Consider the following 144,179-nt stretch of genomic DNA (forward strand, 5'->3'; position numbering starts at 1 on the left):
TTATCGCCCCTACATGACTCTACCGTCCATTTTGCCAGATTGGTTGAAGATTTTGGGATCTTTTGGTTTAACAAAAAAAATGTGTCCAATCTAGGTGATTTTAATCTAGCCAATTTAAAGAGGCTATAGAAGTTCTTAATCAATACCCAAAATTCTTGAAGGAAACTAACATGAAAGGTCATCTGGTAGTTGGGGACCCAAATCCTCTAATATGGTAAGATCATCCCACTGTATCATTTTATTTTGTCTCTTCCGCCTTGTTTTAAGTACCTAAGGAGATAAATGTGAAACCCCTGTTGTGATCATTTTCAAACAAGATATCAAGCCAACCCTGCTAATAATCCTAACATTATGTTGTCCGTTTTGAATCAATCTTTACAATAAATCCTTAACATGAGGTACCATTACAGACTACAGTAGCAAAGATGTTTGATAGTAGAAACCTGTGGTTTACACCAATGCTAGATATATTAAGGTTGACACTCATTGCCTAGAGCGTAAATGGCAAAAGTGCTTACAGTGTCGACCTGGGAAACATCTACTTTGAAACAGATAAGGTATATAGGTCTCAAATTAAAGAGGCAAAGAAAGCCTATTATAATGAGTGACTTTCCGAAGCCTCAAATACTGAGAAAGAATACCGCTGTATTGTAGATGAACATCAGTCTTCAAGTATGTAACATAACTCTCTCTGAGGCTCTATGTGAGGATCTGGCAGCCTTCTTCAAAAATTAGATTGCAACCATGAGGTTCATTATTGTTGGTGGACAGGGGAGATGTGGGAGCCTTGGCCCTGTTGGACCTTTCTGTGGGTTTTGATACATCTCAACCGCACCATCCTGTACACCAGACTTATGGATGTAGGTATTTCTGGAACAGCACTTAAATGGATGGCTTCATGTTAACTGGCAACTATCAAATAGTCATGCTATCCTCATTCATCTCAAAGCCTTATGTCAAAGTCATGAAATTTGGTATCTCAAAAGCTTAATTTCTTTCCTCCTTTCCCTCCAATGTTTAATATTTAGATAAGACCACTGGCTCAATATCTTAGCCGTATGGGGTTAAGATACTATACGTATCAAAAATGACCAAAATGGTCTTTGGGTTGTCCTGGAAATCCTTTAATGACTCATTCATGGCACACAATCTATCTTTGGTACGTTGGGGGATATGAGAAAACTTTGCTAAGTTCAACAAAAACTGAACTACTAATAACCAGATGGAATGATTTTGCCAGATTCTCGCTTGCTTCCCTGATACCATGGGACCCTGCCCTGTTCTTTGTTGGTTATAGATAAACTTCAATCACATGTCTCAATGTTATGTAGCATAACTCCCTCTGAGGCTCTATGAGAGGATACGGCAGCATACTTTCAAAATAAGATGGCAAACATAAGGAACATTATTGCTTCCATAGTATTCTCAATCTGTTTAGGAACTGGAGTCTAACCAAATTAAGGCTGCTTGTAGGCTAGACATTTTTAACCTGTTTCTGAAGAAATTTTGTTGGGAACTATTAATAGCAGCTGTCCTTCTGACTCTACTATACTGCCTTATAGCTTTGTTGCTTCAGCACTATCATAATTACTGAGCTTCAGGTGATCGTTAACAATTCTTTACCATTTGGTAATGTTCCCTAATTTGGAAGATAGTAGCATTTTAGATATTGCAGACTTGACTAACTTTAGACCTATTTCTCTTTTGTAGTTTTTGGACCTCACTGTTACAAAGATTGGTCTTTTGGCAACTTCACTTTTATATGGAAAGACATTACTTTTGTGACCCTTTTCAAGTTGGATTTGGGCACGTAGAAGTACCAAATTGGTGGCTGTTTTGACATTGATAATCTACGTAGACTGGTGGACAGGTAAAATATGGAGACCTTTGTCCTATTGCACCTTTTAACAGCGTTTGATTACATTGTACACATCATCCTGTTCACCAGAGTTATGGATGTGGATATTTTTGGCATGATGTTTAATGGTATGGCTTCACATCTACCTAGCCACAATAAACCAGTCGTGCTACCCCATTCAGTTCTAAGCCTGAAGTCATTAATTGTGGTGTCCCAAAAGGTTAAATTCGCCTACAAACCATTACCAACGCTTCTTTGGTGTATACATTGTGCCATCATGAGGTCTTGGACCTATTGCCCTTTCTCTAAATGCATTGAATTTCAGCCCCACAGATGTAAGATTTGTTTTAATTTTGAATACTATCTTGAGAGTTCTCATAAAATATGTGAAGAACTTCTATATGATTAATAAATATTTGACATGTTATGTCCATTCTCTCACGGGGCTTCCTTGTCCCTATGGTGCAGGCGTCTATGGCCTCAATTTTGAATATAATTTTCAGAGCTTTCAGAAAGCACATATGCTTTGTATGACTACATCATATTTGACATTGTCACATACAGAATGAGATTGTCACCATGGTTAAAGACACAGGCCCTCATTTTGATGTCCGGTGGACCGCCACCCGACATCCAGGCCATCAATGCATGGATGGCACAAAATGCTTTTTTCTAATGTGGCTTGTGCTACAGCCTTTTTCCTGGGCTACAGCACAAGCTGCACTAGAAAAAAACATTTTACGACCACCTGCATGGCAGTCTTATCGTTATAGGGTAGACGGAACCGCAGACACATTGTCTGACATTCACCTGCCCACGGCGATGGCGGTGGAACGCTCATCCGACAGCCATCGTGATCAGGCCCAATGTTATCAAGTATTTGTTACCATGGTGAAACCTCATATTATTACATGTCTGCTATGTAGTTTAATATCAATGGGTACCATCATGCTTGTCGAAAGACATAGGAATTGAATACTTAACAAAATGAGATGAGATTTGGTTTTACTACAGTATCAATATTATTACTATATATATATATATATATATTATTATTATTATTTTTTTTGTCACTGAAAAAATCAAAGGTTACAGGGATGTTATAGTTAGGATCAGATTTAACTCGTAGAAAACAAGGGAAATTCAGCAATTCAGCAATTTAACCTGAGCTAACGATAACTTACTCCTCCGCAATGCACTGCTTATTACCTCACATATTACATCACACATTTATTCACGAAATGGTCAGTGACATCACTGATGACATCACTGATGACACCATCCATTTTTAACGCTTTTGCTTCCACGAACTTCAGCATTGTTTGCAGTGGCTTGGCCATAGCAAACTGCAATGTCCTGGGGGTGGGCACCAGGGTCCATTGATAGAGCCGGCCCTGAAGGGGCAGTCCCCAGGGCCATGTAGGGCTCCTAGAGGGGGGCCGTGCAGCCCCCTTCCTTTGTTCACTAAGCCCTGGGGAGGTGGTGCTCCCTGAGGCCAGGGGTCTGCAATAGACCCCCTATATTATTGTATTTCTGCCCCAGGGAGGTGGCGGTCCCCGGCGCTGCATGGGGGGGCCAGATCCCCCCACGCATTATGATTTATTTTAGCTCCGGGGAGGTGGCAGTCCCCGGCGCTGTGGTGGAAGTCATAGGGCCTCCCCAACATTGTTTTTTTTTATTATTAAATAATGAAAGTATGTGCCCTGGGGAGGTGGCAGTCCCCGGAGCAGTGGGGGGGGCCAAGCGGGCCCCCAGCACTTGCATGGAACAGTGCCCCGGGGAGATGGCATGAGGCTCCCCCGCATATAATTACGTTACTGACCTGGGGAGGTGGCGACCCCCGGGGATGCAGGGGAGGTTCCCCTGCATATGATTATAACACAGCCCTGGGGAGGTGGTGGTCCTGAGGCTTTGAATAGCCCAAGGAGGAGGCCGCGTGCACCCCCTCCTTTATTTTTACTATGTCCCTGGGATTTGGCTCACCCAGGAGTTAGTCTAAAGCAAGCGTGGGAGCCAACGCTTGTTTTTTTTTTTTTTTATTGCCTCTAGTTCCTGTTTTTCGCAATTTCATTTTTTTTTAATGCTTTTAGTCTGTGGCGAGGTCCCAGAGAGACCCCAACACCATGGCTTGGGGTCAGGGTATTCCTACCCTGCCCCATTTGCTTAATTTTCATTTTTATTCTTGAGACTCAGTGAAGCCGAGTCCCAAGACGGCTGCCAACTCTTCCTGGTTGAAGTGATGGCAGCCAATCAGAGCAGTGCATTTCCCTGCACAAGTTTGTCTTTTATCGCGAAGGCTCCGCGACCAGAGATATCACTATAATTTTCAACTTAATTTCTGAAAAAGTAGTAAACAGATTTGCACCAAATAACAAAAAAGCACAATCTGCGTAACAGCATCTACCTATCTGCCAAATTTGGTGCAATTCCGTCCAGCGGTTCGGGCTGTAGGTTTGACAATGCGTTCCTATTGGAGTTAACATTACATATGCACCCTTATTTTGTGCCCCGATTTCTTTTTCCCCACTGCACGGATCACTCCCAAACTTTCCATGACACAAAGAACCTATTTTGACACTCTTTTTTGAAAATGTCATGAAAATTGGTCAAATGACGCAAACGTTATTGGAAAGTCAAAAAATGCTTTTACTATGGAAACTAGGTCCTAGCTATAACTACCTGCTGGCGACCGCCAGTAGGTAGTTATAGCTAGGACCAACTGTTTCCATAGGTGAAGCGTTTTTTGCTTTGCTAATAACTTTTGCGCCTTTAAACACATCTTCGCGAAATTTTCAGAAAACAGTGCCCTACTTTGCCAAGTTCTGCATGGAAAGTTTCAGGGTGATTCCTAAAGTGGAATCCGAGAAAAAGGGGGGGGGGGTCCCAAAACAATTTTTCCCCATGCAATGTTTATGGGGATTTTTCAATTTTTAGACATGGCCACAGGCCGAACTGCTGAACAGATTTACACAACATTTGGCAGAAAGACAGCTCTTGGTCCAGGAAGAGCCCTGTTTGTAATTTGGTCTAAATCTGTTCAGTAGTTTTGGAGTTATTAAGGAAATAAAACTTTGTATATCTAGGAATGCAGATCCTCCGCGGGCCCTTGTACCCGCAGCTCCAATTATATATTATTTTACATTAAAAAAAAAATACAAATTCACTGAAAAAACAAGGGTCACAGGGACATTATAGTTAAGTTGACATTTTTCACACACAAAAGCATAGAAATTCAGCAGCTATAGTTAGAGTTATCTGAAGAAACTTTAACAGGAAGCACTGCCTTTTTCACAAGACACACCCAGTTAAAGATGCACCATAGCGCAACAAGGAACAGTGCACCCCGTATGTAATGCAGGCCCTGGATTTAGAGTCAATGGAGTAATGTTTGGCAAAAGTGGGAACAGACCTTCAGGTTTTTGCTCTGCGGGTCTCTGAAATAGGTACATTTCTCAGCAGGGCAGTGGTGGTGCTTTCCCGAGTAGAATGTGCTTTAGGCTTACCAAGAAGGGGTCAGTTGGATTTCAGAATATATGCATGCATGCAGGACACAATCCATCTAATCATATCATTTAGCTAGCTTAAGCCATCCCTATCCAGAGTTGTTTTCTTTTTTCGAATGGCTTTGGTTTTGGCAAGCAACATTTTGGAGCCCTACTCACATCCAGGATATGCAAAGATCTTTCTACCAAAGAGAAACGTTCCAGAAAGAAAGTTGGGAGAGAGATTATATGGTTAACATGAAAGTTCAATATCACTTTGTGCAGGCAAGAAGGGTGAGGTGTTCAGGATACCTTGTGATGGTGTGGAGCCAGATATGGTTCCTCTGAACATAGAGCTTGAAGCTCCCTCACCCTTCTAGCAGATGTTGAAGCCACAAGAAAAGGTAGTTTCCAGGAAATGTGGTGTTAAACTGCCTTGTCCATGGTTTTAAATGGACGACCTATTAATTTGGAGAGAACATTGGTAAGCTCCCATGGAGGGGAGGGTTTACGGTGGAGGGTAGCCTTTCTTTAGCCATTAAAGGAAATTCCTAATCACTCGGATAAAGAATAAGTTGCTTGAGACAGACTTTTCATGTGATCAATGATGACAACCAAATGGACGTTGAGAGAAAATAATTGAAAAATACATTTTGCCCAGTATAGAAGATACGATAAGGCAGTCTCCTCTTGACATGTTCTGGATCCATCTTTCTTTGAAGCCACCATGCTCAAGATGTCTTTCACTTGAAAACACAAGATGAGACAGTGGATGTTCTCTTTGCTTCTTTCATGATTTTCATGCAGTCATGAAAAGATTCAGCTGTCCGTATTACAGGCAACCAGGCAGCAAGGTTCTGAGAGTGCAGGCTGAAATTAAATACTCTTCCGGACATCCTGGGGTGCAAAGTTTGCTTATGTGGTAGTCTCTTGTGAAATCGAAGCAGCAGGTAAGCAGGTCTGAATACCATCATTGTCTTGGCCAGTCCAGAGCAAAGAGAATCATTGTCATTTCACACTGCATCATCTTGACTATAGCTTTGGGAAGTAGGGGAGTCAGGGGTAAAGCATAGGCAAATGTCCTTGAGCAAACTATCAAATGGCCATTGCCCTCATCTTGGGCTCTGGAAACCTTGGTGTGAAAGTTTAGCATTATGATTTTTCATATGTGGTGAACAGGTCAGTTAGCGGAGTGCCCCATTCTTGAACAATGTCTTCTAAGGTGCTATCGTCCAATACTCACTAATGTTGTTCTAAAATATATGGGTTGAACTTGCCTGCTGTCCTGTTCTGAAGAAATAGAAGGTGTATTGCTGCCAGATAAATATTTTTTGCAGGTACACAGCACCATATCGACTGAGCTTGCCTTGACCTCATTCCTCCCTGCTTGTTGCTACAGTGCATGGTGGTTGTGCTGTGAGTTTTGATCAGATTTGTTGATGTTGAAATGAATGGAAGCAAGGAATTCAAAGCCATGCCAACAGCTCTCATTTCTGATTTAGTTTCATACAGCTTCTCATCCTGTGTCTATTTGCCCCAGGGTTGTTTCACCGCTCTTACCATATATTGAGGAGACCTAATCCCATTTCCAGCATGTGTCTGCAGCTTGCTTGGACTGATCTTCGGAGCCTGCCAGGACTTGGAACCTCTTTTTGATTTGTAAGACAAATGCCTTCTCAGCCTCGAAGTCCTGTAATGTCACTAGATTGTGATCGCTGCCAATATCCACTCCCCTCCTCACTCTGACATCCTGCAGTAAGTGTCTCCGAGTGCTGCTTATCATCAGGTGGACAATCTGGTTTCTGTCTCTACCACCAGGTGAGCACCAAATTAGTTTGTGAATATCATGGTGGGGGAAGAGAGTTCCTGCTATGACCAGATCATTTGAGGTACCAAGTTCCAACAGTCTTTCACCAATGTCATTCATTGTTCCAAAAGCTTCCTTTCCCATGGCTCTGTCATGGTTACTGTCTGATATCCCACTTTAGTATTCAACTCCCCATCACAATCTTGAGGTTGTGGTTCAGCTCTGCTTCAAGATCAGCTTGCACCTGCTGGTAGAATTTTTCCTTGATTGTTTCCTCTGTGCCATTTGTTGAAGCATAGGACTGAATAATAGTGATGTTGGTGCGTGTCTTTTAAACTGGCTGTCGTGTCTGCTGTTGATAGGCTTGCATTCAATTAGGCACTTCTCTGCCCCCTTGCACAGGATGATGGCTACTCATTTGTGATGTTGGTCATTGTTCCTTACTGGGTACAGTACCATCTCTCCTGTGGTGGTGTTCATTCTGCCAGATCCAATCCACTTACTTTCGCTGACCCCCAGGATATGTAGGTTGTAGTGTTGCAGCGTGGAACATCAAATTCCCCCTTCGCCACAGACCAAATATCTCAACAGCAAAGTCACTCAAAGACATTCATTGGTGGGGCCCATGACACCAATACTCACACTCAGTTGATCTGTTTTCCTAGAGGAATAAGCTTCCAAGCGCTGACATGAAAGGAATATCTATACCTTACTCTAAATACATTGACTTCCCCTAAGATATTCCTCTCATAAGGAGATGAATCATTTAGTTGTTCTCTATGGTTTAGTGATAATCATTTATCTACTTTATACATACTAAACTAAATACTCTTCTTTAAATAATCGACACAACACATTTGTCAATTAATCAAATATTCTTTATCTAAGAAATATTGCAAAAATCGTTAGAAATCATCATCAGCATTTCAGAGCATCATATTTACCTAATCTGGCTAAAAGTCGTCCTCTAAGTCAGTCAGGTCGAAAGAATTTTATTCAGCAAAGTTAGGCCGCAATTCAGTCTCTCAAAGATTCAGGATAACAGCTGTCCAGCAGTGTCACCGTCCTCTCTCCGTCAGCATAACGTCAGGAAATCAAGTTCGTCAAAGAAGAGCGAGTTTTTTTAGTTCAATTCCCTACCCACTTTTATAATGAAAATAATGTCAAAAAGTATCAAGATCGGGTTTTAGAGAGTCCTGATTGGTCGACTTGGGGTCGTGAGGTAAAGTTCTCAAGATGTCAGTGAGATGAACTCATCGCAGTTGCTGGTTCCGGTTTTTAAATCGGTCATTGTCTTTGGTACTGGCGACGTTCCCGGAGAGACCTTGAAGGGTACATGTTCTCCCGGGGTCGGGTCCAGGCCACTGCTGCTGGCGGTGATGCATGCGCACTTCACCAAGAACCTCATGTTTGTCAGGGCAGTCACGTTCAACGTCTCGTTCAGCCATCTTGTCTAGGCCGAAATGGTCAACTTAAGCAAAAGAAACACAAAAACCTAATTAAAACATAGAAATTGCTAATAAAATGGTATCCCTTCGCTAATACCCATATGTGTGTGTATTTATCTAGCAAAAAGCAACACTTAAAGCACTTTATACTCACTTAATAAAGCACAAATCACAAATACATCACCAAAGCAACATATGTCATGCAATATTCTAAATTTCTACTATTAGAATGCGTACATAAGTTAGTTTACAATTAATATAGCCATGCAAATTGCAATTCCCACGTGTAATTCTTTTGTTAATATGATTGATAAGTCTTTCACTGCAAAACAATTAATAAAATTACTATTAGTAAATTATTCAGATTAATATAAACATGCAGAATGGAGTGGTATACAACATTTTGAACTACCCGCTCCATCAGTAGTGCCTCATCTCAGATATTACTTGAGCCAGTTTTCCTGTGTCATACATAGTCCTATGTTCCAGAATACAATTTCGGTCTTGCACTTGACACTCACAACTTCCGTCATACTGTCAGTAGCCTTCTTGTGGCTTTAACTACTGTAAATAACTCATGTCCAATTCAGGGACTCTGGAAGTCCCTTGTGCACAGAAGATTTAGTGGTTATTGTGGCCATGTTCATAACAAGTGCTTATTTTATGGGACAAGGTTGTTAGCCTTTTGCCCAAACCCTCCACCCGAAGAGCCAAGAGATTGCTCTTTGTCTGGTCTCTACCCTTTGACTTCTTTGGGTTAGGCGACCCTACCAGGTAATGAAGTTTCCGCCGGCATAGCTTTCCAGATAACTGAGATATGCAAGCCCCTTGACCACTTGAAGGTGCTGATTCTGCAAGGGGTCGGGCCAATCTTGTCATTGTATAATTCCGCCAATATAGAATTTTTAAAAGGGCCTCTATGCCTCCTGTGTAACCGACGAAGTTGTTAGCTCTATTGAGAACACTGTTCCATTTCTACGGTTATCTCCAGTTCCAATTTCTCACATGATTTTACGACATTCAGCAAATGATAAATGCTGTAAACAGAACGACCCTCATCACTGCTGTCAAGGAAGAGCTTCTCAAAAGTTTGTTGAACAACTTGTTTCATTCGAAAATATTTGGATCTCTCAGTTTCTGGCAGGTCGACATCTCCTTTACCTTTTTTGAAGGATTTAACTTCCCACAACAAACATGCCCTGCAATGCTTTACAGCACCACGTGTGTGGAAAGCAAGGCTTAACTGCCATCACCAGGTGTGAATTCCCTATTTCCCCATAAGGGCTAGACAAGTGAGGGATTTGCAGAAGGTCTCCTTATTGACCTATGCTATCCCAGATTCGCAGTCTGGTCTCTGAAATGCAGAATATGAATATGCATAATTTGGAGGCTTTGTAAGCTTTCGGGGTCCATGGGATCCTCAAAGAATGACCCCTGCATAATATGTGATCAATCATACGGCACCCTTCTCCATTTCCTTTCTAGTCCACTCGAAGACTTCACACATGTGTGAGGCCTAGCAATGTTTGAGTAAATTTGACACAGCTAGTCCAACTTGTCAGGTTCCCAATGTGCAATGGGTCTTACTGATTCTCACCCGCTTGGCCTGCCACATAAACTCTGCCCACATACTTTGCTGAGGCTATGTATTTCCTGTTTATGCATACTGCAAAGGAGCTGTATGTCATGTTCCCCTACGTCATTTCTGGTATCAACTGTATCAAGGTATGGTAGGGTGGTCTAAAATCTCCCCTCAAAGTACTATCCCCTCCCAATAACCCGCACAGCAGTGCAACGGTGGAGTTAATGGGATTTGGCGGAGCTCTTACGTACACAAATCCTCACCTTGTTTACTAGTAGTTTTCCAGGCTTCCACAGCCACTGAAACAAGCATTTGCAATGCAATAGGTCTCGCATTTGCGAGAGTTGGAGCTATTGGCATTGTAAATGACAATGCCTTTTATTCATTTGTTTTGTAAACCTGCAAGCGGTGCATAAACACGCACTTTACGAGAAGCAAGGCTGGCAGTAAAAGAGACTGCCAGCCTTGCTTCTCATAAGCATGGACTATAAGTACAAAGTGCTTGTTTACACACAGCTTGCAGGTTTTTCAAACGCATAAATAAAAGGCATGTCATTTACAATGTCAATAGCTCAAACTTTCGCAAATGCAAGACCTATTGCATTGCAAATGCTTGTTTTAAATACCATGCAACCTACCTTGCAGGCTACCAGGCTTACACAAGATGGACTACATTTAAAAGGGCATTTTTACCTGTCAAAGGGTTATGCAAACAGGTTGCACTGCAGGTTTTCCACTGCAGCAGCCCGGCTACAAAAGGTAGGACTGAAGCCATATTTCTCCAGCTACTATAGTGGATGGCACAACAGGTGCTGTCCTCCACAAGCAGCATTTAACTTCCAGGTCCTAAACACTTTCGACACCATATACTGGGGGCTTACAGGAAAGTTAAATGAGCCAATTAGGAATAAGCCAATTTAAGTATGTTTAAAGGGGGAGCAATGGGACTCCATTTCTGGTTAACAGAGTTCTAAAGCCAGCACAAATATAGGGTCCAGCAAAAGACGAAAAATCTGGGGTGACTATATAGAAAAGGCAGATTTCCTACCGGCTTATAACATTGTTCAAGAGTCAACTGAGGCCTAGTTAAGCAACACGACAGAACAATAACTGGGAAATATTTATAGAATATTGTTAAGCAATACACTTCATGCTTATTATTGTGCAAGGCCATACAAAACACATCAAGCAATGACGGAAATGTAAACATGATATTGCTTAAGTGTAATTTATGCATGCTATGGAATCAAGCCAATGAAATTTCCCAAAGCAATGACTGTACTTTTTATCCAGTAAAACAGAGGTTTGCTATAGCAGCATATGCTTCTTGTCCGATAAGATGACACTTATATGCCTAGTAACACCACAAATAAGTCCAGCATATACCAGGACCAAAAACCAGGAAAAGGTACAGCTCATTTAATTTGAAAAGGAAACTTTTGAAAATCTGCAACTTGTGTAGATGAGTGGCCTGCTCCCATGCGGATATTACCAAATAATGTAAATAGTATTCTTGTATTTACATTTATACCCTACTACAGTACATCCTACTGTTTATACAAACATCTCTGAGTTCAGCAGAAGCAAAATACATTTGTGCTGAAAACAGGTGGATGTATTTCTCCAAGGTACTTGTTATACACTAACAATGCCTGAAGAAGAAAACTATTAAAGACTTGAGGGACGTTCACTAATTTGAAGGTTCTACCACTAGACACGTTGTGCTCCTCTTGTGGGGGAAATATTATGTGCCAATGAATTTTGCCAACTATTGAGTCATTCATTTTATTTCAATGGTTGATAATACAAAACATAAATGGATGCAGAATCCGACACTCGCTTCCACGTGGTAAATCATAACCTAAGCTATAGCCCCACCTCTGGCTTTCTAAAACTAAGAATTAAGCCACATCAGGGGTATGTTTTTGTTAGGGGTCAAACAGTTAAATAAGGTCAATATAAAGCTATAAACACACAGCAAATGTCTATTTGCACAAGTACATTAAAATCAGTGTTCGGTGTTAACCGTTTCGTCCACATTTCCTTGCCAAATCGAGACATCATCAGATTCAAAACACTGGCGTTCTAGACCTGTCTGTGAATGTTGTTTCAAAAAGGAGGTGCTGGTGTAAAGTGACTATTGGCGTCACATTACATCTCACACCAAGACAGACAGCATCAGCAACGTTTTAGAATGCATGTTGCTGGCAAATGTTAGAGGTGCAAGACTGGGTAAAGGACACCGTTTTTCCCATAGCTGGGAGACCCCTTCATTTATATCCTGCACACACAATGCTAGTCCACTCTCTTCCCACTTACACCATACCCTCTAAGCTCCATACCTTGCTGTTGGCGCAGGTCACGCTCCGCAGGACTCCGTAGAAGATGGGCAGAAGCGCCATGATCATCAGGCTCCCGTAGTCCAGCGCCGTCCCCTCGGGGGAGGCCGGCAGCAGGGCAGATGCGTTGCAAGCTGTAGGTCCGAGACGTTGATCAGCCATGCCTCCGCCATGGCTGGAGGTTCGTGGGGCTGCGGGGTCCAGAGAAGGAGGTGAGATGGGAAGGTGCAGCGTCGAGGCTGCGTGGAGCTCTGTATTAGGGCCCCGGACAGGGAAGAGACTGCTCTTTCAAGCTCCGCTGCTTTTTGGTACCGGTAAGGGCACGTTACCTAAACAACTAGGAAGTGACGTCCCTTCCGGATGAAGTTCACAACTTTATCTAATACTGAACATAATTAGTAGTGCCCTTTCTCATTTCTGAGCGCCTGTGTCCCTGGCCCTTCCAGTCCTCTCGGAGTCATGGCGCCTCCTATCACCTCATGTGATAAATATAGGAAGACGATATTTCACCGGTGATTTTAATAAAGTCCCCTCCAAGGCCGCCTTCGTCTCCCCGTTTGTGTATAATTAACGAACCGAGAGAAAACATTAATCTCGGTGCCAAAAGGCAAAACTTGTGTCGGTTTTAAAAGGTTAGCGCCTCGTCAATGGCTCCTGGACTGTGAAAGACTTCCTCCAGCGAAGAGAAACAGCAGAAAAGTAACCCCCTCCTGGTACCTAATTGTAGTAGCGGGTTAGCGATGAAGGAAAGGAGTCGGAAAACGACGGTGACAATAACAGCTGTCTTTTATTGTTTCTTTTAAGTTTAAGAGAATAATAGGACCCACGGCACAGCAAGCACTGCATACGAGGAAGGTCAGGCTAACAATGACTGCCTTCCCGTCACATAGTTCTAAAATGGAATAGGACGCGTATTAACAGCTTAAAGGGAAACAAACTAAATAAGTAATAATGTAGAAGAGTTCATGTAATGATACTACAACAACGTGTCCGATTGAAAACGACTTCAAGAAACTAGAGGAGGTTTGTGCGTTGGTGATGTGCAAAGATAAATTTTAACTTTCAAAATAACTCCTCAAAGCTTATCCATCTTTATAATAACGGCGCATGAGAGTCACTTTTATTTGTGACAGTTGCCTCCAGTGTGTATTGTTCAAAGACGTGTTTGTCCTCTCGTGCCGGCATTCTCTGATCTGTGACGCACTGAAGTTGACGAGGAGGGAGTGGGAGGGGGGAGTGGGGGCGGGCACAGTGCAAATGGTGTGCACTTTGATGTCCTCAGTGGCCGCGCGGCTCACTGACGGACATCAAAGGGGCCGCGAAGTGATCAGGCAGTGCTTTTCAGGCTGCCAAATGGTGCGCGCGGCCGGCGCACATGCACTGTATTTGGAGGCCTGAAAAGCACTGTTTGCACTTCCAAAACTCGCTTACGATAAGTCTCGCCAGAACAGCGCTAAAGCGTTGTCTCAGGCGAGACCTAAAAAGCACTATCTGAAAGAAAAAATGTTTGCTGCGGGCAACTCGTTCCGCAGTGGCTGATGCTGCACTGTCATCCACTAGAATAGAAACACCGTAACATTAGAAAGGAAACAGGGAGGAAGGGATATGGAGAGGTAAAGAGGGCCTGCAGAATATAAAGTCAGCATCTTTACTAGAAAGTCTCTCACACCCCACAGTTCAAGCCTCAAGGAGGATGAGAGACAAGGGGAAATTCTTTCTCGCCTTTTTTAGCTCAGACCACAGGTGTCAACCTCACGTTTAAATAAGCCTGCTCTCGTGGGCACGCATGCATGATCTGGTTTATTGTAATTTATCATTAACCAACATTTTTGATTATCTCAACTGGGACGTTTAAACATCAGACCATGCCTACTTATGCACGTATCTGAAAGTATATATGTTTTTCAATTAATTTCTTACACATGCGTTGCGATGTTTTACATCAAACACTTCTAAGGGTGTCCCTGTAGTCTAAGCCATTTTCTTTTTCCCGCCTAGAGTTAAGCTTTTCATTGGTTCGCTGTCACGTGACCCTGGCACTCATGGGGTTGGCGTGCGCTGGCTTAAGCGCTTTCAATATTAAAGGTGGCTTTGCCACGCCTACCGCGCATGGACATACAAGATCGGAAGAAAGTCTTTGCGGCTTCACGTTGTTTGCGGCTTATGTTTACTGTGTGGTACCGTAATAAAATCGCCATTTTGAAACTGTCAATAGTCTCACTTCAGAAAAGCATAAATACAGGAAAAGTGGATACATTTAATTATTTTGTAATAGCATTTTGGCACCCATATTAAAAATATCTTATGTGTATTAATCCGCGTTTTATAATGTATAACAGATATAGTTTGCAAACAACATGCCCGTCGCTAAAACAGAACAAGAGAATTAAAAAAAATATTCATAAAAAGATACAGAAGCATTTCTTCAAATTATACGTTGGTAGCAGGCATCAACAATAGCCATATAGTGGAGGAACAAGGCATGCTTCTTATTGGCTAGATGTCAAACGTCAGAATTACATTGGTGGGAGTACACTTAGCAGGCGGAGCTCCTAACTAAGTTGACGGACTCAGAGGGAGATTTTGATTCAGCGGTTTCCTTGAGATTTCTTGGTGCTGCGATGCTGCAAGAACTTGCTCTGGGGGCAGCAATTGATCTAGCTCTGCAATGGAGTATGTGGGGCCTCTCGGCGCTGCTCAAAACAGAGAAATTCTACGACCTGACAGGTGAGCGTCAGGGCTTGTGTAAGGAGAGGGCGTGATTTGTAAAAGTAGGGGCGGGGTTTTAGGGTTTGTATAACTGGTGTGGCAGAAGTGGAATATAGGTAACTTGCTTATAATACTTCGTGCCGCACTTTTCGCCATTTCAGTTGCTGCGAATAATTAGTGTTGCATTTACTCAACGTATCTTTTTTTAGATGGGCTTCCCAAAGGTGGATCCTATTGGCCTTGCTATCAGTCTGACCCTTGATCTTCAAGAAGTTGTATTGGAGTTAAGCTCCAAACTGTTGAGGCCCTCGCCCCACCTCCTGCGCCCCAGTGCTGAGGCTAAAAATCCTTCGCTGTCTGGTGGCAAAACACCTATTGTCGGTTTATTAAGAAGTTAACAGTGGCTTTAAACCCCTTCGTTGCTTTCAATTGGTCGGCTTCATAGTTACATATTTTAGTTGCTTCTTATTCGATGGCTTGTGTTTGTTTCTTCTCCGGACTAAGGGGCATATTAACAAGCCAGGCGATAATGGGCTTGATAATATCCTCTATGGAATTCCAATTGAAGCCCATGTTAGACGTCCTTCACATTTAACATGGGTTTCAATTGGAATTCCATAGAGCATATTATCAAACCCATTATCGCCGTTTTAGCGGAAGTTTTCTGCCGCTAAAGCGGCGATAACTTTATCGCCTGGCTTGTTAATATGCCCCCAAATATCTCTTTACTTGTATCCTTTCACTGCTCTCTTTTAGAAAACTACGGGGCATATTAACAAGCCAGGCGATAGAATTATCGCCGCTTTAACGGCAGAAAACTGCCGCTAAAACGGCGATAATGGGCTTGATAATATGCTCTGTGGAATTCCAATTGAAACCCATGTTAAATGTGAAGGACATCTAACATGGGCTTCAATGGAATGCCATAGAGCATATTATCAAGCCCATTATCGCCGCTTTAGCGGCAGTTTTCTGCCGCTAAAGCGGCGATAATTTTATCGCCTGGCTTGTTAATATGCCCCCAACTTTCTCTATTAGCTTGAGTAATCAATGACAGTGCTTGTTTTTACAGGAGTCTTCATTGAACACTTCTCTTCCCCTCGAGCTTTGTGTTAATCGCTATCGCTCATATGCTTCCGCGCCCCTGCTCTGTTTTGCTGTCTTTAGCTGGTGTGCCCTGGCGCATTTGTTGCTCTCGCCTAGAGGTTGAAGTGTGTGGGATCTTATGGGGCACAATGCACATGTATGTTTTGTTTTTTTTTTAAATCTTTTTATTAGGTTATTCAACAAAACAGAAAGTAAAAACCACTCTCTCAGTGTAGGGCTTAGGACAAAGCAGATTAGAATGTATCTTAGCAGTTCAGCACAAGTATTACAAAGATAAATAGGCCAGCAAAGGGTACAACACAATAGTCTCCATCCCCAACCGTTGTGCGGGACAGGGCAACTAGTCATGGTCGCTGAGGTCAGATTCTGCTGTATCGGGTGGGGGCTCACAGATGTTCCCTCTATATACATTCCAGCCACCCCACACCTGGGACCATTTCTTTGGGCATCCTCTATGTACATATACCGCTTTTTCCGTCACCATTACAAGGTCCATGTCTCGGATCCACTGTGCCAGGGTAGGTGCCTGTCCCGATCCCCATCGCTGGGCTATGTTACGTTTTGCGAGCATGAGCCCCAATGTCACCCAAAGCTGGGCCACTCTTACGTGGTCCGTCTGCTCCCAGACATTGAGGAGGCAGAGCCGAGGTTCGGGCAGCGTGGGGATTTTGGTTACTTGGGAAAGAGTACGGAACACCCCCTTCCAATAAAGCGCTATGATAGGGCAGTCCCATAGGGTGTGGAGGAAGGTTCCTTCGTGGCCACAGTTCCTGAGGCACAGTGGGGACTCCGTCCGTTGTAATTTGAATAGAAGTGTACGGGTATAGTACGTGCGGTGCAGAATTTTAAGCTGGACAAGCCTTAATTTGGACGATATGCCCACTTCCCTGGGGGACGATAGCGCGGCCTGCCACTCCGTATCATCGAAGTCCCCAAGTTCTGCCTCCCATTTCCCCTTAAGGACCAAAAAGGGGTCAGGGCGATTATTTATTATTTTCCGGTATGTTAGGGACGTCGCTTTTTGAATCAGATGTTCAGCGAGGAGCCGGTCCTCCAAGGGCGATGACTCAGGGAGCCGAGTCCCGGGTTAAATCGCCGTTCGAAGTGCATGCTGGATTTGCAAATAGCGGAAATGTTCGGTGTTGGCCAAATCGTACTCTGCCTGCAGTTGGGAAAAATTGATCACCTCTCCCCGCCGCCAGAGGTCCCCTACTCTAGAAATGCCAATAAGATCCCACTGATGGAATCCCTTGGTGGTACGCAGTATCCCAAGCTGTTTAGCGTCCCATAGTGGCGTTGCCTGGGTAATCCTACCCGCCCATCCCATCGCACGCTGTGCCGCAAACCATATCTGGAGGGTGTGGGCAGCGGGCCCTGCCTGGACACGACCTCCCTTAGGGTTATAAAGGGCTCCCATCACCCCCCCAGGGGCAAGCAGTTGTCTATCCATACGGTAAGCAGGGTCGTCTCTCGATACATGGAGCCACTGATTTATGATCATGAGGTGCGAGGCCCAGTAGTAGGTTTTGATATCTGGGAGGGCTATACCCCCGTCGTACCACCCACTGGTAAGCTTGTGGAGAGCAATCCGAGGTGCCCTGTCTTCCCAAAGGAGACGGGTGATCTCAGCATTAACAGCCGTGAAGTAAGAGGGCGCCACCGGGAAGGGGGTATTCTGTAGCGCATAGAGGAATCTAGGGAGGGCGAGCATCTTAAAGAGCGAGGCCCTTCCAAGCAAAGTCAGGGGCAAGGCGCGCCAGTGTTTGACATCGGTACGAAGCCGTTGGAGGGGCCTCATTAGGTTTTCGGCCACAAATTTATCCCGATCTGCAGTGACATATACCCCTAGATATTTGAATCCTTCCCGGGCCACGAGAATATTGCATCCCCTCGGCACATGTATGTTTTTAATTTAACAAAAACAGTCCCCCCTACATTTTGTTAAAAAGCAACTGTCTAGAATGGTTAATTCCAACAGTTGGGATGTCTTAGCTGACGTGGAAAGGAGGGAGAGTTCTGTTGTGTGCAGAAGAGGAACAGACCGCTAATAAACAAGAAGCAAACCTTCTTCCCAGGATGTCTGCTGCCTGAAATAAATGTAAGTGTGTGAAAGTGGTTAATCAGCAAATGTAAAGGCTTCTTAGAAGACAGTATTAGCTTTAATTACCGGAGCCCCTTGAAGCTCTGTGATGACTAAGATGTATTCTTTTTTTAGAGGTATTTTATGGGTGTTTTACCAGTTGAACTGTGGAGGGTGTGCTTTTAATAGAGGTGTAAAAAATGTTGTGCTAGGGACAGTCTGCGTATTGCTAAAATGTATATTTTGGAAGCACTTATTTAATCTGAAACCTAAATCTTTTATCGATTTCTTTGGCAGCCTACCTTATAATGCAAGTTTAAAATAATGACATATATTCACTGTGCTGTTTTCTCTGACCCTGCACCCATGCTCATGGGGCCTTCCCCATTAGACTCCGGATCACAGTTCCCATACTTTCTTAAATGCACTCCAACCGCTCATCTCATCCATATATTTTCCACCCCCCCTTGCTTCTTTTCCTATACTTCCCTCAACCCACTCCTCCTTTTCCCTTCAAACCCATACCCTGCCCCTATTTATATATATATATATATATATATATATATATATATATATATATATATATATATATATAATTTTTTTTTTGTTTTTTGTTTGGAGAGCGTGTAAGCAAGTTGCTGCTGGCCATTCCAGATTTGAAATAAAAACACTTTTGATGTACTTAATCGTCATATTCCAAATAGGGTCAGTATGGGTGCACAAACAAAACAATGAGGCCTCCACTTCATCACACCTTATATGTTTATGTTGTTTTAAAAAAAAAATAAGTTGGTGAGTACCCACCTCAAATATTAACCACAATCCATGTCAGGATCAACCACTAAAATCGCAAAATAAACCTGAGTTCAACCCCACGGTAGGTATGGCACAGAGGTACAGGATTAACTTTGCAGCAATATGTAAAGTATTGATGCAGAACTCAAACAATAACCATGTCAAAACACAACCCAAACCAATAAAAAAAAATGTGAGTAGATTTTAATAAATTGACGCCACAACACCATAAATCCGATGAACAGAACCAAAGTTATACATTTTTAAAGTTCAAAATAGCGCCAACCGCATCACCTGTTTGCGCTGACTGGTACATGGGTAATATTTAAGGCTGACTGCGATGGAGCGTGTATACAAGGACCAGGTTCGGCCCAGTGAAGAGTTTTACCTTCGCACTTAGTCTCTATAAAAGTGGGGCATGGCAGTAGGCTGTGGCTGAAGAGGGCTACCAGTCATAGCCGATTAACGATTTCTTTGTGAAACTGTTGACTTTTGGTGAGAGAGCTGATTGGTAGACATTTAAATTTTGCGCCCAGAGAAGTTTACTTGCTGGCCAGATACTTCTTGCTCTTTCACCTGGTGAAGATTTCTACCTTCGAACTTTGTCACTTTTAGGGAGCTCAGATTCTTCCAGCAGAGCAAGGCTGCAAGCTGTTGCTGAAGAGGGCTCCACGAGGTGAGATACCTTCTCTGCGAGTTCCGGCTGAATCAGATTTGCTGATCTGGAGAAGAATGCAGCGGGAGCCACCTCAGTCTTTGGGGCAGCGGTAATGCATGATCGTCAAGTCACCTTGGCAGGTTGATCCTGCTCTCCCATCGGTTCTCGGATCAAAAATTTGGTGAAACATTTCTTAGTCCTAAGTTTCAGAATCGGGAGTATGCATTGACCTCATTCAAAGTTCAGGACTTTAGGCACAGCATTTCGGTGTCAAGACTAACACCAACAGAGGGCAGGTCCTGTTGGAAGGGATCAGCTGGGAATGCTGGTAAAGGCTTCTTGAAGCTTGTTCTGTCCCTGTAACCTGCAAAGGAGGTCAGCCTTGTGACTCTTAGAGTCAACTTCTTTGTCCTGGGTACAAGTGGGAGAGCAGGTTTAGTCTTCAAAGCGCTCCTCAGATCACAGATGGCAGGTCCAGTCCTCCTCCTTTTTTTCTACAGGTCCAGAATTGATCTGTGGAGGGTACCCTGGGTTCCACATTTATTCCCAGTGCCAGCCTATTGGTTGGGTAAGCTCCTGGCCACTCGCTAACCAAGGGGGATGAAAGTTCCCAGCAGTGAACCTGCCCAATTTTCAGAGCATCCTGTATGTTTTATTGTAATCAATCAGCCAGCATTTCAATTTTCTTCATGTTTGTCTCACATTTTGGTGGGTCACCCGCTGTGCTGTGACGCAAGATGACAAATGTGCTATATTTTGCTGCTTCCCGGACGAACAGGGCAGGATCTAGAGGACTTGAAGTACCCAGTGGGATGCTACAAGCTGCTTAGCAGGGAGTACCTATATCTTGTTTCTGCGGTGTATGAGCTTTTAAGAGATGGCTGTCTGTGGCAAACCTTTGTTTACTGCATGACTGGGGAGTTGGAGGGGACACTGCAGCACTGGGGAAGACCTGCATAACCGAGCTCAAGGAACTCACTTACCTTCAGAGATACTAATACTGAAAATGGACATCTTTATTTAAACAGCCCTTGATATGTGAATGAAAACTATGCTGGGGACCTGTTCTGGAAATATCCCCTGGGTGTGTGCTCCTTATATGCAGCATAAATCGCAGTGCTCGCATGTTGTCTCAGGGCAAAGCGAGTAAGATTTCCCCAGGATCAAACACATGGGTAAAATAGGAGTCCAAAAACTGCAGTACAGTACAACTTGCTGGAATAGATCTACATTTACCACCATAATACATTTTGGTTAATAGACCATGAAACACATAGCCATCTACTGACCTAGTACCCCCACCCTTTTAAATTAATATTAAAGACTCCCAAGCCTAGCAAAATATGAGTGCAGGGATATAACCTAAAAAGTGATTGTCCAAGTGCAAACAGTTTGGCCAAAAGAGGTGGCCTATATTAAAAAACACATCTTCTTGATCCCTAGTTCCCAACTAGTTCACACTACCACTACTGATGTGGCAGTAGTTGTGATGGTAAGACCAATGGACTAACCTTCCCAAAGAAATGCCACTGTCCTGGGTTGTTGGAAAGGCGTTCGCCGGAGGGGGGTTCGATGCACGTCTTGCCCACCCCTTTGACCCACCTCTCCCAAGTAGGCCGAACCAGGCGCGCACACCCTGAACTTACACTACGAACAGAGTGACACCACACGTATTCTTTGTAGGACGATAGGTTCTTTTATCGAAGGTTTCAAGGGATCTTTATGATCCAAAACGTAAGGAGTACATCAGCGGCACAAGAGTCTACAAATCGGTGGTAGGGGAATGGGGGTAGCGGGACAGTCTGTGAAGGTAGTGTCTCTGCAAAGTACCCTGCGGATAGCTCACAATCCTCGAGCTGGAGGGTGTTGGTTCTCTGGGCGATCTCTTGCCAATTTGTCCTCGAGGGGAGAGCCGCGAGTCACTCAGCAGGCACAGCTAGTCGGAGTTCGGGAGCCGCGATCTTGTCAGCAGGGCTCAGATGGTTCAATGGCTGGGGGCCGCGAGTCACTCAGCAGGCCCAGGTGGTTCGGAGTTCGGGAGCCGCGATCTCGTCAGCAGGGCTCAGATGGTTCAATGGCTGGGGGCCGCGAGTCACTCAGCAGGCCCAGGTGGTTCGGTATTCTGTAGCCGCGACAGCGTCAGCAGGCTTCGATGGTTCCAGGTCTTCTCTGCCATTCGTTCCTCCGGCACCCCTTATTATACTCCCCCTGCCCTTTGAAGTCCGGAGTCCTTGCAGAGGGGGCCTTGGGTGACTGAGGGGGTTCGGCGGGATTTCCTGCCGCTCGTTTCTTTGGTCTTTTCAGGTGGGTCTGGGAGGGACCCCAGACGCTCGGCAGGCGAGGCGCCTGCTCCCCAGGGGCCTGGTGGCCGATCGAGTCCTCCCGGGGGAAGGCGACCCGAGGTGTGACTGGGCTGGCGCCTCTTGGTCTGGCTCGGGGGTTCCCGCTCCCTCGGTCGGACATGCGTGGTAGGGTGTCGAGTCTGTCGGGGCTCTGGCCGGCCCTCGGGTCTGTGTGGCTGGGGCGGCCGGAGTCGGAGATGTCGTGTCTTGGGGGTGGTTGCAGGTTGGCGGGATGATCGGGAGGGCATACGCCGTGAGGCCGGTCTCACACGCGTCCCCCCCCCCCCCCCCCCCCCAGCTGAAAGGCGTGGAGAACTACCCATCCACTGGGGGGTTCTCCTCGCCGAAGCGGAAGAACCGGGACAGGCCGTCGGCGTTGGCATGATCCGTCCCGGGGCGATGCTCGACGGTGAAGTCCATCCCCTGGAGGGAGATTGACCATCGTAATAGCTTGGGGTTCTCTCCCCTCATCTGCATCAGCCACCGCAAGGGCCGGTGGTCCGTCTGCACTCGGAAGTGGGTTCCGAACAAGTAGGGCCGTAGTTTCTTGAGGGCCCAGACTACGGCGAAGGTCTCTCGTTCTATGGTACTCCAGCGCTGTTCTCGAGGCAGCAGCCTTCGGCTGATGAAGGCTATGGGCTGATCGATGCCCTTGTCGTTGAACTGCGAGAGGACGGCTCCGATGCCGTGTTCGGATGCGTCGGTCTGGACCACAAACTCTTGGGAGTAGTCGGGGGCCTTGAGTACTGGGGCGGTGCACATGGCGGTTTTCAAGGCGTCGAACGCCTGTTGGCACGGGGGAGTCCACTGCACCTTCTTCGGGAGTTTTTTGGAGGTCAACTCCGTGAGAGGCCCTGCGAGGCTACCATAGTTTTTAATGAACCTCCGGTAGTATCCTGTGAGGCCCAGGAAGGCCCGGACTTCTGTCTGAGTGGTGGGGGGCTCCCAGGACTTGATGGCGTCGATCTTTGGTTGGAGGGGGGCGACCTGCCCGCTGCCCACCTGATGCCCCAGGTAGACCACGGAACCTTGCCCGAGCTGGCATTTGCTGGCCTTCACTGTTAGGCCGGCTTGGCGCAGGGCCAGCAGTACTTGCCGGAGGTGCTGGAGATGCTCGTGCCATTGAGAGCTGAATACGGCTATGTCGTCAAGGTACGCTGCGCTGAACTCCTCGAGTCCGGCCAGGACCTTGTTTACCAACCGCTGGAAGGTGGCCGGTGCATTTTTCATCCCGAACGGCATGACCCTGAAGCGGTAGTGTCCATCGGGTGTTGAGAAGGCGGAGCGTTCTTTTGCTCCCTCCGTGAGCGCAATCTGCCAGTAACCGCCGGTCAGGTCGAAGGTGCTGAGGAAACGAGCGGCCCCAAGGCGGTCGATGAGTTCGTCGGCGCGGGGGATAGGATGAGCGTCCGCTCGGGTGACCGCATTGAGCCCCCGGTAGTCCACACAGAATCTTAGTTCGGGGGCGACCCCAGGGGCGGCCGCTTTCGGCACCAGGACTACCGGGCTGGCCCAGGGGCTATCGGAGGGTTCGATCACTCCAAGGGTTAACATCTTCTGTACTTCGGTCTTGATGCAGGTGCGGACCCGGTCAGGCACCCGGTAGGCTCGGTGTCTCACAGGGGGGCTGTCGCCGGTGTCCACGTCGTGGACACACCAGTCGGTGACTCTTGGGATGAGGGAGAAGAGGTCTGCGAATTGTCTGAGCAGCTGGCGACAGTCGTCGGACTGTTGGGGAGTGAGGGTGGTCGACAGTTTCACTCCCTCCACGGAACCATCCAGTTCTTTAGCGCACAGGGGGTCGGGCAAGGGTTCAGTGTCTTCTTCCGCCCCATCATCGGTGGCCAGTAGCAAACTTAACTCCGTTCTCACAAAGTGGGGCTTGAGACGGTTCACGTGGAGAAACCGGAGGGGGTTCCGTGGGGACTGTACATCGATCAGGTACGTGACCTGACTCTTCCGCTCGATCACCTTGAAGGGGCCAGTCCATTTGTCCTGTAGGGCGCAGGGTTTCACCGGGGCCATGACCCAAACCTGCTGGCCCGGCTGGAACTCGACCAGAGTTGCGTTCTGGTCATACCAGCGCTTCATTTCTTCTTGGCTGGCCTCGAGGTTCGCCTCTGCGAGTTCTCTGAACTTCCGGGTCTGGTTGCGGAGCGCCAGGATGTAGCGGAACACATCAGGAGGGGTCCCCCGGGGGCTTGTCTCCCAGCCCTCTTTGACCAGGCTCAGGGGCCCCCGGACGGGGTGTCCGTATAGTAGTTCGAATGGGCTGAACCCCAGGGATTTTTGGGGAACTTCCCGGTACGCGAACAGGAGGCAAGGGAGGAGGACGTCCCATCTTCGGCGCAGGGGCTCCTCGAGGCCCAGGATCATCCCCTTCAGGGTTCGGTTGAAGCGTTCCACCAGGCCGTTGCCCTGGGGGTGGTAGGGGGTCGTGAACTTATATGTCACTCCGCACTGCTGCCACAGGGACTTCATGTAGCGGGATATGAAGTTAGTGCCGCGATCTCTCTCAACCTCGCGAGGAAATCCGACACGGGAGAAGATCCCCATGAGAGCCCGGCCCACCACGGGAGCCGTCACGGTGCGGAGGGGAATGGCCTCGGGGTAGCGGGTGGCATGGTCCACCAGGACGAGGATGAATCTGTGGCCCTGGGCGGTCTTCGGATCCAGGGGTCCCACGATGTCGATGCCGACCCGCTCAAACGGGGTACTCACAACGGGAAAGGGTTGTAATGGAGCCTTGCGCTTTCCGCCACTTTTCCTACTGCCCTGGCACGTGAGGCAGGATTTACAGTGGACTTCTACGTTTGCTCGCATCTTGGGCCAATAGAAGTGGGTAACTAATCGCTGATATGTTTTGTCTTGGCCTAAGTGTCCTGCCAAGGGTACATCATGGGCCAGGCCCAGGAGGAGGCTTCGGAAGCGCAGGGGTACTACCAGTACTCGGGCTGCGCCTAGCTCGGCTGACTTTTGTTCACTGTATAGGAGGCCATTGTCCCAATAGACCCAGTGGGTTCCGGTCTGGTCACCGGCGGTCTGTGCTTCTGCTTGTTGTCGGAGTCCCACGAGGGAAGGGCAGGTGGCCTGTTCCTGGCAGAACTCTTCCCGGGAGGGACCTCCCTCACAGCGCCACTGGGCCATCTCGGGCAGTTCTCTGAGCTCAGTCAGTGCCTCAGGGGCGGAAGGTTCCGGCTCTTCTCCCGGGTTAGTGTCTTCTTCTCCTTCCGAAGGAGGGTTGTCCGTTTCTGGTAGGGTGTCCCGGTTCTCGGGGACAGTGTTCGGTGGGAGGGCCCCACCGCCCTCGGAGAGTGGCAATCGCGCGGTCATGGAGCGTGTGGTGGCGCAGACCCATTCTGGTAGGCCCATCATCTCGAGATGGGCTCTTCGTTCCACTTGCCTCCACGGGGAACTCTCAAGGTCGTTGCCCAGGAGGCAGTCTACGGGCTGTGAGGTTCGGACGGCTACCTTCAATTCTCCGGAAACTCCTCCCCACTCGAAAGGCACCAGAGCCATCTGGCAGAGGCTCTCGGAATTGTCGGAGGATATGACCGGACAGAGGGCACCGGGTAGGATCTGGTCTTCAGAGATTAGGTTGCGGTGGACCGCGGTGACACTTGCCCCGGTATCGCGGAGGCCCTCGACTCGGTGGCCGTTGATGGTCACCTGCTGTCGGTACTTCTTCGTGTTGGCGGGCAAGGGTGTCCCGGGGACCATTTCTCGATCACCAAGGGAGACCAGGGCCATGGCAGCTGGTTCCCACTCTTCGGAGTCCTCTATCTCTTCCCCTAGGGCCATGGAGGCCATCTGCCGGGCCGGGGGGTTGGTCGTTGCGGTTCGTTGATACTGGGGACACTGGGGGTCATTGGCGTAGTGTCCGGGCTGTTGGCAGCGGAAGCAGGTGATCCTGGTTCGTGGCCCTTGCCGCACCGGGGCTCCGGGGCTGGCTGGGGACGGGGCTGGACCTGCCGCTGGTGGGCTGCTGGAAGGGCTGTGCGGGGGCCCCCCTGGGAAGTGTCTCGGTCGGCCGTGGTTTCCTCCGCCCCTCTGGCGGGGTGGTCCTTGACTGTGGCGACCGTAGTCTCCCACAGGGCCTCGGGCGGCCCGGGTGTTCACCCAACGGTCAGCCTCGGCGGCCAGTTTTCGAGGGTCGGTGAGTTTACTGTCCAGGAGATGTTGGCGCAGTTCTACAAAGCAGTTGGCCGCTAAATGTTCCCAGGCGATCAGATCAAACAGCTCTTCGAAGGTGGAGACCTTGCTGCCCTTGATCCACCCGTCCAAGGCCCGGCTGTAAAAGTTCACGTATTCTACCCATGTGGTGCACGGTATCTTTTTGCAATCTCGGAACCGTTGCCGGTACATCTCGGGGGTGAGTCCATACCGGCCCACGAGGGCTTCTTTCATGTGGCTGTAGGAGTTCATGACCGTGGAGGGCAGATCCAGCAAGGTATCTCTCCCTTCGCTTAAGAACCGGCCCCATAGCCCAGCCCCCCAATCCTTCTGCGGGACTCGGTGAGAGGTCATGGCGACTTCGTAGGCCTTAAACCACTGCTGGATATCGTCGTTTTTGTAATACTCCTTTACCACATCCTTGGGGATGTGGACTTTGGCTTCCACGGTGGGAGCGGATGGTAGATTCCCGGAAGGTCGTGACTCTTCGCTTTTAGCCCTCAACTCGATCTCTTTTAGGCTGCGTTCATGTTCCAGCTGGAGTTTCTTTTCGTCGTGCTCTCTTTGGCGTCTCTTTTCCTCGAGTTCCCCTTGTAGCCGTAACTGCTCGACGGCTAACTTTTTCTCGGCCAGTTTTAGTTCTCCCTCGATTTTCAGCTTGGCCAGTTCAAGTTCGTGGTTGCGGCCTCTCTCTTGGTCCGCTAGCTCCTCGGGGGACAGGTTCCCCTCTGGCCCGCTGTTTCTCACCGGGATGCTTTGTGGTTCATGGGCGGAGTCTCCTTCCGTTTGGGTCAGGGGCGCCCCCGTCTCGACCCAGGTCTTCAATACTTTTTGGAAGTCTTCCTTTGTGCTTAATCCGGTGGTAGCGATTCCAAGGTCTTTGCAAAATTGTTTTAATTCTCTATGCGTATAATAGTCCAATTGATCCTCTCGGAACATCGAGCTCATTTCGGTACCTGCGGCACCCAGGGAGGTTTCTCCTTCCATCTCTGTTTGGTAGTGCGTCAGTCGTTCACTGCACGCTCTCTATCGGTGTCGGCTCGGTTCCCGTCGTCTGCCACCAAATGTTGGAAAGGCGTTCGCCGGAGGGGGGTTCGATGCACGTCTTGCCCACCCCTTTGACCCACCTCTCCCAAGTAGGCCGAACCAGGCACGCACACCCTGAACTTACACTACGAACAGAGTGACACCACGCGTATTCTTTGTAGGACGATAGGTTCTTTTATCGAAGGTTTCAAGGGATCTTTATGATCCAAAACGTAAGGAGTACATCAGCGGCACAAGAGTCTACAAATCGGTGGTAGGGGAATGGGGGTAGCGGGACAGTCTGTGAAGGTAGTGTCTCTGCAAAGTACCCTGCGGATAGCTCACAATCCTCGAGCTGGAGGGTGTTGGTTCTTTGGGCGATCTCTTGCCAATTTGTCCTCGATGGGAGAGCCGCGAGTCACTCAGCAGGCACAGGTAGTCGGAGTTCGGGAGCCGCGATCTTGTCAGCAGGGCTCAGATGGTTCAATGGCTGGGGGCCGCGAGTCACTCAGCAGGCCCAGGTGGTTCGGAGTTCGGGAGCCGCGATCTCGTCAGCAGGGCTCAGATGGTTCAATGGCTGGGGGCCGCGAGTCACTCAGCAGGCCCAGGTGGTTCGGAGTTCGGGAGCCGCGATCTCGTCAGCAGGGCTCAGATGGTTCAATGGCTGGGGGCCGCGAGTCACCCAGCAGGCCCAGGTGGTTCGGTATTCGGTAGCCGCGACAGCGTCAGCAGGCTTCGATGGTTCCAGGTCTTCTCTGCCATTCGTTCCTCCGGCACCCCTTATTATACCCCCCCCTGCCCTTTGAAGTCCGGAGTCCTCGCAGAGGGGGCCTTGGGTGACTGAGGGGGTTCGGCGGGATTTCCTGCCGCTCGTTTCTTTGGTCTTTTCAGGTGGGTCTGGGAGGGACCCCAGACGCTCGGCAGGCGAGGCGCCTGCTCCCCAGGGTCCTGGTGGCCGATCGAGTCCTCCCGGGGGAAGGCGACCCGAGGTGTGACTGGGCTGGCGCCTCTTGGTCTGGCTCGGGGGTTCCCGATCCCTCGGTCGGACATGCGTGGTAGGGTGTCGAGTCTGTCGGGGCTCTGGCCGGCCATCGGGTCTGTGTGGCTGGGGCGGCCGGAGTCGGAGATGTCGTGTCTTGGGGGTGGTTGCAGGTTGGCTGGATGATCTGGAGGGCATACGCCGTGAGGCCGGTCTCACATGGGTTCTGACCAGATCTAGAATACAGTGCTTCTTTCCAGCATATTTAGGTCAAGTGGTAAACCTGAGAATACTCCTAGTTACATTGCTAAAATGTATTCACTGGACCACATGTAGGGATGCTGTCTGCTCCTCCCAGTTAACTGCTCTCCTTGTAAGAAGTTTTGACCAGGTTTCTTTTTTCAGGTGGTCAAAGTGAGGGGGAAAAAGTAGGGGAACTGTGGGTGGAGAATCAGAGGGCGGGAATAAACCATGGATTGGGTCAGTGTGCGGAGTCAGAGGTGTGGCAGAAAGAGCAAAATATCCCAATTTTTTTGTATTTGTTTCCCATTTCACTAACCTTTTACAGCTTATTACGTTATTTAATTTTACCAATGGATACACGTTTATTTAAGGTTTAATATGAGTTATTGACATTAAAATACATTCACAAAGTGGGATACGTTTCCAATCACAGAATGTCCCAAATATCCTTAAAAGTGGAATTGCAAGCCATTTGTCTCCCATCCATGGAGTTTCTGTCATCAGCACTTCTCCTCCCTTTTTCCACAAGAGCAGTTCAAACATGTATGGCAAAATATCCTAATTTGCAAATGTTTTCCACATAATTATGGCTCTGCCATATTTGCCACATAATACACCATCTGCTGCATTATCTGACGAATTTAACTAATAAATTGTTTATAGCTCAAACGGATCAAAAGTTACAAAAAAATGTGACTTGTGCTGCTGTGAAGTGGAGGACCCTTTACAAAGTTTGACTGGTCACCTTTCTCACTGCTGCAGTTGTATGTTCCACTGGTACTAATAAGGAACAATCTTTGCAGAGACTGTTGGCATGTGTAAAAATGTCAAAATAATAAAGAATCAGAAAATCTACAGCACCACTGATACCCGTGTAGGGTGTCAGAGCACTTTACATCACACATATTACACAGAGGCAATCAACCATACGTGTGAAAATCACTGTATAGGAAATGTTACATAAGACAAAGGACTACAAGGTGTAGGAGTCACATGACAACCATACTAGTAGGCAGCATAGTTTAATAGTGATTGGTCTGGAGAAACGCAAGCTCAGAATTTAAAACATAATACCATGGTTGGGGGTTCTCTTTAATTGTCAGAACTGATTTCTACCCAAATGAACCCTTTTTTCAACATTAGGATAATCAGACTGGTGAAAAAACCATAACGCTCTAATTTATACCTTGCAGTTTGCAGGCAGCTCTTACATGACAGTTAATAGCTCGCTGTTCTATGTTAGGATTTTAACTTAACTGCAAGTAACAATAGGCTCTCTCTGACAAAAGCAGTAACCCACTGACCTATTTACATTATGTGCACTTTGTGATCTGCATGGTACATGTTCTTAGTAGCAGGCACATTAACCCTCTGCGCTTCCTTTCCATGAGTCAAAACGTCCACTAGACAAACGCCATCTCTCTCTACTAAGAACATTAATCACTGGCGATATGACATTTTTATTGTTGCCGAAAATTGTTGGAGGCAGCAAGTGCTTTTAAAACCATATTATACTTGCAAGCACAACTCCCCCACCTGAAGTCCGCGCCAGCCGCAGTCCGTGCAGGTAACAGCGGTGGGGCCGGGTAAGAGGGGGTTTAGAGGGACGATGCTGGGGGGAAATTAATTATTTATTTAATTTTCCTCCCACATCGTCCCTCGAAATCCTCCCTTTCCCGGCCCCACCGCTGTTACCTGCATGGACCGCAGCTGGTCAGCGCCTGGTGGGGTCGCACTGCCCTAGAGCCACCCTGCTCAAGGGTCCTGTGACCGCAGTGACAGAGTTACTGCCACTCTATGGTGTGCTGCTTCATAGGCCTGCCTGCAAGACTGGAGGTGAACTTCAGAATGAATTGTGGCAGACAGGCCTTCAAGGTTAACCCACACTTGCCACTAGTAGGGTCCAGCTGCTGGTGCTAAGACACCAGGGCTTTTAAGATCTTGTGGGGCCTTCTAAGGTCTAGCATGGGAATGTGCTCCTTCAGGGTTAGTGGTCTGGTGGACTGGTCATGAAGGCGTAACCTGGTTCCCCAGTTCCCCTAGCGCCAAGACGCCTCAGGACAATCGCACGCTGTATAAATATATAAATCAATCAATCAATTAAATCAACCAGTTCCAAATTCAGCAGCTCTGACCATAGTGCCACATCCTCTCCCCCACTGAACACCATACTGCCCCACTGAGTGAAACTTGCACTGCTCTGACCTGCTATAAACACCTGGATGTGACTCACTTCAAATTACGCACTAGACAAGAGCAATATGCTGCCTAAAAAAAAATGAACACCCTAGAAAAAGCAAACGCTTGTAGGGAATACAAGATTAATTAAAGCATGTGAAATGTAAGCAGGAACAACATGGTTACCTTTTTTCTTTTTACACTCATTATTCAGGAATTAGTGAGTGCTTTTGCCTGAAAAGTTAAGGACATGACTACAGGGCCCAGAAGTGACCCGTTTCAATGTCCATTGCTTATATCCTTACAAAACGTAAGCAGTATGGTTAAAAAAGACCACATCACTGAAAACAGAGCCACGGTACACATTTTGTTGTCCAATTCACCCATCACGCAGGTATTTCAGTACCTCCAGGAATAGTGCACTTTCCTACTAAGGGAAAACAATGTTGTTCAAAGAGAGACGAGAAAACAAAAGTACCACTTCACTGGCAAACATTGTAAAGTGGCGCTAATGTGTTTAGGTGTGAATAAATCAATCTGGCCACCTTGCAACCACTCTCTTGCTTTAGTTAGTTATTTTTTAATATTTTGAATGTTTTATGTCTCTCCACCCTTTAACTGCACTAAGAAATTGAAAAGTTTCAGAAAAGACGACGTTTCCAGCCACAGTGTTTTTTAGGTCTCGCCTGGCTATCGTGTAAGTCTCGCTCAGCGAGACTTATGTAGGGGCTTCAGAAAATGCTCCCAAAGGCTTCCCAGGCGGATCGGGTGGCGGTTACGCGCACAACCACGCGCATTCTATTTGCCACCAGCTACTTCCTGCGCGTGCACCGCCTCACGCATTCAGAGAGATTTGGTAAGGGGCACAAGACCTTAGGAATGCGGTTTATGGCCAGTGTATGTAAGGCATTCAAGCGCGAAGCTGTCATCTGGCATCGGACTTGAAAGCAGCAGACTGCTTTCGCCAGCGCGTGCTCGGCCTCACTTCCTGCATCCCCTCTTACTACAATTAACTTTAGTTATAACTCACACCCCATATGCTCGTTCCCTCCCACCCTTCCTTTGATGTCCGCTTTTCTTTTACAAACCACACCACACACTGCTGCACTCCACACACTGCTGCACGCCGCACACTACCGCACGCCACACACTGCTGCATTACACACTGCTGCATTACACACTGCTGCATTACACACTGCTGCATTACACACTGCTGCATTACACACTGCTGCATTACACACTGCTGCTAGCCGCACACTGCTGCACGCCTCTCACTGCTGCAGGCCTCTCACTGCTGCAGGCCTCTCACTGCTGCACGCCTCTCACTGCTGCACGCCTCTCACTGCTGCACGCCTCTCACTGCTGCACGCCTCTCACTGCTGCACGCCTCTCACTGCTGCACGCCTCTCACTGCTGCATGCCTCACACTGCTGCACGTCGCACACTGCTGCACGTCGCACACTGCTGCACGCCGCACACTGCTGCACGCCACACACTGCTGCACGACGCACACTGCTGCACGACGCACACTGCTGCACGACGCTGCACGCCACACACTGCTGCACGCCGCACACTGCTGCACGCCGCACACTGCTGCACGCCGCACACTGCTACACAAAACACTGCTGCACGCCACACACTGCTGCACGCCGCACAATGCTACACGAAACACTGCTGCACGGCACACACTGCTGCACGGCACACACTGCTGCATTACTCACTGCTGCACGACTGCTGCACGCAGCACACTGCTGCACGCCGCTGTACGCCGCACACTGCTGCACGCCGCACACTGCTGCACGCCGCACACTGTTGCACACTGCTGCACACTGAGGCATTCAAGCGCGAAGCTGGCATCTGGCATCGGACGCAGCAGACTGCTTTCGCCAGCGCGCGCTCTGCCTCACTTCCTGCATCCCCTCTTACAACAATTAACTTTTTTGTTATAACTCACACCCCATATGCTCGTTCCCTCCCACCCTTCCTTTGATGTCTGCTTTTCTTGTTGTTTACAAACCACGCCGCACACTACCGCACGCCACACACTACTGCATTACACACTGCTGCACGCCGCACACTGCTGCACGCCTCACACTGCTACACGAAACACTGCTGCATGCCTCACACTGCTGCACGCCACACACTGCTGCAGACTGCTGCACGCCGCACACTGCTGCACGCCTCACACTGTTGCACGCCGCACACTGCTGCACACTGAGGCATTCAAGCGCGAAGCTGGCATCTGGCATCGGACGCAGCAGACTGCTTTCGCCAGCGCGCGCTCGGCCTCACTTCCTGTATCCCGTCTTACAACAATTAACTTTCGTTATAACTCACACCCCATATGCTCGTTCCCTCCCACCCTTCCTTTGATGTCCGCTTTTCTTGTTTACAAACCACGCCACACACTGCTGCACGCTGCACACTGCTGCACGCCGCACACTACCGCACGCCACACACTGCTGCGCACACTGCTGCATTACACACTGCTGCACGCCACACACTGCTGCACGCCTCTCACTGCTGCACGCCTCTCACTGCTGCACGCCGCACACTGCTACACGCCACACACTGTTGCATGCCGCTGCACGCCGCACACTGCTGCACGCCGCTCAATGCTGCACGCCACACGCTGCTGCACGCCACACACTGCTGCACGCAACACACTGCTGCATTACTCACTGCTGCATGCTGCACGCAGCACGCCGCTGCACGCCACACACTGCTGCACGCCACACACTGCTGCACGCCGCACACTGCTGCACGCCGCACACTGCTGCACGCCGCACACTGCTGCACGCCTCACACTGCTGCACGCCTCACACTGCTGCATGCCTCACACTGCTGCACGCCACACACTGCTGCACGCCACACACTGCTGCACGCATGTAGCATTTGGGGCCTAATTGCAGTTCGAATGTTCACGGTATGTTGACCAGTCATGGAGAGCATGTTGATGAAACAAGGGGTTGGTAAAATTACAATGCCTTTTATTTATGTTTTGGTTTTAAAACAAATAAAAGGCATAGTCATTTACAATGTCAGTAGCATAAACTCGCATAAAAGCAGTGTGTGGCGTGCAGCAGTGTACCTTATAAGTGTTTAGCCATGCAACAGTTGATGTTGTTGCACCAAGGATATTGTGCTGCAAACTAAATACTTATAAGGTCCCAAAAGCGAGACCTATTGGCTATGCCAATGCTTGTTAATACTTCTAATTCACTTTTAAAGTAAGTCCTAAAAGTTCAAAGAGTAGGGTGCACGGTATTTAAAATGTAGGGCATGTATACTGACCGTTTTACATATCCTGGCAGTAAAAAAATAAATAAAGCCCTTTTTCACTGTGGCAAGGTTGGCACCCCATGGACTATATTATTTTGGAAATGACACTTTAAGGAAGTTTGCCTTTTCCTGCTTAAAGTTTCTGGGGCCTTTCTGTTAGTGGCCAGCTGCCTTGGACAGCTGATGGCTTCCCTGTGGGACATGTGTATTGGAATTAGAGAGTGGCAAAGGGCCTGGGTGTAGAGGGGAGTAGGTGTTCTGAAACAATAGCTGAGGAGGACCTGTGCCCTTGCCTGATTACACATCAAGGGGGTCTGCCCCAAACACATAAAGATACTGGACAAGAAGTCTGCCCCTTTATTTTGGTTCACTAACTAAGCTGGAACCAAACTCAGGGAAGAGGGGTGAACTGATTAGAACTAGTTTTGAGGGTAGACAAAATATTATCTTTCACCAACAGGCTGGCACTTGGCATAAAAGTGGCAAACACAGAACGTGATATCAGAACACTCCTGGACCTGTCAAGGGTCCGAAAGACTGCCCTGGTATGTGAAGCCTGATTGAAGACTTGGGCTGCTTACCTTGAGCCCTGGACCCCAGAAGTGACTTCAAGGGTCAGTTGGCTGTCCACCTCTGTGAGCTAAATGGACACTACGTTCTTCCAGAGGCCATCTCCTGCCACTTTAGTGCTTTTCCTGCTGACAAGTTCTAACTTGAACTGCTGTGGATCCTGCTACTGACCTGCTGGAGTGAGTCCTAACTCCAAAGTGGTGCCATCACTCCCCCGCCCTCCCCCCAAGGTATTTTTTTTCTAAACTTTTCTGCTAAAGGCACCAGAGGCTACCAACGCTGCCAAGCCACAGCTGCCGATGTCAAACCACCGGTAGGATTCAACTTTCTGGTTTGCCTCGCTGAAGGGTTCTCGACTTCCAGAAAAGTTTCTAAGTCTGAATATGGAGGATTTCACCAGGGAAAAGCCAGAGCAGCAACCCACCAACAATGACACATTCCTAAGCCCGGATGAAGGCACAAAGTATTCATCCGCTCAGAGCTTTACCGATGCAGAGAGCCTCAAAATTCCCTCCAGAGGTAGGCTTCCACCTAGTTCCTGCTCTTCAGCCGACTGACATTGACAGACCCCTCTTCCGATCCAGGCTGCAGCCCGACACACGTCTATCAGTACAAAGGATAACTTTCCACCAGGGCGAACCTGCTCCTTGTATCTGATACACGCTCCATCACGGGAGTCCTTAACCTTTGACTTCACCTGGTCTAGCGTATTCAGATAACTGCAGTTGGTGCTTTGTGCTTTTTTGTACTGTTTTTCGTTCAAACATTAAAATTGAATTACTCCAGTTCTCTTTATTGAATTTTTGGTTTTTGTGTAGTTTTATTTGTTAAAATATTCTGGCTTTTTTAAAATTGGTTTGTGGGTTTTCTTGTGTTTCTCCTTTACTACTGTTTGATTGTGTCAAAAAATGCTTTACACATTGCCTCTAAATTAAGCCTGCTTGCTTTGTGCCAAGGTAGCAGAGGGTTAAGGACTGGTTTCTTAATTGACGTTTGTGGTTCACCCTGACAAGGATTGTGATGATTTTTTTCTTGAAGTGGGTTCTCACCTCTTTAAACAAATAACCCAATTTCTTACACATTCTTAATACCCACCAATGATCCTGCTATTTGATTGCAGAGCAAGTCTACCTCAAACAAGTCACCAAAGATATCCCTGCGACTAAGTCATATTCAAACCTGCATTGGCATAGGTATGAGTTTAATATGCTAAAAAATGCAGCCAAAAACACAAGAGGGGGGCAGCAAAAACAGACCGAAAGAGCTACAGAGGTAAAGCGTTTCAGTACAATGACTCAAGTGGAGGCAGAAGGATATACTCAAGCAGCAGTAACAGTAAGTAAGAGACGAATACTCCACTCGGCTGAGCCATGGCATGATGGACAAAGTTTCGACCAAGCCAATGGCAGATAGAGGATGGTTGAAAATAGCCAGTGCTTGAAACCGGTGAACCCAAAACCCATTTTAGGTGTATTGTTAGCAGTAGGTCTGTTTGACAGCTGCACTCTCAAAACTCGGTCCTAAAATTTCATTCATTTTGAAAACAGATGAAAACTTTGACACACCAATTTAGCAACTTTAACCTGTTTGGTGCTGAGGACAGAACCGTTCTGTCCTCTGAACACGACCACCAAATCCCTCTGACGTTTACAGCAGAAGAATTTCCTTTTTTGTTTTTGGGCCTTGGGAGCTGGGAAAGAGCTTCCCCAACCTTCCAAGGCATTTTTTTCCAGTTTAATGACTATCAGCGCGCATGGCCTGGGGGGCAGAAAGCCTACTAGGCACCAGGGATTTTTTTTCTTTTCTTTATGCAAGGGTGGGGGCTGCCCTGAAGGGGCATGCTGCGGCCCATTATTTTCTTTGGGGGGGGCACAGTCTTTCTGCCCCCTGGGGGGCAGATATGTGCCACATATCCAGAACTGAAAGCCCAGTAGACACCAGGGACATATTTTACTTTTTGTGGGGGCTGCCCAGAATGGGCAGGTTTATGCCCCCACCCCACCCAAAAAAATGGGCACAGTCTTTCTGCCCTGGGGGGCACATGGTGTTTATTACACCTGATCTGCCGCCACCTCCGAGTGGTGGCAGAAAGCCCACTAAGCACCAGGGATATGTTTATGGGCCTTTTAGGGTGCGGCCCCATAGTCAAGGGGGAGAGAGAGTGAGTTCGGCTGACGGGATGACTGTACTGGTGTTTGGCTGGCTGTGTGGGTACTGGCGCTTGGCTGGTGTTGTGTGTGGACTGGCGCTTGGCTGGTCGTGTGACATGCATGGATCCCCCAGCATATTCTTACCCACAATCCTCTGCAAACCTAAAATTTAGCTAAAAAGTCAAGTTTTCCTCACAAGTCTGTGTGGGAAAGTTGAAGGATCACTGCACCGGCACAAATTTCCTACCAACTAGCGTTCTCCTCAATCTCCTGAAAAATGATACCTCACCTGTGTACTTCTGTGGGTGGCCATAGCAGAGTCAACTTAAAAATGTGTAAAATAAAAAAATTGCCCTTATGAAGAAGTTTTAGTTCCCCTTCAATCTCTACACGTTTTTGGCCCTTCGCTGTTGCAGTCACTTGGCTCACCCACACAAGTGAGGTATCAATTTTATCAGGAGACTGAAGGGAATGCTGAGTTGTAAGAAATTTGTGTCAGCACGCTGATTCCACACAGAAATGTGAGGGAAAATCTGTTGTTTTTTTAAATACATTTGAGGCTTGCAGGGGATTCTGGGTAAAAAAGCCTTGGGGGAGCCATGCAAGCCACACCTCCCTGGACTCCTACGGGTGTTTAGTTTTAAGGAATGTCTGGGTTTAGTAGGTTTCCCATGATGGCCGCCAAGCCCGGGAACAAAAACCTAGGTGCGCCCCCCTGGTTTGGTAGGGAAACCTACCAAACCAGACATTTCTAAAAACTAGACACCCAGATGATTCCAGGAAAATGCGGCTTGCGTGGATTCCACAACGTTTTCTTAACCAAAACCCCCTGAAAACCTCAAATTTACCTAGAAAACAAATTCACATTTTTCTCACATTTGTGTGGGATCATGAACACCGATCCCACCCCCCACCCTCCATGTCTCTGTTTATTTAAATGATTCCATACTATCCACCTGAGGGATTGATTGAGGCAAAGATATTTTTGACTTTAATGGTTCTGATAATGTATTCAGAAATCTGCTTGAGAATATTAGAAATCTTAACGTTTTCAAAGACTTTTCTTTGCCAGGACACCACTGTCTTTTACAGACTGCGGATAGGTCTGTACCTCCACTGACAGCATTACAGAGGAGGACCTTGTATCCACAGTTTTGTTATCTACATTAAGAACCACAGGTCTGAGCACTTCAATATTTGTCCGGGAATTCTGACGACCTTCAGCCAAATAACAACCTGATAGATAGAAAGTCAAGTCCAAATATGAATGTCCTGGTGACTTCAGGTGATGCAGCGAGGTTAATCTACCGACAAATGAGAGATTGGTGTTTGAATCTCGTTCACAAGTATCAATCAACCTGGTATTTGCAATACATAGAAACTTGGATGAGTGAATGCTGGAATTTAAGTTTTAAGTCAATTATTTGAAGTGCTAAAGGTTGAAAAACAACCTTTTTGGAGGGATCTACGTACTCCTTTTAAAGGTGGGCCATGAGGATCATTTTAGAGATAACCGCTAAGTCGTCAGACCGGTTTAAATGTATTGGTGCTTCTGATTTGAATGCGTTTAGTGGCATTTGTGAGATCTAGGGTTTCATGTGAATCAGACTGGTAAAAAACATGCTTAAGATCATGCAAGTTACAGACTTTGTGAAAGCTTTTTTCATGAGTTAATTTTCTATATTTTCAAAGAAGAGTAATATAAAGGTTTTTTTTTTTTTTATAAATCTTTTTATTATATTGTGCTCGGCAAATAACTTGGTAGATACATTATACATTTCAAATGTCTGAGTCATTCGTTGGTCACAGGAGGATGAGCAGGCATGGATTATATCTGAATAGTCGCATAAAACACAGGTAATAAAATGTCCCCCCCCCCCCCCTTCCCAGGCCTACAAACCTCAGAAAGCCCGCCAAAGGCCCCGTACCTTCTCCCAGTACCATGGACAACCCCTAGCCTTTAATATAGTCTGTTCTGCTTGTTGGCACCAGTCCAAGTCGGTTGTCCACTCTGACAGCCTATGGGGTTATATTGCTCCCCTGTGTTTCGCTATATTGCGCTCAGCGACCACGGCAGCCAGAGTCAACTATATTCTCCCATGTCTAGGCCAGTCCTCAGCTCCTGAAATCATTAACAGGAACCGTTTGGGTTCCAGTGGGACCCCTACTCCCACCACCCCGGCCATGGTATCTCTTATTTTTGTCCAATAGCTTTGTATCTTCGGACATTCCCACAGTGTATGGAGGAAGGTCCCCTCCTGTCTGCAGCCCCTCTGGCAGAGGCTATACTCTGCTCAGCCTAGTTTGTGAAGTAGTAGCCTGGGGTAGTAAACTGGATGTAGGACTTTTGACTGGTTCAGGCAGAATCTGGTTCAGACCGCTTCTTCCCGGGGGCCCTGAAGGGCCTCTGTCCATTCTTCATTGTCTATTTTTCCTATGTCACCCTCCCAGGAGTTCTTTGTCACGAGTGGGTAGGGGGAGATATTGAGGATTTTTTGTATATTAGTGAGAGTGCCTTTTCACTCAAGGGGTCAAGTAGCCCATCTTCTAACAGGGATGCATCCACTTGGACCTCCCCATCACATATATATTGCTTTAGGGCATGCCTCGGTTGAATGTATCGAAGGCATTCCCCAGCCCCATTTCAAATTCCTTTTGTAGCGTTGTGTATGTAATATACTCCTGTCCTCCAAACATCCCCCCCAATCTGCTCAGACCCAACAGTTTCCACTTGTCAAAATCCTTGAGTTGGCCCACTCCAGCCAGTTGGTCACTAGACCAAAGTGGGGTCATCCCAGTTAACTTCTCTTCCCACTCTAGGAACTTAGAAGCCTGCCACCCTCTTAACACCGTCAGTGTGTGGTGCAGCAGATCTCTGTTTGCTGTATAGAAAGGAGAGATAGCCCCCGGGTCCCATCGCCACTCTGTCCACCCCCGGAATGCTGGTTCTGATCTATCAGTGAAGACCCAATTGTTAATGCACGCCATCTGGAGGCCCAGTAGTTGTCCCTGACATCCGGTATAGCCAGTCCTCCCTCATGGACTCCTTTGTGTAATTTAGTTAGGGCTATGCACGACGCGCACTCATTCCATATGAGCGCCCTCGATTCAGAGTCAATTTTCTGAAAAAATAACTTGGGGATCTCATAGGGTGTGTTCTGGATTGTATATAGTAACCGTGGGAGCATCATCATTTTAAGTAGCACCGCACAGACCATTAGTGTGAGAGGAAGAGAGTGCCAGCTTTGCCGTCTATGGAGAATCTTGCGAACTGAGTCTGCATTTTTCTGATAGAACGCCCGTGGGCCCCTAGTTATGTGTATCCCTAGGTATTTAAAGCAGAACATCTGCACAGGTACTTTACATCTGGTGGTGAGAGCTGGGGTGCCCCCACCAATGGAAACGGCAATAACAACTTGTCCCAGTTGATGCGGTTGCCCGAGTAGTATCTGTAAATCCGGAATACCTGCAGTATTCTGTCTACTGACTGCTTAGGTCTTTCAACATATAATAGTATGTCATCTGCATAAAGGGAGATGCGTTCCTCCCAGTCATCCCCGATAGAGACGCCAAAGCGAAGGCAAACAGAAGAGGGGACAGTGGGAAGCCTGGCTGTGTCCCCTTCTACAGCTCAAATTCTCGAGATGTCACAGAATTGTCTCACACCCTCACTAGTGGTAGAGGAGCCTAACCCAGTTCACATAGTTAGGTCCAAGGCCAAAGCAGCCCAGGACTGTGAATAATACTCTAATTTCACACTGTCAAAAGCCATTATGGCATCTAACGATAGCAGGGCCGCTGGATTAGTGATTCGTTCTGATGTTATATGGAGGACCCCAAACAGCCATCGCAGGTTAAGCCTTGTGCTTCTATTGGGCATAAACCTTGCCTGTTCTTGATGAATGAGGGAAGTTATAACTTTACAGAGTCAAATTGAGAGGGCTTTGGCCAGTACTTTGGCCTTGTAGTTTAATAGAGATATCAGTCGATATGGCCCACAATTGGTTGGGGGCTTGCCTTCTTTGGGTATTACTAAGATCACTGCGGTTCTTTGATCATGGGGGAGTGCCCCCATCCTTTGCCGAATTGAATAGGTTATAGAGGTGCTCTGCTGCATGATCAAGTGTGCATTTAAATAGTTCTACCGGTAGGCCATTAAGCCCCACTGCTTTTCCTGTCTGAAGCAAGCGGGTTGCCTTTTTATTTCCTCCACCGAGAGGTCCTCCTCCAGCATCGCACAGTCGTCTCTGGATAGCCTTGGCAGTTGAATGTCTCTTAGGAACGCTGTGCATTCCTCTTCTGACTTCCAGTCGGAGGAGGAGTAGAGGGCTCATAGTACGAGGCTAATGTCTCAGCTATCTCACTTCCTGTAACATGGCTCTGGCCTTTCTCGTCTTTTATGCTTGGTACCCAATTGTGTTCAGTTCTCCTTTCATCCAGCCAGGCTAAAAGTTTGGATGCCTTATTGCCCACCTCAGTCTGTGTTATGTTGCCTTTGCCTGCACCCTGGCCTAATCTTCATCTGAGTCTCTCAGTTCCCACTGTTGAAGCCCTAGTTGGTGTCCCAGTTCTGTGTCGCCTGCCCCTTGCGCCACCACCTGAGCTTCCAACTTGGAAATGGCATCCTCCAGGCCGAGGCATTGCAGCTTTTTTTCCCCATTTTCGCCGCTCCTATTAATGTCTGAGTGTGGCCTCTAATTACCACCATAAAGGCTTCCCAGAGTATCGCCGCCGATGCCACTGAGCCCTCGTTTTCCTCGAAAGATTATCCGGTCCCTTTCCTAACAGCTAGTTAATTTTTGGATCTTTAAGATGCCAGGGGTCAATTTTCGGGGCAGTGTCTGGTCCCTACAAGGGCCCTCCAGGTCTACCTCCACCGGGGAATGGTCCGAGACCCCTCTTGCTAAGTGTGTTGATTTGTGAAACTCCCCAAGGCTGTGTGTCTGAGTTAGTATGTGTAGGAGAGTAGGGTCTGCTATCCTATGGTTACCCCAAATTTTTGCTTCACTGGTTTTTGACATAATGAGGCTGTGGGCCTGCCAATCAGACCCCCAGCCTGCTGTTCTCTCTACTAAATTTATACTATGCACCCTAGGTGCATAACCAATTGGAAGTGGATCACCCTGTGAGCCCCTGTACCAGTGTACACTAGGTACCCGGGGCATTGGTGTATCTAAGACCTACCAGGGGCTGAAGCATGTATTGTTCACCCCTGGCCTGGCCTAACAAATTTGACACAACTGGCTGATCACTCAGCTGGGGTAAGTTGGTATAACCACCTCTTACTTAGGTGTAGTATACCTATACCTAACCTTAAATGGAACACATGGTAACCTATCAGCCACTCCTATGGCAGGCCTTGACAATCCTGAAGGCAGAGTGCTTGGTTCCATGTGAGGCTCAGCTCATGCCAGAGCACCATCTATCTGCAGTGGTCGGAACCACTTCCTTCTACTGTTTCCAGATATCGTCATACCATATACTCTTAAGTGCATTATGAACCTTGCGGTTAAATGCTATCTTTGGTTTGGCTTTATCAAAAAATGTCGAGTAAGGTGTCATACAAATTGGAATACTAACCCCTCGCCAATTCTGGCGACGGGGTTAGCATTCCACCCTTCTAGAGGGACACGACATGTACAGTACCTGAAACCCGGGTAAAATCAGACATAGCCTCAGCTCCACAAAATGGATGCTGCCACCACAGACACAAGTCTGCCCTCCTGCTGCTGGGAGTCCTTCCAGCTTGGGAGGTGTGGACAAAGGGTTTCCTGCCAGGGGAGGTGCGTGCACCACCCCAGACAGGATTTTGTGTATTGGTCAGGTAGGGCTTCAATAGAATCAGACATGCCTGAGGCTCACAAGGAGCCTCAGTGCATATGCCAGTTCAAACCGGTCCTGGGGCACACCAGCCCTGGACCTGGGGCGAGCTGGACAAAGGATTGGGGGTGTAACCACCCCCCTTCCTGGTCCCACCCTTAGGGAGGGACCTAGCAGGTAGTCCGGCCCCTAGAATCCGAATAAAGGTAGGAGCTGTGTCCTAAGACTTTAGACATCCTGGAATCAACTTAACTACAAGAAGAAGACTGGAACTTCAACGCTCTGCCGCACAGAGGACTGAAGCCAATCTCCCCTGTGGTCAGGGAGTGACCACCTTGCTAACGCAAGCACCATCCAGCGAATCAACGTCTGCTTTGCCGCCGCCTCCCGCCGGAGCCCGAGCCCAGAGACTGACAAGACCTGGACCTCCGACCTCTCACCGCCCGATCCACAGTCCCTGAAAAGAAGGAACCCGTGGAGGCACCGAGACACGTGGAGCCAGCCATCTTGAAAAGACCACGACAAGCTGCAAGCGCGACAACCGAGGCTCCCTCCAAGTTGTGCTTTGGGTCCTGAGAAGCCCAACACCCGAGCAGCATCTGCACCAAAGGTGAGCCCTCCAGCATCTCCACGATCTGCGTGGGGCCCCTCTGCATTTTGCCACTCGACGCGCCTAACCGGTTGCTGGCCCGTTGGCTAGTGGCCATCTTGGCGACGAACTTCAAGAACTACACCGCTGGTCTGGTTGCTCCAGACTGGCCCTTGCTCCCCTCCAAAGGAGCAGTCCCTCTGACCTTGCTGGTCAGAACCATCAGCTTATTTCGTTTTCCACAACAATTGTTTTTGCCAAGGCTTGTTTGCTTCGATCAAGTCGCCGACACCGCCGACAGCGAGAGACTGCGTGGGACAGCTCGTGAACCGACTCCTGGACGTCGTCGACCTTCAGGGACCACGTGGCTGCAGAGACAAGCTGCACCTTTCCTCCTGTTTGCACCCGACATCGCCTGGTACCCACCTGGTGCCACGCTGGTCACTGGCTAGTGACTGTGAACACTGTCCCCTCTGCTTACAGGTCTTCTACAACTCCGATCCACTCTTGGATCCACCGCATCTCTTCTGGACCGACCGCCTGCAGCATCTTTGTCTTCAGGCTCCATTGAACAGATAGAAGAAACCCGACGCACTTCGAGACCTATGCACCCGCTTCCTGTGGGTGAGGTAAAGCTGGCACTCCGGTGCCCAAGTGTAGAGTAACATCTCTAGTGTCTGTGTTTCCAATCTTGAGTTCATAGTCCATCCGGAAGATCCTTTTTGCAGTAACTTTGTAACTTTTACGCACCCATTGAAAACCTATGGGAGCACGCGTGTGACTATTTGCTCTGCACACGCAACCCGTGGACCTCCTGGTCACTAACTAAAGTTAGCTCCTTGTCGGCCCAGCGATTCTAGAGGCCCTAGGCCTTTTCCCTTTTCTGTTCGTGGTACTTATACCACTATTTTAGTATATGGTTCGAGTGGCCACCAGGGCCTATCCATATAAAGTGCAACTTCTGTGTATTCTAACGTATTCTTGTTTAACGATTTGTGCTCCTGTGCTCATAAAGAGTCTAGGGGATACTTTGAGAAATAAATACATATATATTTTCAATATATATCTGTGTGGTGTCCTTTCATTGGTATAAAGGGGGGTTACATTTGGTAAAACAGCCTGCTTAACACGTTTCACGAGTTTAGCCTCAAAGACTGCTTAGCCTACGCTACCACTAGGGCAGCTGGTCCGAAAAGGTTGACTTACAACCACACCATAAGGGTTGCTTGGCATGGTACAAGGTGGTCACTTTAACTAGTGAACATCATATACCAGGCCAACTTCTCACATTGGTGAGCAGTGGTTGGATTTGAGCTTGCTGTGTTTTACCTCTGTAATCTCTTTGTTACCAATTGAAAGATCATACAGGTACCTTTAGGTACATATAAAACAAGAATAGATATACTTAAGTTCTACTGAACTTAGTTGTTGTACGGCAAAGGGAGTAGCACACCCTGACTACAACTACTAGATAGGTTTAGTAGGAAAACCCAAGTGTAGGTAGATTGCAACACATCCACCCACACTTAAGAGCAATGGCTGGGGCAGAGGGGTCAAATGTACCCATCTCTGTTGAGAGTGACCCCCAGAGGGCACCATCCATCTTTGCTACCCTAAATCAAAATGAGCTCAGGCAGTTGGCAAATATCAGGGGCCTTAAACAGCCCAAGAATCCTACTTCTGCTGAACTCAGAGAGCTTTTACAGGCTGATGAAGATCAGAAAGCTCTCAGGAAAGCCTCCCAGTTAGGCCCCTTAGGGACTGGAACAGGAGGCCCCCCTTCTGAAGATGCTACTGAGGTACCCCTTTCCAATAGTCACCCCTTAGATGAGATTCATACTACAGAGGATGAAAGTGAGAAGGGTACTGATACGGAAGGTAGTGAGGATGAAGGGAGAAATAGCTCAGTGCCAAGTGTTATACGTGGCCCAGCTAACCTAAGGCTATTGGGGACTGACAATGGGATCATCCCATTGGATCTCCCCAGTGGACTTAACCAGGGGCTTGGGAGGCAAAGGAATCACTCAGGTGAATCTAATGCTTCTCATGCCTCTAGAGGCTCTCAAGGTCACTCCAGGAGAAGGATGACCACCCCTCAGAGGAGGGAACATGAGGCCAGAATGCAGGAAGCTCAGCTGAGAATCAGGAAACAGGAGCTAGAAGTAGCTCTGATGGAAGAGAAACTGAGTAAGGCTAGGCGACCTAAAGAGAGTGGGTCTATACCCACTGGTGGCAGCATTGTCCCTAAGGACAAGGATAGGGTCTTTGATAATAGGAACCTGTCCAAGGTTGTGCCCCCCTACAAAAGTGGGGATGACATCCACAAATGGATGACTGCTCTTGAGAGAGCCTGCAAAGTACAGCAGGTTCCTGAAGACCAGTGGGCAGCAATCCTCTGGCTCTCCTTTGAAGGAAGAGGCAGAGACAGACTCCTCACTGTTAGGGAGGAGGATGTCAGAAACTACAGAGTCCTGAAGAGTGTCCTAGTTGATGGGTTAGGCTTAACCACTGAACAGTACAGGTTAATGTTCAGAGACACCCAGAAGACACAGACTCAGGACTGGTCTGAATACATTGAATGTGCCACTAAGGCTTTGGAGGGTTGGTTGCTGGGAAGTAAGGTATCTGATTATACAGGATTGTACAATTTGATGATGAGAGAACAGATTTTAAATAACTGTCAAAACCAGCAACTGCATCAACACTTGGTTGACTCTGATCTGACCTCTCCCCAAGAATTGGGAAAGAAGGCAGACAAATGGGTCAGAACCAGGGTTAAGCAAAAGAACCAGAACCAGGGCCAAGGGGGTGATCAGAAGAAAACAGACCAAAAGGGTGGAGATCAGAAATCTAAAGACCAGAAGTCTTCAACAGGGCCCCAAACTAGTACTAAAGAGGGTGGGTCCCAGCCTAAAGGGAAGAAGAAAGAAGGTCAAAAGAAACCCTGGTGCAATTCTTGCAAGAATACAACTCACTGGACTAGTGATTGTAAAAAGGGTGGATCCCCCAACACTGTTGCCCCTAAGGCACCTGCTCCCAGTACTACTGTTAGCAGTGTTGGTCCCCAGACAAAGGGTGTAGTGGGAATCACTATGGGAACTGAAGGAGATTCTGACTTAGACAGAACCCTGACACAGGCAGTCCTGATCTGTGATGGGGACATAGATTTGTCCCTGACTGTGAGCCCCAGAAACCTGGGCAAGTACAGACAGACTCCTTTAATTAATGAAAAAGTGGCTCAAGCCTACAGGGACACATGTGCCAGTGTCACTATGGTGACACCAGGCTTTGTGGACCCTGGACAGTACATACCAGGTGAGAATTACCTGGTGACCAATGCCACTACTTCACATAGTGTGGCAGTTGTTAACTTCTCATGGGGAGGGGTAACTGGCCTCAAAAGGGTTGTGGTTAGTGCAGACCTCCCAGTAGAATGTTTGTTGGGCAATGACCTAGAGAGTTCTCTATGGTCTGAAGTGGAGTACAGGACACATGCAGAGATGTTAGGTATATCACCACATGTCCTTGCTGTGACCAGGTCACAGGCCAAAAAGTGCCTTACTGAACCTCAGGTCTTGGATCCTGGAACAATGGACCAAGCACCTACCAAGAAGAAGAACAGGAGGGTCAAGGCTGTGCCTTCCCCCCTGCCTCAGAGTGATGATCAACCTTCCCAGGAAGCTGATCTAGAGAACCCTGAAGGAACTGTCCCTGAAGAGCTTGAACCTGATCAGGTTGAGTTTCTGGGGACAGGGGGACCTTCAAGGGCTGACTTGAGGCAGGCTCAGTTATCCTGTCCCTCTCTTGAACCCCTCAGACAGCTGGCTGCTGCTGAGGCTGCTGGGAATGCTCAAGGTACCCATAAAGTGTATTGGGATGAAGGGCTCCTTTATTCAGAGGCTAGAGACCCCAAGCCTGGTGCAACCAGGAGGTTGGTTATACCTCTGCAATTTAGGGGCTTCCTTCTTACCTTGGCCCATGATATTCCTTTAGCAGGACACTTAGGCCAGAACAAGACTTGGGACAGGCTTCTCCCTCACTTTCACTGGCCTCACATGAATGAAGATACCAAGGAGTTTTGTCGCTCCTGTGTGACCTGCCAAGCCAGTGGCAAATCAGGTGGCACAACAAAGGCCCCCTAATACCACTGCCTGTGGTGGGGGTCCCCTTTGAAAGAGTGGGAATAGATATAGTGGGTCCCATGGATCCTCCCACTGCATCTGGGCACAGATTTATACTGGTGGTAGTGGATCATGCCACCAGGTATCCAGAGGTAATTCCCCTTAGGACCACTACAGCACCTGTTGTGGCCAGGGCCCTGCTAGGAGTATTCTCCAGAGTGGGGTTTCCTAAGGAGGTGGTTTCTGACAGAGGTACCAACTTCATGTCAGGATACTTGACAGCTATGTGGAAGGAATGTGGTGTCAACTAAAAGTTCACCACCCCTTATCACCCACAATGCAATGGGCTTGTTGAGAGATTCAACAAGACCCTAAAGTGTATGATCAAAGGATTACCTGAAAAGCTCAGGCGAAGATGGGACATCCTTCTACCCTGCCTTCTGTTTGCTTACAGAGAGGTCCCACAAAAGGGGGTTGGCTACAGCCCCTTTGAATTGTTGTTTGGGCACCCTTTAAGAGGCCCACTGTGTTTGGTGAAGGAAGGATGGGAGTTACCTCTCAAAAAGCCTAAGCAAGACATAGTGGACTATGTACTTGGTCTCCGCTCCAGGATGGCTGAGTATATGGAGAAGGCATCCAAAAACCTTGAGGCAAGCCAGGCCTTACAGAAAGCTTGGCATGACCAAAAGGCTGTCTTGGTTGAGTTTCAGCCAGGACAGAAGGTATGGGTGTTGGAGCCAGTGGCCCCAGCAGCACTCCAAGACAAATGGTCTGGACCCCATACAATCCTGGAAAAGAAGGTTACCTACTTGGTGGACCTAGGAACTCCCAGGAGTCCCCACAGGGTACTCCATGTTAACAGGTTAAAAGCATATGTTGACAGGGCAGACATGGGCTTGCTCATGGCTACAGATGAGGGACAGGAGGAAGAGAGTGACCCTCTCCCAGACCTGTTGTCTCAGAACCCTGAGGATGGTTCAGTTGAAGGAGTGACCCTTGGAGGCAACCTCACTGATCATCAGCAGACTGAATGTAGACAAGTTCTACAATCATTTCAACACATGTTTTCCTTGATACCTAGCCAAACTGACTGGTGTACCCATGTGGTGGACACTGGTGACAGTCTGCCTGTAAAGAACAAGCTTTACAGACAACCTGACCACGTCAGGGACTGTATAAAGGCTGAGGTACACAAAATGCTGGAATTAGGTGTCATTGAACCCTCAGAGAGCCCCTGGGCTAGCCCAGTGGTTCTGGTCCCCAAACCTCACACCAAAGATGGCAAGAGAGAGATGAGGTTCTGTGTGGATTACAGAGGACTCCATGCTGTCACTAGGACAGATGCACATCCTATTCCAAGGGCAGATGAGCTCATAGACAAACTAGCTTCTGCTAAGTTTTTGAGCACATTTGACTTGACAGCTGGCTATTGGCAAATCAGATTAGCTGAGGAGTCTAAGGCCAAAACAGCATTCTCAACCCCAGGTGGGCACTACCAATTTGTGGTGATGCCCTTTGGTCTGAAGAATGCACCTGCCACCTTCCAAAGGTTGGTGAATCAAGTCCTTACTGGGTTGGATGACTTTTGTGCAGCATATCTTGATGACATTGCTGTCTTTTAGCTCCATCTGGGAGGATCACCTGATCCACCTGAAGAAGGCTCTTGAGGCTCTGCAAAGGGCAGGCCTCACTATCAAGGCTACTAAGTGCCAGATAGGGCAGAGTAAGGTTGTGTATTTGGGCCACCTTGTAGGTGGAGGCCAAGTTCAACCACTGGAGAGTAAGATACAATCCATCAAGGACTGGTCTCCTCCAACCACCCAGACTCAAGTTCGAGCTTTCTTGGGCTTGACTGGGTACTACAGGAAGTTTGTTAAGAACTATGGGTCCATTGTGACTCCTCTTAATGATCTGACATCCAAGAAGATGCCCAAAAAGGTTCAGTGGACAGTAAGCTGTCAAAAGGCATTTGATGACCTGAAGGAGGCCATGTGCTCTGCACCTATCCTGAAAAGTCCTGACTACTCCAAAGAGTTTATTGTCCAAACAGATGCTTCTGAGTTGGGTGTGGGAGCTGTGCTGTCACAACTTAATGTAGATGGTCAAGACCAACCCATTGCTTTTATTAGCAGAAGGTTGACCCCCAGAGAGAAGAATTGGTCAGCTATTGAAAGGGAGGCCTTTGCTGTGGTGTGGGCCCTGAAGAAGCTGAGGCCATACTTGTTTGGCACTCACTTCAAGATTCAGACAGACCATAAGCCCCTCTTGTGGCTAAATCAGATGAAGGGTGAAAACCCCAAACTGCTTAGGTGGTCCATTTCCCTACAGGGTATGGACTTTACAGTGGAGCACCGGCCAGGTACAGACCATGGGAATGCAGATGGTCTCTCCAGGTACTTCCACTTAGGATATGAAGACGAGACTGGTCAAGGCTAGTTTAATGTCCCTGCGTTTGGGGGGGGGGTTGTGTAGGAGAGTAGGGTCTGCTATCCTATGGTCACCCCAAATTTTTGCTTTTTGCTTCACTGGTTTTTGACATATTGAGGCTGTGGGCCTGCCAATCAGACCCCCAGCCTGCTGTTCTCTCTACTAAATTTATACTATGCACCCTAGGTGCATAACCAATTGGACGTGGATCACCCTGTGAGCCCCTGTACCAGTGTACACTAGGTACCCAGGGCATTGGTGTATCTAAGGCCTACCAGGGGCTGAAGCATGTATTGTGCCACCCCTGGCCTGGCCTAACAAATTTGAGACAACTGGCTGATCACTCAGCTGGGGTAAGTTGGTGTAACCACCTCTTACTTAGGTGTAGTATACCTATACCTAACCTTAAATGGAACACATGGTAACCTATCAGCCACTCCTATGGCAGGCCTTGACAATCCTGAAGGCAGAGTGCTTGGTTCCATGTGAGATGGTGCTCTGGCATGAGCTGAGCCTGTCTGCAGTGGTCGGAACCACTTCCTTCTACTGTTTCCAGATATCGTCATACCATATACTCTTAAGTGCATTATGAACCTCGCGGTTAAATGCTATCTTTGGTTTGGCTTTATCAAAACATGTCGAGTAAGGTGTCATACGAATTGGAATACTAACCCCTCGCCAATTCTGGCGACGGGGTTAGCATTCCACCCTTCTAGAGGGACACGACATGTACAGTACCTGAAACCCGGGTAAAATCAGACATAGCCTCAGCTCCACAAAATGGATGCTGCCACCACAGACACAAGTCTGCCCTCCTGCTGCTGGGAGTCCTTCCAGCTTGGGAGGTGTGGACAAAGGGTTTCCTGCCAGGGGAGGTGCGTGCACCACCCCAGACAGGATTTTGTGTATTGGTCAGGTAGGGCTTCAATAGAATCAGACATGCCTGAGGCTCACAAGGAGCCTCGGTGCATATGCCAGTTCAAACCGGTCCTGGGGCACACCAGCCCTGGACCTGGGGCGAGCTGGACAAAGGATTGGGGGTGTAACCACCCCCCTTCCTGGTCCCACCCTTAGGGAGGGACCTAGCAGGTAGTCCGGCCCCTAGAATCCGAATAAAGGTAGGAGCTGTGTCCTAAGACTTTAGACATCCTGGAATCAACTTAACTACAAGAAGAAGACGGGAACTTCGACGCTCTGCCGCACAGAGGACTGAAGCCAATCTCCCCTGTGGTCAGGGAGTGACCACCTTGCTAACGCAAGCACCATCCAGCGAATCAACGTCTGCTTTGCCGCCGCCTCCCGCCGGAGCCCGAGCCCAGAGACTGACAAGACCTGGACCTCCAGACCTCTCACCGCCCGATCCACAGTCCCTGAAAAGAAGGAACCCGTGGAGGCACCGAGACCCGTGAAGCCAGCCATCTTGAAAAGACCACGACAAGCTGCAAGCGCGACAACCGAGGCTCCCTCCAAGTTGTGCTTTGGGTCCTGAGAAGCCCAACACCCGAGCAGCATCTGCACCAAAGGTGAGCCCTCCAGCATCTCCACGATCTGCGTGGGGCTCCTCTGCATTTTGCCACTCGACGCGCCTAACCGGTTGCTGGCCCGTTGGCTAGTGGCCATCTTGGCAACGAACTTCAAGAACTACACCGCTGGTCTGGTTGCTCCAGACTGGCCCTTGCTCCCCTCCAAAGGAGCAGTCCCTCTGACCTTGCTAGTCAGAACCATCAGCTTATTTCGTTTTCCACAACAATTGCTTTTGCCAAGGCTTGTTTGCTTCGATCAAGTCGCCGACAGCGAGAGCCTGCGTGGGACAGCTCGTGAACCGACTCCTGGACGTCATCGACCTTCAGGGACCACGTGGCTGCAGAGACAAGCTGCACCTTTCCTCCTGTTTGCACCCGACATCGCCTGGTACCCACCTGGTGCCACGCTGGTCACTGGCTAGTGACTGTGAACACTGTCCCCTCTGCTTACAGGTCTTCTACAACTCCAATCCACTCTTGGATCCACCGCATCTCTTCTGGACCGACCGCCTGCAGCATCTTTGTCTTCAGGCTCCATTGAACAGATAGAAGAAACCCGACGCACTTCGAGACCTATGCACCCGCTTCCTGTGGGTGAGGTAAAGCTGGCACTCCGGTGCCCAAGTGTAGAGTAACATCTCTAGTGTCTGTGTTTCCAATCTTGAGTTCATAGTCCATCCGGAAGATCCTTTTTGCAGTAACTTTGTAACTTTTACGCACCCATTGAAAACCTATGGGAGCACGCGTGTGACTATTTGCTCTGCACACGCAACCCGTGGACCTCCTGGTCACTAACTAAAGTTAGCTCCTTGTAGGCCCAGCGATTCTAGAGGCCCTAGGCCTTTTCCCTTTTCTGTTCGTGGTACTTGTACCACTATTTTAGTATATGGTTCGAGTGGCCACCAGGGCCTATCCATATAAAGTGCAACTTCTGTGTATTCTAACGTATTCTTGTGTAACGATTTGTGCTCCTAAAGAGTCTAGGGGATACTTTGAGAAATAAATACATATATATTTTCAATATATATCTGTGTGGTGTCCTTTCATTGGTATAAAGGGGGGGTTACATTTGGTAAAACAGCCTGCTTAACACGTTTCACGAGTTTAGCCTCAAAGACTGCTTAGCCTACGCTACCACTAGGGCAGCTGGTCCGAAAAGGTTGACTTACAACCACACCATAAGGGTTGCTTGGCATGGTACAAGGTGGTCACTTTAACTAGTGAACATCATATACCAGGCCAACTTCTCACAGTATGTAATATAGTCTAGAGAGGCTTTTACGTGAGGTGGCACTGTGCGTGAACTGTCTGGTATATGGGTGTTGGTGTCTCCATATGTCACCAAGGCCCATTGTGCGGAGGAATTCTTTCAACGGTCTTGTTCGTCTTCCCACTGCAGAGCCCCCAGGACATCTAAGTCCAGCGACACAACATTGTTCATGTCACCCCCAATTACCCACCGCCCTTCCAGTAGTTCCAACAGTAGTGGGCCAAACTCATCCAGTGCGATTTCAGACGGGGGGCATAGAGGGAGCATAGATTCAGTCTCCTACACTCCCAAGACCCACTTATCGCCATAAACCTCGCTAACTGGTCGGTCCAGGAGCTGTCCTGGATGAACAGAAGGGAGTTTTTGCCTAATATGTCGGTACCCCTGGACCAGAACGTGTATCTTGAGTGTGATAATAAGGTGTATCCACATCAATTCAAGGCTTTAAATTGGTTCCCCACCAAGTGGGTCTCTTGTAATAGGACGATATCAGGGGAGTGCTGTTTAAGGAATTTTCTTTTTTGGGGGAGGCGTCCTCAGGGTTCCTCATTATGTCTTTGGTCACCACCCACCCCCTTTTCCTCCCCAGACCCCCCCATACTCCTTCCCGTGTTTGACTCTTTAGTACTTGGATGACATTTGTGTTCCATAATCCACCCCTGAGCATGAAACTGGTGAACGAAAACTCTGTAATACCGAAACAGTAACCCCCAGCGTAGATCCTTCACCCCCTTCCCTGCTACCCAGCTAAATGGGCAAAACATACTCCAACTGGTCTACTTGCAGAGTGCCTGTCTCCCCTTGATAAACTCTTTCAAACACTGATGGGGGAGGGGGTGCTCGGCTACGCCAAGGAGACGATTCGCTCCGCACCCTTATTCAACCCCTTTTTAGTCATCATTTCGGTGGAGAAGCTTCTGAGACGTGTTTCACTGACAATTGTCCCCCCCCAGCTCATTCTGTTGCATGCAATTTCCCAATATTGTTACCATCGATGACTACAGTCCTGTTCAGCTAGAACATCTGGCTCTTTAGACTATTTTCTGGCTATCTGTTGCCAGTTCTGTTGTTGCCAGTTCACTGGGTTGCTCCCTGTCCAACTGTTCTCTGCTACCTTTGTTACACTCTGGATGCCCTTGTCCGGAGCTTGTGCCCTTCCCGCCGTTCCAACTCTTGGTGTGCCATCCCTTCAGCCATTCCCACACCTCATCCGGAGAGGTGATGTGCCATGATTTACCCTCTGCCATTATCCTAGGTTTTGCGGGGAACAACATCATGTACTTAATGTTGCTTTAGCGGAGTTCCCTTTTCACTGATTCAAAGCTTCTTCTTTGCTTTTGTACAAGCAGGGTGAAGTCAGGAAAGAAACGAATCTGTGCATTCTGGTATTTTATGTCGCCTTTCACTCTGGCTATTTGTAATATGTAATATGACATCTCTGTAATTAAGAATTCTTGCAATAATCTTCCTCGGCGGAGCCCCCGGCATGGGCGGAGGGATCGACGCCCTGTGGGCCCTCTTGACGGAGAAGGAATTGGAGAGTCTCTTGGGTGTCAGTGTGTTTAGTATCCGGTCCTCCAGGAATAGGTCCACACTACGGCCCTCTGCCCACTCCAGAACCCCCACTACTCTGATATTGTCTCTCCTTTCTCTCCCTTCTTGGTCCTCCAATTTGGCCACCATGGTCGTGGTTCGTTGGGTTAGGGTTTGTCCCGGAGATTCTAGCCATTTTGTAGTGGCCTGGAGTTAAGCGATGTGGGTTTCCATCACTGTGACTTTCTCTCTTAACTTAGACAAGTCTGTTCTGATTAGGTTCACTTCTAGGGTCATCATGTCTATTTTTGGTTCCAATGTGCCCTCTAGATCTCTGATGGCTTCCTTTATGGCTCCCAGGGATGGGTTCTCCCCCCTTCCGTCCATGGGGGTTTTGGTATGGAGTAGCTGTCTATTTTGTTAGACTGGTGGGTCACTGGACTAATATAAAGTTTGATGTGGGAAAGCATAATGTTATATCCTGAGAATTCCATTTAATTGTAATCAGCCTAGGTCTGCCTAGCTGCTCAGCCAGAGTGAGAGATGGTAACGGAATGTTGGTGTGACTGTGATGTGTGGAATGCCTGGGTGCCTGTATGGATGAGTGGTGACAGTTGGAGATGGGCTGAGCAGCTAGGCAGGCTGCTCCTGGTGGGGTTTGCTGTGGCATAGGACCAAGACCCCATGGAGACTTACTCACTGCCCTACACGCCCTTAAAGTTGGTCAAGGAACCAAAAGAAGAAATCTCAAACAGCGCATCTAAAGAAGTAACTCAAGATGTCACAAGCAACAGAAGAATTTGATACAGCACTCTCTGTAGCCCCACCAGTGTCCTGTCATCGGACGGCCCCAACCTGTGTCCTGCCTGATCTTGCTCCATGGACTTGACCACAGGTATGGTCTGTATGTTAGGGTATGAATTGGCTGTCTTTCACCCTACCACTACCTTTTGGATCTGCCGTATGGGTGTATCCACTGCGCAAAGGAATTGTGGCTGTTCAAGATATGAGTTGTGGTCCAACTCAGTGAAGTAAATTTACATGTACCACACTGGAGCGGTGTGGTTCTGCCAAGATTGGTGTCAAGGTGTCACATGGGAAGCTGCAGTAAGGAGGTGTACAAGTACTGTGTTTGCCCTGGACTGTGAGGTTCTCACTACGTTGAGGTGTAGAATGCCACAACCAAATGGATCAACACGTCTGAGGTTTGTTGCTACAACCTCGAGTGAAATTTACAAGGAGTATCTTCCACATACCTGGGCATACTTCTACAGTTTGTCTTTACACACAAGACGACATAAAACAGAATTTGCTCATTGTTTGCTGTTACGCTGCATCGAGGTGATGTCTGAGGCAAAATGGTTTTCGTTAATCTCTGGTAACGTGAAATGGACACACCTGTCTTTATTTTGTGGAAACTGCAGGTTTCTGTGGATCGTGTACTTGTTGTGCACACGCTTGGAGTCTACGCAATTCTGTGCACTATATTTGGGTTTTTATTTTCAGAAGTTTTATTTAATTTTGGCTTCAAATTGTATTTAATTGTGGGCTTCAAAATGTTTTTGGCAGTTTAACCGCCATTGCGGTTTGAAAAGCGGCGCATGCTATCGCGCTCAACCTTACCGGCATCTCTGGTCGCGTGCTCTCCTTGACACTACTGCTACGCGGCGATCTGGTGCAGCTTTGGGACGTTTTGGGAGCACCAGCGTGCCGTGAGCCATCTGGCATGATGGCAAAAGCGTGCCGCCATGTTGGGGTTTGACGCGCTCCACCTTGAGAGTGCATTTTCTTCGTGGCTGTCAAACACACTCAATAAAGTTCCCTCATGACACCTTGCAGTCTGGGGACAATGCGAGATATACGTGATGGATGCATCGGTGTTTGAAGGAGGACTGTCAAACTCAAGTCGACTCTTCAAGGAGGTCTGACAGTCTCACGGAACTTTGTCTTTGCCGGTAAGCTTCCAAAGCAGAAGACACATTTCAATGCCATATAACCTTGACGGAGTGGAAACGTGATTATATTTTGTTTATTGATGCGCATCATAAGGAGCCCAGCAGCTATTGTATTACACTGGCCGGTTTGACAAAGGATTAATGATGTTTTGTGCATCTTTAGTATTAGTGCGGTCAGTCTAGGTATTTATGAGAGTCAAAATAGCAATGTTACAATCTCTATTTGTAAGCAGCATATTTTGGCCTCATTTGGATCTTCAACATGTTATTTAAAAAGATTAATTTGCAGCTGTTTTGCATATGTGAAGATCTCATAGCTGTGGAATAAAAACGTTATTAATGTGTGTCTTGATTAGTACTCGGGTGAGAGGTCGCTCATCAGCGTAGGGCACAGTCTTCTGGTGTTCTACAGTGTTTCATATGTCGTGATGCCACAGTTTTATGCTGTTTAACTGGTTGGGACGTCCTAGTTCCTGGTGGGTGGACATCACAGTTTCTCCCTTACATGAGGGTGGTTCTGGTCTTGGTGGGTGGTTCCCATCTTCTTGTGTTGCGTTGGTAAGTCGCCTTGCGCTGCACGTCTTGTCTGTTTGTATGTGTGTAAGTCGCCCTGCGCTTCACATGTTGTCCTGTGTAAGTCGCCCTGCGCTTCAGATGTTGTTGTGTGTAAGTCGCCCTGCGCTTCAGATGTTGTTGTGTGTAAGTCGCCCTGCGCTTCAGATGTTGTTGTGTGTAAGTCGCCCTGCGCTTCAGATGTTGTTGTGTGTAAGTCGCCCTGCGCGTCACATGTTGTCCTGTGTAAGTCGCCCTGCGCTTCAGATGTTGTTGTGTGTAAGTCGCCCTGCGCCTCACTGTGTGTACCCTCTATGTGGTCCATATTGTGGTACACGTGTATCTGTAGTGTTGGTTCACCCTTGTTGTCTGTTTCTGGCCTCGGGTGTTGGTCGTGGGGTGTGTGTACCCTTCACTACTTTATTTTCAAAGGTTCATTGGGAAGGATGGGGTTATTGCTAGTTTCATATTTAAATTGCTTGACAATTTTTATTCCTTCCTAATAGTACGCTATGTTAGTTTTCTTTTCTGCGTTTTAACATGGTTTGTGATTTAATAACTATATGACTTAATAATCTTCATGAGGGAGGATGGGGGATTTTGATGCATGTTTTTATATGTCGTATTTTGCCCATCTTTTCTTTATTTGCATTGTTCTCTCTTTTGCGATGCTTTACTTTTAGTTGCATCCTTGAGTTACGAACATTACTTCTTCTTTTGTGTATAGTTCTCTGCTTTAGTATTGTAATCTTTGGTTTCATTTTAAAAGGAAAGGGATAATGTTATATCCTGAGTATTACATTTAATTGTAATCAGCCTAGGTCTTCCTAGCTGCTCAGCCAGAGTGAGAGATGGTAACGGAATGTTGGTGTGACTGTGATGCGTGGAATGCCTGGGTGCCTGTGTGGATGAGTGGTGACAGTTGGAGATGGGCTGAGCAGCTAGGCAGGCTGCTCCTGGTGGGGCTGGTGTAGGAGCTGGTACATGGCTGATCCTTGATTGATAGCACTTGACTTGGAACTAATAAAGAAGACTTAGAAACTTACAACATGGCTACCAGTGTCTTCTTGTACAGAGTACAACACATAACATTTTGGAAGGAGATCTCTAGGGAGATTGGCATTAGCTTTGTAGATATGGAAGCAAATGGGGCAGCTCCTAAGTGGGAAGAGACCGAAGTCTCTCGAGATGAGATCCTGGCCATCAACTGCATAGTCCTACCAGTTTCGTCTATTTAAAAGCACTCATTTAGAATTGGAAGTTGAAGTAGTGAGAGGTGTGTTGGGATATGGGGTTTGTGCGTAAAAAAAAAAAAAGAGGTAATTTGTATTAACACTGTAGTGGGTCACGTATAGCAAGGGGCAACCTCTAAACTTCTAAAGAGATCATGTTTCCCGAAGGTCGCATGCACACTCCAATTTCTGCAAAGAAAGAACAACTTCTATGGTTGCAAAACTCTCTGATGGCACATATACCAAGTTACCCACAAGAAGAAAGTAAAGCCATAGCTCACAGCATACTGGCTGTGGCACCTCTTTTATTAATAGTTGTTATTTAAATGCTGCCACGGTCTTTAGGTCCGTGATTGCAGGCCATAGCACTGGTACTCCCGAGGTCTATCTTTTATTTACATTTTTCATTAAATGCAGTCACATCCTCCAAATGGGCTGTACAGAGCGCTAAAAATCATTTGCGGTGTTCAAGAGATATCTCGGGAGCTGCTTCCTGGGAGATGCTGTTTACACTAATCCGATGTGGCTACAGAGTTTGTCTCCTTCCGAAAAGGAATGTTTAAGTCTATTGCCATTTGCTGTCTGTGTTCAGACAAGGCAATGATATGGGAGAGATGGGCAGGCCTGGTGTTTGGTGTGCCAATGGAGTGTGGCAAGGTGATAAACAGACGTGCGTGGAGTTCTGAAAAACTCTGCTAGTGTTCGTCAACATCAAGTTGGCGAGCGTGAGCAAGGAAAATCCACCTCCTGGCGAGATTTTCCTCGTTCATGATCGCCAACATCAAGTTGGCGAGCACGAGCTTGGAAAATCAACCTCCCGGCGAGATCTCTCAACGCGGGCGGTCAGGTTTCTCATTGAGAGTGCGTGCGTATGCTCGCGATCGCTCGTGTTGAGAAACCGTCCGTTTACGTTGAGAAGCTGCCGCTCGAGTAAAAATCTACTCGAGCGGCAGAAAGGAAGCAGCGGCAAGTACCTGGCACTGAAAATCACAGCAAACAGCATTTATCTAATGCACTCCGCTGCTTGCGGAGCTCCACGTAGCACAGCAGAGGTTTTTTTTGCACTTTGCACAGGCTTAGTTTACACCCTAGCTCGTCATCAATATCTGCATTTGTCACACAAGCCGCTGCTGTGTCTGTAACAGAGTGGTTGCTATGGTCAGATTTGCTTAAGAGTTTATACTGGTCAGCACAGGAGTTTGTTTAGTACCTTGTGCACTTAAAGCAGGTGCGATCCCTGAGTGCATATAAATATACGTGGAGGGAGTGGCTGTGATGCATACACTTACACGTTTTGCCTGCTGTTTTCAAATTGTATTTAACAGTAGGTTTTTGCCTTTTTAGGAAGTGGGACCTTTGTGCTACTGGCGAACCTGAGCCTTAGGTGGGGCGATACCAAGTACCTGCGCCAGAAGATCCAGACCGGGCTGGTCACAGTGTGGGGCCTGAGGTATGTCTGCTTTGTGCTGTCATGCGTCCAGTAAGTCACAAAGGGAAATTATTATTATTAGTTACATTTCTTAGGCGCACAAATCATCACTACAGGGATCTCTTGGCGCCGTTGCAATGTGGGAGTAGAAAGAGGTTCGACTAGTGAGAGAAAAGCCAGGTTTTCAAGAGTTTTTGAAATGTAATGAAGTCCGTACATGCTCGGATGGATAAAGGTAGCCTATTCCAGTGGTAGGGTGCCTGAAATGAGAAGGCGCTGCCTCCGTGCCTTGCAGAAATCAGTGCGTTAGAAGAGGTAGTCGAGTCAGATTAGGGGCCTGGCTCATAAATATCAGAGTACGATGGCAAACAAGTTTGTGGTTTAAATAATGACATTTTGGACGAAAGCAAGAGACAAATGGCTATTTTCACTGAACAACTTTTAGATGAAATAAGCAAGGATGCTTTCTTGTACTTGTACATGTAAAACTTAATAAAAAGGGGTCCACATACCCTATTGTTTTTGATGTTACTGTTTGTTTAGTATTGATGGGACTGCACAGGGCTGATCCACTTTCAGTGGGATGTATGCTTGAAAATATACGTATTTTCCGGATATAAATTGGCTGTTCGTTTCTGTTTACTCAGACTGGGCGGCTTTCTGTTCTTGAGGATCCTGAAGGAGGGACAGGACAAGAGGTTCAACCATGTTCGTGAAAATCCCGGGACTTTCTTTGTGTACTGGACAGTGCAAGGTGAGAGGTTTCAAGCTCACCTTCCGTGCTCCATAGGAACAATTGCCTTTTCTCGTCCATACCCCTCATTCTATTACAGATTTATTCTGTTTTGCTTCATTGCAGTAATCTGGTTTGTCTTTCAACAGGAATCTGGATATTTGTGACTCTTGCTCCCACCTTGATCCTGAATTTGGAGAAGCACGACAGGCCCTTGGGTGTTAGGGATTACCTGGGATGGACTATTTGGGCTGTGGGCTTCCTCACTCAGGCCATCGCGGACCAACAGAAGTGGAATTTCAAAGCTGACCCCGACAACGCAGTGAGTTAATTCATACTCCTTGATTCTATAATCATGTATCAACCACACCACAGCATTCATTAAAAAAAAATCCAAACTAGAGTTTAGTAGTGTCCGAAGTTGTCTTTTAAATTTAGTTATTTGCACAGCACTGCTAGTCTGGGATCTGGGACACGCCCTTCGTAGCACTTTCGCACACCGACATGTAGGCTTCTTAGAAGCTAAACACTTATTTGGATACAAAGTGCCTAGTTTAAAAAGGGGTGGAATGCAGACATCAAATGCCTTGTTCAACAGGCAGCCCCTGAGGAGTTCTTCTCATTTCTTGCTCCATTCCTAAATCGCTCCAGTGCGTGTATTTTGTAGATTGGTGTTCAGTGACACCACAAATAAAAATCTAGAGCTTTTGTGACCAGCATTACACCATACAATATTCCTGGGAGATCCAATCACACTGGATGGGGTACAGCAAGAATGCACTGTGCCAATGGCCACAATCCGAGGGTCCTAAAAGGAGCTGGTTAACCAGCATTAGAGAATGCAGAGACAATGTACACCGTGGAAACATCTGTAAAAATTATACCTTTACTTTAGGTTAAAGACAATCCGAACTGCAGTGCAAGTGTGAGGCTTGACAGTACCTTGGGTGATTGCAGTACTTTTAATTAGCGATTTTCCCACTCCTTCATCAAAGTTTAATCATTGATAATTAACTTTTTAATTAGAGCGGCAGGTACAATTTGCGGAGGAGCACACCACACATGGCCTATGTACATTCCTTTCTACGTACTGCTTCGTCTGGTTCTCCTATGACCAAAGACTAATTGGAATTTTGAGAATTTTCATCTAGTTTTCTCTTTCCTCACAGGGCAAGTTCATCCACAGTGGCCTATGGGCATACAGCCGACACCCCAACTACCTCGGAGAGATTTTACAGTGGACCGGGCTCTTCCTTTCAGCATCCTCTGTTATGAGTGGATTTCAGTACATAAGCATAATCTCGCCACTTTTTGTTTGGTACCTGTTGAATTATGTCAGTGGCATCCCAATTCTGGAGCGGCAAGCATTAAAGAAATGGGGAGGAGATCCTGCATACCAGCAGTACTTAAAGGAAACCCCTGTGCTCTGGCCTTTTACTTCCTAATGATCAGGGGTTCATTAAGTAAGGTTTCCATTGTGCTCATATTCAAACAAGGGAGAAATCTTCCTTAGCACTCAAACCAGTGGTTTCATATGCCTTTGATTAAAATAGACTCGGCAAATTTATGGTTTATGGGTTAAAAAAAAAAAAGATGAAATATTTTAGGCAATTCTGATTGAATTATGTAATTTATAAAGAAAATGCATATGAAAAAAAGCAGGTCCTGTGACAATAGAGTGGAAACCGCACACTGCATACGCACAGATGCAAATCGTGCAAGAGAATTTGGTTTAAGGTGTTTCAACCTGTGATAATGTGTTTACAAGCAAGGCTCTACCTCACCATCCAGTTTGGAAAAAAGTTTTTTTATCGGCATCCATGTTTTGGCAGTCTTGATAGCATGCGTACATATACCCTCTTCTCCCACCTCACAACAGGGAAGATACCCTCTCCACTGTACAGTCTTGTTTAAATGTGAGAATGAAAAGTTATTTACATGTGACAGTACGCAGCTTTTTTGCTTTTTTCGAGAAGCTCAGCAAAGGACTCTAACTTATTTCATGCTTTGACAGCAAACTGGAGTGGCTTTTAATGTTTTATGTTCCCACACTAAGAGCACACTTGGGACCTACCAGTAAATTACACCTGTGTTTCAGTTTCCATTTACACTTCAGCACTTGAGAATGCACTGCAGAGCTCATTATGTCGAGCCTGTGACATCCACATGCCCTCTCGAGATAATATTGTTTACAATAAAGGGCTTGGAGCCCGCCCATTGCTTACCAGTTGTTGGCTTCAGTGTCACTCTTCTATGCAGCCTCCTAATTGGCTAGTGCAGGGCATGTGTCACTTCCGTTCCTTTCTGTAGAGCATGGACCAAGCACATGTTGATTTCACTTAATTAGTGTGCATCTGCTACTCGCTCTGTGATTAAAGTACTATTTGTTTTCCCTCCAACCCCCAAATCATCCACTCCATCTGCCTACTCCGCCCCCCCCCCCCTTGTTTTTTGCGGGTCTAGTCCTGCGTACATCTACTCACTGTGGGTGTTAGTGTGATTCTGTGAACTTGCCACAGCATTTTGTTTGTGTTTGCTGTACCTGCCCCTGAAGCATGACACTGAGTGGCACATAACAGAAGAGCGAATCAAAGCGGGAAAGTCCGCAAAAATTCTGTGTAGTTCAATGCAAGTATATCACGATTTTGTGTGCTGTGCACCAAGATGAGTCGCCTTAACTGTTGGAGAACTCGTATACAATATTAGGGGACTTTAATTTTTATCTTGAAAGGCCTGAGGATCCTGATACAGCTCGACTCCTTAATATTATGGAAACCGCGGAGCTGAGGCAACCGGTAACGGGTCCTTCCCATCGGGCGGGTCACACACTCGATGGGATCTAGCATTTACAGCGTTGTTACCGCTGGCCTGGTCTGACCACGCGGGTGTTAGGTTTAATATTTCACCTACTCCCCACCTACACAAGGGGCGTCCCCCAACACTGGCCAAAGCAGTCAGAGCCTGGAACAGGGTAGAAGCGGAGACCCTATCCAGGGTACTCTCCACCTCACTTACTCCCATTCCCAGGAACACGGAGGAGGCAGCTCTGTCCTACACAAACTGGCTTACCCAGGCCTGCGTAAAGCTGGCGCCGCCTAAACTACCGGTTTTTAACAGAACTACGCCCTCAGCGCCATGGTACACGACCGAATTGAAAACACAAAAATGCGTATGTAAGAGAGCTGAACGCATCTGGAGGAAGACCTATACGGATGGAGAAAAACAGGCATATTTGGCATACCTGGCTACATACAAACGTATGCTAAGGGAAACTAAACAAAAGCATTTTGCCGCTCAGTTTGCAGCAGCGAAAAATCCTATGAAAGAGATTTTCGCCTCTATTAATAAAATGTCACGAGTTGAACCAGCCTCAGTACCGGCCAGTACTGAGTTATGTGAAAAGCTAGCTCTGTTCTTCCAGAACAAAGTGAATACCATCTTCACTAGTCTCAGTGGCCCGATTCAAAGGAACCAGGATGGCGGGATTAAGCCTAGCGAATCTCAGCCACCGTTTGTCTTTAAGGAATTTAGACATCTGACCACCCAGGACACCTTGGAGTTGATAGTTAAAGTCAAATCCGGATCCCCTCTGGACCCCTGCCTGCTTAAAATCATCAAACTGGCACCAGTACCAATTGCAAATCATCTTACAGCAATTTTCAACGGTATGTTTGATGAAGGGGTATTTCCAGGAGTCTGGAAAAAGGCGTCCATTCTCCCTTTGTTGAAAAAACCTAGTCTGGACCCTTCCAACCCAAATAATTTCCGACCCATTTCGCGCCTCCCATTCCTGGCCAAACTAGTTGAAAGGGTGCTTAACCATCAACTTACTACCTTTGTGAAGGTCATCTCACTTCTGGATCCTTCGCAGCACGGTTTCCGCGAGGGACATAGCACCGAATCCGCGCTGATTGAGGCTACAGATCAGATCAGGTTTACGGTGGATCAGGGGGGAAAGGCAGCGTTGATCCTTTTGGACCTATCCGCTGCTTTCGATACGGTCCACCATGGCCTATTAATGGACCAACTAAGAAACAGTGGAATCCAGCACAAGGCATGGGATCTACTAAACTCCTTCCTTTCCGATCGGAGCCAAATAGTGTTGTTGGAAAACTGTGCTTCTCAACCTTTATCTCTTCCTTGTGGGGTCCCACAGGGATCTTCATTGAGTCCCACATTGTTCAATATCTATGTTTCCTCCCTAGCGCCTATCATCAGAAAGCACGGATTTAGCGTAACCTCCTATGCCGATGATACGCAAATTGTTGTGTCTCTTCTACCCGGCAATGAACTTGGGGTGGACCAGAACTTTCAGTCATGTATGTCAGATGTAGCTCGATGGATGGCAAACAATTGCCTCAGGTTAAATTCAAACAAAACCGAGGTGATGCTATTTGGGAATAAACCTAATTTTTGGACCCCTACATGGTGGCCGCAGGAACTGGGGGCACTTCCCATCCCGGTAAATCATGCCAGGAACCTTGGAATGGTATTGGATGCCAAACTATCCATGACATTACAGGTCAAGTCGGTAGCCTCCAAAACTAGTTACATCCTGAGAATGTTGAGGAAGATTTTGTTCCTTCTTCCGCAGGAGCATCGACAGACTGTTGTACGGGCCCTGATAACTTCAAGACTGGATTACTGTAACAGTCTATACCTCAACATCCAGGAAGGTTTACTATACAGACTACAGCTGCTGCAGAATGCCGCGGCCAGACTCCCAACAGGCCTCCCTATATCTGCCCATATTTCTAGGGCCATTCGAGACCTACACTGGCTCCCTAATTAGTGTAGGGTCCAATTTAAGTTACTATGTCTGGTCTTTAAGGCCCTGCATGGAGAAGGCTCAGATTTCCTGATCAACAGGCTTAGAAGGTATATACCTGCCTGACACCTTCGATCATCTGATGCAAATTTGATCAAGGTCCCCCCAACAAAGAAGGTTAACTGGGGCGGCCGCAGTTTTTCATACGGTGCGGCAAGGCTGTGGAATAGTCTGCCTTCTTACATGCGTTCCATGGAAAATTTATTTCAATTCAGGAAGGCATTGAAGACTTGGCTGTTTGTCAAATAATTCTGGAGCAAGGCTAATTGGAGTAGTGGACAGCGCCAGGACACCTTTTGTGGTAATCGCGCGCTATATAAATCACGTTAACATAACATAACTATAGAGCTGCAGCCCTGTTTGTTCCGCAAAGTACAGTGAGCGGAAGGGAGGGGCCTTGCCTCATAGTCAGTACTGGGAGAACAGCCCCACCTCATCCTCTACATCTAGGCATCCCTCTGCTCCCAGATATGTCCTTCTCTGCTGTGAGCAGTGTAACCCATTTCTGTGTATTGTTTCTGCTTGCTGGCAGTAGTGTCTTTTACACATATGCGTGTTTTGCCACTTATTAGTCATTTTTAACTTGTGTAGTAGGACAATAAATATTAGTGAGAAATATTGGTTAAAAATAGATGCCAAATAATAGGCTGCCAGGTGTTTTATTTAAAATCAAATATATAATATGTATTTGCAGCTATAGCCTCTTTCTACTGTTTGGAGCAACTTTGAATTCATAATACATGTATCATGAAAAAGTGTACTCTGGCGTTAATTCTCATAATATAGGAGAGCTGTGTGGCTAATTTTTGCCCTTTACCTAGACAAGGCACCCGTAGAAAGCATGGTAATGAATATCCTATTAAGGCGGATAACTTTGCAAATTAAACTGTAGCTCAATTTTCGATTGTCAGGGTGTTTAAAATTAGCACCAATACTAATCAGGTATTGTACACTCTTGCATTTGTACATACACCTGAAGTGTAAACAAACATAAGTTTTATTGACACACCCAGAATAGAGCGCAAGTTGTCTGCAGTCTCTTCCCACAGCTCCCATCCCATGCCAGACAGTGGATAACCGACATCATGCATGTCTGATTGTGGAGCTAAATCTACATATTGCCCCAGACCACTGTTTTGGTATGTGAACCACTTGTGCAGGGCATGGGAAAGTCGCACCCCATAGTCTCTTCTAGAGTGGATATGACAAGATTTGATTCTGACAAAAATGTGAATACAGTGATGCCTGAAATGTCGACTGGTGCTTTTCTGGCATGTTTCGGCATTTGTGAGGATTGTTAGCATCCCAAACACAATAGGGGCTGGCACATGGGTAAGGTTGTCTCTAAGGAGGCGACAGTACTCACTAACTGCCTGCACTATCTCCTTACTTGGTGTCTCCGTGACCTCACTCATAACCTCCCCAACCTCACTTAGACTCCAGCAACACTCCACTCACAGTCTGCAACACCTGTTTTTCAGCTTACATCTCCTTAAGCACAGGGTGCGCTCATCTTGTCATAGACTGCACCATCCCATTGGCATTCTGCACTGCCTCACCCTTTGTCGTTTCTTGCCTCCCCCTCCCATCATTGTTGCTTGCCTCCCCCTCACTCCAGAAAAAAAGTGCTTTGGGTGCCTCTCGTCATTGTTGTTTGCCCCACAAGCCCACTCTGTTGTTTTTGCCACCCTCTCTCCCGTTCCTTTCGCTTGCTTGCCTATCGTTGTTGTTTGCATGTCCTCCTGACGTTATTGCTTGCCTTCTCTCTCTACTCCCTTCCCTCGTGGTTGCTTACCCTCTCATCGTTCTTTGCACCTTCACCCCTCCCAACCAGGAACAAGTTGCAATGACATGGCCAGCAATAGCTGCGTCGTAATGCTTGCAGTGTCTGCCTCCCGCATACAACCATAGTAGCTTTACCCTTCCCGCACCAAAAAAAAGGCACTGTAATGTGGCCAGCATTGGTTTCGTCATATCACTTATTTTTAAGTCAAGCCTGTGACTCCGCATGTGCTTCTACTTACAAGACTATTGCTTTCAATAAAGAGTTTGCAGCCTGCCCGTTGCTTACCATTTGTTGGCTTCAGTGTCAATATTTTTTGCTGTCTCCTAAGTGTATGTTTGTTTTGGGTTAGTGTAGGAATTTATAAACAGCAGGTTACCCAAAGAAATGTAATGAATTGGGCAAGCAACAACTGGAGTATGATAATCTCAGGTGAACTGACTCAATATTAGAAATTATAAGTGGTAAGAGCTAATATTCTTTTAAATATTAAAAACTGCAGTTTAACTATTATAAACTCCGCTGACTAGCATGTGGTTCCCCATTACTGATCTCCTATTTGGATTCTAGAAGAATGTAGTAGCAAAGCTTGTATGTGGTGGTACTTGAATGTTCCAGTTGTGGTAAACTGGAATGTACCCTGCCAGGCAGGCCCATCTGCAGTGAAACTTGTATGTTGACTCTTTGCATGGCCCTGTTGTCATGCTAATCTAGCGTGTGCGCAGAGGCCCAAGCCTTTCCCCAGTAGTGCAATGTCCAGGACCTCTTCTGTAACCCAAAGGGGATCACCAGTTGTGCCCAGATAATGGGATTTGCACTACAGTCCATGCACTTGGTGTATCACATGTAGTGTGACCAGCTTTTTCTCTGTGTCAAAGAGTGCAGTCTGCTGACTCCTCTCGCTTAAAGTCCCACTGTCCTGTGATTTTCTCAGAACTTTGCACTGATAATCCATGTGTGTAGAATGGATGTAGGGGGGGTTGTGTTTGTGTGTGTGTGTGTGTGTGTGTGTTTCTGTTATCTTTTACAGATTCACCTTCTTTTGAATCTTGCAGACCCTTGGGCTGGGAATCCTTAGTACACAAAAACAATACCTGTGGATGTGTGTGTGTGTGTGTGTGTGTGTGTGTGTGTGTGTGTGTGTGTGCGTGTGCGTGTGTGTGTCTATGTATGTGATATATTAAACATAATGTGCCATTAAACATACACAGGGTTTACATGGGACCCTCCCCGGATAACACTTTTATCTTTTAATATAAGGAAAAAGAAAACACTCCCTGAGCATAAGTAGCAATGCAAGTCCTCACATGGTGGTGGCGACTGTGTCATATTAACGTTTGGATTGATGTTGGTGCTTTGTTTTTCTTTTTTGGGGGTCTGCTTACCGAGTTCTGGTGCTTGCCATCGCTTCCAGTAGATGATTTTACCCTGCTTAGACAGACTGACTTGTGTCCGAAACATATCCTTCTCTGGGCATCGCCTTTGTGCTTTTTGATGGTCTCTCATGCCTACCTAGAATTCAGCCAGCACTCAACCTGCTTGTAGCCACCAGTGAAACTGGTTGAAAACGAGACCGAGCTGAAAAGTGAAGAGTGATAGGAAACCTTTGCCTTGTCCGTAAGGGTACAGCACCCTCTAGTGGTACAAAAATATGCATAAGAGTTTTGAGGGCGAATGCTAAATGAATAGGAGACCTTACGTCCCTTGGTTATGTGATTAAAGCTCCCTGTTTTCCGTTTTTACTGATTTTTACAGATACATACAGACAGAAAACATTCATTTTCTTGGCTGTATTAATTTTTATATGTGGTTAAAAATGGAAATCGGGTTGCTTTTTGAGTAATTCTAAATACTGTCTGCCATGACTGCCAGGTCAATAGATGTGTGGATTGATAGATAAGCGGGTTAGAAAAGAAAGGAATTTTTGTAATGAGGCTTTAACAGCAGTAGATATGCACAAGGTTGACACTGAAATGAGCATTTTTTCATATAAGTGCATTGATTTATCTTCTGCGGGTGCTGACACCTGGCAGACCTTCAAGCATGAGTGCATAGTTATCGGTTAAATAAACTTGGAAATATGCTAATTTCAGCTTAATTTTTCCACAAAACCCAAAATAAATCAGGATGAATACAGATAAAATTAGCAAAAAATAAAATATGGATAAATACATACTGAAATGGCAAAAACTAAATACCATAAAACCGGGAGCCCTAGTTATGATGAGTGATTTACTGATCGGAAGATGATGTGGTCTTCGTTGATTCGTCTCTCTCCTCATATGTGACCTCAGTTGTTCTTAAACGTTTGAAAAATATGCCATACACTGCACGATATCTCCAGGTTTTCGCATTTGTGTGATGGCATAAATAAAAGCAAATCTATACCTTTGTGTAGTGGCATAAATAAAACCTATATGGTCACCTCATAGACTTTATCTGTCATGTTAGTGCATATCGACGATTAGTCACTGACGTAAGTTGCACACAGACAAAATAAACTTAGAGATGTGTTGCAATGTATGACATATTTTCCAATATTTTTTTCTGTTTAGCCTGGTCTGTACGCACTTTTTATTCATGTTTTTTAATAATGGGCTGCGGTATTTAAGGGCACCCCTAAACGCTTCTGGCCAAGTCCCGGGACCGTCTGCAGAAGATGGATAACTACACTGGCAAATTTGTGTCACCTGGGTTTCGTTGAGGATCTGACTGGGTTGTTATATTATGAAGACAAGGGCCCAGATTCTCAAAGGTTAAGGGTTGGATCAGCGTTACTTTTTTTTAACGCTAACCCGCTGCTAAACCCTTATTAGGATTTACAAACCAACGCAAATATTTGCGTTCGTTTTTATGGTAAAGTAATAAAAAGCAGCCAGAAACGCTGCTGTGTATTACTTTGCGTTAATGGAATGTTACGGGAGTTGCACGTGGGCGTTCCCATGCAACCACCCATGCTTTTTTCCACTAACCCCGATTCACCAACATTAGTGGAAAGGGTTTAGCGTCAAAAAATTAACGCCGCTGAAAAGCCGGCGTTAATCAAAGAAATTTTACATTTCTCCATGCTTTTCCGACTTCGCACGTGTGCTGCACTGGGCAGCACACATACAAAATACGATATGGTTTTGCACATGTCTAGGCATAGTATTTTGTACAGGAAGGGTAGCCTTCCTGAACAAAACCTATGCTAGACCCAGGCACGCACCCTAACGCTATGCTGCTAAGGTATATGCCTGGCACATGGCTGTTAAAATCAACACCGGCGCTAGGGAGAGGGGTCTAGAGTGCCCTTTTTCTCCTGTTCTCTCCCTGTCACGCATCACTGCACAGCGAGGCTGCGCTGGGTTGCATGACAGTGTTCAGAATCTGGCCCGGCTTGTCACAATGAAAATATTCGTGGCCGAAACCAGAAAGGTTTCATAATGTATCACTGAATCCTGGAAGGAGCACATAGACTTTGAAACTAATGAGGTAAAAAGCACACAGGAGTGTCCCAACCAAAAGTGCTGAGCAGCTAATATTGATATGAGCAATATATTATTTTTGTATATGAGTGTACTTATGTCATACTTCATTTTTCCGTCTTCTCGTTCTTGTATTTATGAGTTAGTTTGGAAGTTGGACTAGTCAGGTATGTCTAACCCATGAGTTTAATTTGACAAGATGTGTACGTAAACTGGTGGGAGAGACCCCCCCCCCCCATCACTCGTTCTAAAAACAAATGATAAATACGTGTGTGTACATGTGTGTGTATATATTCATTTAAAGAAACAAAGGTTAAAGTGACTTTATAGTTAAGTGTTGAAATGGAATATGACTCGTTATTTCGCATACCATTACTTTTTACTGCAATGTTTTTACTTGGCAAATACCGTTACTAAGCAAGTTTTTAGTTCGCATACCTTTACATTGCAAGTGTTAATGTATGCGAACTAAAAACTTGCCTAGTAATAAAACCCCCAACATTACACTACCCTACACATCACAAACTTTAAAACTCCACACTACGCTACACTACTCAAACACCACTACAGTACCCTAAACTCTAAATCACTACCCCCAGCACGACTCTGTCCCTACACCCATTCCTGTCCCTACTCCCAAACACTACCCTGCACGCACCCCGACACTACCCTAAACCCTAAAACACTACCCTACACAAAAACCACAACACTACCCTAAACCCTAAAACACTACCCCAGCAGGACCCTGCCCCTACCCCCAAGACAGTCCCTACACTGAAACACTACCCTGCACAACCTCCAGACACTACCCTAAAGCACTACCCTAACACCAGAACACTACCCCCATCACGACCCTGCCCCTACCTCCAGGACTGTCCCTACACTTAAACACTACCCTGCACGGCCCCCCAACACTACCATAAACCCTAAAACACTACCCTACACTAACACCACAACACTACCCTAAAACACTGTTCCTACTCCTAAATACTACCCTTTAAGACCCCAGACACTACCCTAAACCCAAATACACTACTGTACACTACACAACTACACTACCCTTAAACTACACTACCCCTGCACGACACCACCCTAAACGCTAAAACACTACCCTACACTAACACCACAACACTACCCTAAACACTACCCCTAGCACGACACTGCCCCTACCCCCATTCCTGTCCCTACTCCCAAACACTACCCTTCAAGACCGCAGACACTACCCTAAACCCAAATACACTACTCTACGCTACACAAACACAAGTACACTACCCTTAAACCAAAAAGACTACCCCCTGCACGACCCTCCCCCCACCCTAAACGCTTAAATACTACACAGCCCTCTTACCGCAATCTCTCCTCGGTTCCTGTCTTCTCCGGCTTCCTGCGTGTGTCCGCTTCCACACAACGATGTGGATAGCCTTTACCTCACAAACGTTACGACGCAGGCAATGTATCAACTTGCATAGTAAAGGCTACGCGTTGTTACATCACATGCGTTCTAACGCTTGCGAAGTAATGGTACGCGGTGTATCAGCCGCGTACTAATGGATGTTTACCGTTAAAATGAGGTAAGAAATAACATTTAAAAATGGAAAAACACTGGAATTTACCAGTTAGAGTTTAGAGAAGAAACTATGACTCATGCCCCCACCACTGCTCATGACGCCACATATTACATCATGGCATTTTAAATGCCATCATTTAACGCCGTTAGCTGTGTGCAGCAGGGAGTTGGCCTTGCACAGCAGGGGGGTTGAAGCCAGGCCCGGCAGCACCCCGACCTCCCCCCCCCCCCCCCCGACAGCCATCAACCCGCTGCGCACAGCCTTCGGATACTGAGGTGGAGGATCTGGCCATCCTTTTGTGAGAGCTGGAGAGGAGGAGGCAGACCAATATAACCGATCTGTATCCAGATCCTCTTTTTATTTGGGACTTGGGATGAGCACTACTAGCATGTAATACGGCATTACAGGCTGTTGGTTTCCTGAATAATCTTGAAACAATTTTGTTATCCTTTGTGTATAGAATTACATCTAGAATTTCAATTCCCATGGGAGAAATGACTAGACTCAAGAGAAACTGTAGCGGGGGATCAGTGTTCCTTACTGAATTGGACAAACTAGAACGAAGATTCCAAAACAGGGGATATTCTAGGACCGTTTTGGATTGTGCAAAGAATAAAGTACAGAAAATATCAAGACCAAACTTACTACAAGTAGGACGGAAAGAAAAAAACAAGAACAGGGAACGTAAGATTGCTATGGTGACAGATTATAACACACATAGTCACCAAATTTACAACATTCTTCGGAAACATTGGTATATTCTGAAACTAGACAAGTCAATAGAAAAATATGTTGCCAATAATCCTACTGTGTCTCACAGAAGAGGCACCACCTTGAGAGAACTTCTTTGTCCTAGTTACTTGCGCCCAAAAAGAAAGAAACCATTTGGTTACCTTCTAAACCAATAGTTTTTTTTAGATGTACCAACTGCAGCATGTGCCAATTCGCAGCCAATAAAACAACTGATTTCCAATACAACACCACAGTAAAATATGGCATCAAACAATTTATAAACTGCAACACCAACTTTGTGGTATACTGCATTATCTGCTGCTGCGGTTTAATTTATGTGGTTAGCACAATTCGCCCCCTTAGGGTAAGAATTCAAGAACACTTTAGGGCGATACGAAACAACAACTGCAGTTACCCATTTGCGGTACATTTCAATCACAATCACACATTAGCCGAGATGGTAAAAATTAGGTTCCATGGAATATCACATACTGTGAACGGACCAAGGGGTGGCGATAGGACCTTAAATCTCAGAAGGACAGAGACACAATGGATCATTAAATTGCGAGCAGTAGAAATGGGGATTCATTTCGATAAAGAATTACATGTATTCCTAGCCTAATGAACTATTATGGGGACATTTCTACTGCTAACATATCTGAACTGAATCAACAATCACAAATGTAACATGCATTTATGTTTAAAAATGTGCAACGTGTTTGTTTGGCTCCCACCCCCATTTTTCCGTGGGCGACACTTAGTCATCTTTGTTGCAACCTCTTTCCCTGACTATTTTTCTTAACAACATGACTGTGATTATAATATTTTGACCTGTTTTTGTAACTACGATTAACACTTACTCTGAGGTTACAATATATGTTTTATATCTATACAATCAGAAATGTAACATGCATCTATGTTTGAAAATGTGCAACATTTTTGTATGGCTCCCACGCCTATTCTGTATATCTATCAGACAAGCCTTTTTTTCTATCTGACTTTTGTTTTGTTTGTTCTTCCATCTCTGTTTCACCTTGTTTTGCATTCTTACACTCTACGGCACAGGTGGAGGATTGGTCTCCTTTCGAAAGAAAAAATATAAATAGGGAGACTCGCTCTATAACTATTAGACTATTTCGCTAAAATAGTCTTTATAAGACATTTCTCAATAATAGAAACATCGTGACCCAGTTAAATATGGATAGGATCCAACTTATATATTAGACTTATGGGACTGATCCCAATGGCAGAAACGTACCAAACAACACTCGTTAAATATGGCAGCCCCGTTTCTCCCGCCTAGACAAGGTGACTACTCTTCGACGTCTCCGGTCATTTCCGGCTTTGACGCCACGCTCACTAGTTTAAATCTGCAACCGTGCCACTTGTTATGGTCTTTCGTTGTGGATGGTATGCGGGGCCCATGTTTCTGGAATCTTAAACAACATTGTGCGGTAAGTTTGAATGAATGGCCCGTTCTCTTCTCCTCTCTTTACTAAAATATTCCTCTGTAGTGATGTGAACTCAGTGTGGTATATATTAAATATTGCCACGCTAGCTAAATATTTTTTACATTAGTTTTGTTGATATAATACGAAAACCGAGTCTATCGGGATGCCTCCTGTTAGAATCCGGGTTCTCGGGTTGGCACAGGTAGGTACTTGTGACAAGCAGGGAACCTTTCCTCTAGTCAGGGTAAGGGGTTACACTCCTAAAATAACCCCTGCTCACCCTCTAGGTAGCTTGGCGCGAGCAGACAAGGCTTATCTCAGAGCGTTATAGGTTAAGCATTTGTGAACACATACAGTAACCCAGTGACAACACTACAAATGGACACCACACAGGTAGGTATATTAAAAATAGGGATTCTTTATATAGGATTATCACAAGACAATTAAACGATTAAAAGTACACAATACGGTTGCTTAGTTGGTAAAAGGTTGCTTAGTTTCTCTCAAGTTCTTAAATGCGACACTTTAAGTCAATGTACCTCAGATGCGACACGCAGGGCAACGAAAGTGTTGCAGCGATGCAGATGTGTTGAAGTTCTTGGTGCAAAAGAAATAAAGACGGGATCTTCCAGATGCGTGACGCTTCTCCGAGGTTGCGAGACGCTTCCGCTCGATGCGATGCTGCAGCGGCGACACCCCTTCTGCGAGGTGCGGCAACCGCGGCTCCGATGGCGGCACGCTTCTCCGTGGATGCGAGACACTTCCGGACGATGCGAGACGCTTCCGCTCGATGCGATGCTGCAGCGGCGACACTCTCTGCGAGATGGGACGGCAACAGCTCCGACGGCGATACGCTTCTCTCCCATGTGTCGCGCTTCCAGCTCCTTGCGACACGCAGTCCCTCAGAAGGCCCAACAACAGCAGCAGGCACTTCCAAAAGACTTTGGGGAGCTGGGGATGAAGTCCACTGGTCCTGGGACTTGAATTCAGGGGGCAAGCCCTTGGAGATCTTTAAGCACAAGTTGAAATAAAAGTCTTTGTAGTCTTTTCTCCTCTCCTTCAGCAGCAAGGCAACCACTGCAGGGCAATCCCCCAGGTCAGGGACAGTTACTCCTCCTACAGCTTTTCCAGTTCCTTCTCTTCTGGCAGAGGTTCTTCTTGTTTCCGCAGGATCTGATCTAATTTCTTGGGAGCAGGGTCCCAATACTTATACCCCTAATTCCTTTGTTCCTCTGGGGTAGAGGGGCCTTTGCCCAGTCCAAACCAGTTCTTGAGCACTCTGTTGACATGACTCGGCCTTTCTATTCAGGGTGCAGGGCAGAGACATCAGCCGCTCCGCAGGAGGCGGCGCCAGCATTGTGGTAGCAGAGCACAACCCTATTCAGAGCCCAGGTGTACTCCTCCCACCCATCTGACTGCCAATCTTCGTATTCACCACCAGGCTACCTAGCCCTGCCCCTCTGGGTTTCCCCAGCCCTGTCACTCACACAACCAGACAGGCAGATACACATCATAGCAGAGGCGGGCTGAAATGGTCAGGCAAGCAAATACCAACTTTCTAAAAGTGGTATTTGCAATGACAGAATATTAAAATAAACTTTACTAAAAGATGTATTTTATTATTCTGAGTTCAGGCATACTAAACTCGAATTTCTACCATGTTCCCTGGGTCTGTTAGGATCATAGAATGTAACAATTCTGACAGCCCATTCTGGCCCATGGAGAACAGGTAGCCTTACAATAGTGAAAAACGAAAATGGCAGTAATTCACTATTAGGACATGCCACACACATCAGGGCTTGTCCTACCTTATGCTTACAATGCACCCTGCCCTTGGGCCTACCATAGGGGTGACTAATATGAAGTTAAGGGAAGGTTTAGGGACTGGGAAGTGGGTGCACTTACCCAGTCAGCATGACAGTACCAGACTGCACGCAGGTTCTGCAGTGGCAGACCCTAGACACATTTTACTAGGCCGCTTCTGTGGGTGGCACAACCAGTGCTGCAAGCCCACCAGCAGCATTTGTATTTACAAGCCCTGGGCACTCCTGGTGCACTTTACTGGGGTCTGACAGTAAACCAAATAAGCCAATCATGGAATCCAACCAACATAAACATTTTAAATAGGGAGCACTTGCACTGGTTGGCAGTGGCACAGTGCCCTGAGCAGCTAACACCAGCAAAAACATAGGAGGCACAACGACAAAATGTGGAAGGGAGACTCACGCCAAGGTGCCAGGTCTAACACGTGTCCCCTCCAGCTGAAGAGTGGGGAGAACTACCCTACCCCAGGGAGTTCCTCATCACTAAGGCGGAAAAATCTGGACAGACCGTCCGCATTGGCGTGATCTGTACCAGGGCGATGTTCCACCGTGAAATCCATACCCTGTAGGGAAATGGACCACCTCAACAGCTTTGGATTCTCACCCCTCATATGCATCAACCATCTGAGGGGCCTGTGGTTTGTCTGAACCCGGAAGTGAGACCCAAACAGGTAGGGTCTTAGCTTCTTCAGCGCCCAGACCACAGCAAATGCCTCACGCTCAATAGCACTCCATCTCTGTTCCCGTGGTAGTAACCTCCTGCTAATAAAGGCTACAGGTTGATCTAGGCCCTCCTCATTAATCTGTGAAAGAACAGCCCCCACACCATGCTCTGAAGCGTCTGTCTGGACGATAAACTCTTTGGAGAAGTTGGGAGCCAAGAGCAAGGGCGCCGTGCACATAGCAGCTTTCAGGGCCTCAAAAGATTTCTGACAGGTGTCAGTCCAGATCACCTTCCTGGGCTGCTTCCTTGAAGTCCGCGCTGTCAAGGGGGCAACGATGTTGCCATACCCCTTGACAAACCTCCTGTAGTACCCGGTGAGACCTAGGAAGGCTCTCACCTCTGTCTGGGTTTTGGGCGACTCCCAATTCAGGATGGTTTCTATCTTGGGTTGAAGGGGTGCCACCTGGCCACTCCCAACTTGGTGTCCCAAGTACACCACCGAACCCTGCCCGATCTGGCACTTACTCGCCTTGATCGTGAGGCCTGCCCTCCGCAGCGCCATCAACACTTCCCAGAGGTGGTGCAGATGTTCCTCCCACGTGGAGCTAAACACTGCGATGTCATCCAGGTAGGCTGCACTGAACGAATCCAGCCCAACCAACACCCGGTTGACCAACCTCTGGAAGGTGGCAGGGGCATTTTTCATCCCAAAGGGCATAACCCGGAACTGGTAATGCCCATCAGGGGTGGAAAATGCTGACCTCTCTTTGGCCCCCTCGGTTAAGGCGATCTGCCAATACCCAGACGTTAAATCAAACGTACTGAGGTAGTTGGCAGCCCCTAGCCGATCTATGAGCTCATCAGCTCTGGGGATGGGGTGTGCGTCAGTCCTAGTGACCGAATTTAGTCCTCTGTAGTCCACACAGAACCGGAGTTTGGGTGTGGCTCCCGGCACGGCAGCCTTTGGGACCAAGACCACTGGGCTGGCCCAAGGACTGCTTGAAGACTCAATTACCCCAAGGGCAAACATCTTGGAGACCTCCTCCTTGATGCAGGCCCTTACCCTGTCAGTCACCCTGTAGGCCTTGTGCCTCACAGGTGTACTATCCCCAGTGTCCACATCATGGACGCACCACTCAGTGACACCGGGAACCAGGGAAAACAGGTCAGAAAATTGTCCCAGCAGCTGGCGACAATCATTCTGTTGCTCAGGGGTCAGGGTGGAAGAGAGGATGACACCATCCACTGACCCATCTTGCTCTTTGACTGACAGGAGGTCAGGAAGAGGCTCGGTCTCCTCCTCCATCCCAGCATCTGTTGCTAAGAGCATGCCCACTTGGGACCTCTCCAAGTGGGGCTTGAGGCGGTTGACATGTAGGACCCTTAAGGGGTTCCTAGGAGACTTCAGGTCCACCAAGTAGGTAACAGGACTCTTGCGCTCCACAACCTCAAAGGGACCGGTCCACTTATCCTGGAGCGCACAGGGCTCCACGGGGGCCAAGACCCATACTTTCTGCCCAGGCTGAAGCTCTACCAGAGTGGCATTCTGGTCGTACCACCGCTTCATCTCCTCCTGGCTGGCTTCCAGGTTTGCCTCAGCAAGTTCCCTGAAACGCCTAGTCTGGTTTCTGAAGGCCAGCATGTAACTATATACATTCTGGGGAGGTTTCCTGGGAGATTGCTCCCAGCCTTCCTTTACCAGACTTAGAGGTCCTCTCACTGGGTGTCCGTACAGCAGCTCAAGGGGACTGAACCCCAGAGACTTCTGTGGCACCTCCCTGTAAGCAAAGAGAAGGCACGGTAAGAGGACGTCCCACTTACCCCTCATGGGTTCCTCAAGACCCATTATCATGCCCTTTAGGGTTCGGTTGAATCTCTCAACCAACCCGTTTCCTTGGGGGTGGTAAGGTGTGGTGAACTTGTAGGTTACACCACACTCTTGCCAAAGGGACTTCATATATTTAGATATGAAGTTGGTACCTCGGTCAGACACCACCTCTAGAGGGAATCCCACTCGGGAGAAAATTCCCATCAGCGCACGTCCCACCACGGGGGCCGTCACTGTCCTCCGAGGTATGGCTTCCGGGTACCGGGTGGCATGGTCCACCAGGACCAGGATGAACCTATTGCCCATCGCTGTCCTAGGGTCCAGTGGCCCTACGATGTCAATCCCCACTCGCTGGAATGGGGTACCGACCACAGGGAAGGGTTGGAGTGGAGCCTTCTGCTTCCTTCCACTCTTCCCACTTGCCTGGCAAGTTTGGCATGTTCTGCAGTGAGTATCTGAACTACTGCGCATTTGGGGCCAAAAGAAGTGGGTGACAAGCCTTTCAAAGGTCTTGTCCTGCCCCAAATGTCCTGCTAATGGCACATCGTGAGCCAGCCCCAGTAGGAAGGCTCTGAAGCGCTGGGGTACCACCAGTACACGGGCTGACCCAGGCTCAGCAACCTTAGGCTCAGAATACAGGAGGTCGTTCTCCCAGTAAATGAAGTGTGTTCCAGACTGATCACCGTTGGCCTGGTCTGCAGCCTGCTGCCGCATACCCACAAGAGAAGGGCATTCTTTCTGCTCCCTGCAGAATTCTTCCCTGGAGGGTCCTCCTTCCTGCTGCCAATGGGTCAGCTCAGGCAGGTCCCCCAGTTCAGCTATCTGTTCCCCTGTAGGTTCCAGGGCATCCCCCTCAAGGTCTGCTCCCTCCTGGACCGTGGGAACTTCAGGAGCCGGTTTCCCGCGCCCCCTGCTCCTTCTCTTTAAGGCCGGTCCCTGGGCCTCCCTCTCAGGCTCCAGGACCTCTTGAGTACCCCTACTGGCTGCCATGGACCGTGTGGTGACACACGCCCAATCCGGCATACCCAACATCTCCAGGTGAGCACTCCGCTCCACCTTAGCCCAAGGTGAGCTCTCCAAGTCGTTCCCTAACAGACAGTCAACAGGCATGGCGGGCCTCACAGCTACCTGAGTACCAGAGACCCCCCCCCCCTACTGAAAGGGAACCTGAGCCACTGGGCAGTGACTCTCGGTGTTGTCAGCGGCAACAACCGGATAGAATGCTCCTGGGACAACCTGCTCTTGAGACACCAGGTGGCGCTTGACAGCCGTCACACTGGCTCCTGTATCTCTGAGAGCTTCAACCCTATGGCCATTTATGGTCACCCACTGCCTGTATTTTTTAGTGTTCTCAGGCAGCTGGGTTTGGGGGACCACTTCACAGTCTCCTAATGAGACAAGGGACATCTCTGAGGGACCCCACCCACCTTGGACATTCACCTCCTCCCCCAGGGCTACACTACTCACCTGCCGGGATGGAGCACCAGTGGGTGCGGGTTTACCAAATAATGGACACTTCACATCAGAGGCAAAATGCCCTAGGTTACCACACTTGTAACATCTGATGGGCCCCTTCTGAACAGGTGTACCTGTCGGGGCCCCGGTCTGCTTCTGGGGTGGGGGAGGCTGAGAACCTTTCCCTTGGTTCCCTTGGGGATTACTTTGGGGCCCCTTCTGGAACTCCCTCTGTTTACCCTTGTCCCCCCCACTCTTCTGCTGGGGACCCTGCCCACCTTTGGCGGAATCTCCCACTTGACCCTTGTGGACCCTGGTACTGACCCAGCGGTCCGCCTCCTCAGCAAGCTTCCTAGGGTTAGTCAGCCTACTATCAATCAGGTGCTGGCGTAGCTCAGGAAAACAATTACTAGACAAGTGCTCCCATGCCATTAAATCAAGAAGCCCTTGAAAATCATTAACTTTGCTACCCTTCACCCAACCATCCAGTGCTCTGCAAAAAAAAAGTCACATACTCAACATATGTACTGTTTGGAATCTTAGTGCAACCCCTGAACCTTTGTCTATACAACTCAGGGGTCAACCCATACCTAGACATCAAAGCAGCCTTCATATGGGGATAGGAATTATAATCATCTGAAGGCAAATCCAGCAGTGTATCCCGTCCCTCACTAAGGAACCGTCCCCACAACCCCGCTCCCCAATCTTTCTCAGGGATCCGGTGGGAAGACATGGCTACCTCATAGGCCTTAAACCACTGCCCTATGTCATCATTTTTAAAAAATTCCTTCACTACATCTTTGGGTATGTACACTCTAGACTCTACCTGCACTGGGGGTGTGCTGCCACCAGAGGGAGTGCTTCCCAAGCCCTGGGCTTTCAAATCCAGCTCCCTCATTATTCTGTCATGCTCCATTTGGATTTTTTTCTCTTCCATTAGCATTTTTCTCTCTTCCATTTCCATTCTTTTTTGTTCCATGGCTAACTGCCCATTTAGTTTGGCCATCTCTATTTCATGAGCTCTGGTGTCTTTCCTGTCTGCCAACTCCTCTGGAGATAAACTTTTGTCAGAGACACTGCTACCTGCAGGGGAAGGGCTTCTCCTTCCTCTTGAACCCACTGGCTCCTCTGCATTCTCATCATCACTGGCATTCCTTGCTTCTACCCAGGCCCTCAGCGCCGTGTAGAACCCTGTTTTGTTTTTACATCCAGTTGTAGCAACATTAAACTTTTTGCAAAAGAATTTCAGCTGTGATAATGTGTAGCTGTCTAGTTTCTCTTCTTCCCATTTAAATTCAGTATCCACAGAGACTATGGCTGATGCTTTCTCCACCATGGTTAAGCTTGGCAGTGCTCAAAAATAGACAGTCCAAAAAAAGAAATCTACCAACAAGTATTGGTTGCGTTTAAGGTCTGCACTCACTAAGTAGTGTTCACCAATCACTGTACATGAGTCACAAATGCAAATACAGAATCCTCACCGCTGACCACCAATGTTAGAATCCGGGTTCTCGGGTTGGCACAGGTAGGTACTTGTGACAAGCAGGGAACCTTTCCTCTAGTCAGGGTAAGGGGTTACACTCCTAAAATAACCCCTGCTCCCCCTCTAGGTAGCTTGGCGCGATCAGACAAGGCTTATCTCAGAGCGTTATAGGTTAAGCATTTGTGAACACATACAGTAACCCAGTGACAACACTACAAATGGACACCACACAGGTAGGTATATTAAAAATAGGGATTCTTTATATAGGATTATCACAAGACCATTAAACGATTAAAAGTACACAATACGGTTGCTTAGTTGGTAAAAGGTTGCTTAGTTTCTCTCAAGTTCTTAAATGCGACACTTTAAGTCAATGTACCTCAGATGCGACACGCAGGGCAACGAAAGTGTTGCAGCGATGCAGATGTGTTGAAGTTCTTGGTGCAAAAGAAATAAAGACGGGATCTTCCAGATGCGTGACGCTTCTCCGAGGTTGCGAGACGCTTCCGCTCGATGCGATGCTGCAGCGGTGACACCCCTTCTGCGAGGTGCGGCAACCGCGGCTCCGACGGCGGCACGCTTCTCCGTGGATGCGAGACACTTCCGGACGATGCGAGGCGCTTCCGCTCGATGCGATGCTGCAGCGGCGACACTCTCTGCGAGATGCGACGGCAACAGCTCCGACGGCGATACGCTTCTCTCCCTTGTGTCGCGCTTCCAGCTCCTTGCGACACGCAGTCCCTCAGAAGGCCCAACAACAGCAGCAGGCACTTCCAAAAGACTTTGGGGAGCTGGGGATGAAGTCTACTGGTCCTGGGACTTCGTTCAGGGGGCAAGCTCAGTTCAAGCCCTTGGAGATCTTTAAGCACAAGTTGAAATAAAAGTCTTTGTAGTCTTTTCTCCTCTCCTTCAGCAGCAAGGCAACCACTGCAGGCCAATCCCCCAGGTCAGGGACAGTTACTCCTCCTACAGCTTTTCCAGTTCCTTCTCTTCTGGCAGAGGTTCTTCTTGTTTCCGCAGGATCTGATCTAATTTCTTGGGAGCAGGGTCCCAATACTTATACCCCTAATTCCTTTGTTCCTCTGGGGTAGAGGGGCCTTTGCCCAGTCCAAACCAGTTCTTGAGCACTCTGTTGACATGACTCGGCCTTTCTATTCAGGGTGCAGGGCAGAGACATCAGCCGCTCCGCAGGAGGCGGCGCCAGCATTGTGGTAGCAGAGCACAACCCTATTCAGAGCCCAGGTGTACTCCTCCCACCCATCTGACTGCCAATCTTCCTATTCAGCACCAGGCTACCTAGCCCTGCCCCTCTGGGTTTCCCCAGCCCAGTCACTCACACAACCAGACAGGCAGATACACATCATAGCAGAGGCGGGCTGAAATGGTCAGGCAAGCAAATACCAACTTTCTAAAAGTGGTATTTGCAACCACAGAATATTAAAATAAACTTTACTAAAAGATGTATTTTATTATTCTGAGTTCAGGCATACTAAACTCGAATTTCTACCATGTTCCCTGGGTCTGTTAGGATCATAGAATGTAACAATTCTGACAGCCCATTCTGGCCTATGGAGAACAGGTAGCCTTACAATGGTGAAAAACGAAAATGGCAGTAATTCACTATTAGGACATGCCACACACATCAGGGCTTGTCCTACCTTATGCTTACAATGCACCCTGCCCTTGGGCCTACCATAGGGGTGACTAATATGAAGTTAAGGGAAGGTTTAGGGACTGGGAAGTGGGTGCACTTACCCAGTCAGCATGACAGTACCAGACTGCACGCAGGTTCTGCAGTGGCAGACCCTAGACACATTTTACTAGGCCGCTTCTGTGGGTGGCACAACCAGTGCTGCAAGCCCACCAGCAGCATTTGTATTTACAAGCCCTGGGCACTCCTGGTGCACTTTACTGGGGTCTGACAGTAAACCAAATAAGCCAATCATGGAATCCAACCAACATAAACATTTTAAATAGGGAGCACTTGCACTGTGGCACTGGTTGGCAGTGGCACAGTGCCCTGAGCAGCTAACACCAGCAAAAACATAGGAGGCACAACGACAAAATGTGGAAGGGAGACTCACGCCAAGGTGCCAGGTCTAACACCTCCGTATAACCAAAAAATAAGGGGAGTAATTTAATTTAAGGCTGATAAAATTTGCCTACAAAGACGTGCTTACGGGGTTAAACCGGCATTCCCTTTTTCATACGAAAATAATGTAATCAAATGGTTTTCAGATAAACTATATTTTTCTAAAACGTGTGTCTTGGTGAATACTTTTCAGGTCGCTAATTTTACTCACTATGGTGGAATCAAAGACCCCAACGAGTAAGTAGTACATACAATTTGTGACTTATTTTCTACTTAGGGCTCAATTTGTCCTACGGGTATTAGCAACACTCAATTACTGCTTGAACCAAACAACTGGCTAATATTATGCTGTACGATAATTTTTTTTTACTGCTTAGAAACTACTACCTAGAAGATAAAATGAAGATTATTACAACGGACAAATCTCTAAGACTATACAGTCGAGTGCCCTGGGCCGTATAAACATTGGAAAAACGGTCAATCTTTGCTTAAATTTAGGTATAGTATATGAATGAAACATATGCCCTCAATTCAATGAAGGGGTAGCTTGAATGATATATAGTCATTTTTGTTTCTGCTGTGCTTTATCCCATTAGAATACTTGCTGGAGACACATTTATCAAAACAAGCCTAGTTGATACAACTTCTATATAACCAGTTCTCATGAAATAGAGGGAACATGTCTACAATAAGCGGATAACGAATGCAGTTACCCTTATTTTTAACTATTTCTAATTAGCCTGACATTTCAAACTCTTTGGTAACATTTTGATTTTTGAAAATCTAATTCCGTTTTTTATACATTTTCTCGCAGCACTTTCTGAATTTGTAGTGCTCTGTTGAGAAGGAAAGAAACAAAATACTATTGGGAAACATTAACGTCTGAACGGGATATAGAAATTCCAAATATTTGAACAAAGGTCAGTGATATCAGTATACATAGGACTCTCTGACTATATTGGTCATCTACGTTCGGTAAACAAACTTCGGCACACGGTGTGGTAATGGGTCTCTATTGCAATCCGTATCAAATAAAAACCAAAAAAACTCTTCTCTCTTGCCTTCTCTTTTTCCTTCTTATTAACCAACACTGTTTCTTTTTTGTTTTTAGACTTTATCTTCTTTTCTCTTTTTTTCTTTTTGTATACTCAATTCTCACTTTTTTTCAATGACAAGAGCACCATAATAATTGGAGCATGTTATTAGTGTACCCATATGTTCAGTCAAATGAGATCATGCCATTTTCTTTACAGCCCTGAGGAAGTCACAAGACGTGACAAAACACGTGTCGGCTGTTACCCATTTGGACCAAGACCCTGAGATTACGAATCTCTATCTTATGAACTGTCGATCAGAAGTATATGTACTTAGGGAACCTTGATTTTCTCTTGGTCTTCTTTAGAATTGTGATTCTCTTTTACAAAAAGTTTTTCTAAATTAAATTATTTTTGATACATATTTTGTGAGAACCTCAATCTGCTTTGTAGCCAGTGTTATATTGATGACACACTATGTTTGTCTCTTTGGTTAATAACCAATATGAATAATAGCTGTTACGTTTGAGTGCCGGTATATTTCTATTTAATCTTGTTTATCACGGGGATTGCATTGCATGATCTGTGTAATCTAGCACCTAGGTAGTAAGGTGCATTCCTATCCCGAATGGCACCGTAATAATATGGTTGTTCCTGCTGTATTGAAAATATTATATGACAAGTGTTACTGAATACCTAATCTGATCACATTAGCCTTGTTGAGGTGCGCCTTACTTGACATTACTACCGTTTAATTTATTGATGCCTCTGATTTGGTCTCACCATCTGTTAATACCTTTCTCGTACAAGCGTCATCCAGCACAGACAGTTGTAAAAAAAGACCTAAAGTTGAGTTGCAGAAGAAACGGTCATGGGCTAAGCCATCAGTCCCAGATCTACTGCAGCAAAGCCGCTGAGGAAGTCCGAGCCACTGGTAGCTGTTGTCTCGACATGGAAGGCTGTGCATGCTATACGACTGGGTTGTGTCCACACTAGAAATAAAACGCTGCCTCATAGGATCATGAAAAATCATAGACCTATGCTTACTGCTCCCTGGTACTCACTATATTTGAGGGAAGCTAAGCTGGGTTTCAGAAAACTAGACCGGATTTGGTGTGTGGACTACTCTTGCAATGCAAGAGACATGCTAAAAAGGGCCCTGAAGGAATGCAAGATGCACGTGTTATCAGCCGAGAACTCAGCAAATGAAATGTTTGAGATTGTTCATAACTTTTCCTCTCCTGAGTGTGTAAGAAATCATATTGTGAACTCCCAGGATGGCAGATAGACTCTAAACAAAATTTGATCAGAAGGTCTTTAATATTCTGAAATCATTATATCTTGTGGGACAGATTGTGACCCAAGGGTTTGAGAAGCAGGGCCAATACCATATAAGGGAGTGCAGGATGATTGGCAGAGGGCTTCTGGAAATGATAGTAATACCAATCTTTAAAAATAGGAGCCATTAATTCCTGACAATTTAATTTCAATCACGACTGCCGTAAAATCAGGGTGTCCACTAGATCCTCTGCCATCTTTTCATTGGAAAGCGGCAGCTGGAGCGTTTGGTCAATTAATTCTGGAGATCTGCAATAACTTGCTGCAGGGTGGACGTGTTCCAGCGGAAGGGATAAAAGCTCGGGTATTGCCGAGATAAAAAAAAAACGTGAACGAGGATCCTGCCGTTCTTACACATTATCAGCTGATCTCTTGGTTGCCATTTGCTAGGAAGATCTTGGAGAAACACGTCAATCATCTGCTGTCTAAGTGACTGCACAGTGAACAAATACTTGATTCGGTTCAATCAGGGTTCTGCCCACTTCATACCACCGAGACAGTCTTGTTAGCCATGGTGGATGACCTTCGAATGCTTACGGACAAAGCAAAGGTTATGTGATCCTGGGAAATATTTTAATTCACTGAGCTGTCATTTTCTTCACATGTAAAAGCACTTTCAAATATGTGAGCTCAGCATGTCTGCTGTACAAAAACTCTTTTGTTGGATTTAATAGACTAAATCTTTACTCCATATAGAATACATCATTCATTCAAAAAGTCTTTATTTATGATTATTCATCTTAAAAGACATACTATACAAATCAATTTAAAAAGCAGCAATCAAGTTAATACATCATAATTAAAATGTGGTGACACAATTCATAAAATGTAAAATGGTCATAAAATCAGCTTTATAAGTAAAAATGGAGGGAAGCAAGTTGGGCTACAATCCTCCGCTCCTTTCCCTGATTGCCCAAGACCAACTAAGAAATTTGGCTACTCCAACAATAATTAAGTCTTTGTCACCAATTTTTAACAACCTTTTGGCAGACAGGGCAGAGGCTGTGCCCAGTGAGCGACACAGGGGTTTAGGCCATGTGTTCCTAGGTAATTGGTAAGCTGGGCAGACATAGAGGAGATGGCTTATGTTTTCAGAATGCTCAGGGCAGAACGGACACCTGTCTCCCAGGCCTGTTTTCCATTTTCTGGTAAAATCCCTTAAAGGGAGCGTTTCCACCCTGAACTGGTGAAACAGCCTACGATCTCTGGGCTTTGTGATCAGGTCCCAATAAGCTTCAAGAGAGGGTTCGTCTTTAAAATCCAAAAAGGCTCTGGTCAAAGGAGAGTCCAATAGTATGTTGATCCTTCTTGATTTGACCAAACTCCAGAAAGCCACTCTTAAGTCCGATTTTGATGGGATTACAGTAGATGACGGGGAAAACCAGAGGTCTCTCATGCCCATATCTATAAGGAGGTTTTTGATGGTTTTTAGCCATGAAATCTTATTGGAATAGTCCAACCCCCTTACTTCGAGTAGGGCCTTAGAGAATTGGACTAATTCCTGATTCGACCACATCCTTCTCCAGAAATATAACATTTTTAACTTGACGACTTCCTCAATTGGGTTGCAACCAAGATCAAACAATAAGGGAATTCGTGGGGTCGATTGTGGGAGTCCTACTAGCGATCTAAAGAATTTGTTCTGGGCCAGTATTAGGTCTGACAAGTTGCAATTCCCCCAGATTTCTGCACCGTATAGAACGGCTGGGGCGATTTTCGTTGAATACAACTTGATTACTGGGGCTATAGGTTTGGTGATGGATAGCCTGTGTTCTCTTAATAAAGCTCCCGCCAACTGTGAATGTTTTAAAGCCAGAAGCTTCATCTGGGGGGCCCAGCTCATTTTCTCACCAATGGTTATGCCCAGATAAGTGAAGACCTTGGCCTGTTCTAGTGGCTTCCCCCCCATAGACACTTTTGCTGCAACATCACCTGCCCCATGAAGGACCATAAATTTAGTTTTGTCCACATTAATCTCTAACTCATGTTTGCTGCAAAAAGCCTCAAATTGATGTAACGCCCGTTGTAGTCCCTGACGGGTTTTAGATAATATCAGGGTGTCATCAGCGAACATGAGTAGAGGGACCCTTTGTCCATCTAGTTTAGGTGCGTCAGTGGGATGGTCCTCAAAGTAGTGTACTACACCGTTAATAAATAACGAAAACAGTGTGGGTGCCAGGACGCACCCCTGCCGGACTCCCTTCTCGACCTTAAATCTATTAGTGACTTCGCCAGGGTTCCCCCACCGAACCTGAGCATAGTTAGAGCTGTGGAGCTTAACCACGAAGTCGACTAACTCCCTGGGCATCCCTAACCTAAGTAGGACTTCCCATAGTTTGAATCTTGGGACGAGGTCAAATGCGGATTTTAGGTCCACAAAAGCTGCAAAGATAAGACCCTTGCCCAACAAGACCTCCTTCCAGTAAATTAAAACAAATTTAAAAACCTGATCCAGTGTCCCCATGCGTGCACGAAACCCTACTTGGAGGATAGATAAAATCTTATTATCGTCAATCCAGCTGTGTATTCTACCTAGAATGACACGGGCGATAATTTTTTGCAGTGCATCAATGAGGCTTATTGGCCTGTAAATCCCTGGGGCAGCACGATCTCCTTTTTTATAGATCGGTATTATTTCTGCGCCCGACCAGGATTCGGGAAAGAAGTTCCCCCGGCCAGGGAATTCATTAAGTTGGTGATGTAGGGGACCCAAAGATCTTTATCCTGTCTAAACAGGTCTGCTGGAATGCAGTCAGGACCAGGGGCCTTGCCGCTAGGTATATTTTTTAAAACCGCTTCAATCTCCTTTGTGCTAAATCTTAATGGAACCTCTATTTTAGTTTGTAAAATTGCTGGACAAGGAGTGCGAACTGGGCCCTGTTGGTATTGTGCCTTGAAGTGGGCAACCCAACTGTCAGGTTCCACATTATTGTTTGGGGCTTGAGTCCTTCGGCCATCTCCCCGCCTTATTAGGTCCCAAAAATGGGACATATTCCTGCCTTTACAGGCTTCCAGCAGGTCCTTCCAACGTCCCTCATCCCACTCTTTTTTAGCGTGTTTTATGGTGGATTTGTAATTGATCCGTGCCTGCTTAATCAAAACATAAGACCTAGATTTAATAGCAGACAAGAGGGCTTTGTGGGTGGACCTACAGTGAGCGTTATACCATGTGATGGGCTCATGTTTCTTTTTACTCCCCATGGGTTTTATGTTAATGAAATATGTCTTAAGCCTATTTATGAGGTCCGAGTGGATTTTTGGTAGTTTATCGTTAAGGGACTCTTGTGTGTTGCAGGTGTTTATTTCGCCCAATGCACTTGATATCAGGGCCCTTATACCTAGCACCTTGGTCTCGTCCAGTGCCACCTTGTCCCATTTAACTCGTCTGAAATCGTTGCCAATTATTAATGGGGCACCACTTTTTATTGGATTACCACTGGTCTGTTGTGCAAATCCCTGGATATCCACTGTCAAAATCAGTGGATTGTGATCACTTTCTGGCCTAGTTTGAATAACCATGTCAGACACGATATACCAGATTTCCAGGTTGACTAGAATGTAGTCGATTCTGCTTTTCGTTCGACCGTTGTTAAAGGTCAGTGCACCCTGGGCATCAGATTTTGTTCTTCCATTTACTGCCCTAAGACCCCTTTCCAGACACATTCCTTTAAGCTGGAGCGCTGCCTCGGTCCATTTGTTTATTGGTTTGGAGGTTAGCAAGGGGATGCCCCAAAGGGCATCCTCCTCCTCACTCAGCTTACCATCATCGCCATCCAGGGGTTCAAAACATGTATTAAAATCCCCCAGGATGATCAAGTTATTTTTAATGGAGCCTTCCGCTAAAAGGGATTCCAATACTGTAATGGTCTGGGAGCTCTTTCCACCCGCTTGTCCCCTGGCATAAACATTGACTAGGGATAGTGCTGGCCCATTCTGGAATTTTAAATTAATAGCCAGGATGTCCGGGTTATCTATTGGAATTACTTCAATAGAGACCCCAGGAATTTGTCTAACCCAAAACGTCAAGCCCCCTACCGGTCTTCCCCTAGGCCCCTTTCTCGCGGGACTTGAAAAATTCAAGTATCCAACGTTATGTATATTCTCTACAGCCCATGTTTCCTGAAAGGCCCATATATCCACATCATTAACTAAGGTTGCCCAGTCATCTATGTCGACCTTGGATTCCAGGCCAGCGATGTTCCAAGAGGCAATGGCCATGGAATCGTTTGTGGCTGGGTTGGTCGAGTTCCCTGCATCATATGGATGCACAACAGGGAGTCTATCGGGACTTGGTTGTATTATGTGAAATGCCCTGGATTGGGCAACGGGCTTTGGCTGTGGAGGTTGGTTGCTTATCGGGGCCTCTGGGGTGGTGATGAATGCACCTTCCCTGTATGCTCTTAGGCCCCCTGTTCTTTGTCAATCTATGTCTCCAAGAGAAGACAATGCTTCAAAGCGATTTTTAGATACAAATCGTTGCTCGGGGCCTGATGTAGCTTTCCCAAGGAGATCATTTATTTGGTGTCTTACTGTGTCCTGTTTATAGAAATACCCCAATGGCAATACCCGGATTGATGACCAATCGCATGATGGATGTCCAGTGGATTCAAGGATATCATAGACCAAATCCGGTGACCTAAAGCTTAGAACCACACAGTCCCCAGTAAAAGATTTTTCTGAGTGACCTACCCAATCTATCCTTCTAACCATTTTAAAGTCCCTATGTAGTCTGTTGCCTAAGTTTGTCATTTTGTTTAAATGATGCAGGGCTTTGTTCTTGAGGGACGACCAATGCTCTTGTGTATTATGTGGTAATACGGGCACGTTTGCCAAGATAATAGTATATGGGGTTGCTTGGGGTGGCAGGTGAAGAGAGGGGCACCTGGGATAATCGCCTGTCTTATTGTTGGTAGCCTGACCACGAGTCTTCACAAGAGTCGAGGTTCCGTTGTTCGTTGGAACTACCATGGTGGGTATAGGTGGCTGTGGTTTTGCCCTGACTGCCCCCTCTTGTGCTCCCACATACCCCATTCGGTCTTGTGAAGGATTGCCCCTAGTCTGGTTGTCTCGATTTACCTTGGCAGGTGACATGGATAAAGGCGCCTCTGCTACTGCCTCTGTACAAGATTGAAGCGTAGCCGCTGCCGCTGTGCAAACGCAGGCCTCCTCTATTTTATTTAACCTTAGGATTACCATATCAAGGCGTTTGCATATTGGCTCAAGAATGGAGGCTAGCTTTCCTTCTAGGAGCGAGATAAGATCCCTCGATGATAGTAAGGGGTTTACCACTACAGGGTCGCTAGCTGTGACTTCGTTGGAGGAAGTATTTGGGTCGCCTAAGGCAGGAGTGTTGGCTGGGTCGTTATTAGCGGATGTGGCAGAGGCTTTTGATTTGGATCTAGTCATTTTGGGTGTGTGGCAGCCCTTCTTAGCCTTTGTGTGTTGGTCCTTAACAATTTTCCCTGCGACTTTCGTTCCCTTAGTCTTCGCCCTTACGGATCTGCTCTGGTTGCTGTGAGTAGTAGAAGCGGGGGGAGATACAGAAGCAGTTGGAGCATCACTATTAACTGTAGTCAGGGACTGGTCAAGGGAGTCATTTGAATGCCTTAGCGGGCTGGGAGCATAAAGTGGGGTGTTAGAAGTGGGCCCCCCACCCAATAGCCTGGGATCCAGTGATAATCTTCTCTCAGTGGCCTCGATTTCGTGTATCAACACTGATTCTGCACGTACTAGGAAAGCATCTAGAGTACCTACTACCTTGTCTCCAGCTTTCCATTTCGGCATGTTAGCGTTGGTGGAATTGTTGGCTTGAAGCTCAGCAAGACTCAATAACGTGCCCCCGAGGTGCCAGGCCAATGTATGCGGGCAGGGCTAACAGAGATTAACGGGGGATGGCCCAGCCCAGCCTCCGTCGGCCCCGGACGGCCACAGACGGCCCGCCCTTTGCCCGGGCTTAGCCCGGCGCCGACCCGCGCGCGGTCCCGCGACGCGGGGGGCGGGATCGATTAAGTAGCGCCTCCGGGCGCGCAAAGTATGTTAATTCCGCTTCCGGGTTGCAGGGGGACCTGGGTATTGAAGTCCCGTCCCGCCGAGCACTCTCCCCACACAGCGGTCGCGGTGTCGGGCGACAGCGGGGGAGAGACGTGGTAGCCGGAGGAAGGACAATAGGCTCCAGGGATCGGCAGGACACACAAGTAGGTGGCAGGGATCTGGCGGCACGATGACCACTGACTGGAAACAGCCCCCAGAATACAAATCTAGTCACATATGGGATACACATGACCCCTGACTTGCCTCTTAGTTCTTTAACAGAATTGTCTTCAGGGTAAAGCCTGGAATGTTTCTCACATCATATTTAAAAATGACCACTTTTAATAAATATATAACTAAAGCATGAAGTGATAGCACACTGTCATTTGCTATCAGCACGTTCCATTGAAATGGACACAAAATTTCCCACTGACATCCGGTTTTACTGATAAAACTATATAGTGTACAAACAATGCTTGGAAATCTGGTTTCTGCAAATATTTGTCATTTGCACACCACCAAGTAAAGCGTTCTGATTTGTTTTGCTCCTATTTAAATCTTTGTTTGCATGACACTTCCGAATTACAAAAAAAATGTCTTTCGTAATTCCTGATATATTTTGAAATATTTGTATTATTCGTTTAAAAAGTATATGTGTTAGAAATAAACTGACATTCTACAGCCTTTTGCGTCTCAGTGATTGTGACAGCTCACTTCACAAAATCCTCTAACTGTAGTAAGAGAAAGAAAAGTAAACCCCATTTCCAGTATAAGATAAGCAGCAACTACTAAAAAGACAACCTGACAATGTGTCATGAGAAAAACAAGATTTAAAGGCATCCTTATTGCTCATTCACTTTCTGAATGAACAGAACACCTGTTTCTTTCCAGCTCAAGTTCACTCACCAGAACGGACCAGTAGATCCTAAAAATAGCTCATTCTGATCAAATCTGACTCGCCATAGTGAGTGGGCGAGTAGATTTTCTGAGGTCTGACGGCTGATGATCCATCAGTGCCGCAACAATCATGGCTTATTTCACAGCAACCCTCCTGTGGCGTACGAGGATTGCCAACTTCCCTGCACACAGGCAGCTACCAGATCGGTGCAGTAGCAGTATTGGACTCGTCATAGGGTCATGCCTGGCCGGATCAGACTTTTCCACTGATGCCAGTCACAAAGTTGATGGGTGTTGTGGGGGTCCAAAAGTTGTGGGTAGCACCAGATAAAATATGTATGGTGCTAAGGGCATCTCTGGAATGAAGCCAGATGGTCCTACAACTTCCTTTGCAGCTGGTTCTCCAGGAAAACAGGCACCAACACTAGTTAAGGAGGAGGGAGGAAAGTGGGGGAGATGGCAAAGCTGCTGGGACAGTCTCCACTAACTCTGGCCCCAGAGGGGTTTTAGACTTGCATGTCGATTTCGCCATTTAAGGAGAAGGAGAGCATTTTCTTTTTGTCCTTCGAGGATCTGGGCAGACTAGGACAACACTGGTGGTGACTGGGACCTGGGCCTTGACTTGGACTTAATCCTACAGCACTCCCAACAACCTTCTTCAGAGTGACCCATAGAAAGCTTGTCTCTATGCTCCTTGATAATCTTCAGGTACGTCTGCTAGCAGAGGTCACATGACCTTGTGGCTCAAACTAAGGCGCCTGAGACAGTATCAACTGTACTCTACCATGCCCACTGCTTCCCCCGCAGAAGCTGGAACAAAGTCACAGAAAAACATCTCACCACCTTCCTCAGCAGAACCCCCCCACGACATCCACAGATACCAACACCGCAGCACGCAACCTCCACCAATGGATTGCCAACTGCTCTGATACCCTGGCTCCCCTGAAGAAAGCCCTTGGCAAACAACATGTCAAGAAAGCAAGCTCGTTCACTTCGGCCCTCCAAGAGTCCAGAAGCACCTGTAGATGGCACGAGAAGGGATGGAGGAACAACAAAACCCCGAAAGCCCAAGCCGCCTTCAAATCATCCGCCACTGCACACCCCTACCTCATCAAAACCACAAAGAAAAGGGCCCTCCAAGACGGAATCTACGCCAGCGCACACAACTGCAAAGAACTCATCGCTATAGCCAAGGAGTACGCTGAGCCCAACAGCGAGACCACAGTCGTCCCACTGTCCCAAGACTTCTCCAGCAAACTCGGTACCTTCTTCCACCACAGGATCAATCAGATCTACGACCACTTTGATGCCCAAGACCACCCCACTGCTGCCACCAAACCAATGCTGCCGCCCCCCAGCAGATCCTGCTCAACTGGAACCTGCTCACCAAAGAGGACACCCTAAAGACCATGAAGAGCATCCACTCTGGAGCCCCATCAGATCCCTGCCGCACTACATCTTCCACAGAGCAGCCATCGACTGCTCCATTGAGACCTCTACCTTCCCCGACAACTAGAAACATGCAGAAGAAGCCTTCTGCGGATCCGACGGACCTCAAGAACTTCAAGCCCATCTCCCTGCTCCCTTTCCCAGCCAAGGTCATCGAAAAAGCCATCAACGCCCAGCTTGCTTATTTCATGAAGCCAACCGCGTTCTGGACCTCCCCCAATCCATTTTCCGAAGTAACCACAGCACCAAGACTGCCCTCCTCACCTCAACTGACAGCATCCGGTCCCTCCTCGACCAGGGCGAAACCACGGCCCTCATACTCCTGGACCTCTCGGCGACATTCGCCACTGCCTCCCACTGTACCCTAAGTACAAGACTCCATTACGCTGGCATCCGTGACAAGGCCCTTGACTGGATCCGCTCCTTCCTCACCGGATAAACATATCGGGTCAGACTACCACCATACCTCTCAGAATCTACAGAGATCAGCTGTGGAGTGCCCCAGGGCTCCTCCCTGAGCCCCACACTCTTCAGTGTCTACATGGCCCCACTCGCAGCCATCATCAGGAACCATGGAATCCACATCATCTCCTACACTGACGACACCAGGCTCATCCTACCCCCTCACCAAGAACAAATTCCACAAAGTGATGAAAGCCGTCTCCACCTGGATGAGAGACAGCTGTCTCAAGCTCAACTCAGATAATACAGAAGCCCTCATCCTGGGATCCACCCCCTCCACTTGAAACGACTCCTGGTTATCCGCTGCACTGGGAACAACCCCCACACACATGGACCACGCACAAAACATCAGCTTCATGCTGGACTCCGCTCACAATGAACCGGCAGATCAAAGCTGTCTCCTCTTCATTCTTCAACACAATACGACAACTCTGAAAGACCTTCAAATGGATCCCCACCGAATCCAGGAAGACGGTCACCCACGCCCTCATCAGCAGCAGACTCGACTACGGTAACACACTCTACACCGGTGTCACCCAAAAACTCCTCCAGAACGTCCAAAACGCCGCAGCCAGACAGGTCCTAAACATCCCATGCTGCAGCCACATCACACAACACCTGCGTGATCTCCACTGGCTTCCAGTCAACAGAAGAATAACCTTCAAGCTCCTCACCCACGCATACAAGGCCTTCCACAACGCCAGAGCAGCCTACCTGAACCGCCGCCTCTCATTCCTTGCACCCAACAGACCCCTCCGCTCTGCCCAACTGCCACTGCTGACCATCCAATGGATCCGCAAGGCCAGAAGCAGAGGAAGATCCTTCTCCTAACTCGTCACTAAGACCTGAAACACCATGCCACCCAGCCTCAGGCAATCCCCATCGCTGTCCCAGTTCAGGAAGGACCTCAAGACCTGGCTCTCCAAAAGAATCCATCACTCAAATGGGTCTGCACCCCCCCCCCCTCCCCAGCTCTTTGAGACCCTCACAGGTGAGTAGCTGTACTTAAAAAAACATTGATTGATTGGGTTGCTGTGTGGAGCTCTAATGGATATTTGGCTATCGCACCAATGTCAAGGCTTGAAACCAGACCTCTTCAGATACGACGTGTGCCTATCTTATACCAACTGGAAACATTTGGTGAGAAACAAAATGTCTTCACAGTGTGAAAAGCCAATGCCCCTGACATGAGGAAAGGTACGGAAAAAACATAACTTGAGTCAATGACCCAGCAGTGGCAATATGGCCCCTGTGATGTCATTATGGCTCGTGCCCTATGTGGTAATGGAGCCTGGAGCCTGAACCCTCTACTGGCGCCAGAGAGCTATTGCAAAGGTTTAGCAACCAGTCTGGTACTTGGTAGATGTTAGAAATAAGGGTCTCTAGTTGGCCAGGGCTGGTGCCACTGTCCAAATAGGGACAAGTGGGCTACCCCCTTTGACAACCCCCGCTCAACCCTGTGGTAACGTAGCACGAGCAGTTAGGCCTATCTCAGAGGTGGTGTGTAAAGCGTTTATGACCACGTACAATAAGGCAGTAATGACACCACAAAAGGGACATGACTCAGGTAGGTATATAAAAATAATATCTTTATCCAACAGTTTAACTCAAGACTTCTTAAAGCGTTGCAACAACTACAATTCACGTACCCCCATCGGGACTCAAAAAGACAATAGGGGTATTCACGAGAGCGTGAAACAAACTGAGTTCTGGGCCGGGGCCCACGTGACCTGGTGCGCACCAGATACCTGTAGTTGAAAAGGGGACACAGCGCGCAGCTTTTCAAAGAAGCGGAGTCGGTGACAGGCGGACTCCCAGCGACCACAAGTCTTGGAGGTCGAGGTCCGCAGCGTGCACCCACAATGATTCGGGGACAGGCGGGCGCTCAGTAGTAGCAGCACGCGGCTGCGGTGGCCCGGGCTGGTGGTGGCGATGACTCGTCGTGCAGCTCCGTGGTGGGCTCACAGCGGCAGCAGCTCTCTCTTAGCTGCAGCGGCCCATAGGACAATAGTGACAATCCTCAACAAGGGGGGGGGGGGGACAAGGTGCGGGCGCACAGCGGCAGCAGCTCTCTCTCGGCTGTGGCGGCCCACAGGACAAATCCCCAGGATGCAAAGTTGGCCAGAGGTGCGGGCGCTCAGCGGCCGCAGCTCTCTTAGCTGCGGCGGCCCACGGGACCAATCACGATGGTGCAAAGTAGCAAAAGGGTGCGGGCACTCAGCGGCGACAGCTCTCTTCTTGGCTGCCACGGCCCACGGGACAACTCACAATGATGTCAAGTAGCAAAGGGTGCGGGCACTCTGAGGCTACAGCTCTCTTCTTGGCTGCAGCGGCCCACGGGACAGAGGATGGTCTCCGCCCGGCTGGCACCACGGTGGACGCTCAGCAGCTACAACTCTCTCTCAGTTGCAGCGGTCCCCGCAGGTTCAGCGAAGGGTTCGGAGGTGCTGAATCCAGTGGGCTCTTAGCGGCGGCAGCTCTTCCTTAGTTGCAGCGGCCTGCTTCGGTTTTAGCAGAAGATTTCAAAGGTTCAGGTTTAGGTGAGCTCTCAGCAGCGGCAGCTCTCTTTGCTGCAGCGGCCCGCTTCGGGTTTAGAAAAAGATTCAAAGATGCTCAGTCCGCGGTCCTCACAGTAGAACTAGAGGCTCCGGATTACTCGACAGAGGCCTCACCTGCAAGTAGGATTTCTCGCACAGGAATGCAGACGGGGTGAAGTCTAATATCCCTGAGACTTCTGCTGGAGGTGCTCTCGATTTAGGCCCTCAGGTAGTTTCTTCGGCAAGCTTGGTGAAAGTTTCAAAGTCCTTTCCTCGGTGCGCTCGGACAGAGTTTCGTCTTGACATCCAGAATGAACACCCTTGGACAAAGTTCCAGCGCAGCATTTTATACCTAAAAAGTCTTTGTTCTCTACGGTCACATATAACTGACTTCAGTCAGAAGCAGTTTGGTGTGGTCGGGGAGCACTTGGTTTACAAGGCGACATCATGCCCATTCAGAATGAGGGGGTCTGCTATCAGACACCCAGTGGGAGGTGGAGCTATCATTCAGCTTGCCAGGCGCAGCCCTGCTCGGATCAAAGAGTCACCCCTTCTCATGCTCTGAATACCGATTTTTCTCTCCAGCCAGGTCTGACCCAGCTGGCCCCGCTGCTCCAAAACAAGACGGCCAATACACATACTCGCAACAGCCTACAGTAAAGCTTAGGCCACAAACTACCGTGTTTTCAGGAAAGGTATTTTAAAACATGTGACATACAAACGGTCCTTACCAAAAGGTGCCCCTCAATGTCCTGAGCACAAACATACCAAACTCGAAGTTCCTATAAGGTTCCTAGCGACAGATAGGGTGATAGAAAGTAATCTTTTAACCGGCCCATCCTGGCCTATGAGAATGGATCATTTTGCAGTAGCGACAGTGAAATGGAGGGTAGCTCGCTATTGAAACAGGCTACACAGATGTAGGCATTATGGTTATCCTTATTCATACAATTCATTCATATGAAGGGAGCATTCGCGCTGTGGCACTGAGTAGCAGTGGCACGGAGCCCATAACATCTAAATCCAGTCTGTCTAAAAAATAGGGAGAATAGAGAGGAAGGGAGACCCACGCCAATGATGCCATGTCTAACACGCGTCCCCTCCAGCTGAAATGTGGGGAGAACTAACCATCCCCTTGTGGGTTCTCATCACTAAGGCGGAAAAAATTGGACAGATCGTCAGCATTGGCGTGTTCTGTACTAGGGCGGTGCTCCACCATGAAATCCATCCCCTGTAGGGAAATGGACCATCTCAACAACTTGGGATTCTCTCCCCTCATCTGCATCAACCATCCAAGGGGCGTGTGGTCTGTCTGAACCCGGAAGTGAGTCCCAAACAGGTATGGTCTCAACTTCTTCAGTCCCCAGACCACAGAAAATGCCTGACGCTCAGTTGCACTCCACCTCTGTTCCCGGGGGAGTCACTTTCTGCTTAGGAAGGCTACCGGTTGGTCTAGTCCCTCCTCATTGATCTGTGACAGAACAGCCCCTATACCATGCTCTGAGGCGTCCGTCTGGACAACAAATTCCTTTGAAAAGTTGGGCGCCTGAAGCACGGGTGCGGTGCACATGGCAGTCTTCAGGGCGTCAAAAGCTTTCTGACCGGTGTCAGTCCAGTTAACCTTCTTTGGCTGCTTCTGAGAAGTCAGCTCAGTGAAGGGTGCAACCATGTTACCATATCCCTTGACAAACCTCCTGTAGTACCACGTGAGTCCTAAAAAGGCCCTCAGCTGCGTCTGAGGCTTGTGGGGGGTTCCCACGCCAGGACAGTTTCAATTTTAGGCTGAAGGGGTGCCACTTGGCCACTCCCCACCTGGTGCCCCAAATATACCACGGAACACTGCCCAATCTGGCACTTACTGGCTTTGATTGTGAGGCCTGCCTTCCGCAGCGCCATCAATACCTCCCAGAGGTGGTGCAGGTGGTCCTCCCAAGAGGAACTAAACACCGCAATGTCATCCAGGTAGGCGGCACTGAAGTCTTCCAGCCCAACCAACACCCTGTTGACCAACCTCTGAAAGGTGGCAAGGGGCATTCTTCATTCCGAAGGGCATCACCCGGGACTGGTAATGTCCATCGGGTGTTGAGAATGCTGACCTTTCCTTTTCTCCCTCGGTCAAGGCGATCTGCCAAAACCCAGACGTCAAATCAAATGTGCTGAGGTATTTGGCAGCCCCCAACCGATCTATGAGCTCATCAGCTCGGGGGATGGGGTGTGCGTCAGTCTTCGTGACTGAATTGAGGCCCCGATAGTCTACACAGAACCAAAGTTCTGGGGTGGCACCAGGTGCTGCAGCTTTCGGGACCAGGACCACTGGGCTGGACCACGGGCTGCTAGAGGACTCAATCACCCCAAGGGTAAACATTTTGGTAACCTCATCCTTAATGTAGGCCCTTACCTGGTCAGTCACTCGGTAAGCCTTATGCTTAATGGGAGGACTGTCCCCGGTGTCCATGTCATGGACTTACCAATCGGTGACACTGGGCACCAGGGACAACAGATCACTGAATTGTCCCAACAGTTGGTGACTATCACCCTGCTGCTCAGGAGTCAGGGTGGGGAAGAGGGCCACACCATCTACAGACCCATCTCACTCCCCTGCACATAGGAGGTCCGGCAGGGGCTAGCTCTCCTCCTCCATCCCAGCATCTCTGGCCATAAGCATACCCACTTCAGACCTCTCAAAGTGGAGCTTCAGGCGGTTAACATGTAGGACCCGCAAGGGGTTCCTGGGAGACCGCAAGTCCACCAGGTAGGTAACAGGACTTTTGCGCTCCACCACCTCAAAGGGGCCGGTCCACCTATCCTGGAGCGCACAGGGCTCCACTGGGGCCATGACCCAAACCTTTTGTCCAGGCTGATACTCGATCAGAGTGTGCCAGCGTTTCATCTCTTCCTGGCTGGCTTCCAGGTTTGCCTCAGCAAGTTTTCTGAAGCGCCGAGTCTGGTTTCTGAAGGCCAGCATGTAACTAAACTCATCCTGGGAAGGCTTGCTGGGAGGTTGCTCCCAGCCTTCTTTGACCAGACTCTGAGGCCCTCTTACTGGGTGACCATAGAGCAGCTCAAAGGGACTGAACCCTAAGAACTTCTGTGGCACCTCACAGTAGGCAAACAACAGGCATGGCAAGAGGACATCCCACTTACGCCTCATTGGCTCACCTAGGCCCATAATCATGCACTTAATGGTCCGGTTGAATCTCGCAACCAGCCCATTCCCCTGGGGGTGGTAAGGAGTGGTGAACTTATACGTTACCCCACACTCCTCCCACAAAGACTTCATGTATTTGGAGATGAAATTAGTTCCCCTATCGGACACCACCTCTCTGGGGAATCCCACATGGAAGAAAATCCCCATCAGTGCCAGTCCCACCACGGGGGCCGTCCCTGTCCTGAGCGGGATGGCCTCAGGGTACCTGGTGGCATGGTCCACCAAGACCAGGATGAACCTGTTGCCCATGGCTGTCTTGGGATCCAGAGCCCCACAATATCAATGCCCACTCTCTCGAATGGGGTACTCACAACAGGGAAGGGCTGTAGGGGGCCTTAAGCTTCTCCCCACTCTTCCCACTTGCCTGGCAAGTCTCACACGTCCTGCAGTGAGCGTCTGAGCTCCTGCGCATCTGGGGCCAATAGAAGTGGGTGACCAGCCTCTAAAAAGGTCTTGGTCTGCCCCAGATGTCCGGCCAATGGCACATCGTGAGCCAATTCCAGTAGGAAGGTCCAGAAGCGCTGGGGTACCACCAGCACACTGGCTGACCCCGGCTCAGCAACCTTATGCTCGCTGTAAAGGAGGTCATCCTCCCATTAGATCCAATGGACCCCGGTCTGATCACCTGCTGCCTGGGCGGCGGCCTGTCGCCGCACTCCCTCAAGAGAAGGGCAGGTTCTTTGCTGCTCGCAAAATTCTTCCCTGGAGGGCCCCCCTTCCTGCTGTCAATGGGTCAGCTCTGGCATGTCTCCCAGTTCAGTCACTTGTTCCCCCGTAGGTCCCAGGGCATCCCCCTCAGGGTCTGCTCCCTCTGGGACCGTGGGAACTGCGGGAGCGGTTTCCCGTGCCCCCTACCCCTTTCCTTTAAGGCTGGGACCTGGGCCATAATTTCATGCTCCAGGCCCTCCTGCACACCCTTCTGGGCTGTCATGGACCAAGTGGTTGCACACGCCCACTCAGGCAGGCCCAACATTTCCAAATGAGACTTTCTCTCCACCGTAACCCACGGAGAGTTCTCTAGATCATTGCCCAACATACAATCTACCAGCATGGCGGGCCTCACAGCCACTTGAAGAGTTCCTGAGAGCCCCCCCCCCTCGAAGGGAACCTGAGCCACCTCACACTGGCTCTCGGAGTTGTCGGCTGACACTACGGGACAGAACGCATGGGGTACAATCTGCTCTTTGGACACCAACCTGGAGCTGATAGCAGTAACACTAGCTCCTTTGTCCCTGAGAGCCTCCACCCTATGGCCATTGATGGTCACCCACTGCCGGTACTTCTTGGTGTTATTGGGCAGTGTGGGGTTAGGGACCTTCTCAAAGTCTCCTAGCGAGACAAGGCTTAACTCTACGGGATCCCACCCACCTTGGACCTCCATCTCTTCCCCTCCCAGGGCTACACTGGCAATCTGGGGGGAGGGTGCACGGGGTGGTGCACAAGGGGGTGCATTGGGTTCCCACTGGGGATCATAATACCGGTGGCCCACTTGACCATAGTTTAAACAAGTAAGTGGTCCCCTCTGAACAGGCCTACCTGTCGGGGACACTGGCTTCCTCTCAGGGACACTGGCTTCCTCTCAGGGGGAGGCTGGGACACCACTGCTTGGTTCCCTGGGAAATTACTTTGGGGCCCTTTCTGGAACTCCCTCGGCTTACCCTTGCCCCCACCCCCCCCATTCCTCTGCTGGGGACCCTGCCCACCTCTGGCAAAGTCTGCCGCAAAACCTTTGCGGACCCGGGTGCTCACCCAGTGGTCCGCCTCCTCAGCAAGCTTCCTAGGGTTAGTCAGCTTGCTATCAATCAGGTGCTGGCATAGCTCTGGAAAACAGTTACTAGAAAAATGCTCCCACGCAAACAAATCGTACAACTGCTCAAAAGTTTCCACTTTGCTACCTTTCACCCAGCGATCGATTGTTCTGCAGAAATAAGACACATATTCAACCCATGTGGTACCCTCTAACTTCTTACAGGTTCTAAACCTCTGCCTGTACATTTCTGGGGTCAGACCATAATGGGTCATCAAAGCTTCCTTCATATGGGTATACATCATCCTGCTCTCCTCAGGCAGGTCCAACAGGGTATCCCTACCATCACTCACAAAGCGTCCCCACAACCCTGCTCCCCAATCCTTCTCAGGGACCCAGTGAGACACCATTGCTATCTCATATGCGGCAAACCATTGCCCAATATCCTCACTCTTGTGAAAATCCTTAATGACATCTTTAGGAATATAAACTCTACTCTCAGGAGTTACTAAAGGTATGCTGCCACCAGAGGGGGAGACCGGGACACTCCTCGCCCTGATCTCCATCTCCCTCAGCATTCCCTCATGCTCCATTTTCATCTTCTCAAGTTCAATTGACAATCGATCCTTCTCGAGGTCTAACTTCTTACTCTCAAGGTCCTTCTGACCTTCCAATTTAGCCATCTCCAAACTATGCCTCCTATCTCTCTCCCTGTCCTCCAGCTCTTCTTGGGGCAGGCTCCTTTGGGATACACTAGTACCTGGATTGGAGGGTGTTCTATCTCCACCCCCCTCTACTGCATCATCCTGCTGCCCTCCAGCATTCTCTCCCTCATCTCCAGCGGACTCTCTAGCTTCCCACCAGGTCTTCAACGCCTTCTGGTACTCCTCCTTCCTAGAGAGACCTATCACAGGGACTGCGTTTTGCTTACAAAATGACTTCAGCTGTCTGGCAGTATAGGTATCTAATCTTTCCTCCTCAAAGGTGATCCTCCGAAGCATTGGACGTTGGTCTTCCTCTACTAGCAGTACTCATGGCTGCTATCAACAAGCCACTACTAAGACAACCAACCAAACAATAAAAAAAAGAAAATTGTTGCTGCGTTTTGTCTACACTCATCAGTAGTGTTTACCAGTTATTGTACGTGGATCATAAAGGCAAGTCCTGATCCCACCGCTGCCACCAATGTTAGAAATGGGGGTCTCTAGTTGGCCAAGGCTGGCGCCACTGTCCAAATAGGTTTCTTCTTCCTAAGTCAGGGCAAGTGAGCTACCCCCTTTGACAACCCCTGCTCAACCCTGTGGTAACGTAGCACGAGCAGTTAGGCCTATCTCAGAGGCGGTGTGTAAAGCGTTAATGGCCACGTACAATAAGGCAGTAATGATACCACAAAAGGAACACGACTCAGGTAGGTATATAAAAATAATATCTTTATCCAACAGTTTAACTCAAGACTTCTTAAAGCGTTGCAACAACTACAATTCACGTCCCCCCATAGGGACTCAAAAAGACAATAACGTATTCACCCAAAGCGTGACACAGACTGAGTTCAGGGCCAGGGCCTATGCGACCCGGTGTGCACCAGATACCTGTAGTTCAAAAGGTTACACAGTGCGCAGCTTGTCAAAGAAGCAGAGTCGGTGACAGCTGGACTCCCAGCTACCACAAGTCTTGGAGGTCGAGGTCTGCAGCGCGCACCCACAATGATTCGGGCACTCGGGGACAGGCGGGCGCTCAGCGGTAGCAGCACGCGGCTGCAGCGGCCCGGGCTGGTGGTGGCGTTGATGACTCGTCGTGCAGCTCCGTGGTGGGCTCACAGCGGCAGCAGCTCTCTCTTAGCTGCAGTGGCCCACAGGACAATAGCGACAATCCTCATCAAGGGGGGACAAGCGGCGGTCGCACAGCGGCAGCAGCTCTCTCTCGGCTGCGGGGGCCCACAGGACAAATCCCCAGGATGCAAAGTTGGCCAGAGATGCGGACGCTCAGCGGCCACAGCTCTCTCTTAGCTGTGGCGGCTCACGGGACCAAATCACGATGGTACAAATTAGCAAATGGGTGCGGGCACTCAGCAGCGACAGCTCTCTTCTTGGCTGCCACGGCCCACGGGACAACTCACGATGATGTCAAGTAGCAAAGGGTGCGGGCACTCAGCGGCTACAGCCCTCTTCTTGGCTGCAGCGACCCACGGGACAAATCGCGATGATGCCAAGTAGCAAAGGGTGCGGGCACTCAGCGGCTACAGCTCTCTTCTTGGCTGCAGCGGCCCACGGGACAAATCACGATGAGGCCAAGTAGCAAAGGGTGCGGGCACTCAGCGGCTACGGCTCTCTTCTTGGCTGCAGCAGCCCACAGGACAAATTACGATGATGCCAAGTAGCAAAGGGTGCGGGCACTCAGCGGCTACAGCTCTCTTCTTGGCTGCAGCGGCCCACGGGACAGAGGATGGTCTTGGCCTGGCTGGCACCACAGTGGACGTTCAGCAGCTACAACTCTCTCTCAGTTGCAGCGGTCCCCACAGGTTCAACGAAGGGCTCGGAGGTGCCGGTTCCCGTGGGCTCTCAGTAGCGCCAGCTCTCTCTCAGTGGCAGCGGCCCACACGGATCCAGCGGAAGAGTTGCAGGTTCAGATTTAGGCGGGCTCTCAGCGGCGGCAGCTCTTCCTTAGCTGCAGCGGCCTGCTTCGGTTTTAGCAGAAGATTTCAAAGCTTCAGGTTTAGGCGGGCTCTCAGCGGCGGCAGCTCTCTTAGCTGCAGAGGCCCGCTTTGGGTTTAGAAAAAGATTCAAAGATGCTCAGTCTGCGGTCCTCACAGTAGAACTAGAGGCTCCGGATTACATGACGGAGGCCTAACCTGCAAGTAGGATTCCTCGCACAGGAATTCTGACGGCTGACGTGGTGAAGTCTAATGTCCCTGAGACTTCTGCAGGAGGCACTCTCGATTTAGGTCCTCGGGTAGTTTCTTCGGCAAGCTTGGTGAAAGTTTCAAAGTCCTTTCCTCGGTCCACTCGGACAGAGTTTTGTCTTGACATCCAGAAGGAACCCCCTTTGACAAAGTTCCAGAGCAGCATTTTATACCTAAAAAGTCTTTGTTCTCGAAGGTCACAAATCACTGACTCCAGTCAGTACCAGTTTGGTGGGGTCAGGGAGCACTTGGTTTACGAGGCAACATCCTCCCTTTCAGAATGAGGGGGTCTGCTATCAGACACCCAGTGGGAGGTGGAGCCATCATTCACCTTGCCAGGCGCAGCCCTGCTCGGATCAAAGAGTCACCCCTCCTCGTGCTCTGAATACCGATCTCTCTCTCTCCAGCCAGGTCTGACCCAGCTGGCCCCGCTGCTCCAAAACCAGACGGCCAATACACATACTCGCAACAGCCTACAGTAAAGCTTAGGCCACAAACTACCACGTTTTCAGGAAAGATATTTTAAAACATGAAGCATACAAACGGTCCTTACTAAAAGGTGCCCCTCAATGTCCTGAGCACAAACATACCAAACTCGAAGTTCCTATTAGGTTCCTAGGGACAGATAGGATGATAGAAAGTAATCTTTTAACCGGCCCATCCTGGCCTATGAGAATGTATCGTTTCGCAATAGTGACAGTGAAATGGAGGGTAACTCGCTATTGAAACAGGCTACACAGATGTAGGCATTATGGTTATCCTTATTCATACAATTCATTCATATGCAGGGAGCATTCGCGCTGTGGCACTGAGTAGCAGTGGCACGGCGCCCAGAACATCTAAATCCAGTCAATATAAAAAATAGGGAGAGTAGAGAGGAAGGGAGACCCACGCCAATGATGCCAGGTCTAACATTAGATATTGAAGGGTCAGGAATCTGCAGTTAGAAGTATTCATCAGACAGTAATATTGGCATGTCATGGAGAAAGACCAGCTTTTAAACACCTCTGCAGCTCCAATACCCTTAGCTACATAAAAGACTTTCAAAAAGGTTTGTGGTCCTTTTTGCAAGAGTGTCCTAAATAAACCTGAGATAGGAGAAGAACTTACTTGAAATCTCCTCTCCCAAGGGACTAGGCAGTGGTGAACAAGTTACTTATCTTCGGCAACATGTTATCTGGTAGCAACTATCTAGCCACAGATCCTTTCCCTTAGAATATTCCACAGACATCAGACTGGCTCTGAAAAATCACGAGCAGTACCCCTGCACGCCAGTAGGTGACGTCGAACAGCTCTGTGTAATTGTATTTATATTGCTTACTATCTCTGGCAAGGCATTGAAGAACTTTTCGGTGAGTTGCACACTACTCTGGACTCCAAAGAATTAGTATAGAGAAATATAAGTTGTTAATTTGAGCTGTAGTTTGATTGAATAGGATAAAGGAGGGATAGAGGAGGAATTAGAGAGAGATGAAGGTTTTTTTCCCCTTTCTTTCTACAGTAGGAGTAAAGTAATAACTATACAGATATGCATGTATAAGGAAAATAATAAAGAGATAAAATTGTATTGCATTACGTTCCATATGTGTAAGTATGGATAGATAGTTAGAAATTCAAGCGTTCAAGTGTTGCTGTACGTAAAAACAAATGTATTTGTGCATGTTTATATATATATTATCTACTGGCGGTCGCCAGTAGATAGTTATAGTTAGGACCGTGTTTCCATAGGAAATCTGAAAATTCTAATTTGAATAACTTTGGTGCCGGTTGACGAATCCTCGCGAAATTGTCAAAACTAATAGGGCGCTCCGCTCAGCTCCTACCCTGAAAGTCTGGGGGTGGTTCGTCAAGCGGGGGCCGAGAAAAAAGGGGGGGTCCCAAAATGCGTCTTCCCCATGCATTTTCCCATAGGACCTTTAGTCGAAGGTACAGCCCGAACGGCTGAACAGAATTACTTGAAATTTGGCAGAGAGGTAGTCCTCAGGTCAGGCATGTGCCTTTTGCATGTATGTCAATCTGTTCAGTATTTCCTGAGAAAATTGCAGTTAAAAGCACATAAATATCTATAGGCGCGCACCCTAACGTGCGAGAGCGTAATTCTGATTGGTGGTTACATGTCAGTCAACGTTCGAATCGGTCGAAATCAGGAAGTGTCGGCCGCCATTTTGTTTGTTTTGGGTGCGAGAGTGAAAAAGAGAGGTGGCAAATGTGAAAAGGGGGCAGGGTAGAGAGTTCCTGACCCCCTAGCCTTTGTCAGGGGGTCCCTAAAGGACCCTGAAGGGCGAAAAAACATTTTTTTTTAAATCGAGGGGGGCGCGCACGGTGAAAAACCTTAAAAAAAAAAAATAATAATAATACATACATAACTTAGCATTTAAAAAACTGTACAAATTCACTTAAAAACCATAGGTTTCACACACGTTATAGTTAGGAATTAGCATTTAAAAAACCTTGCAAATTCACTTAAAAAACCATAGGTTTCACACATGTTATAGTTAGGTGGACATTTCACTCGTAAAAAACCAATGAAATTCCCCCGTTATAGTTAGTTCAGATAACTATAACTCGCGCGACCGCCACTCTATCACAAGGATGATGTCATCAGTGATGTCATGAGTGATGCCACTGACCATGTCATGAGTGATGTAATATGTGACGTCATCAGCAGTGCATTGTGGGCGCACGAGTTATAGTTATCTGAACTAACTATAACGGGGGAATTTCATTGGTTTTTTACGAGTGAAATGTCCACCTAAGTATAACATGTGTGAAACTTATGGTTTTTTAAGTGAATATATATATAAGAAATAATCCCCAATCAAATCTAATTAAGGAGAAAGCACTCGTCGTCATGGGGGTTCTCTCGTTTATTGCGCAGGTTACATCAGGCTATGGACAAACAGGAACGCGTTTCGGCAGACAAGCTGCCTTTCTCAACCTGATTATATATATTTTTTTTTTAAAGTATTTTATTTTTATGTTTTCCTCAATATTTCAATAGTGAAGAGCCAATTTAATGGTTGGAGAAGTAGAGGGCAGGGCACTGGTTGGTGGGAGGGGAAAAGGAGAGATGGGTGAGGATGGAGCCCAGGGCGGGCTGGGCTTCATGGGGGTTTCGGTCATGTTGGGGTGGGAGGTTGGCTAGGAGAGAGGGACACATGAGTGGTGTACATTTGAAGATAAAAATGGAACATGGGCAAGATGTGCATATGGGGTAAAACCTGAAAATTTGCAGCAGATAGTGAAAAGCAGACATTTATTATGCAATGTCTCGTAACAGGTTGAAAATAGTCTCATGCACGGTGAATGGGTTAAACTACAGACTTAAATGTCAAGGTATTTTAGCTTGGTTTAGATCTTTAAATTCAGACACAATGTTGCTGCATGAAACACACTTAAAAAAAATTGGCTCTCAACCATGTATTCCCTGGCAGATTCAGCATGCATATTTTGCTTCATCTCAGGCTTCGCCTCGCGGAGTAGCAGTGTTGATATCACACTCAGTCCAGTCTGAAATTCTTAAAGTAATACAAGATCCAGGTGTTAGATGGATTCTACTCAAAATGCAAGCGGATAAGGAAGTATATAATCTAATATGCTATTTTGGGTCCATTGAGAACTAACCTTCTACTCTACAAGAGCTTCACTCTCTTTTAAAACATTAGGTAGGCCATCTCATAATAGGAGGGGATTTTAATCTGATACAGGATTTGTCACTGGACACGTCACGCTTAAATAAGCATAAAATAAAACCTAAATCCATATGTGCCCTACAAACTTTAATCCAATATTTTGCTCTTATGCACTCGTTGTGTGCATAGAACGGGATTTTGCGCCAATACACATCATTCTAAGGGCTATGGTACTGCATAACATATCGATTTTTTTTTTTTTTTTTAAAAAGCTTTATTGAGATAATATTATACAGAAAAATATCAGCAAGAGAGAACATAAAATAGTAAACAAGTAACACAAGATATGAACATAGCTGATATTATTTTAAAAACCGAAAAAGCTTTTTTTATAAATTTTTAAGGGGAAAAAGAGGGAAGAGGGAGGGAGGGAAAAGAAAGAAAGTGGGAAAGTGGAAAAAAGAGGAAGGGAAAATAATATTTAATGCTAAAACATGTCAACAATAATCATTAAGGAATGCAAAACAGGAGTGATCCATGGTCAGTACATAAAATATAAGATATAATACATTATAGATAATAAACCAGAGGAGTAAGCAAAAGGTGATAGAAAAGAAGAGAGTCAAAAAATATTTCAAGGTGGTTTAAAGTTCTCCGAATTAGTTTGTGAAACCTTCTTCTTGGTCAAAAGATCTAAATATGAAGTGAGAGGTAACCAGAAAAGTTCCACATTGCGAGGTGGCTTACAGGAAGAAGCAAAAGAAACATCAAGTCTATGAGTGTGACATAGTGCGTTCCACCAAGCTTGAATGGAGATGCTGGTAAGGGATTTCCAGTTCGAGGAAATGTGCTGGAAGGCAAGAGCAATCATGAGGTCGTAGAGACCATGAGAGTGTGGAGGAATATCAAGCAAGTCAGAAAGACTGCCAAGAAAAAGGAGGGGGATAGAATACGGAAAGGAAAGATCAAAAATATGGGTGATATATGACCAAACTTTATCCCAAAATTTTAAAACAGAAGGATATAAAAAAAAGAGATGAAGAGTATCAGCCATAGGCGAAGCACAGGTCCAGCAGTTAGCATTAGAGATAGAGGGAGAAAAGCGAGATAAAGAGAGAGGAGAGCGGTAAAGGCGATGATAAAAATAAAACAGGGATTGAGTAAGAGAAGCAGAACGAGAAATCTTTAAAGATCTGGCCCAAATTTTATCCCAAAGAGCAACAGACCAGGAAGTACCCAAATCCAATTCCCAAGAGAGTTCTAATTTAGTTTTATTACGAGACGGATTGGGGGAAGAAAAGAATTTGTAGATAAGAGAAGCTTTGGGCAAATTGAGAAGAATTGGAAGGAGAGGGGAAGGGGTAGAAGTGGATATGGAAGAGGGGAGAGAATAGAAACGGTCAAGAATAATTGCCATAAGGATAGAAAACTTTCGTAAAAAGTAATGGGGACAATGAAATAGAAGTTGAAATTTAGGAAAAGAGCAAGGTACTAAGCCATCAAAAAGCTGATTGACCCAAATGATACCTTTTGAACGCCAAGATTTCCAACAGATAGGTCTGTTTTTGAGAAGAATGAGTGAATTATACCAAAGAGGTGAATTTAAAAAAGACTCACGCGTCGTGTTGGAAAGGAGAAATAGGGGACGCAAAAGAGAAGAAGTATGTTTAAATAAGGGTGGAAGAGTATATGGTGAGTTGGCGGAAAAACGTAAGATTTCGGCGAAAGAGAAAGGTAACAACAACGATTGTTCGATGAGGAGCCAAAGAGGAGTAAAAGGAGAGGAGCCTGATGTAAGCCATCTGGATGCCTGGCGGAGAGAGAAAGATTTATGATATAGACGGAAATCTGGAAAATTGACCCCTCCATTAGACTTAGGCTTCCGAAGGTTAAGTAAAGAGATTCTAGATTTTTTGCCCTTCCAGAGAAATTTTTAGAGACATGAGTCAATTTGTTTAAAATAGAGAAGAGGAATGTGAACAGGTAACATAGAGAAAGTGTAAATCAACACAGGAGCTATCATAATTTTTATGGTATCTAAACGACCCCACCAGGAGAGAAAAAGAGGGTTCCAAGTAGTAAACAGTTTTTCAATACGAGACTGAACGGCAGACATATTTAATTTAACGGAAGTGGCAATAGAAGAAGAGAACCAAATTCCTAAATATTTAATTTTTGATTTATTCCATGCAAAACCTGTAGAAGAGAAGAAGTGAGGAAGACAAACAGACGTAAGGGGGAGGATCTCAGTCTTGTCAGCATTGATTTTATACCCCGAGACTAAAGAAAAAGAGGTGAATTCAGATAGTAAAGAAGGAATAGAAGAGGTTGGATCAGATATGAATAAGAGAATGTCATCAGCATAAGCAGATAACTTTAACTGGTTATCACCATATGGGAAACCGGATATAGAATCATTATTGCGAATAGAGGATAAAAAGGGCTCAAGAGCAAGAACAAAAAGAAGCGGAGATAAGGGACATCCCTGACGAACCCCTCGATGAAGCATAAAAGAAGAAGAGATCTGACCATTGACAAGAACAGAAGCTTTAGGAGCAGAATAAAGTAAGGAAATAAGAGAAATAAAATTGGGTCCAAAACCATGCCAACGTAAAGAAGCAAACAGAAAAGACCAGTCAACTCTATCGAAAGCCTTCTCTGCATCAACAGAGATGGCTGCTAAGGGGATAGAAAGAGAGGAAGCTTTATTTAAAACGTTTAGAAAAAGACGAGAGTTATCAGAAGTGAGCCTACCTTTGACAAAGCCACATTGCTCTCTGCCAATGAGGTGCGGCATAAAGGATTCCAGACGCAGAGCAAGTACTTTAGCCAGTAACTTATAATCCACGTTAACTAGCGAGATCGGGCGATAATTTTTGCAAAATTGAGGATCCAGACCTTCCTTAGGAATAAGGCAAATAGTAGCGTCCTGGAATGTGCCATCTGACTTACCAGAACCATAGAAGGATTGGAAAAGGACAAGAAGTTTAGGAAGCAAAAGGTCAGAAAAATGCAAATAAAACTCAACCGAAAAACCATCTGGACCAGGAGTCTTCCCCTTAGTGAGAGTATTCAAGGCGTTGGAGAGTTCATGTAATGAGAGGTCAGTTTCCAGATCTGGAAAATTGAGGTGAGAAGTAATGGGTTTAGGGATTTCCTCCAAATAAGCCTGGATAAGAGTGGGGGTAGGAGGGGATTCCGGAGTATAGAGTTGCTGATAAAAGGAGCGAAATTGGTCGAGAATATCACTATTCTTATGTAAAAGAGTATTGTCTGAAGAAAAAATAGAGTCTATAGTAGTACGATCCTTCCGTGCCTTAAGATAATTCGCTAAAAGTTTCCCTGATTTATTGCGACCACCATAGAAACGGGCACTACTACGGAGAAGTATAGATGAGGCATTGTCCGTGGTACATTTATTGAACTCCAATTTAGCACGTAAAAGGTCCGGAGGAATCATTTTGTCCGAAGAAGTATAAAATGTATGTTCTAACGCCTTGATAGTAACTAATGTAGACTTTTTTATTTGGAGACGTTGTTTCTTTTTCTTGGACACAAAATCAATTATAAAACCTCTAGCAGTAGCTTTAAAGGAATCCCATAAAATATGAGGGGAGACGCTAGGGTCACAATTAATTAAAAAGAAATCGCGAGTAAAGGCACGGAATGAAGAGGAAAAAAGAGGGTCAGTAAGAAGGGAAGCATTAAAACGCCACCGAGAAGATTTAGGAGAAGGAGAGAGTAGTTCAAGATCTGTCACAACAGGTGCATGATCCGAGATAACTATGGGCTCAATAGAAGAAGATAGTAAGAATTGAGATAAAGGTTGAGAAAGAAAAATTTAATCAAGACGGGAGAAAGAGAAGTGAGGCGGAGAGAAAAAGGAATAGTCTAGAGTGTCAGGGTGGGATAGCCGCCAAGAGTCCACAAAGTGAGATTGGAAAAGAGTGTCAAGGAATTGTTTATGAGATTTGTGGGGAAGAAAGCGTACTGTAGATTTACGGTCAAGAAACGGGTCAACAATTTGATTACAATCTCCACCTAAAATAAAAAATTCATTTTGATATTGAATACATTTTTCTGTAATAGAGGGCCAAAAAACAAAATCAGGTTGCGTGGGGCCATAAACATTGAAAACAGTCAAAGAAACAGAATTAATCAATAGCTTAGCAAGGATCCATCGACCATCAGTATCCTTTTCTTGAGACAGAATTTTACATTTCAACCGCTTGTGACATAATATAGCAACCCCGTTTTTTTTGTGAGCAGCAGGGGAAAACAAGACCGTACCCACCCAACTCCTTTTAAGTTTAAGTAACTCAGCTTCTGTAAGGTGAGTTTCTTGCAAAAGAACTAAATCAGGGTTATAAGATGCTAAGTGAGATAGGACTCTCTGTCGCTTAATTGGGCTAACAAAACCTTTTACGTTCCAGTAAATAACTCTGAAATTGCAAACAGCATAAATCAATAAGAACCCCCTAGTTATCCCAATAGCACCTCCCATGACCAGATAGTCCTATATATCTGTGTCCCAACCGTCCAACCGAAAGAGGGAACAGAAAGTAGGAGGGAAAAACAGAATACACTATTAGGTTAATTACCCCTAAGATTTAGCCTTCCCACCAGAATCCAAAAACTCCTTTGCCTTTATCTCAGACGTAAAGAAGCTTGTAGTATCCCTCCAGATTATTTTCAAACGGGCATATTGGGATAACTAGGGGGTATTAGTTGGCTAAGTTATGTTACTTTCGGGAGAGCACAATGTTCATCCACCACAGACCTGGTTGGTCTGTTGCCTTCATTTACAGGGTGGGTGGGGAGCCGCGGGTTAGGGTGGGGGGTGGGAAGGGAAGGGGCTGGAGCTAAAAGGCCAGGGAAATCAGGGAAATCAGGAAAAAGGTATAGCTTGACTGATATTGAGTTATCAAAATGTTTAAAATCACTGCATTGGAATAAAAATTATTATGATGGGTAAGTTGAGAATCTGTTCCTTGAATATAGGGGGGTTGAATGATGCTGGCAAGCGGCATAGATCCGCAGAAGCTATTCGCTCATGGGGGGTGGACGTTATCTGTCAACAGGAAACCCATATTCCTTTTCAGAAGAAAAGCTTAAATAATATCCCCGGATATAAGCAGACGATCTGCTCCTCACAGACTACCACTACAAGAGGAGTGGCTATCCACACCTCCACTCGGATGCCTGAAGTGAAGCGAACCTTATCAGATAAATGGGGGCGATGGGCTATAGCCTATTTACCTTGTAAAGTTACCATATGTACCATCTATGGCTCTAATTTTGATGATTCTGACTTATGGGCCAAGTTGGAGCTCGAGTTAACAGCCTGGCCCTCTCCACTTATAATCTGCGGGGATTTCAATATTCATCTAGGCTTATCGGATATATCTTTGATAAACTATGATGGGAGGAAGCCACGGGTATTTAAGGCCCTCAAAGCCTTAGCAGTGAGCCATGGATTAGCTGATGTGTGGACTCGTAAAGTAGTAGGGGATGCTGGTTATGCCTACTTTTCCTGTCCCCATCAGAAATATGTTAGGCTAGACTACTTTTTTATATCTACCTCCCTTATAGATCACGCTAATATACGGAAGCTCCCAAAGATCCTATCAGACCATAATCCTTTGATACTTGAGCTAGACCTTCCCGAACATCTGAGCCGCCCTAGCAAATGGTCCTTTGATAGGAAACTCTTGGTAACAGAAGGGTTTCTTGACCATTTTAGGAGATGGACCAAGCAATTTTTTGATGTAAATCGGTATAGCGCATCGAGGGAAATTGTTTGGGATACTTTTAAAGCATGCCTGAGGGGGGAAATCATTAGCTTCGCTGGGCATCTTAGGTCAGAGCATAGGGTGGCTGTGCAAAAACTCATGATTGATCTCTCTATGAATGAGGAATTACATCTTCAAACTATTGAAAGCAAACAGAAGGATGCAGCGAAGCTAATTGAATTAGAAGTAATAAGGGTTAAAGCCAAACTAAATGGAATGTATAACAATAGGAACGCTAAAATATATCAAACCCGTGTTAGGGATAATTATGAATATGGGGAAATGACTGGAAGACACCTGGCATTAAAGCTGAAACAGAGGTCGGCTGCTAATAACATCCCGGAGATTAAACAGCGGAATGGGAATATAGCAACTGATCCTCAGGATATTCTCCAAGTTTTTGCTGAATTCTATGGTGATGTCTATAAATCTCAGATTGATCCTCAATTAGTAGCAGTAGCAGGGCAGCGCTTAACTACCCCCCCCCCCCCTATAGTTATACAGGAACTAGAAATAGATTTCACACAAGCTGAAGTTAATGAGGCATTACAGTCCATGGCATCGGGCAAGGCTGCAGGTCCAGATGCAATTCCGGTAGAAATCTATAAAGCTTTACAGCCGGAATTAGCAAATATGTTACTGGACTTGTTTTTAGCAGTACAGTATCATGGCACTACACCTCATTCTTGGAAGGATACTAATTTAATTGTCTTTTTGAAAAAAGGGAAACCACCTTGGGATCCGGCTTCGTACAGACCAATCTCTTTGATAAACACTGACGAGAAAATATATTCTAAAATCATAGCCAATAGACTGTCAAAAATAATAGCTTCCCTGGTTAGTCCATGGCAGCATGGATTTATTCCTGCCCGAGGAACAAACGATCATGTGCGTCGGGTGATCTCTTTATTTGATATCACCGATCAGATGGGGGGTCAAATGTCTCTGATTTTGTTAGATGCTCAGAAAGCCTTTGATCAGGTCGAGTGGGCTTTCTTATGGCAGACATTAAGTACCAATGGCTTTGGCCCCGGTATCCTGACAGCTATAAAGGCCATGTATATGCAACCATATGCAAAAATACAAATGATGGGGATGGAGTCTGGGAGGATTAAGATCTCACGGGGCACCAGACAGGGCTGCCCATGCTCCCCGATTCTTTTTGCTTTATACATAGATCCGTTAATTAGAGCTTTGCTTAATGATCAGGCTATCCAACCTATAGTGGTGAGGGGATTTAGTACTAAAGTTTTAGCCTATGCGGATGACATTGCCATAGTTACCTCTGACCCTCAGGCTGCATTGGTCCGTATTGAGGCTCTGGCATTAGAATTTGGTCGTCAGTCTGGCTACAGGCTGAATACAGCTAAAACTAAGATCGTCTGTTCTAGTAGTACCCCGTTTAAGGATGCTCGGAGGTCTCTGGAGGCTATTTATCTAGGGATAAATATAAGTGCGGGGGTGGCAACTATCTGGGATATTAATTTGGCACAGTTATTAACTAAGATTAGCACTGATTTAAAGCGTATAGATAAATTAAACATCTCTATCATTGGACGTGCTAATACTATTAAAATGACGATGTTCCCTAAAATCTTTTATCTTTTCAGATGCATTCCAATTGAACCCCCTAAAGAGTTTTTTACAAAAATTGAAGGGATATTTTCTCAGTTTATATGGGGATATAAAAAGATCAGGAGATCAATAAAGTTCATGACTCTGCCCCAAAATCGTGGCGGATTGGCTATCCCTCATATGCTATATTATTTTTGGGCTGTAACGCTGCAGCAAATGATTAGTTTGTTAAGCCCAAAAAATGGTGTAGGAATTACTTTGACGATTGATAGCAGTGATTCCCCTCCTTCTATCTATGAGTTGGCCTTAGGGGATCATGCACCTGGTGTTTTATTAAGACAATTAGATGGTAGCTACTATAAAAGAACCCGGTTCAAAATTGTTAGAACCGCCTGGAATGTCTGGAATAAAATAAGTAAATTGTTGAGGATCCCCAAGCTGCATAGATATCATGCTATTTGGGGTTCGTCTTTGTTCCCACCTTTATTTTATGATAATCTTGGGAAAACTTGGGAACAGGCTGGCATTAACGTAATTGGAGATCTATTTGAGCAATCAGAGTTAAAATCCTTTGAAGAGCTTCAAACTCAATTTGGGCTGGATACTAAGACAATCTTCAAATACTTACAATTTAGGGAGATTATCAAAATAGCAATGGCTCAAATAACTGGACTCGATAATATTCCGATACTTGACTGGCTTGGGCATACGCAGCCACGGGTAAAGGATTTATACCTAATTTTGTTGAATGCCAATCAGGATGATATCGCCAGCTCCGAATCCGTTTGGGCAGGTTTGCTCGGGGATCCTGAAGTGGATATCTGTAGGTCTTTGTATTTGTCAAAAAAAATATTTCTCGCAGCTAACCTTAAAGCTCAACACTTTAAAACTTTGTTTAGGCTTTATTATACTCCTGCCAAACTCTTTAGCTGGGGGAAAAGGGAAACCGATTGGTGTCCTAGATGTAAGCACGGCCCGGCAGATATGATTCACATGTTCAGTGGATGTAATCAGCTGGATAATTTGAAATTAAAGATAGAGGAATTTCTTAATCAAATCACTGGTGGTTTAGCACGATTAACTCCTACTCTGATTTTGACTGGGATTGATGCTAGCCTATGTTTGGATCCCTCCCAAGTCTATTTTTGCTTTATGGTCTCTGCTATTTTTTGTTTAATCATTGCGACTCATTGGAAGGATGCTGAATCACCCACATTTCATGAATGGTTTGCAAGACTTCACCATGTTTTTAATTTAGAGAAGGCACTTTATAAATGTAAAGGGAAAAGCGCCAAAAGAAGAGGTCTCCGGGTATGGGGCCCGATCTGGGAAACTGATGAGATGTAACGAAGAAGATATAACTCTCTGTGTTTTATACTCTGTATTTTGGGATTTAAGTTGTTTTTGTAATATGGAATTTGCAGTGATTATTTGGTTTCTTTCCTGTGTTTCTATGATTATTTTTTTTTCTCTAGTGTAATAAAGTTTCTCTTGATTTCCCTGCAAAAAAAAATAAAAAATAAAAATAAAAAATAAAAAAAAATCAATAAGAACAAGGATCACATTAACAATCAAAAATATAAATATACCAAAAATCGTATGAAAAGTACAAAGGATAAGAAATAAGGGCATGCAATAAAGAAAAAGAGCATAGTTACAAAAATCAACAAGGAATGAAGAGGAAGAAAATAAATAAGATCGTATAAGAAGATGATAGAAGACGAATAAAAACAATGCGGAAAGGTAAGAGAACCAGAAGAGAAAGGGAGGGAAAGGAAAATGGAAAAGAGGAAGAGGAAAAAAAGAAGATAGAAAAACAAGAAGAGACAGTACATGTCCAGCGGGATGACTGAGGGAAACATACCTGAGGGGAACAAAATGAAGAACGATGGGGCAATGACGACACGCAACAAGACGAGCCAACCGAAGACCGGGGAATCCAGCCACCCCAGGACGGGAGACGTAAGGAAATAGAGCCCAATATAACAGAGGGAAATACAATGAGTTGATCTACATAAATGAGAAAAGAAAGTACAGAAAGAAATTAACAACAAGAAATGGAGAACCAGCAAAGACAAAAGCTTCAAAAGAGATAAAAATACTATGACGCACTTATCATAGAACCTGTGAGGAGAAAAAGTTAGGCATAAAGCCGTAAACAGTAAAAGAGATAAAAAACACTATGACGCACTTATCATAAAACCTGTGAGGAGAAAAATTTAGGCATAAAGCAGTAAACAGTCAACCATTAGGAGTAGCTGAGGTATCCATGCCGCTATTAGTCTGGATATGAATAAAGTTTTTAAGTTCAGCAGGATCATGAAAGGACCAGGTGCGATTTTGATGAGTAACTTTAAACAGGCAAGGGTGAAACAAGCCATATCTCGCCCCAAGAGCTCGAAGAGGCGCACGAAGATTTAAGAATTCTTTCCGTCTAGAGGCCGTAGCATTGGAAACATCCTGTGAAAGAAATACTCTCTGACCCTGCCATGTTATTTGACGCTTAGATCTTGCTGCTGAAAGAACAGATAAAAGATCAGTGAACTTCAGAAACAGAATAATGACACCTCTTGGTTTAACAGCTGCATCAGAGCGGGGACCCAAACGATGAGCCCTTTGAATGGTAAGGGACGTAGAAGGTGACATATCCAAAAGCTTCGGAAGGAAGGAAGTAAAGAAAGTCACAGGGTCATCTCCTTCAAGGGACTCCGGCAAGCCATAAATACGAAGGTTATTCCTCCTATTTCTATTTTCCAAATCTTCAGTGTGCTGTTGAAGGGCAAGAACAGATTTTTCCAAACAGGAAATACGCTGAGAATGAGTACTTGTTTCCGAGACTTGCTGCTCAACTGATGACAATCTACTATCCAAAGCCAGCCATTTCTCCTCAAACTGTTGCATCTTGGTATTGGTCTCCTCAACAAAAGGACGCAAAGCGTGAATCTCCTCTAACAATAACTCCATTGAAATAGAGGACGGAGGGGTAGATGGCGGCGGTGAGTCCTGCTTTTGTCGTTTCGTAGATGAAGAAGAAGAAGCAAGTTTAGTCGGAGCCGACTGTGTAGAAGGGGGACGATGAGGAGCAACCCCAGCCATGTGACCTGCAAGTGAAGAGGGAATAGATTGTGAAGAAGAGGCTGATGGAGCCGTAGCAGAGGTGCCCCTCGACGGAACAAAAATAAATTTGGGTTTGCGCAATTTGCCCATAAACTCTCTTCCAGAGAAATGAACTATGCGAAAACCACTTGACGTGAAGAGATGGAGGTCCAACCAAGGTAATACCGTTACTAGTGAGACCTCAAGGGTAGTATCGAGGTAAACATCGATGACTTGACAGAAAAAACAGCTCCCAATATGTATCTCGCTAGTGAAGAATATATTTCAGGTCATTAAAAACTGGGATTGGTGGAAAACAGCGCCATCAAAAAACTGACATTTGGAGGAAATTGTCAAAATAAATACATGCCAAACACCATGGCAATTGAAATGTTATAAAAAACCTTCAGTCTCACAGGTAAAAGGATGAAAAAAGCCAATGAGAATTCCACACGACGCCAGAAACATCAAAGAGATTAATTGCGGGCATGTCAGTTTAGAACAAAAGGTTTAATGAAAGAAAAGTTCTCCATAAGGGCGCAGTTGCATGAAGAGGCCAATAGATGGCACCAGCGTATCACACCATGTTGAAGGAGAAAGCTTCGTGAGGAGATTGTAACCTTGACGAAAAAAGGTCCAAAAACGGCTCAAATCATGCCGAAAAAGCACTCACCGGCGTCGCTCTGTGTTCCGGTTAACGGAACTAATCAAATTAGGGAGATTAAATGACCCAAGTCAGGAGCGGTGAAGAGAAAGCTGTCCCATTGCGGCGGAGCTCCCATCTCAGGCGGCCATCTTGATCGGCGCCGAGACCACGCCCCCCATCGATTTTGTTTTTAATATCGCACAAATGCATTTACATGAGAAGGCGTAGACATAAGGAACAGTGCATTCTCGGACCATTCACTTATCAGTTTAATAATTCCATCTGTAACATCATCTCCACAGGGAACAAGATGGAGTTTCTATAAAGCACTTTTAGCAAATGATGGTTAGATAGAGCAGATGAAGAGAAATTTGGAGGAATTCTTACATTTTAACATAGACTCTGCTTCAGATTTGCCTTATGGGAAGCGTTAAAAGAAAATTTTAGAGGCCAAGTTATTGCCTATTTGAGAGCTCTTAGACAAGAGGAGAGAGAGAATGATCAAGTTACTTCCCAATGCTAAGGTCTGTTGTAAGGACGGACTACCTGCAGAAATAAATAAGGTTTTTTTCTCAGCAATTGGCACCTGTTTTGGTGTGTCTATTTAATCAGATTCTTCAGGGGTGTATTGTTTCCAGCTCCTTTACTGAGTCCATAGTGGTCAGTTTCTTAAAAAAATATAAATCCGAGCTCGATCCGAACTCCTACCGTCCCATTAGTCTCCTCCATAGTGATTGCCAGTTGTTTACTAAAATCGTGGCTAATAGGGTCGCAGCAGTAACATAATGTATTATTCACAGGGATCAAAATGGTTTTCTCCCTGGCAGATTTATAGCCTTCACCACTAATTTTTTGGTACAAGCAATAGATTTTTTTTCTAACCAGAATATTAATTCTACCACTATAAAGCTTGACGCAGAAAAAGCATCCAATTTAGTCAAATGGGAAGTGCTCTTTGCAATCCTCCAAAAATGTGCATTTCCAGCAACATTTCTTTGCCTGCTGAGAAGATTCTGGGGCAAAGGCCATTATACTTATTAACAATTTGCCAACTGATAACATAAGCATTAAACGCGGCATGTACCAAGGGTGCCCCATGTCTGCCATCTTGTTCATACTATTTACAGAGCCATTGGCCTGCGCTATTCGTCAAGATCAAACCCTTAAGCCACGTCTTGTTGGCGCTCCAAAACTTAAACTTTATTCTGGCGATATAGTTCTAGACTTAGCGGCGAATAAGGGTAATGTTCAACGAGCTTTCAATAAGATCTCGGAATGTACAGCAATCGGGGGCTACAAAATTAATCAACCCAAATCAGAAGCCTTAATTTTTAATACCTTCCTTGAGATACTTCCAGAAATTATGCTTGCGACTTTTCTGGCTGCACGCCCTATTAGATTTCTGGGGATAATGTTGTCCTCAAATTTTAACAATTTTACGCCTTCAATTATGCCCTTCTCTTAGCCAAAGCTCGAGTGTTAATTAAACAGTGGGATAAACTTCCCTTTACAATCATTGGGCATATAGCTTTAATGAAAATTAATCCGTTACCCCTGTTCTTGTTTGGTTTTTCAAATGTGCCGATGTAAATTACCATGGCATTTTTTGAGGCCATAGATGGAGATATCTGCACCTTTAGTTGGAAATCTAAATGACTCAAAGTTAAGCTTTCAGTACTTTATTTGACTCGAGAGGAGGGGGGTCTGGCTCTTCCCTGCTTTAGAACTTACTATAAAGCAGCGCTTTTAAAATGGCTGAGTTTTGCTTCAAAAAAGGCATCAGCAGGGGCTGTTATCTGTTTAATGTTAAAAGTATCTAAAATCGATCCTGTCTCTTTCTTAATGATACCCAGACAACCAAAGTGCACACTCTATAAAATACTCAAATAATCAGCCGCGGTGCGTCCATTGGGGCGTAGGGGCGTAGCCCCACCAGCCCTGGACCCGCGTTAAAGAATTAAAATAAATGTTTTAAACTCGAAATAATTACCATTTAATTACTTACCATTTACACGGCGCCGGGCAGCACCCGACTTTATCGGGAGTGTGCAGGGGGGGGGGGCGGGCCGGGCTGGCTGGTGTGTTTAAAAAAACGTTTTTTTCCCCGCATGTATGCTTCGGGCAGCAACTTGCCCGAGCATGCGCACCCAGGCCGGCCCCATTAGCTAGTAGGGGGGGGGGGGTGCAGGACCTGCTGGCGGCAGCGCTGGCAGCAAAAGGGCGACAGGGCGAGGAGTCACTGTGCCCTCCAAGCCAATCCTGGTGCTGCATGCAGCGCCACTGCGCCAGGATTGGCCGGTCACCGCAGGGGCGGGCAATCCATATTGGATGCCGAGCGCGTGACGTAAGGTAACGGTCGGGTTCACTTCACTCTGTCTCGACTGACTCGTGCGCGTCGCCTGAGCCCAGCCTCGTGGTCGTGAGGGACGGTGTGTGTGTGGCTACTGCTTGCGCAGGACCTTCATTAGTTCCCCTATAGGTAAGATACAAGTAGAGGTATGGGAGAGAGTGAAAATGAGCCGTGAGGGGTGCTGTCCGGATGATAGAAGTATGAGGCGGTGAAGGCAGGTTGGTTATAGGCCTGTGAAGGGACGGTGGCATGGGTGAGAGGTCTGCCAAGGGGGTGAAGCCGGGATGAGAGGCCTAACGGGGGGTGAAAGCAGGGTGGGCTCCGGCCGCGAGGGCTGGGTGAGAGTCGTGTGAGGTGGAGATCTGGTAAATCACAGAGCCCATATTACACGATGAATCCTAAAGCTAATCCCACTGGAGGCCGCAGAGAGGTACGGGAACTGTTTGCATGAATTTGTCATGAGGTGCGTGGGTGCCGTGTGGGGGGGGTACATTCTTCCCTGTGTTGATTCTATGGTTTGCGGCTCATTTGCTTCCCTCTGTGCCTTCAGGAGCCGCTACAGCCTGACATGAAGAGACCCAGAGCTGCGCACCAGGGCCACAAACTTCAGACATCTCAGCCCCCCCCCCCCCCCCCCGCCCCCTCCATTCTTAGCAGGCCACAGGTTTACGGGCATCTCTGCGACCCCAAAGCCCTGTGACCTCGACCACATGCCGCCACTCGTGTGATCTTCGGTATATCTGGGCCAGTATTTACAGTAGGCGCTGTGTACATCAGGCACACCTGAGCACAGGTTTCTCGCAGCCCTGCCAAGTCTTCTAGGTCCATCCATGATGTGCTGCTCCAGTCCACTTTTTTTCCTTGATTTCCGGGACTTGTGGTCTTGTTTATTTCTTTATATAGCAGGACTACATGTCCCATAATTCAGAGGAAAAAACTGGACTGTAACAGCACATCACACAATGACCTCGAGAAATTGGCAGCTATGGCTAAAGCTCATAGGAAAAGTAGAAGCATCCCAGAGCGACACACAGTAAAGATTGTTCTAGAAACTCTTAGCAGTGAGCCCCGTTACGAGCCTGGTGATGAATTAGACCTCCTACTGTGAATGGGGTACCCTTCCCGAGGCGAGACCCACCTATAAGCAGAGACTCAACAACTGCTCCTGGGTGTGATTGGTTGAAGAGCGGCACAAATAAAGCGGCACAAATTCAGCTATATTGTTAAAGTTAATAAATACTAGCGTATGACACCCCTGTGTGAGTATCATCGCACGTGCTTGTACGAATGTGAGTGTGCAAGCGAGTTGTGACAATCAGCCTTAGCTCGGCTCCGCGCCTTCCCAGCAGCACCTCCAGAATCCTGTGAATGGAACACCTGTGACGTGCCAGGCCCTCCACTGTGATGTCACGAAGTCCAGGCTAGCACCCGCAGCAGAATCCTGTGGCTGGAGCACCTGTGACGTGCCAGGCCCTCCACTGTGAAGTCACGAGGACCACGCTAAGTGCAGAGGGGAGGGCTCCGCAGCAGCAGAGACAAAGAGAGGCCACTGAGGGGGGAGAAGGTCGGGTAGGATGGGATCGTCTTTGAGGTTCATCGCAGAATCATTCTGTGAATAAATACATATAGGGGCTGATTTACAAGCCCCTTGCGCCACAAAAAGTGATGCACCGGTGACGCATTTTAGTGCCCCATATTTCCAAGGCAGGAAAAGCAACCCTGCGTGACTTTTACTGGTCTTGTAAATATGGCCCAATTGCACACAGCACTTTACGTGAAAGGGACGTTCCATGAGTGTTGCTGTGGGTGTTCCCACGCAAAACCCATGGAACCAGACACATTTCCAGATTTACGAGGAATCGTAAATCTGGAAATGTGTCTGAATGCTACGCCACCCCAGGGGAGGCGTAGGGAGGGGCAACTTGGAGAAATTTATTAATTTCTCCTCTTTCTATGCATGTTGCATTCTGCAGCACGCATAGAAACAGGATATTACCTCTGGTGATTGTTTATGTACAGGAAGGTGTCCCTTCCTGCACATAAACAATCAGTAAAACAATGACGTTTTGCAAGTTCTATGTGTGCTAATGCAGCACACTTAGAAGTTGAAAAACGCCATTTCTGATTGTTTACATGCAGGAAGGGTTACTTCCTGCACATAAACAATCTCCCCACGACACAGGCATCCTTGCACCATGGTGCAAATGTGCCTGTGCAGGCGTATGGCAGCAGTTTGTGCGCCAGCACAGGGGGAAGCACAGAGATGCAACATATTGTTGTAAATATGTCGCATCCCCGTGCTTCGAAAGTGACTCAGTGCGGCGCAGCCAAATGGCTTGCGACACACACAGTCAATTTTCTTGCAAATCTGCCCCATGGAGACAATGATTCATACGTGTAAATCAGTGTATAGAAAATGTTACATAAGGCAAATGCGACTACAGGGTGTAGGATTCACATGTTATTCATACTGGTAGGCATTTTTAAAGAGTGCTTGGTCTGGAGAAGCACAAACTCAGGATTCAGAACATAACAGTGGTTAGCATTGACTTTAACAATAAAAATGTATTGCCACCCAAATAAACCTTTTTAGCAGGATTAGGATAATGAAAGACTTGAAACAAACATATGTTTCTAACTTGTATCATGCAGCTTGCAAGCAGCTCTTTGATGACAGTTTATAGGTCACTGTGCTAGATTACTATTGTCACTTATGAACTGCACAGTAACAAAAGAATCTGTGACTAAAGCAGTAACCCACTAACCTAGGCACATAAAAAATGTTTTTCAAAATGCATGGTACACGTTCTTTGCAGTAGGCATATTAACCCTCTGTGCTACATTAGATAAGTCAAAGCTGCCACTTGACACAACTCTCATCTCTCTCCAGCAGGTACATTAATCACCGACGTAATCTTGACACTTTTATTGTTGCTGGAAAACTGCTGATTCTACAAGGAACTTTTTTGTGCTTTTAAAATTACTGCCTGAGGACCCCCTGGGAATGTGTCGCGGACCCCTGGGGGTCCGCGGACCACAGTTTGGGAAACACTGCTTTATACCATTTATATTTGGGGTACTTGCGTGGACCTATGTGAAGTGTGTGTACAAAGTTCAGCTCAACCAGAATCACGGTAACAGCGCATTGCGCTGCCTCTTTTATATTCAGTATATTGTAAGACTGTTTTTCTTCCCCCGCCTTTCCTTGTTTTGTTTCCCTGTTTTCCCCTTGCTTGCCATTCGTTACTCTAGAGTCTAATATTCAGTATGTTGTAAGACTGTTTTTCTTCCCCCGCCTTTCCTTGTTTTGTTTCCCTGTTTTCCCCTTGCGTGCCATTCGTTACTCTAGAGTCTATTCTAATAGAGTCGGAAGGCCGTAGGGGAAGACTGTGGACTTTTCTTCAAGTTCCTGACGCTCCTGCGGAACGAGCCTGGCAACCATTACACTGCGGTGCAACTTCTTCTACTCTTAGAGCTGAGATTTCCATGAGTCTTATAGTCTGAATTCAGCACCTGAGCATAATAGGACAGAATGTATGAAGCTCTGTGGTAATACTGAATAAGCAGCTACCTATGTTATGCCATCTATTAATGTAATAACTGCACTTTCACAATTGCTTTATTAACCTTCCTGCTTTCTCAAATTTGCTTGAAAATGCACGATTTTTCTTCTTTTTTTAAAACAAATTCTTGGGGGGGGGTAACCCCCCCAAACCCCCCTTTTGGGGTTCGGGCACGCTCGCTGCGCTCGCTCGCTACGGTGCTGTATGCTAATTCGTTTGCGCCCCACCACTTTCAAATCTCACCCACCGCCCCTGCAAATAATAGCTGAATGCTTTAGTTTTATTTGGATATAAAATCCAATATTTCCATGAAACTAGATTGCTCTACTGGCCTTGGTTTGAATCTTGGAAGTTTTACGCTCACCCCTTGGATGAATCTAGGCTTTCACAGAGTAGGTGATCTCTTTCGGAATAACCATTTTATTACATGGCAAATACTCAACAGCGAAAACCCATCTGTTAGTCCATCTCTTTTTTTTCAGTTGTACCCAAATACAGCATTTATGCTCAAGTAATCCAGTAGAGGAAAATGAGGTGGTGGAGAAAATATATTGAGCTTTTCTCGTTTCATGGCAATGGGACTGGCAATTGGTACACAATTTTACTTCAATACTCTGGGCCCATTAATATTGAACCATATCAGTAAAATAGCCAATCTTACAGGTTGTGACATTACCAAGGCCCACTGGGATTACTATAATCGGCTCAGTAGGAAAGCCATTCGTGCAGCCAACTTTAAGCGCATGGCTTTCTTCTGCAAATGGATGGATGCTCTCCTATACCCCAGTGAAAAACAAAAAAATGTACAGAGGTACTTAAGCCTGTTCTTTTAGATGTAGATCACCGCCAGGGGACTGGCTACATATGATATTGACTTGCCCTAGATTGGGTGGGTTCTGGATCCACATTCTTAAGGAAAAAAGCAATTGGGTAAGTTGAGTGATACCACCTGATTCGCTGGGGACCCTTTTTGGCACCTCATGTATTAATAATCTTCCCACCGAATTAAATCAGCTTTGCTTCATAGCTACATTAGCACGAAGTTTCCAATATTAGCAAATTGGAAGTCAACAAATGTACCTAACGTGTCTCAATGGCGTAATAAGATGTGCAAGGTCAAAAACCATGAGAATCTGTATGTGAAAAGGGTGGACAATTTAACAAAATCTGGCACAATTTGGAAAGAGGCAGGATAGGTGCAATCATGAGGTCATGAGCTTCCTCAGCTGAAAATAGAGACAGGAGAAAATATATTGTACTGATTTTAGCAAATATGCTAAATTGTAAGTGGGGTAATTCCATTCACAAGTAATGTCAGTAAATGTATTAATCTTTTATAAGCTCTGTAACGATTACAAATTCATAACATTGATGAATGATTATTCTAAAATGTCATTAGGAATTATGACATTTGCTATGCTGCATTTTTCAGATAAATTAGAAAAACGTATATGAAAACTATGCAGTGACCTATATACATGTTAAGTATGAAATAATATATAAATATTTATATAAATTTGTCACATGTGGCTAGTTTTCACACCGCAGTTCACAACAAATCTTGCTGGTGCCTTCTCTTGGGGTAACAAGCTACTGTGCTGAATCCACAAATGCACAGAAGGCACTCCAGAAAAAATAGTTGTTTTCTTTATTTTAATTTATGCTAGTAACATGAACACCAGTATAACGCATTTCAACTGCAAGACTTGATCACTTACAGCAGCAGCCATGATTATTTTAAATGTATATTGTCCTTCACTATTTTTGCCAGGCAAAGTATTCTGGTAACTATATTCCCTTTTTGCAGAGCTTTCTCAACGCAGAGATGATTTGATTACCATGTATTATGAAATTCTCATTTATACATGATTATTCTTCACGTAATCATTTTACATCTAGAATTTTCGTTATAGCTTGACAGTACAATCCTCATATCGGCACATTCATGCCCTATAGTGGGCATTCGTATTACCAATTCCTCTGCATTACAGTAACAAATTTATCATATTACATATTGCTCTATTCTCAGGTATTTAGACCTGATTGATATTCGCATTATTATTCTGATCACCAACAAGTACCACATCAATTATAATTCATAAATTGTTTCAAAGTAATCTAGCATGCTAGTAGGCATACCTCATGCAATGTCTGCTACAATAAATGATTCATTGTCAAACAAAAACAACCTCCTTTTAGCATAATACATTCAATTTGAGAACAAACGTATGGCAGCAAACTGACAATTGTTATCACTAACCTTAACACCCCGGAGGCTCAATTCTCATTCTCCTTAGTATTCCAACGTAAGCATTGCTTCACCTTCTCCCATTTATCATTGGTTTCCAATTCGCGGGGGCGCGAGTTATAGTTAGCTGAACTAACTATAACGAGGGAATTTCTCTGGTTTTGTACGAGTGAAATGTCCAACTAACTATAACTTTCACTAAAACCTATGGTTTTTCAGTGAATTTCTAAGGATTTTTAAATGCTAATTTCTAACTATAACATGCCTGAAACCCATGTTTTTTTCAGTGAATTTCAAAGGTTTTTTAAATTATAATTTCTAACTATAACGTGCTTGAAACTTATAGTTTTTTAAGTGAATTTCAAAGGTTTTTTAAATGCTAGTTTCTAACTATGCCTACAGAGGTAGGACATGTGAAGAAAGAAGAAAAAACGCACAGAAAGAAGCAAAAGAAATGCAGAAAGAAGCAACAGAAGTCCACAAAGAGGAAGAAAAGTGCAAGAAGAAGCAATACATGTGCAGAAAGAACCAACAGAGGAGCAGAAAGAGGCCTTGTTGCAAAATCATTCTGTGCCCATAACTTTTTCAGGTGGGTACTGGTGGTAACTGACTCTGACTAACCAGGCCTAGAGCCAGTGCTATGCTAAAAGACACTTAGAATACAGTGAAAACACCTACATACACTAGGGAACACTATGAGTTGGGGTACCCCTGTGATTAGCATGACCTCCTCTGTAAGGCCCTAGTACATAATAGGGCAGGGGGATTAAAACTACCTCTATATCAGAGGTGCAGAAATATGCTATTTAACTAGTAGTCGCGTTTGCAGAGTGGCGGAGAAAGGGTGCTGGGCGTCCAACCAACGCTCAGGAATTTCGTTGCGTCGGACTTACAGGAGGTACCAGCAGGGATTCTTGGCCCCCAAACTCCCTCAGGACTAAATTGGACTTCATCCCCCATCCTTTAGTCTGCAACGAGGCACGTTTGCAGAGTGGTATGGAAAGGGGGCCATGGCCTCCGAAGACGTCTTAGAAATCCCACTGTGTGGGACTTACTGGAAGTAACAAGAGGGGTAGTTGGCCCCCAAGGACATCTTTGGGGGCCAACTTCCCAAACTATTACCGCCAGTCAGTCCCACACAGCAGCACTGGTAAGTACTCGTACCAGGCCATGTCCACTTTACCCACCACACTACAAATGCACTCCCTGGCATGCTCTTGGATGGGGAATGAAGTCCCCTTCACTACTGGGGGTCCTTTAGGGGCCAACTAGCCTACCTTTTACCTTCAGTAATTCCCACGCAGTGGGATTGGTGACAGGTAGACAAGGGCCATGCCCCCTTTCTCCACCACTCTGCAAACACGCCCCCTGGCGCGTTTTAAGTTGGGGGATGAAGTCCCCTTGAATCCTGAGGGTCCCTGGGGTCGAACTAGCCCACCAGGTACCTCCAGTAAGCGCCACAGGGCTGCGTTGCAGAGAGGTGTGAAAAGGGGCATGGCCTGGACCACCTCTCTGCAACGCAGCCCTGTGGCGCTTACTGGAGGTACCTGGTGGGCATCACAAAATAGCATGCACCCGGGGGATAATTAATAACGACACGCTGGAGCCCGTGCTTTGTTTTTTTTATTTTCACGCAGGATCCGCGGATCCTCTGTGACTTTTGCTGATTTAAAAAAAAAAATGCTTTTTTTGGCCCTGGAGGTCCTTGTGGGACCCCCTAAGCAGGCCTAGGGGGTCAGGGCGTTTCTACCCTGCCCCCTTTTCTTGTTTTACGCATTTGTTTTTCTGATTTGGCTGCCAACACTTCCTGGTTTGGAGTGTTGACAACCAATTAGACTAAAGCTCGTGGTCAGGAGGGTCCGCGTATCCACCACGCCTCTATATATAGAAACTTTTATTTTTTTATTTTCTCAGCAACTACTGAACGGATTTACACCATTTTAAAAAAAAGGGCGCATTCTAAAACCAAGCACTTCCTTTTTGCCAAGTTTGGTGTAATTCCATTCAGCAGTTCGATTCATTTTCCGACCTCTTTTTTTTAAATTTCTCAGGAACTACTGAACGGATTTACACCATTTAGCAAAAAGAGCTCTTTCTGAACCAAGGGCTACCTTTTTGCCAAATTTGGTGTCATTCCGTTCAGCAGTTTGGGCTGTAGCCGTGTCTAAAGTTTCCTATGAAAATTACAAGGAGAAAACACGATTTGGGACGCCCCTTTTTTCTCGGCCCCTGCCTCGCGAATCACCCTGAAACTTTTAGGATAGGAGCTGACCGGAACGGGCCACAAGTTTTGAAAATTTCACGAAGATTCATCAACCGGCGCTACAGTTATTGGGAAAAGAAAAAAGGCTTTTCCTATGGAAACTAGGTCCTAACTATAACTATCTACTGGCGACCGCCAGTAGATTATATATATAACACCATAAGTAATATATACATTAGTTAAGCAGACCTGAAGAATATCAATATATTTTAAACTATTAGTATATATTTGTCTACAAAGAGATGCACATATCTAAATACATATAATCAAACTATACATATTTACATGCACAGACATATGTTGTACATTTGTGTTTAAGTGTGGTGGTCATATAGGAAAGAGCCAACTCTTGAGTAGTCATCTGAAGATAAGATAGTTTTCTCTGGCTCTTTTGTTTTGGGGCAGTAGTGAATTCCATAGTTTGGCTGCTTGAACAGAGAAAGATGTACCACCCATGTTTTTTTCTTGTATACTGGAGTTTAAAGGCAAAGTGCTATTCTTGAGCAGAGGTTCCTTTGTTGTATGTATTTGGTGATTGAGGCCATTTGCGTAATCAAGTTTAGACAGTACAAGAGAGATAGCTGCTTGAACCTTGTGTGGAAAGCCTAGGTGGGGAAAGATGCATTGCAAAGTTATCAGATTAATGAAGCTTGATCTTGCTAACTTGTCTACTTGGGCATTCATTAATAATTTGTAGTCTATAGTAATTCCAAGGTTTCTTACTTCCTTAGATAATTTAGGAAGTGGTCCCAGATCATCAGGCCAGGTGCAGAGTGGGTCATAATATTTGGAATCACCATAAGAGTTCCTCTGTTTTAGAAACCTTCAGTTTGAGGTGGCTCCATGTCATCCACTGATCAACGGCTATGGGGCAACTGAAGATTTTTGAGTTTCAAATGTCTTTGGGGCTTTACAGTTTAGGAAGTATTTGTTGTCATTGCATAGTTATAGCACGTGAGCGGAAATTTATCATCATTGTCGGTAATTGCTTCTTGTAGACGTTGAAAAAAGCATGGATGAAATGATAGAGCCTTGAGGGACCCCTGCTTTTCTGTAGTATGGCTTGGATGAGAAAGGGGGAGTATGGATGACATTTGTCCGGTTTTAAAGGTAGGATATGGTCCAGTCAAGAGCAGTCCCCTCTATGCCAGCTTTGTAGAGTCTTTGGATTAGAGTGTCAAAGTCCACTGTGTCAAAGGCAGCTGTAAGGTCCGAGAGAAGTAGTGGGGCAACCCCGGTCTGGTCTACTGTGTTTTTAAGGTTATCCCAGATGGCAATGAGGGCAGATTCTGTGCCTCTTCCTGGACGGAATCCTGTTAGGAAGTTGAAAAGTATGGAATTATCTTCAATGAATTGTGACATCTGGATGAATGCTAGTCTTTCTCTTAGGTTTGCCAGGAAAGGTCCATTTGTAATTGTCTGTAGCTGTATGGGTAATGCGATCCAGCTTTGTTTTCTTTAATATTGGGCATATGCATGCCTTTTTTTTTAGTCTTCTGGAAAGGTTCCTCTGGTGGCAGCAGAGGTAGTTAAAATAACGTTCTTGAATATTTGTGGTGGACAAGCATCAGAAGGGCAGCCAGCTGGCCTGCTTGCTTTGACCAGATCCATAAATTCACTCGTAGATGTCATCCGTACCAGAAGTGATGTGCAGTGCCTAAATACACCCCAGCACGCTGACATTAGTTTTTGACTTTCCACACCAGAAGCACAAAGCCATGGCAGAAGGTCGCATGTTTCAGATTCCAAGGAGCTTTTTAGGTGGTAAGAGGCCAGTTTTCAGAGTGGGGAGCTTGGGTGGGTCAGTAAGGAATCTGCGGCTAGATAGAATCTCTACCAGATAAGGTGTTAACGAAGGTAAGTAACTAGTTTGTCTGATAGATTTCTTGCTGCAGATTGCTTACCTTTGGATGGATACCAAAGCAATACTGTCCCAGAAGTGTGCCTGCAAACTGGCTCAAATCAAAAAGTCCTGGAGGACTGACCAGGCGAAATGCCAGTCACAACAGACCTGACTGTCAAGACAGTAGTGTTTTGTAAACATGTGCAAAGATACCCACTGCTCAATCTCCAAGGTTAGAGTGTGCGCAGGTTCGAGATAAGGACCCTGCACTGTTGTCGTGACAGTAGATCCTCCTGAAAGGGCAGCCTATTCGGATGAGAGATGCACATGCTCAGAAGTTCTGTATACCATACTCTCCTCGCCCAGTTTGAAACCATCAGGATGACTTGGGTCTGGTCATTTTTGATCTTCTTGAGAACTCCGGGGAGGAGAGGAGTCGACAGAAAGGCATCTAGGAGTCCCGTATACCTGTCTAGTTGGAATGAGTCTTCGAGAGAGACCTGCTTTGGAAACTCTAGCACGCAGAAGTGCTCATATTGTACATTTTCAGCAGTGGCTTAGAGATCTAGCCAAGGTTCCCCTGTCATGAAAGAGACCTTGCCCACCACTGGATGCAGATGCAATTCGTGGTCTGCGAGGCATTTTAGGCGGGGTTCATCCACCCTGACGTTTAGAGATCAAAGCCTCCTGCCACTCCACCCTGCTTGTTCCATTACCACATGGTGGTAGTGTTGTCCGTGAACACCTGGACCAGCTTCCCTTTGACAGAGGGCAGGAAAGCTTTTAATGTCAAGTGAATCAACCTTTGCTCCAGAAGACTGATCTGGCGCAGTCTCTGTCGGAGACCAGAGGCCTCTGATCTCCACCTCTCTCAGATGGCACACCAGCCCAGAAGCGATACATCATTCACTACTGTCAGCTCTGGGTGGGGAAGGGAGATGGGTTTGCCATTGATGCAATCACGATCCTGTAACCACCACTGCAGGTCTTTAGCAGTCTCCCTCCAAATCAGGACCAGGTCAGAGACATTATCCTTATGCTGCACCCCCTGCAGAGCCCACATATGCCAGAGAGTACTTAACCAGCAGGAGGCCATCAGACCCAGCAGTCTCAGAGTCAGTCCCACTGAAATCCAGGACTGAGGTTGAAACCTCTGGATCATAGCCCTGAACTTCACTCCGGAGGGTAAGCACGGAATGTCACTATGTCCAGAATGGCTCCGATAAAAAGTGTCTGAGAAAGAGTTAGGTGTGACGTTGGCATGTTAATAGTGAACCTCAGCGAATGCAGGAGAACCGACATAGTCTGGAGCTGGGTGACGACTGCCTGATGCGAGTCCACCTTCAGCAGCACGTCGTCTAGGTAGGGGGAACTCTATGACCCCTGACCTGCTGCAATCACTGCCATCATCTTTGTGAACACCCAAGAGGCACTGGTGAGACCAAAGGCGAGTACAGCGAACTGAAATGTTCCTGTCCCACCATGAACACCAGGTACCGAGATGGGCCTGCAGGACAGGGGATGTGAAAATAGGCATTCTGCTGGTCCATTGCTACCATCCAGTCTCCAGGGCCCAAAGCAGACAGGACCTGAGCAAGTATTAACATCCTGAATTTTTCCTTCCTCAGGAAAGCTTCGAGAGGATGCAGATCTAAGATAGAGTGGAGGGCTCCATCCTTCTTGGGCCCCAGAAAGTAGTGGGAATAGCAAGCATGGCCTACTTCTGGAGCCGGCACCCTCTTGATGGCTCCTTTGGCCAAAAGAGCCCGTCATTTCTAGCCCAACACGGAGAGGTGGTCCTCTATCAGCCAATCTGAGGACTGTGGCATGGGCAGCAGGGTCTCTAGGATTGAAAGGTTATAACCCTGACAGACAATCTTGAGCACCCACTTGATCGAAGTAATGGCTTGCCATTGGGACAGGTGGTGCCTGATCCTGCCTCCAACAGGGTGCCCATGTTTTTGCGAGGGCACACTAAAGGAGTTTTGAGGCAGTGGCTGCTGGTGGGTGGCAGACTGGGCAGATCTCTGGTCTTGGTTCCCACTGGGCTTGTTGGAGCCACGGCCATGAAAAGGCTGGGCTGCCTGCTGGACGTGGTGGCTCATTTGGAAAGGGCAAGGCGGGTAGCCTCTGCTGTAGCTACGGATGAGCAAAAGGAAGAGTCCGGCTGGTGTGGGGCCATGGTGAGTCCTGGCGACTGGTCAGTGACCCTACTCACCTTGAAGTGCTCAAGCGCTGAATCAGCCTTGTCGCCTAACAGGCGAGTGCCATCGAAGGGCATGTCCATAAGGGATGCCTGGACATTCCACCAGAAGCCAGTCGATCTCATCCAGGCATGGTGATGGAATGTCATCAATGAAGCAATGGCCCTGCTTAGCGAGTCTGTTGTGTCTAATTCGCATTGTATTGTGAACTCTGCTGTGTTCCAGTGTCGACGTAGACCGATGACAATCTATCTTTGTAACCGAGTCGGTAACAACTTTGGGGTCGACCCTGCCCGAGTGAGTCGGCGGTGCTCGGTACGGCACCAAGGAAATGAACCCGGGTGAAGGTTGTGGATTTGTGAGCCGAGTCGGTCCGAATCCAGAGGGCCCAACTGCCGTAGAGGCCAAACCTGCTTACAGAAACCCAGTTGGGGAATCTACCGAACCTGTGGGACCCGAAAACACTACCAAAATGGTCCTGTCGCCCAAATAGTCTGGCAGGGGTCGCGCCGGCTCTTGAAAAATCAGGGAAGTGCGGATCGGACCCTCATGGCACTGCATGTTTACTTTGGGAGAGGGGTCTAGGCTTGTAGCGTCGTTCCCACACCTCATCCATTGACTCGGACTGGTACGGTGAAGTCTAAGAGCGCTTCGACTCCTTAGCATTCTTATGCGATTTACCCGATGATGATTGTAACAATGACCAACAGGAATGATTACGAAAGCAATCCCGGGACCATCTTTGCGACCTGGACCTGGAGTGGTGCAGAGTCGCTAGATATCAATCCGCCATGAGCTTCATCTTCCACTCCAAAATTGCTTGAGCATTCATGATGTGGCAGGTGAGACTGGCCCTGCAGTCATAATTTGGCTCCAGGCACCACATGCAAACCAGGTCAGGGTCAGTCATAGACATTTGTCTGTGACAGGCATCACAGGATTTAATACACAGAGGTTGCTTTTTAAAGGGACCTCCCCTAGTACACTGGGAGCAAAGAGGCTCGGACAAAAATTGTCAAAATATTGAAAACAATTATTGGGGTGGCGCTTCCGGATCCGCACTGTTGGCGTGGAATGAACTGAAGGCAGTGTGCTGGGGTGGCTCCTATTTAGGCAAGAAGTCTCTATTAGATGCCCTCCATCATGTTTGCTGGTCAGTCTGTCTATTAACCACTTAACCTAGAGATATAAAAGGTATTCAGTTTAGAACTAGCAATCAAACAGCAGATGACATATTGATATTTACAGAGGACATGAAATACTATTGGAAATCAAGAACTACGCCACTGTACCAGGATACTCACTGAGGAAAGAAAACAAGTATTCCTGTTAAACCGGGGGCGTGGCTTGGAATCCACCGAGCATGGACGCGTGAGCTGGGAGCTCCGTGTCGACCTCGGGAATTATCCTGTGAAAAAACTTCCCTGGTGGTGCTGCGGGCTCCGGGGTGGTCCCCCCCTGTCTGAGAGGCGCCTGTCTGCAGATCGAGGGGTGCGCCGGACCCGGGGGGCTGCCCTGCTTGGAGTCTGCTGTGGATCTGGCTCGGAGGAACCTGGCCATTTTGTTTCAGGCCTGCGAGAGGCCTTTCATCCCCGGCCTCGCTTGAATTGAGGCCCGCCGGGTGGGACCGACGATCCGGCTGCAGTGGACCTCGGACTGCGCTGTGGTTCGTGGGCCCTGAGGCGGACAGGGCGAACTGTGTGGGCCTTTGAGGAAGACTGCGGTGGGCCGACGGTGCTGGAGCCCGTGACGGCTGAGGAGGTACGAGGGCGGCTGCTGTGCGGACGGCGACGGAGGCGGGGCTGGGCCTAGCATCGGCGCCCTGAAGATTGGCCTGGAAGGCGGATTGCGGCCCACCGGGGGGAGCGGCGGCACTGTGCGGGAGAAGTGGTGACTTTTTGGTGTGGGGTGTCTCCCCTTTGCCCCCTCACCCCATGCGCTTCGCTGTGGGAGAGTGCCTGCCCACATGAGGACTGGTGCGGCTGAGCCCACTCCCGCGAGTAAGCGGCCCTGAAGCCTTATGGCCCGAGCTTCTTGGAGGGGCTGGCTTGTGGAGGGTGTCTCGCGCTGCCTATTCTGGTGGAGCCATAGATCGGATGGAGACATGGGGCCGATCACTCCCTTACATCCCTGCTGAGCCTCTGCCCTGTGGAGTGCACCGATTCGAGCGCCTCGGAGTGGCTGGCTCCGTCTGGAAGAGGCTGGTGACCCTGGTGGGTGGACCGCGGCGGGCCTGCTGTAGCGGCTGGAGACTTTGCGAAGGTGTCCGGGAATACTGCGCCCTGGGAGCGACGAGGGCGGTCGAGGTGGACGGCTTGCTGGACACGAAAGGTGCGGCTCCCCTTACAGGTAGACCTGGCGAGAGGCCCTGGTGGAGTGGTGCCCCCTTGTCTGCCGGTGGTTGATGCTTTCACCCCTGAGCGGTGTTTGATGGACTAGGGGAGGCCTCTGTGGCGCTGAGGGGCATCGGGAGCTGTGACTGCTGAGTGGGGCGGCTGGAGTGTACTTCTCCCTTTCTGGAGATCGCCGCAGGAGGCTCTTCACCCGTTGAGGTGTGTCGCGGCTCTCGTGGCCGTCCCATGGGGAAGCTGCGGCGTGGCACGGGGGCGGCCCAGATGGATCATGCAGAGAACCCGCCTGCTCCTCAGGACCAGGACCCGGCTGGGGCCCTGGTGGTGGGGCTGCGGCAGCAACAGATGGACCGGATCCTTCAGGCCATATCGGATACGAGGGAGACGCTGCGCCAAGATATAGCACAGGTGTCCACGAGCCTTGGGCTACTGCGTGCTGACCATGGCAAACTGGTCGACCGCGTCAAAACTACGGAACTTAAGCTTGTGACACTGGAGCCAGCCCAGAAGGCGACGGAGGCCTCGTTGGGTGACTTGTCGCGCAGAGTGCAACTGCTGGAGAAGAGGGCCGAAGAGGCGGAAGGGCGCAATAGGCGCAACAATGTACGGGTGGTGGGCCTGCCCGAAAGAATTGAAGGGGACAACATGGTCAGCTATCTTGAACAGTGGCTGCGAGAGGTGGTGGCGCCGGAGGGCTTGTCGCAGTTCTATACCCTTGAGAGGGCCCATCGAGTGCCGGCCCGCCAGCCGGCTTCGGGCCGTCCCCCGAGGCCGGTGGTCGCACGCCTGCTACATTTCAGGGACCGCGACCTTATACTGCGGAACACCCGGACGTCTGGCCCATACAGAGTGGACAATGCTTTAGTCTCTCTTTACCCTGATTACTCCCAGGAGGTCCAGCGGAGTCGCTTTTCTTTCATGTCTATTAAGAAGGCCCTTCGAGCGGAGGGGATCCAGTATGCCCTGTTCTTTCCGGCTCAACTGAAGGTGATGGTGGACGGAACTACTACTTTCTTTGATGCACCAGAAGACGCATGACACTGGTTGGAAAAGTACTGCGCAGGTAGCGGCGGCGCGGTGCGGAGTGAATCGGAGGAGTTTGGGACCCAGCCAAAATCTCGCCGGAGCCGCCGAAGCAGGAAGCGTGTGGTGAGTGGACGTTCACCGTCGCACTCCCAGACGGAGCTGGAGAGGCAGGCGGCTTTACAGGCGGTCTCCATCATCTCTGGAGCGGCGCCTGCGGCCTCTTCGACGGCTTTAGGATCCCGGCAGGGATCCGAGGAAGAGGAGTCGGAGGGGTCGGTGGACTCTGGGACAGCCGTTGGACACTTACCGGAGGTTACACCGGGCACTGCAGATGGCATGCTGGACGAGTGATGATGTCTCTCTATGAGCTGGATACAGTATGGGGGGATGTGCCAATAGCTGCTTCGTGGCGCAGTGGGGAGCGAGTATGGCTCTGTTGACGGTGATGGGGGGCATAGCTACGGGTTTGGGCGGGGGGTCGGTTTGGGAGGGGGGGGCGTTCTAGTTTGGGGGGACCGCCGGGGGCGGGGCGCTGCCAGGAGGAGGGGACATTGACAATTGCGGCCGGCATACAGGTTGGGCTGGTGGGATCGCTGTCCGGCTCGTGCTGGTACTGGGTCACCCCCTCTACCTCACACTTACTGTGAGACTCTGGTAGCTGCCAGGGTACTTTTTTTTGTTGAACTGGTGTTTGGATGGGTAACTATGGTTTAGAGCCTGTTCTGGGGATGGATGGGATCTGGGTCTGTTGGGGATGGTTAACATGGGGGGGATTTGTCAGTGTGCCCGCTAGGCTGCTTTGGATTGGGTTCTGTTGTATCCTACCATATGGCGACCCGACTTGAATTAAAATGTGTTACTTGGAATGTGCGAGGGCTAAATTCCATGAGAAAACGTTATAAAGTGCATGCATATTTGGTCCGCAGGGGGATCCAGGTGGCCTTTTTGCAGAAGACACACGTAGACCAGGCCGAGGGGCTGGCGTTGCACAGGAGATGGAGGGGACAGTTATTTTACACTACTTTCTCTGCCTTTGCTAGAGGGGCCTTGATTTGGGTACGGTCCGGGGTTCCTTTTCAACCTACGACTACGCTGGTGGATCCAGAGGGGAGGTTTGTGGTGGTGTCCGGCCGGCTAGATGGCAGGGACGTGACGTTTTGCAGTATCTATGCCCCGAACTCCGATTACACCGCATTCTTTGCACGGCTCTCGGGGAGGCTGGCTTCCTTTTTGGTTGGTACGGTGTTTATTGGGGGGGACTTTAACTCTGTCACCGATGTGGAGCTGGATCGCTCTCACCCCCCGTTGGCTCAGTCAGCGGTACACAGAGTGGCCAAGGTGAGAAGGGACTGGCAGGCAGCTTGGGGCCTAGTGGATGCCTGGCGGGTGCAGCATCCATTTGATAGGGACTATTCATTCTACTCTGTGCCGCACGACCTCCATGTTCGGCTTGATGGCTTTTTGTGTACCCCGGGGGCCCTGGAGCTTACGCGCCATAGCGAGTATCTGGCAAAGACACTCTCAGACCACAATCCCTGTTTGATAATGATCCTCTGGTCGCAGCAGCGGCAAGTGATTCCAACGTGGCGTTTGAATCCGGTGCTGCTGGAGGACCCCGTGTTTAACGCGGAGATCGGGGAGGGTGTAGAGCGCTACTTTGTGGGTAACTCGGGGACGGCAACGAGCAGAGCCCATGAATGGGACGCGTTTAAAGCGGTGGTGAGGGGGATTTGCATTTCGGCCGTCGCCGGGACGCGCAAGGTACTGTTGCAGGATATTGACCGAGCGGAGGCTCGGCTGCGCCAGGCGGAACTCGATAGCCACGTGAACGGGGGCGCCCGGAGGGAGGTGTTGGCGGCGCGGGAGGAAGTGGCCACTCAGGTGGAGCGGCTTCGCTGCTATGATTATAGGGAATATTTGGTCCGAGCACACGCTGAACGGGATACAGTGGGGTTGTTGCTGGCCTGGCTGGCTAACCTGGCTGTTCGGGTTAGCCAGCCTGGTTTACTCGCAAAGGGAGATCAACAACCAGTTCCGGGATTATTACACCCTGCTGTATCAGAGTAGAATGCGGGACCTGCCTGACGGTCTGGACACTTACTTAGAAGCTGCAGAGTTGCCACACTTGGACCGAGAACAGGGTTTTGACCTGGGGGCGGCGATCTCTATTGGAGAAATCAGGGCAGCGGTTAAACATATGGCTCGGAAAAAAAAACCCTGGGGTGGATGGCCTTCCGGTGGAGTTCTATGCAGCATATTTGGATACTTTGGCTCCGCATCTACGGGCAGTATATAGGGAGGCGTGGGATTTGGGTAGGCTACCGCACACTATGAGAGGCGCGATCATAGTACCGCTGCTGAAGAAGGATGGGGCCCCATCATCCAGGACGGCGTACCGCCCACTTTCCATGCTCTCGGTGGATTATAAAATCCTCAGTAGGATCTTAGCCACGCGACTCATGGGCCACATGAGCACACTGGTACATCCAGACCAATCGGGTTTTATTCCCAAGAGGAATACTGCGACGTGTATTCGAAGGTTAGTGCGGATCCTGGGGGAGAGAGGGGACGGTACATCGGAGGCTGCGGTACTTTCGGTAGACATCGAAAAGGCATTCAATAGTGTGGAGTGGCCGTATCTGTTTCGGGTGCTGAGGGGGTTTGGCCTGGGTGATCACTTTGGGCGCTGGACCAGATTGTTATATAGTTCTGCTACAGCTAGGGTCCGTACGGGACGTACTATCTCAGCAGCTTGTCGGGTGGAGAGAGGCACTCGTCAGGGTTGCTCACTGTCCCCACTTTTATTTGCACTGGCAATTAAACCTCTTGCTGCGCATGCTCATAAGGGGCGTTCCTATGAGGGTGTTCTGTTGCGTGGAGAGCTCCATTACATTTCCCTGTACGCGGACGATCTCCTGTTGTATCTAGCCGATGCGCGGGATTCCTTACGGGGTGCCAGAGCCCTGCTCCGGGAATTTGGCTGCTTATCGGGGCTGCAGGTCAATTGGACTAAGACCTGTCTGTTTCCTCTGTCCCCTGGAGTCCAGGTGCCTTCGGCGCTTGAAGATCTGCGTTGGGAGCCTGCCTGCCTGCCGTATCTGGGCGTCTGCATATTTCACGCTCCTGCTGATCTTTTTGAGGGAAATGTGGGGGGCGCGCTGAGGGGGCTCAAGGGAAGTATGGCGTTTTGGCACACTCTCCCGTTGTCGGTGGCTGGGCGGGTAGCGCTGCTGAAAATGGTAGTGCTGCCGCGATTCCTTTACTTCTTCCGCACCCTGCCGATATGGATTCCGGTCTCCTTTTTTAAGACGCTTAGGGCGCTAGTGACAGGGTTCATTTGGGGATCTGGCAGACGGCGGGTGGCATTGGCCACTCTGATGCGGCCGAGAGTGGAGGTGGGCTGGCAGCCCCGGATTCTGAAGGGTATTACTTGGCGGCACAGCTGCAATGGCTTACGCAGGCCATGGCGCGTGAGTTCAGGGGCCCTGAGGGCCCGCAGGGTAGGATCATCCCTTGGCATGTGTTGTCCTTCATTGTGCTTCAGCAAAAAATCAGGCTGGACCAGCTCACTCTCGAGGAGCGCACGCTCCTGCTCTGCTGGTTTCGCAGTCAGAGGCGAGCAGGCTTCGTGGTCCCATATGCTCCGGAAATTCCTTTGGGCATGTGCACGGCTCTCCCACATGGCGGGGACTGGTCGGCGTTGGCGGGCTGGGAAGAGTGTGGGGTCCACATGATTGCGGATCTGTACAGGGACGGGGTCTTGCTGCCGTTCCAAGAGTTACAGAGGGATTTTGATCTGCCGAGGGAGGGATTATCTCCTTCACACTGCCTTGGTGTCAGGGATTCAGAAACATTGGAAGATGGGCCTGTCGGAGCCCCCAACGTCCTTGGGGTGTCAGTACGTCACTATGGCGGCAGGTACGTTTAAGGCCATCACCTGCCTCTATAGGCGGCTGTCCACGGAGGGGCTCCCACCCCTGGATGCCCTGCGAGGGAAATGGGAGGGGGATCTTGGTAGGCCCATTCCAGAGACGACGTGGTCGCAGTTGTTGCGGCGAGCCTGGAAGGGCACACGTAACGCTAGATTTCAATTGGTCCAATTTTACACTCTCCACAGAGCCTACTTAACTCCGGCAAAGATTTTGCGGTATTTTGGTGGATCTCACTCGCTGTGTCCCCGGTGCAATGCGGAAGGGGCTGATTTCAGACATATGTTTTGGTCCTGCCCGGGATTAGGCTCTTATTGGGCAGATGTGGTGGCGTGCTTGAATCACGTGACTGAGCGTGAGCTGGAAGTGGAAATGGGAACATGCCTTTTGCTCTGGTTTCCGCACACCCCCAGTACGAAAATTACGAGCAAATTTTATGATTTAGGGCTGATAATGGCAAAGAGGGAGCTCACCATGCATTGGAAGGCAAGGGCCGGACCGAGTTTTCGGAGGTGGAAGGCGAGTTTTTTGGTCTGGGCAGGGAGTGAAGGGACGCTTCGTTTACAAATGGCCAGGCGTGCTTCTAATGACAAGGCGCTAGACACTGCTCGGGTGTGGGGAGCTTTAGTAGAGGAGCTTCGTAGTCCGGGGGAATTAGATGAGGAGGACAGGGCTCCTGTAAACATGGACCAGAATATGGGGATTGTGGTGGGGCCCCCTAAGACCACTGGGGAGACTGCTCAGGATGAGGCCGCTTAAGTACTCTCAGCGAGGAATCAGTGTTTCTGCACTATATTGAGAAGTGTCGAGTGGTCAGGATGGAGCCGTGGAGCGCATATGGGTGGCAGCGGGAAGCCTCCGGCCTTTCTGGGAACAATGACAGGGTCCATCCCATAGTTTTGAGCTCGGTTCTCTCGATACATGGGGCACTGTAGGCCTCAGTTGGAGGGGGGCCGACACGGGCACACTGACAAGGGGGGGTGGGGGTAGAGAGGGGGCGGGGTGGGGGTGTTAGGGGGAAAATGTTGAAGCACCGTTTTTCCTGACATGTCCTATGATGATTAGGTCTTTTGCCAGAGACTATTGTATGTAACATTGATTTTTGGTTGCACTGGCTGGGGAAAATTCAATAAAATTCTTTTTAAAAAAAAGTATTCCTGTTAAACCGTTATCACTTTTGTTCTATAATAGGCCCCACTAGACAAAAGTGGCCACGAACAATATAAAAAATAATTGGGTATTTGATTTGATAGAGACCTGTGGGAATCAGACCCTCACAAGACAAGAATAGTGACCCAAATTAAAGAAATCCCCACGCTAGTCATCTAAATTCACAACTTGGTGGGGGGAGTGTACAAACCATAAAAATGATGGCGATTTCTTTCTAACCCACAAATTCCCGATCTAAACTACTTCAAAGTGATAGGTAATTACATTATGGAATTTTTTATAAAAAATAAAGATTTGACATTTCTTACTAAAAGAGAAAAGAGCATAAATCTCCCAGACTTTAGGAGACACCAAGCAACCTTCCTCATCCAGCAAGGTGCATGGTGGTTAAAAGAGGACACACAAGCAGTTCCCCTGTGGCTATCCATAGAAAACAACCTCTAATTGTAGGAAGCTGTCTTCTTCTGTAGTTTACTAGTGTAGGGGTACACCATGCAAAAAGTCTAGAGAACCCTTATTGGCTTACAAGCACCGATTTTAATAATCCCAAGTGTTCTATTTGTAGTAGTGTGGTCGAGCAGTTTAGGCTTATCAGAGGGGAGTGTTGGGTATTTGTTGCACACACAGAGACAATAAATGAGACACATTCAAAAAGAAATCCGAGACCAATTTAGAAAAATAACAGATTTTTATATAATTTTAGACACCAAGATCATCAGAATCAGGTAGGTACTCAGAGATAAAACTTTAACAGTATAATGCTCAAATAGCTGTTTTTGAAGCATGATCCTCGAACGCCATATTCTTATCCTATTGGAGAAACATGACTGCACACATATACTTGCAAACATTTCTTGAGTGTGCCTTTTGGGACTTAAGGTGCTTCGGGCCAAGGTCCAAGAAACCACCAACTTTCGGTTTTACCTTCCTTGGTGAGTCCAGGTGCAGAGGAGCTGGCCGCTTTGGTAGCCTCGAGCGCTACGCATTAAAGTCAATGGCTGGGTACATGTAAAATACTGCAAGTGGTGACTTGGGGACTAGTCTGGCAGCACCCAAAAGGGGGCTCGGTACTTGAGGGTCTCTGGGGCAAGGGGACACCGTCAGTATACGCAAACCTGGACTATGGGGCTCGGGGGTAGAGGTGTTTTGGCCGGCGGGTCACTTGCTTTGGAGGCTCTCACTTTACTTGGGTGACCTGGAGAGGGGAAGAAGACAGGAACAGCAGTGTCACTTTCTGTGTAGCCTCGTTGATCCTGAAGTCCTTCATTGGCAGGTCAGTTTTGGTGGTGGTGTCCGGGCTGGACACTTTACAAGCCTTGTTTGTGGCAAATGCTCTGGTACCCAGGGTATTGGTGCAGTGAGGTCCTGGAGGGTCTAGTGTCTCGAAACTAGCTCAAGAGATGGGGCTGACCTCCTAGAACCATAGTGATTTCCTCCTGGGGAGATGCTCCCTCAGTGGACCCGCTGGTCAGTAAAACGGAGAACCGGACAAGTGTGGTGAGTGACTGCAGAAACTGGGGCCCTCTACCCCAAGGAAGATGCAGCTTGATTGTTGAAGCTTTGGACAGTCCATATAGGGTTTGGGGTGGGTGTTCAGCTTCTGGACAATTCTGTCTCGTGATTATCATAGTGAAAACAGCCAGGAGGGGTTGGGGTCAATTTCATTGCAGGACCCCTGTTCTCATGTCTTCAGCTCTTCTTTGTCCTTCTTCTGTTCTCATGTA

The 144,179-nt window shown here is 47.3% G+C and overlaps 1 protein-coding gene across 1 annotated transcript; it reads left to right on the top strand.

Moving 5' to 3' along the window:
* The first annotated feature begins 15,021 nt into the window (after positions 1–15,021).
* Positions 15,022–66,896, top strand: LOC146833219 (uncharacterized). Its single transcript, XM_085600871.1, has 5 exons — positions 15,022–15,243; positions 59,175–59,280; positions 59,907–60,013; positions 60,142–60,314; positions 61,162–66,896. Exons 1-5 carry the CDS (start codon positions 15,138–15,140, stop codon positions 61,435–61,437), a joined length of 768 nt encoding a protein of 255 aa, XP_085456997.1. The 5' UTR covers positions 15,022–15,137; the 3' UTR covers positions 61,438–66,896.
* The last annotated feature ends 77,283 nt before the right edge of the window (positions 66,897–144,179 follow it).

The sequence above is a fragment of the Triturus cristatus genome, chromosome 4_2 (genome assembly GCF_964204655.1).
Source record: "Triturus cristatus chromosome 4_2, aTriCri1.1, whole genome shotgun sequence".
In the NCBI taxonomy this organism is placed as follows: Eukaryota; Metazoa; Chordata; class Amphibia; order Caudata; family Salamandridae; genus Triturus; species Triturus cristatus.

Bases quoted from the DNA above. Each gene is read 5' to 3' on its own strand.
- LOC146833219 (XM_085600871.1), top strand. From the start codon at position 15,138: ATGCTGCAAGAACTTGCTCTGGGGGCAGCAATTGATCTAGCTCTGCAA. The intron at 15,244-59,174 runs GTGAGCGTCAGG...TTGCCTTTTTAG, and splicing joins GAAATTCTACGACCTGACAG to GAAGTGGGACCTTTGTGCTA. The intron at 59,281-59,906 runs GTATGTCTGCTT...CTGTTTACTCAG, and splicing joins GTCACAGTGTGGGGCCTGAG to ACTGGGCGGCTTTCTGTTCT.